The sequence below is a fragment of the Lichenostomus cassidix genome, chromosome W (genome assembly GCF_008360975.1).
Source record: "Lichenostomus cassidix isolate B80296 chromosome W, HeHo_3.0, whole genome shotgun sequence".
NCBI lineage: Eukaryota > Metazoa > Chordata > Aves > Passeriformes > Meliphagidae > Lichenostomus > Lichenostomus cassidix.
This window is the reverse complement of record NC_139510.1, coordinates 11,428,093-11,572,271: the sequence shown is the minus strand read 5'-3', so window position 1 is coordinate 11,572,271 and position 144,179 is coordinate 11,428,093. Positions and strand designations below refer to the sequence as shown.

At 44.1% G+C, this 144,179-nt stretch overlaps 1 long non-coding RNA gene and 1 pseudogene across 1 annotated transcript; one reads left to right on the top strand and one right to left on the bottom strand.

The window, feature by feature from the left end:
* Nucleotides 1–30,037: 30,037 nt before the first annotated feature.
* On the bottom strand, nt 30,038–32,115 carry LOC146425499 (endogenous retroviral envelope protein HEMO-like; annotated as a pseudogene).
* Nucleotides 32,116–48,939: 16,824 nt separating this feature from the next.
* On the top strand, nt 48,940–132,616 carry LOC146425498 (uncharacterized). Its single transcript, XR_014846595.1, has 3 exons — nt 48,940–49,020; nt 113,439–113,541; nt 132,562–132,616. It is a non-coding gene; the product is annotated as an uncharacterized LOC146425498 (long non-coding RNA).
* Nucleotides 132,617–144,179: the final 11,563 nt, after the last annotated feature.

Genomic DNA, 144,179 nt, shown 5'->3' with positions numbered 1-144,179 from the left:
ATCGGGATCGATTATTATACAAACACAACTAACAATTGGTAATTACTACTGTCGTGGTTTGACTATGGCTAAATTCCAGGCACCTATGACATTTGCTCTCTGCTCTCCCCTGCTGCAGCCATGCAGGACAAGAGAAAATAAAACTGTTAAACACACACCGGACTCATGAGCTGAGATAAGGCAGTGGTGGAAGAGACGCACCAAAGGCAGAACAGGCTGAAAACTTAAAGTTGCAAAGTGATTTATTAACCTAATTGAGTCAGAGGATAAATGAGAAGTAAAAATAAGCTCTTAAGACACTGTTCCTTCACTCACCCCTCTCCCTCTTAAGATGCCATTTCTCTGCTCACCCCCTCCCTCCTTCTAACCAACAGCTCGGGTAGGGGGCAGGGTATGGGGTATTTTCTTAGTCCATTCATCACCACAATTCTGCTACAAACACTGTTTCTCTGCTCATCCCCCCTCCCTCCTTCCAACCAACAGCACAAGCAGGGGGCAGGGTATGGGGTGGTTTTTTTTGGTCAGTTCATCAGGGAGAGGAGTCCTCTACTTAGCCATGGGGTCCCTCCCACAGGAGACAGTGTTCTGTGAACTTCTTTGGCGTGGGTCCAATCTCACAAGCAGCACCCACCCGAATTTCTGCTGCAGCGCAAGTCCTTCGTCCATAAGGTGCAGAATCCCGAGCTGAGGCCAGGCTGCTTCCATCCCAGGAGCAAGGCCTTTCTGTCTCTTGCAAGGCCTTTGCAGCTTTAACTCTCTATATGGGACTCCCACTGGATCACAGCCTCCTCCAGGCATCCACCTGCTCCTCTGGCATGGGCACCTCCTCACGGGCTATGGGTGGATTTCTGCACCTCCCATGGACTCCATGGGCTGCAGGGAGACCACCTGCTCCTCCCATGGTCTTCACCACAGCTAGCAGAGGGTTTTCAGCTCCAGTGCCCAGAGCACCTCCTGGATTAATGAAAAAATTCTCTAGGTGGGGAGCGCTCTGAACAAACACCTTCTCTGAGAGCCAAGGGCTCTGACACCCCTTCCCCCACCCACAACAGAATTTCTTAGATGGAAGTGAAGAAAAAACTATTTATTTATAACAAAACCACACAGAGTGCCCTGCAAGGCGCAGGGGAAGGGAAATAAACAGGGGAAAAGGAGTTATTAAACCTGATTAAACAGCTGGTGAACTTAAGTGTCCTTTTCCTCAGACCTATTTTCTCTTCTCCAGGGCCCCCCCCCCCGGGGCTGGGCAGAGTTGCTCCAGTAGCTCCCTGGAGCTCTGCCGTCCTCCGGGGCTCCTTGGGTTTTCCGGGCAACAAAGCAAATCGGAAAAAAAGGGTCCAAACGAAAAAAATGGTGGAAAAAACCCCACAGGAACAGAGCTAGCAACTTCGACAGCCATTGCAGCCGCAGTCTCCGGAGAAAGTCCTCCTTCTCCTCCTCCTCCTCCTCACTCCCCCGCAGCGAGGCTTGGGGAAAAAGTTTTCAAAACAACCCGCGCTTCTCTCCGCTGCTGAGTGCAGTTAAAGCCACAGGACCACATTTCTGAGCATACAAGCTAACGATGGGGAATATAGGATTACCATAACATCACTCCAAGACATCCCCCACCTTCTCCACTGACCTTGGTGTCTCCATGTTGTTCTCCCTTCACATATTTTCACCTCCTCCTCTAGCTAAAAAGAAGTGCGTGACTACTTTGTTTTGATTTCTTCTTAAATATGTATTCACAGAGGCGTAACTAACATCTCTAACTGGCCCAGTAGCATGTCCATCATCTTCAGAGCCATCAGAGATTGGCTCTGCTGGACAAGGTTAAAAACTTCCAGAACCTTCATACAGGACACACAGGAGCCATCTTTGTGCCCCTCCCCACCCTTCAGACACTTCTTCAGGCCTACCACAACAGCTTTTGAAGGGTTTTTAAATTTCTTTTAGATGCTAAAGATACCTTGCTGATGTTCTGGGCTAAGCAAAACCATCACACTACAACAATTACTACAATTACAATTACTTTTTTCCTTTCCAAAAATAATTCTGATATCTCCTGGCCTCCAAGCTATTGGATCCTCAAGAAGGCCATCTCCCCATCAGATGCATCTCTCTTTCTCATCCAAATAGTAGGTGATGTTTGCTTTTGCTATTGCCTTGGTCAGATTATCATATTGAATTACCATTGACAGATCTATAAGGATAATTCCCCAAGGAATAGATTCCCCTGCTGAACCAGGGATAGAGAGGCAGGCTGTAATGCTGGACAGATTGTGCATCTTACCAAACCCTTAGAGTAAAGTCAATATTAAATTTTCTTCCACACCCCCACCTAAAGATGAAAGATTCCCATAAACATTAACCTATACATTTCACTAGTCATCTACAGATTTCTTTGACATTTTCAGCCACAGAGGTCCGGTATTTTCCACTGTCCACTCTGAGTAAAGAGCCTTCTTAATTCAGGTGCAATGAATCCAGGAGTTAAGTCCCTTTACTTTCACTGATGTTCTTGTAGTTAACAGAACTAGATAAAGTCCTTTCCATTGCTCCTGAAGTGGTTCCAAGTTCCAGGTCTTGATGTATACTTCATCCTTGGGCTGAAATTAATGAACTAGGGTATCTGGGGTAAAAGGTTCTGAGAGAATGATAAACCTTTTAATTCATTATAGGATTTCCCTAACAATCCAGGGTCGGATCCAGGGAAAGTTGTAACAGAATATGGTCTCCTAAACATCAACTCATGCAGGCTCACCTTCAGGTTGGTTAGAGGTTACATTCTAATTCATAACAAAGCTAGTGGTAACACCTGTGGCCATTTCAAAGAAGTTTCCTGACACATTTTATTAATTTCTTTCTTTAAAGTTTGATTCATTCACTCAACCCTTCTGCTAGATTGCAGTCTCCATGGAGTATGCAAATCCCAACTAATACCTAACTACTCACTAAGCTGCTGTAACACTTCAGATATAAAATGAGATCCTCTGTCAGATGACATCCCTATAGGCACTCCAAACCTGGGTATGATCTCTTTGAAGAGTACCTTGGTGACTTCTCTAGACTTGTTGGTGCAGCAGGGGAAACTTCTGGCCACCCAGAAAAGCTGTCTACTAACACTAGGAGATACCTCTATCCTTGTTGGCATGGTAGCTCAGAAAAATCAATTTACCAGTAATGTCCGGGAGTGTTTCCTCTTTTAAGACATATTGGACATTTTTCTGTAACAGACTTGACAATTTTTGTCATATGGACACTGAGTACCTGAGTCTGTAGACCAGTCACCATAGCATTGATTCCCCAGTGAGTTTGTTGGTGTTTCTCCTTTACAATTTATAATATCAGTTGTGGTGGGACTATGACCTGATTGTTGGGAGTCACTAGCCATCCACCCTCTCTATTCTGGGCTTTTAGATAAGTAGCTAATTTTAAATCTGCTTGACTATATCCCAGGCTAACTTCTGGCAGTGAAATAGCTTTCTCAGGTCTTAATGCCAGGATGCCTTGTTGCACAATCTCTCATGCAGCTTTATCTGCAAGTCTATTTCCTACACGAATTTGGGAATATCCATGTTGGTGTGCTTTGCAGTGTAGTACAGCCACTTCTTTGGGCTGTTGGATAGCATCAAGAAGGGACAATATTTCTTGTTTATATTTAACCAGAGATCCCTGTGCTGCAAATAGATCTCTTTCTTTCCATATAGCTCCATGGGCATGAACAATGCTAAAAACATATTTTGAGTCAATCCATATGTTTACTCTTTTTCCTGCTGCCAATTCCAGGGCTCTTTGTAGTGCTATGAGCTCTGCCCTTTGTGCTGAGGTGTCTGCGGGCAGGGGTGCAGCTTCTATTATCTTGGTTGCCATGACAACTGCACAGCCAGCTCTTCATTTTCCATCTTGCACCAAGCTACTTCTGTCTGTCTATCTCTGGATCTTCAATGATTGCATCTTGTGGGTCTGGTCAACTTACATCTGTAAGCAATCATAGGTCAGCTGCTTTTCTCTTTGCATCGGGGTGTTTAGGAATTGGGTTAAATTTACAACTGGGGTTACTTTCAACTCAGCATCTTCTTGCTCCATTAAAACAGTCAGGTATTTCAACATACAGCTCAGAGAAAACCAGTGCCTCCTGGTTTTGGCCTAATACAGTGGTTACTGCCTGTGAAGTGTAAACTATCATCTTTTGTCCCAAAGTCAATTTCATGGCCTCTTAGATGAGGAGAACAGTTGCTGCTACAGCTCGCATGCATCCAGGCCATCTCTGGCTAATGCTGTCAAATAGTTTTGAAAAGTACCCCACAGGCCTCTTGAAGTCTCCTGCCTTCTGAGACAGAACTCCAAGGGCTAGGTGCTGTCATTTGTGTACAAAAGGCTCAAAAGGCTTTGTTGGACATCAGGGCCATCTTTAAGCTACGGATCACATGTTCACTCTCAGGCTTTCCAGGGCCTCCTTAATTCGAGACCCACAATCTACACCATCCCGCCCAAGAATGCTCTTAAATCTCAGGCAGTTGCAGCTTTGGGGTACCTGGCAGGTGGCTTCTTTTCTGTCAGTTCCTAATTTCTGTTGTCCTGGAATTATTTCAAACCTCAAGTAGGTAACTTGCTGTTTCATGATTTGAGCTTTTTCCCTGAGATATTTTGTAGCCTCCTTGGCCTAGGAAATTTAGAAGACTGATAGTCAATTCCATACAGTTTTCATTAGTTTCAGTTGCTAGTAATATGTCATCAACAAACTGCAGGACCAACCCTTCAGGGTTCTCCTTCTCCAGGTCTCTAATTATTTTACCAATTGATTCCTAAAAATCGTTGGTCTATTTTTAAATCCCTGTGGTAATACAGTCCAGGTAAGCTGAGTCTTCTGACTGGTTTGGGGATTTGCCCATTCAAAGGCAAAATAACTTTGCTTATCGAGAGGTATGCAAAAGAAGGCATCCTTCAAATCTGTTACTTTAAACCACTGATGATATTCCATAAGGGCTGTTAACAAGTGTGTTGAGCACAGACCTTTCCCGTGAGAAAATTTTCTCTCTTCTTCCTGTGTTTTATAAACAAAGATAAAGTTTGGATGTTGTTAAAACGGTCTCTCGAGATATGGAAGGTTCAAGCCTGGCCAATCGGCCTGGGGGGGAGGTTTTGAGCTGGCCCAATCCGAGTGATCTTTGAAAGTCTATATAAGTTGGAATTAATTAATAAAAGAAGACATTTTGCCACACTGAAGACTGGACTTCTCTCTGCTAGCGGTTCAACAGCAACAAACAAGGTATAAGGACTGGCTACAACAGGGTGGATATCCTGAAGTATTTGATTGCTTGCTCATAGGTCTTGTACTAATCTATATTTGTCTGTTCCAGGCTTTCTAACTGGGAAAATGGGAGTGTTATATTCTGATTCACATTCTATAAATAATCCAAATTCCCTGAAATTCTCTGTTAAACTTTTGATTCCCCTTCTAGCTTCTAATTTTAAAGGATATTTTTTTCTGCTTTACTGGTTTTGATCCAGGTTTTAGGGTAATGCTTACAGGCTGAGCTCATTGGGAACATCCTGGAGTTTCGCTGGCCCAAACCAAGGGTGTTACTGCACTTTCTATGGCTTCTGGTGTTCCTCCAGAATGGTCTAGTTCTGGTATTTCCTGCAACATAAAAATTCTTGCCTCTATAGCTTTTTAGTCTCATATACCAATAATTGTACTTTTCCATCTTTAAATATAATCTGAGATCAGGTCTCTTCCCAAAAGAGGAATCAAACACTCCAGCATATATAAAAATTGATGTGCCATTTATCTTTTGCCATATTTAAAATTAATAGGGTTCATTTTTCTGCTTTCCCTGTTGCACCAACATTTACAGTTTCTTAGCTTAATTTTCCTTGGTTTGTATTTAATACTATGTAGCTCCAGTGTCTATTAAAAGTCAGTTTTCTCTTTCCCCAGCTCTATGGTAACCAGGGGTGGCTCCCTTCAACTTCCATGGATATTGGTGTTTTCAGTGACCAAAACTGTTACAATATGCACACTGATTTGGTTTCAATCCCTCCAGGGCAGGGCCTCTCCCTTTTCCGCGATTAGATGGCGCCCTCTGCAGGGCTACTATTAGCATTGCATAACTTCATTCCCTTTCCAGCTACCCTTTTCTTTCTCTCTCCTCCCTTTCCTTTTCCATCTCCTTCATAGCTATTACCTCTTTTACCCCTCTCCTGCTCATTCTCTTCCTGCTTACCCTCTCTTCTATGAAAAAGTATCAATTTTAAAATGGTGTTGTAATTTAGGGTACCATTTTCCAGTCATTTAGCTTGGTCGTCTAGTTTATATACCTGCCACCACTGATTACAATATTGGATTAGTCTAGGTTTACTTAGTGGGTCTCCTTCTATCAATGGAGAATTTAGAATATCATCCCCCACCTTAGTTTTAGAAGAAACCACCCCTATATTCAATAATTACAAGTACACAAGCTATTACCTCAAAATGGTGTTCCTGTATTTGTAATGGGGTGCCTGGGGGGGATGGAGAGAAGGGGGACTGCGAAACCTGCAATCACTAAAACCAATACAAGAGGATGCTCCAAGTCCACAAACACGACTTCACCTACAAATGTGATTTTGACCTCGCACACAAAAATACAGCAACATCCAATAATACTCCAAAACCCCATAAAACATTCAATCAACACTCTCTCTCAGTAAACAAATATTTATAACATAGGTCATTTATATCATGGTCATATGCAGGCAGACTCAAATTAACATACCACTCTCACACAAACACACTCTCAGAGTTCAAGAAGAATGCAAAGGAATAGAACACATTTCACCATAAAAGAGACTCCCACCAAGGCTGGGGCTGGGCTCCAGTTGTATACTGAGACTGCTTTTTTTTCTCTCTGCCCAAGTCAAGATGGCAGCAGTGCACTGAAGGATGGCAAAACTACAAGCACAGTTTGATGTTACCTCCCGGGGACAACTTCTAATATTACCAAGGGACTTGAACCTCTATTCCTTTTTTTTTCTTCTCCAGGGGACTTGAACCCCTAATACTTTTTAAGTACCCCCCACGGGGAGGGAACTCCCCCCCCCCCGATAAGATTACCCAGGGTCTCGAACCCTGTTCTGGGGTTCTCAAACCCCCTTACCAGTGACTCTATGCAGGGATTCGTACCCCTTGTTAATAACCCCAAGATAAATAATTTTAAAAATGCCTTTACTTACCCAGGAATCTTGCCCTGAGCCCCAGATGGTCAGAAGTCAAGGTCTCCCCAAGAACCCCTTGGAGCCGGCTGGACTGTCAACCACAGATCTGCCTGAGGTCCCATCTGGGGTGCCAATTACTGTTACCAAATCTCTGAAATATTGGAATAAGACTCCTTAACATCAATGTTATGTTAAAGAAGGCATCATTTATTCAGGCCTGAGGTCCAACAGGATACTCCTAACCTTACATGGACCCATGATTTTACAAGAGTGCTGCATATATAGTTGCTACATGCATATTACAATTTAGGCATTACCATAAAACCCACCCTGATTTCCCAGATTCAGTCCTTGTTTTGTCTATCACTACATTCTTGAGCCAGATGCCTTCTTCTTATCTTCCAACTGTCCTTTCTAGGAAAGCAGTTTTTGCATGCCTTGTTTCTCTGCTAAAAGTTCACAGGCACAGTAAAAATTGAATTAACCCTTTTGGTATCAGCATGGCTTAGAGTTCTCCTTGCCTCCCCATTGTCAGGAGTCTGCTACCACAACCATGCTATCTGCAACCATTTTACTCTGACTTTTAAAAAGTCTTCTCTTTTATCCCTTGGACTCAGAGATAAGCTCAGGGAGAACCTGAATATTGGCCTCATAAAACTCTCAATTTCTTTTTGCTGATGAGCTGAAAGCCTCTGCCATGATGATGCAGCACCATGGCCAGTCTGGAGGTGGGAAAATTGTCAGAGCCTTGGACAGAAAGGAGGACAAGAGCACCTCAGGCATAAAACTGCCCCAATGTTAGCTGACATGCAGGGCAATGCTAACTCCTGAAGAACATAACTCCAGAGAGAATCTGCTCCTGCTTCAGGGGACCTTGCAGAAAGTTTTTAACTTGATCGCTGTATAAAATAAACTACTTCAGAGCAGAGACATCTATCTTGGGACATGTGGCTGATCCTGCAGAGGTGATTTGTATGGCAGAGAGGTGGTGAACCTCAAAAAGACCATAGCCAGCTGATAGTGCAGGAGGAACTTGTCATGACTGAGTGAGTTTGAACACTGAGACCAAATTGTGCTGTATAGATATAATAAACCAAATCTTCCTCTCTGCAGAATATTACTGGGAAGATGCTAGTTGGTCTGATGCACATCGCAGGTAATGGATGGTTAGTCAGTTGCTGTTCTAAATGTATGAGTATTGTGTATCTAAGCCTAAGGTGAGATCTAGGCACCTCCATTCTGTAGGTGGATCTTACTGTACATGCTACCAGTACCTGCTGTGGGTAGAGCTGTGTTAAAGCAGATATGAATACAGCAAGTCATATGGGATATAGTTTTCATCACATGGCTATGGCATATCATAACAAGAGAGTATTTTATAATAGATAAAATCTCATTTTTGAAAGCCTTTGCTGTTAGGAGAATGTGATCTGAAATGCCTGGAATCTAGGGAGCATTGAGCATGGACACTGCAGGAGGGAGACCTGACAACACCATTCTATGGAAAAGCCCCAGATATCTTCCTTTTTTCACCAGCATGTACATCTGCTGTGACTCATTTAGTGGGACAGGCAGTAATATGTTTAGCTTCTTGGATCCTGTTGTTTATTTTAAAATTTGTGAAATTGTAAAATTTGTGTGTTTCTGGCAAATCACATGCATGCATCAAAAATGGAAATCTGCTGTATGGAGTCCTACGCATTGAGTTGCAGAAGCTATTGAGGGACAAGCTGGATAGAGTCAAGTTGCAGAGCTGAAAGCTTTCCATCTGGCTTTAGATATGGCTGAATGAGAGAAATGGCCAGCTCTTTCCCTCTACACTGACTCATGGATGGTAGCAAATGCTCTGTGGGGGTGGCTAGACCGATAGAAAAAGACCAATTGGCAGTGCAGAAAGAAACCCATCTGGGCTGCTGAAGTGGGGCAAGACCACTGCCTGGGTAAAGAAGTTGGCTATAAAAGTCTGTCACATGGATGTGCATGTGTTGGGCTACTGAAGAATATCACAACAGACAGGTGGATCGAGCTGCCAAGTTTAAAGTGTCTCAGGTGGATCTGGACTGGCAACACAAGGGTGAGCTATTACTGTCTCAGTGGGCACATGATGCCTCAGGTCATCAGGGAAGAGATGCAACATACTAATGGGCTCATGATCTAGGGGCGAACTTAACCACGGACATATGTCCAGGTTATCCATAACTGAAACATGCTGCAATCAAGTAGGACAAGCAGATAATGCCCCTGGGGTATGGGGGATGATGGTCAAAATATAAATAAGGGGAGGCCTGGCTGATGGATTACATCACACTGCTGGAAACCTGCCAAGGCAAGTGCTATGTGCTTACAGTGGTGGAAACTGGATGGCTGGAGTCGTACCCTGTGCCTCACGCCACTGCCTGGAATGCCATCTTGGACCTTGAAAAGCAAGTCCTCTGGTGACATGGCACCCCAGAAAGAACTGAGTTGGACAACAGGACTCATTTCCATAATAGCCTGTTATGGACCGAGTGAGAGCTTTAGACCAGCCCCGTCTTAAATTCAGATTTTTGGCAGCAGCTTTATTCAGGTGACCTGCACCTAAATCGCTCTGGCTCGCAAGTTCTCAAGAATGGCAGATCAAGTCTATTATAAAATGAGTTATTTATTGAATAGACAGATTAATAGACAAAAGGCCTTAAACAGAGTTACTTACTATACAGGATAAAACAAATAACTTCTAGTAGATTACATAAAACAGTGCATGACATAAAGGTACCTATATTATAGCTAGCAAAGAAATAGTATAGATTAGGAGTCAATGTAACTTACCACCAATTGATGATAGGGTACATATAGAGTCCTGTCACTCAACCCCCAGGAGAGTAACCACTAAGCAGGCATCCTGACTTCAGGGAGAAGACTCTACACATTCCAGGGAATGTGCAGAAAATTTCTGCTTTGTGAAAGTATAGTGTAGCTTTTATAGTTTGTAAAGTGAAGTGTCTGTCAGTCAGAAATTCCAGCTTATCTTCCCATATCTGCTTCCACAGCAAGATGTTTAATGTCAGCTGAAAGCATCAATCCCATGGCACCAAGATGACTCACTACAAAGCAAATTGTCCTTTACCAAGGCTTATGTGGGGCTTATGTGAGAGAAAGATGCCTGAGTTATTGCACCAGCTGACAGGCAGAACAGATAAGCCCTCCTGTGGCAGGGGGAAACGTCCTGCCACATAGCCTCATAGACACCTGGACCAGAAAGCATGGGATTGAGTGGGTGTATTATATTCCCTATCATGCATCAGCCTCTGGGAATATTGAATGATGCAATGGACTGTTGAAAACCACATTGAAAGCAATGGGTGGTGGAACCTTCAAACATTGGGATCTACATTTAGCAAAGGGCACCTGTTTAGTTAATACTAGAAGCTCTACCAATCAAGCTGGCCCTGCCCAATCAAAACCTCCATGTATCTTGGAAGGGGATAAAGTCCCCATGGTGCATATGAGGAATGTGTTAAGGAAGACAGTTTGGATTAGTTGTGCCTCAAGCAAAGGAAACCCATCCATGGCATTGCTTTTGCTCAAGAACCTGGGTGCACTTGGTGGGTAATGCAGACAGAGAGGGAAACATGACGTGCACCTCAAAGGGATTTGATTTTTGGGTGACAACAGTCTGTAATGTTGAATTGTATAATATTGGTTGCTGAATGACACTGCCAGTGAATGCCATAATTACCATGGGCAATGAGTATGGACTGCTCCAGATCCACCAGTCATGAGCTCCTGATGCAGCTTGCAACCAGCCAACAGCACACCAGCCCTTCTGCCCTGGAAGACATCTAGGACAGAGAAAACCCACAGTTATGGACTAAATTAACTCAGTAGACATCTTGGAAGGACAAGTACTGACTATGGATACCTGTGCTAATATATATATGTATGTATATATATATATATATATATATATATATAAAAATGCAGTGGGCGGTGGAGGGCGGAACAGGCCTCTGCGTTTACTGAAAGCATCTCTGAGGCTTTAGTGAGATCACTTTGGCCAGCACTGCTCTGGTGCTGTGCAGGAATGCCCTTCTCATACCCAAGCTGGTGTAAGGCACAGATTCTCACTCACCCAGGGAGCTTTGGATAGCTCATGCGTTACCAGGGACAAAGAACCCAGAGCACTCAGTCATGTGGATATTCCAGACAAACTCTGCTGGTGTTTATTCTGAAGAGATCCAAGGTGAAAGAGGAAGGGAGACCCTAGGGTCTCCCTAGATATATGGATACAGACCAATCATCTGAGGGCCAGGGAAGAGAAGGCGGAGGGAACACCACAACCAATGGGGAGAAGGGAGGGGTGGAGTCAGGGGTTAGGTTACAGCCAATCAACATAGGAGGATTTACATAGTCTAGGGAGGGACCATCTTATTCCCAAAGGGGTGTATTTCAAACCTCAGGATTTTCCCACCAGCGAATTCCTGCTGTTCTGGGACAGCTTGACTCCCCAGCAGTTCCCGAGGTGGTCCCATCCACCACCACATATATATATATATATATATATATATATACACACACATGTAGTTGGAACGTGCAGGATCTGAGCACAATATAGATGATATAGAATATGGGGCGGATAATGTCCCAGTTCGAGTCAGGACAGGGTTATTTTTTTCAGTAGCCAGGAGGGGATGTGGCTAGGACATCTAGGTTATTCTATAACACCTCACTTCATTGCCGGGGCAGGGAGAAAAAGGACTCTCACTTCCAGGGAAAAGGGGTTCCTTCTGGTCAAGAAAACATAGCAGGGGAGCCATCTGGTTTTGTTTATTGTCAGGGGCTCTGCAGTAAGCAATTTTTGATATGAATCACTCTTTTATACACTTTTGTTATTAATATTGTTTTTACTGTTAAATTTTTTATCTCATTTTTTAATCTCATTACTGTTTCCAGTGAAGTGTTCTTATCTCAACCTGTGATCTATGTCTTTTGTTCCTCCAATGGGAGGAGTGGCACAAGGTTTTTTGGTTTTTTTAGTGGGAGTACTAAATTGGAGTATACCATTTCTAAATCACAACAGCATCCTAATGGGAATTTAATACAAAATATATTAAATGCAAACATGCCTTATAAATGTTGACTGTATTGAGATGTTCATGTTCTGTACTGAAAGAAGAGAAAAACATCTTAGATGTTACATTCTGTTCTATTGTAATTTTGTTTTGACAAAGATGGGAGTCCTTAACAAGGTAGTGGGGGCTGCAGAAGTATTGTTATACAAATGTAAAACTCAAACAATGCCATTAAATAAAAGTTTTTTCTTCAGGTTTCCTTGGACTGTGAGTAGTGTGTGTGTGGCGCATGGAATGAGAACCCCTTGCTGTATGCGATGTGAATTGTGCCTTTATTACAAAGCCAAATAATATATATACTTTTCAGCATGAGAAGTTGTCTCTTAGTTGTTTTCTCAGCCTTTCACTATCCCTCAATACATCTTGTCAAGTTTGACAGCCTGCTTATTCTTCCCAGGGGAGAGAAGGAAGCCTGCTTATCTGTTTCAAATCCTGTGTTGATCAATACTTTTCGGCATCCGGCTTTTCGGTTTCTCGTGGGATCTCAGGGGCCTCTTCCTCTGCAACTCCACGTGTGGTCTGCAATCTTGTGATCTTGTGTTGTGAATTTGTCTTGGTTTAAGACAATTTAAGGGGCGAACACACCAAAATGAGTTGCACCCCCTTTTAGTTTTAACCACTTCCTGTCACCAATAAGGAGAGATGAATGCAACAAGATATAAGTGAAAATATAACAGTTTACTAAAAAATGAAACAGCAACAACCAAAATAACAGTAATAATCACTAGATACAAAGGTTCTGAATTCCATGGACTGGCTGACAACAAAGAAAACAAGATGGCAGAGAAGCCCCTGCCCCAAAATGGCAGCCTCCATAGAAGACCTCCTATTCCAGGGGACAAAGACAATAAGGTGGGGAAGCCCCTTCTCCCAACCATGTGGTGGAAAGAGAAAATAAAGGAAAAAAACCACAACAACTGAACCCCTGTGATTACAAAACTCCCTCTTCTCCCAAACAACAACCAACAGGGAACATGGAAAACACAAAAGAAACCTGGAATCCAAAAGTAGTCAAATGCTGCCAAACCATTTGCTCCATGCCACCCGACAGGGTCTCTCCCAGCTGTGGCAGCTCTGTCAACAATGGCAGCTGGAACTGGGTCAGTGCCTGGAACTCGTGGAGGGACTTCATCTCCTCCTTTGCAAAAGCAGCAGGCAGCCAGCTGGGGTGAGCCAGACTCCATGCCCTCCCACTTCTGCCAGGCACTGCTGGTGAGGTGGAGGGACCATATGGAGCAGGGGTTGTTTTGTTTTTCCTGGCATGGCACCATGGCTGGCCATCCCCAGGTGGCAGTGGCATAAAAAAAAAAAAGGAAAAAAAATATGTCTGAAGAAAATGGGGGTTGGCCCTGGCAACCATGACCAAAAAGGTGTTGCCAACTACTCCAAAGCCCAAGGGAAAAAACCAATGGAGAGCTTCTGCCTTGCACTGTCTCAGCTTTCCAGAGAGAATGAAAGAGAGGGCTCTGTCTGAGCATCCCCTGTCTCTTACAGGGACCCTGGGACAACTGCCTCCGTGACCCCAGGGTAAAACACCCCAATTCCGTTTCCAGGCCCCAGGTTTTAAAGGGACAGTAACAATCTTGGGCAGATTGGCATATGAAAGATATGAAATACAATATACATTTTTTTTGTTTACCCAGGACAGTCTTCAGCATGGAAATCTCTGTACTAATACTGATGCCTTAAAAGTTGGTAAAAATAAGAGGCAGACATGGCAGTATAGGGAAAAAAGGGTATTACCTTGGTTTTAATAGGATCCCAGGTGCACACTCATCAAGGGTAGAAACACGCCGAGGAGCACACACTGTGTAGAACGCTTATACAATTTTATGGACCTCACAAACTAGCATATCTACCTAAAATCCCCTAATAAGAAACTTAACAAATGAAGTAATTGTCCCCCTATTCTAATTACCCCTCCCAAGTGAGGCTACAGTCTAGTTTACAAAAACATGTTCCAGAGAGGAGGCTCCATCCAAGGTTGGAGACTCTGGTTCTGAGATAGTTATGAATGTTTCGTCTTCCCCCTGGAGAACCCCCAAACTAAGCTACATATCAGACTACAAGAGTTACAAACATGTAGGGCTAAGGTATAAGGAGTGTTTGTGAAGGGTACAAGGAAGGGGAAAGGGTATAAAAATGTATTTAAAGGGTATAAAAAGAAAGGCCAAAAAAACATCAGGCATCAATACAAGCTACAAAAACTGAAAACCAGCCATCAGCAATGTATACACTTATACAGAACACCTGAAAAATATCAGCAAAAGGGAAGGAGAATCCCCTCAAGCCACATTGTTATGCTTACTGAACTGCTGTTCAGCCTCACCAACATTACCCACATACTGCTGACATCCAATGATGTGCTCTCAGCACTATCTGCATGTGTCTGGCTGGCAACAGTCTGTGTTCAGGGTGGACAGGACATTAGTTGTTAGTACAGCTTGCAGCAATGCAGCCAGAGGATTCTGCAGCCAGGCAGAACTTCTCAGAAGAGGTGGTGTCTGATAGTGTATTGTGTCCATCTCTGCTTTCTTTTTTTAGTAGATTACTGACCTCTTTTTCTGTGACTGTTCGCAGGAATATTTCTGAATATTTCTGAAACGTATCCTTAAGGAGGGTTTCTCTGTATCACTCATGACACTCAGGATACTTATTACAACATCCAAACCATGCTAGCAGGGGAGGAAGGAGAGAGTCATTAGAAAAGTTGATGTGTGGTGGTTTCTTGAATATTATGGAATGGCAATTGCAGCCTCATAAATTTTAAAGACAAAATAACTTTCATTGATAGAGGACAGAAAATACAGCAATCTTTTGAACATTACTTTAGGGGCAACAGTAGAAAAGAGTTAAGTTTTAAAATTTCTGTACGAGGAATAATAGTAATTGTAATATAAAGTCTGTGTGGTCCACAATTGTGCATTTAATAATTTCCTTATGCAGACTCGCATGCTGATGGCCCAGGTTTGCTGCTTAATCAAAATGCAAAATGCTTTACTGACTGTACTAGTTAAAAGCTGTGGTGCACACCTCCAGCTACCACCAATTCATGACTGTGTTCGCAGAGAAACGAGAGCAGCAATGTCACAGCTGGCACAGAAAGAAATGAGCTAAAACTACACAGGAACAAGTAGAGATTTGGACCATGTGCATCTAGGTTCAAGAGAGCAGTGAACAATTCAGAGCACTCACTGTCTAAAGTTGTCATGTCCTGATTCCTGAAAAGAAGTCATCATACTGTATGAGATTGACATCTGGACCAAGCAGTCTGAATACAGCCCCTTCTTCATCTGCCCGCTAATGGGCCATCAAAGTCTGCTGGAATGGCTCATAGAATTACATCATCCCATTGTGAGATGTCCTGCCCTGAGGGGAGGAACCGACTATTCCTACCTGTATATAATCTGAGCCTTGGAACACCACAGGGACACTACCACTGGATTCCTAGAGGATAAGAGCTCGAGAAGCACCACTGGACCTCCAGAGACAGACCAGGCCTTTCTACAGGATCACTACTTTAACAAGACCACATCCATCATTCCAACAGGACTGCAGCCACCATTTAACTGGACTGCTACCACCACCCTGATGGACAGGGTGTCAGGTCATAGTCTGACTTTCTCAGTTTAAGCCAATGTTTCTCCACTATTGTCTTTATTGTAATTTTCCTATTAAATTGTAGTTCTGACTTGGAATCTCTTGCAACATATTTGCATGGGGTTAATTCCTCTTCTGGCTTGCTTTCAAACTAGCAGAATGAGGCTTGCCATAGTCACTAAGAAAAAGAGAAACAGAATATGAGCTTTCACTTGACTTAAAAAAAGAGCTCTAGATAAGCAGTCCTTTTGCTGGAGAAGAGATTGGAGATCTGCTTTGTTTCTCTTACTCCCATCTGTTTGCAGGTAACACATAATATTCAGGGTCTTCAGTTTTTAATGCATCTGTAGTTTGTTTGGGAGGTATACTTAGACAGGGATCAATGCCTTAACACAGTCCTTAAATGATATATTACAGGATATAATATGTGCTAAATGGGTTCTAGGAAGCAGAAGATCAGTTTAGTGTTTTTAATTAAACTGATATGCTTTCCTGTTCTCTCCTGAGAAAGGAGTTTGCCAGTGGCATCTCCCTTCTTGTATTTTTTTGAAATGCAGCAGTGTAGTGGTTTGACCTTGACTGTGTGCCAGGTGCCCACCAAGCTGCTCTATCATTCCCCTTCCCAGTGGGACAGGGGAGAGACAATACGATGGAAAACAACTAGTAGGTTGAAATAAGGCAGTTTACTAAAGAAAAACAAAGACAAGCAAAAGTTTGTGCATGCATAAGCAAAGGGAAAAGTTAATCTCTACTTCCCATCAGTGAGTAATGTTCAGACACTTCCCAGTGTCCTAGGTTGCAATATAGATGTAGTTTTCTATTACCACCAGCTGTGGGCCGTTAGCTGCTATCACCTGCTAATGACCCACCCCGGATGACAGGCAATGGGCCATCCGTTAGCTGTTACCAGCTGCTAATGACCCAGCCCCGGATGACAGGCAATGGGCCATCAGGGACCCACCGTGTGACTCATGGACTTATCTCATCCCATTGTGGGATGCTCTGCCCAGGAGGGAGGAGCCAGGTGTTCCCACGTGGATATAACCTGGCCTTGGAACTGCCTGAGTGAGCCCTGTCTACTGGGTTCCCAGAGGACAAGAGCTACCACTGGACCTTCAGCTGGAGACCAGACCTTCACAGGATCACTGCTTCAACTGGACTTCTTCAGTTGGACTGCTACCACCACCCTAACTGGGTGTCAGTTTGTATCTGACTTTGTCGGTGCTTTTCCTTGTATTATTTCACTTATTTTTAATTTCAATCTTGACTTGTGATCTCCCACTGGTTTGTTTTCAAACCAACACACCCGGGAAGCAGGGCTTCAGCATGTGCAGTGGTTGCTCCAGAAGGCAAACATTGTAGAATAACAAATGCCCCACCCACTACCAAAACCAGGCCATGCAAACCCAATATATTCCACCCCTCCCCTCTGTGAATCACATATTTAAGAATTATCATTAAAATCCACATTCAACACACAACCTTCACTTAGAACAACAAAACCAACCAAACTAAATAAAAGAAAAAAATCCCCACACCAGAACTAAAATAACATCATCACAAATGTCTTGGTTTAAAAGACAAATGCCTACCATGGAAGGTGGGAACTTTCTTGGAATGGGAAGAAAACCGCTCCCTCCAAATTATTGTAACTTTGAAATTACGGAGCTTCCAGGCAAAAATATAGGAAAAGAAATAACAGTTCTTTACTAGGAAAAAAATATATGTAACAGGGCAGAACAAATAACAAAACAATAACAGAAGGTTTCCACCCACTATGCACTGTTCTCTACTTGGTGTAGTTATGACCACAACCAGCAGGCAGTGCTGGTGTGAGTGTTACTCTGTGTGAATGTTCCCTGTCTCTTAAAGGGACCTCCCAAAACCACGCCTCTGTGAAGCCAGGGTTAAGGCACGGATAGACTCCACAACTCAGAAACTTATGAAGTAGGCATGTGTTTATTCCAGCTGGGGTGCATGGGGGGTAGCCCCTCCAAAGACATGCACACCGTCAGCAGCACTTCACTAGGTTTATATTAGGTTACAGGTTACATATGCATGAAGTTACACAATGCCCCTATACATATTCATTACCTATCCCCGCTTTGTATTATAATGAGTTCAAAGTTCATTTAAATATGCTCATGCAAGGGCAGTGTCAGGGATTAATTGTGGGCCAGGGTCCCGAAGATAAATGAGGGACAAAGTTAGAAGTCTTCCTCAGGATGAACTCTTCAACTTGTTTCCCTGTGATTTGAGCTAGGTCTAGAGTCCAAGAGCAGGATGTTCAGTCACAATGGGTGATTTTTGTCAATTATTTGGCCTTCTTTTCTGTATCCTCCCTTCTGCTAGGCAGGCACAAAATCATTAAGCAAATAATATATTATTTTTAACAAGCAGCTTCTAGTAAATCATTATCCAACCTCTGGCCTCCTAAATCAGTTCCAAAAGATTATTATTTAGCTTCTAGCTCTCTTAAATTAGTAACTTCTAGCCACCCTAAATCAGGGTAAAGCACTCTGGTTCTGCTTCTGGCCCCCGGGTCTTAAAGGGACAGTAACAATCTTGGGCAGATTGGTGTAAAGATGCTATGGAATACAATATACATTTTTTGGATTAGCCAGGACAGTAAGCCAAGTGTTTGAGTTAAGCTTCAAGCTATCATTGCTCATAAGATCTAAGTGGAGTGGAATCCAGTTGGAGGCCTGTAGTCAGTGGCTGTGAAAAACGAAGTTTCACTCTCCTGTTAAGATTTAAAAGGTTTAATAAAGGACAATAGGGGACAAAGACAATAAAGCAAAAAGTAACAGTGCTGGGTGCTTGGTCCTCAGCCAAGAGCACACTGTGATTATAGGATTTGGTCTTTTCATAGTTAACTAGTGCATCATCCAAATGCATATTCATAGACAATTATGCATATTCAAACATTTCTTCAAACTAGTTTACATGTTACAGGAATCTTTTTGCATGGTCCCTCCTCTGGCCTGCCTCTTTGGAGCATGCATGGTCCTTTTGGAGAATCATCTATCTCCCCTCCATTCCATGGTTTCAGCAGGTGACAGTCGCTGATAGAAATGTCAGAGGCAGGGATCCTTGTCACGGCCACTTTTTTGATGTTCTCTAACTAAACAGGTGGTTTAATTATTGTAGGTTAACTATAAGTATTCTAAAACAACTATATTAGCTATTTCAACGCTATACCTAAGTTAGTTGCAAAGAAAAATAAAGGTATTTAGTTATTATTATATAACAAAACTACTTCTATAAGAATCAACACCATACACATAGCATCCATCTCGACATTTGCGAAAAGCCAACACTATAATATGTATTTATCACAATGGCATTCTCCAGGGATCAATACTGGGCCCAGTCTTATTCAACTTGTTTATCAATGACCTGGATGAAGAGATAGAATGTACCCTCAGCAAGTTTGTTGATGATACAAAACTGTGGTGAGTGGCTGATGTGCCTGAAGGATGTGCTGCCATTCAGCGGGACCTTGATAGGCTGGAGAGTTGGGCAGAGAGAAACCTAATGAGGTTCAACAAGAGCAAGTGTAGGGTCCTGCACCTAGGGAGGAATAACCCCGAGTACCAGTACAGGTTGGAGGCTGACCTATTAGAGAACAACTCTATGAAGAAGGACCTGGGAGTTTTGGTAGATGACAAGTTTACCATGAGCTGGCAGTGTGCCCTTGTGGCCAGGAGGGCCAATGGTGTCCTGGGGTGAATTGAGAAGAGTGTGACCAACAGGTTGAGAGAGGTGATCGTTCCCCTCTACTTGGCCCTAGTGAGGCCACATCTGGAGTATTGTGTTCAGTTCTGGGCTCCTCAGTACAAGAAAGAAAAGGAGCTACTGGAGAGGGTCCAGTGGAGTGTGACAAAGATGATTAGGGGTCTGGAGCAGCTCTTATGAGGAGAGACTGTGAGAACATGAGGAAGAACTTTTTTACATTGAGGATGGCAGAACACTGGAACAGGCTGCCCAGGGGAGTCATTGAGTCTCCCACTCTGAAGACATTCAAAACCCATCTGGACGTGTTCTGTGTAACCTATTCTAGGTGACCCTGCCTTGGCAGGGGAGTTGGACTACATGATCTCCAGAGGTCCCTTTCAACCTTACCCATTCTGTGATTCTGTGATTGTAGTGGTTTGATCTTGGTTGGGTGCCAGGTGCCCATTAAGCCACTTTATCACTCCCCTTCCCAGTGGAACAGGGGAGAGAGAATAAGATGGAAAACAACTCATAGGTTGAAATAAGGCAGTTTACTAAAGCAAAGAAGAAAACCAAGCAAATGCTTGTGCACCCATAAGCAAAGAGAAAAGTTAATCTCTACTTCCCATTAGCGAGCAATGTTCAGATACTTCCTGGGAAGCAGGGCTTCAGCACACGTAGTGGTTTCTTTGGAAGGCAAACATTGTAAAATAACAAATGCTCTCCCCTTCTTCCTCTCTCCCTTAGCTTTTATATCTGAGCTGACATCATATGGCATGGAATATCCCTTTGGTTAATTTTGGTCAGCTGGCCTGGTTGTGTCCTCTCCCAGGATCTTGCCTACTCCCAGCCCCATGATGGGGGGAAGGAATGTCAGAGGGACAGCGCTGATGCTGCTCAACAGTAGCCAAAACACTGGTGTGTTATCAACATCCTTCCAGCTACCAATGCAAAGCACAACACTGTGAGGGCTGCTAAGGAAAAATGAACTCTATCTCAGTCAGACCCAATAGAGTGATCTACATTTTAGATAGCTTTTCCCTGCAGCACAGGTGTTGCAAATCTTAAATTAATGCACAAAGCTGCTTCTACCCTGCAAAAAAATGTAACTAATACGTAAGAAAAATAGTATTTTTTTCCATTCTTGCTTTCTTAATGATAATGGAATTTAAAAGGACTGTTTCAGCTAAAAATCTCATGTTCACTAGTATTTGAAAAGAGAATAATGACTGAAAGTTTTTCTGGGCACCTGCAGTGTTAATTGAAAGCTGTGAAGACAAAGAGGTAGAACCAGGCTCAAGGGATCTTTCTTAGAGACACTGTATGTGAACCATTGTTGCAGTTTTGGAGGATGTTACAGCACACTTTACCCTAGAGCTTCTCTACCCAGCCCGGTTCAGCGCCTCAGTGCTCCAAACCCTCTGTCCCAGGGCCGGACACTGTGCTCTCACCGGCCGGGGAGCCATAAGGCTAGCTTTGGTTCGTCTGCTTCCACAACCGGCGGTGATAAAGGAGGCGAGGAGGGTCTATGCGTTGTGTCCATGGAAGATGTTTATTCGCATGGTGTAGCAGAGGCCAACAACCTCCCCGAGGCAGAGATGCCTCGAGGGCGAAGGCCTCACATGCACAGCCACATGTGGTGCATAGACACACGTGGAGCATAGACAGCAAGATGGCGGAGGGTAAGGGGTTTTATAGGGAAACAGAGAGGGGCAGGGACAGCACACAGGCCCAGTGACCTCTGGGTACAGGGGAGGTACAGGGGCGGAGTTAGGAGTACAGGAACCAATAGGGGAAACCCGAGGGAGTGGCCAGGGCCACGTGGGGTTAGGGTACAGGAACCAATAGGGAAACCCGAGGGAGTGGCCAGGGCCACGTGGGGTTAGGGTACAGGAACCAATAGGGAAAACTGGGGGCGTGGCTAGGACTATGTGGAGTAGGGAAGGCAGGACAATAGGTGACAAGTACAGTCGTTAAGAAAGGGGTGTGGGGAACTTGTAGCTATTATCACAATAAACCATCTCTCCTGTATCTGAATGTATTGTCTAAGCCATCATTAAGCTAAAAGACTTCAGCAGTAATGAGAGGTCTTAATGCTTCCTCTTGTATTAATTCTTCTTACAAACCAAATTGAAACCCTCGCAGACGACCCATCTTAAATTTTGTTGACTCTTTTCTAGTCTCCACTTTTCCATATAGAGTGCACACAGCAGAAGAAACAGGCACAAACATGGACCTAGCCTCCAAATTTACAACTGAGAAGATGCCTTAGGAGGAAAGTTGTGCATTTTTTATTTGCTTTTTAAGATCACGTGTTTTTCTTTCCCTTTTAATTGTAAGATCCTTATATAAATGAGACGCATAGGGAGAAGAAATTGTAAGATGTGACAGACTGGTGTATCCTGAGTCCAAACTTTAATATGTCTGGGCTGTGAGACTTGTGATTTGTTTATGTAATTTTCTGCTTAATATCAAATTCTTGCAGGTAGGGAACACTTTTCAGGACTATAATATAGTACTGAAGTGTAATATTGGTACTTATTGCTTTCTGGTGCATGCTATCAAATGTATTAAGTAGAAATGCATTTATGAAGATGCTTTTGTCGTAGGGGACAGAACCCTGGAGGAGGACTCAGCTCTCCTGCTCTTGTGTTGAGCAGCTTCACCTCTCTGGATTTCAATTTTCCCACATATAAAACATCTGTGCAAAAACTCTTTGAAAGATGAAAAGGAGAACGGAGAAGCTGAGACATAGGGAAAAGAACTTAGCATCACTGCAGGGAACACAAAGTCATCTGTGCAGTGGAATGACAGAGACAATAAGGCAAGCAAAAGTTCTGAGAGATTAAAATGCAGACAAAAAGATGTGAAGCCATTCTAGATCATTAGTACATTGCCTTGGACATAGCATGTGTTTCTGATCACTCATCCTAAGAAGGATGTTATGGAATCAGGAAGAGTTTGGGTGTCTGTAACACCAAAGGAAGACAGTGAAAATACCGAGAATGTTTCTTCTTGAAAAAGTGTCACAGGCAGAGTGGGAACTTCAAAGTTCATTAGAGAAGCCCTCCCATTGAGTCACAAGGTGCAGAAAGGACCCCCTTGCCTTCTTATCTTCATCTCAGAGAGGAATCTGGGTGTGGCTGGACCCAATCTTAGTCCCAGACTTTGTCAATGGTTTTTGTATATAAGGATTGCAAACCAAATATATTTATATAAATAAAGTGAATAATTTATTTAAATTGATTGCAATAATGATAATGATTAGACAAAAATACCCATATCAGAATTATTTGCTACACAGTATTGATAGCTATAATACTGGTATAGTACGCTATTTTGGAAGCAATATTGAAGCTATTAGATTAAAACTAGAAAAATAATTATTAAGTAGAGATTGATGTTACTCACCCATACCAATGACCATGGGCAAATCTCTTGCTTAGCCTATAGAAGTAACCTTGAGGGGCATCTCCACTCAAAGGAAGGATCTTCACACTCCTTAGGGAGGTATGCTATAAGTCCTCGCTATGTAAAAGTGGAATGGACCTTTTATAGTAGAAAGTGACTGACTGTCAGTCATATGCATTCTTTAGATTATGTGTTGTCAGGCTTACTCAGAAAAATATGCTTTGTGCTGAAAAAGGTGTTAGCAGCTCTTTGGTTTGTTCTGCTTAACACTTCTGACTCTCACTTCCGACTCTCATTTCCGTATCAGGGCTTGCACAACCTTGCTGCTCCCAGCCTCAGTTAGTGACCATCTGTCTTGCATGTCCTCATAGTGGGTCTGATAGCTTGGTCAAGCTGGTCTCAGCATTCTTCAACACTAAAAGCAGCAGATCCTTTTTGCTCCACCAAAGAACACACCCTCCTTGCTCAAGCCATCACTGATAACTTGTTTACAAGACAAATTTCTAGCTGCTGTATCACTGCTTAGGCAGAGTGCCCTGTTACAAGAAGCAAATAGTAGGAGGCATGCTATGAGGAGGAAAATAAACAGGGAGCTAGAAAAAGAAGAGAAGGGGTTAGTAATACCCAAACTCTTAGTTCAAAACACAAGATTTTAAGAACTTAGTGACACTGAAAGATACCAATCCCAAACTTGAGTCAGTGGGGTGAGGGGGAGAAGCTAGGATATGAATCCATTCTTACATCTTATGGACCCACTGACACAAGACACCAGTTAATGGATAAGGAGGATGACCAGATCTACACCAGAGTAAAAATAAGCAGTCTGAAAAGGAAAAGACGTTCATGTTTCAGCATCTCTGGTAAGCCTCTAGTGACTGGACTCTAAAAGGGAACTTTCTTGAGTGCCGGGTCATCCAAAAAGAGATTTCTTATATTGTTTGGGGTGAATGAGTGCAGGGCTTTAGTGTGATCAAGATAAAGATTAGGTTTTCTACTCTGTTTTTTTATAATAGTTCCTTTGCTCTTACTTCACCGTGTGCTCCTGCTTTCCCAACTCTTGGTGGAGAACAGCTGTACAGGCAGTGGGGTGGCACTGGCAAGGAACCTGGCAAGGTTTCAAGACATACCAGTGCACCAGTAAACAGCAGTGCAATGCAAGGGAAGGATAGGGCTACTGATACAGAAAGGTATGGCAAAGCCACACACACAAGATAAAAAAGGGCATGAACCTAAAATTCCCTCTGATGACTAACTCAGTCATCTTGTGGGCTGCTCTGTGGCACTTGGCCCAACATATAGTGTCTGAGCACTTCATGAAGTCCTTGTTCATCTCTGCATCAATCCTGCTAGGTGAGGGGATGGATTAAACAGCCTCAACAGATTCCCCCAGCCCTTTCAAAATCCCTTCCCTCTCTGTCATGATCTTGTGTCTAGATAGATGAGGGCTTGATAGAGAGGCTGATTAAAGCCAGAATGTTATTTGGGGTTTTCAACACAACATACCTATAGCCTTATGTTTTTTCCCCTCCTGATTCATCGCTTTTCATCTATTCAAAGTACAGCTTCCATTTACTTTGGTAACATTTGTAAGCACTCAGCATATCACACTCCAGGGCTGTGATCCAGGAACCCAGCAAAGGAGGAAGACCTTATTAGTGACCCTTTGTGGGAAATCTGTTTTTAGGCACATTTCACAAAAGAGTGTAAGCATCTCAGTTTTCTAGGACAGCCCCACATTGTATAAACACAAGATCATCTTTCCGTCTGTGTGCTATGCTCCTGTTCCCTACATGGCTTGCAACTTCTGCAAGAAATCATATACTTTGGCATCTGTTCTTTCTTTGCATAACCCTGATTCATTTCCAGTCCATACTGACCCCTGAATTACCAAGCAAAAGGGTTTACATGAATATGTCAATAAAGATTGTTTTGTTGCACATAGGTTTTAGGGGCTTAAATTAGGCTACAGTAGCTATATTTGAGACCTTGGCACACCAGCCCTACTGTTTTTTTCTAATGTCAGTTCCCTGCAGTTTTAACAGAAAAAAATGGGCTATAGAGAAACCTCAGCATGGCCTGACACAGCAGCACCAGCATGGTTCAAGACCCTCTGAGCACACAGCTCCATGCCACCAACCTTAGCTACATTCAGGCCACAAAGACAGTTAGGTTCCTAAATCCCACTGATTTTTCTTCATCGCAAGAAGGCATCTGGAGCTTCACTCAAAGGTAGTCTGGAACCAGAAGGGGGAGTAATAGCAATGGTCAGTTGTCTTTTTTGTGTGCAAACCCTGGAAAAACACAGAGGTGCATCCTATGGCAGATGTCTGACAGCTGTATCCCAATATAGTTCTTTTAACCCTGACTACCTTTCACTGTCCCTGTCCTGTTTCTTCCTTGTCTTCTTGAATCTGTTCTTCTAGGAATATCCTTCAGCTATTCCTATTTCCCCACCTGGCTACCCATCCAGTCTCTTTCTCCCATTCCCTTCTCCAGCCAGCTCTAATCCTCCTGGAAGACTCTGCCTTCCTTCCTTGTTTGTCCCCTGACAGTGTCCTGCCCTCATCAGCCTCAGACTGCAGTTACTGAGAGGGATAACACTTAGAGGGAAGGGCTCAGGGTGACAAAATATGTTCCCAGCACCCCACCCCAACAAAAAAAAAGTATTTTTAATATTTATATAATTATATACATATATTAAATCAGGCTGAGAGAAATGTCCAGAGTGCGAAATTTCATCCCCAAGACTAGATATTTGGTAATTTTAAAAAAGCCTGTCAAAATACAAAGATTTGGGCAGTCATGCTCAGCAAGTAAAGTAGGCAAAACCCTCTGTGGCTCACAGCAGTCTGCCTTCCAGCAAGGCCTTTGAGAGCCCTAGCACAGGGCTTTAGGGCTGGTCCATGTCTCCACAGCAGAAGTAGCAGCAGCCCGGAGGGATCTGAATAAAGAGCAAGAGCTATTGAGCATGTGCCTAAGCCTGTCCCAGGGAGCACTGATGTGGTCACTCTTTCATCTCCCTTCCCAGCTCAACCAGGGATCTGGTTTGGCTTTTTGTGCATGCAATGACCTCCCTCAACCTGTTCCTACTTTGTGCAGTGCTTCTGTCTCATCCCACTTGGCAGGTTTAGGGGAAGGTAGCTGGATATACTCTGGGTGGTGCATGGGAGAAGTAACGAAGTTCTCAAGAGGTTCAATAACAAACAACTTTTACTTGCAAACTTTAAAACATTTAGATAGAATAAGGGACTTGGCAAGGCTTGAACTGGATTTTTTAGTCAGGCTTACAATATATTTCGAGAAAAAGGTAGGAGAAGGAGAAAGAGAGAAAGAGATAAAGAAAGAAGAAGAAGAAGAAGAAGAAGAGAGAGGTAGATAGTCACCACTCTAGGATTCAGTATGGTCTCAGCAGCTTTTAAATCCAGAGTAGCAGAGCATGCTACATGGTACACACCTGGCTGTCTTTTATCCGTTCCTTGGGGCCCTTCCCCAGGTGGGCCTTTGCTAATTGCTGTGCCAAAGTCTCACACCTGTGCTTCACACAGTGCCAGAATGTTCTTGGCTTCATTTTGGGCCTTATGGTGGTCCCATGCAGTCAACATTATAGTAGCAGCTGATTTTTCAAATGAGTATGCGCTATGCAGCGGAGCGCAAGAAGGCTCAAGGAGGCGGCTGGGGTGGGGAGCAGTGCCCCCATCGCTTTCCCACTGGATTGCTTTGAGCCGGTCAACCATTCTTCCAGTCTCCTACAGCTTCTTCCCATGCTTTGCAAGATGCTGTGGCTCCTTGAAGGAGATCAGGGACGGTTGATTTGATTTCAGCTATAAAGGGGCTGCCTTCAAAGGAGAAGCTGGGATGAAGCCATCTGGTCTGGTCTGGCCTGATATCTCTTTTTTGTGCTGTCAATGGGAGGCTGAGGAGACAAGCTGGAGCCAGATGGAGACCAGCTCCATTGCAAGGAACACAGAGGGGAAACAAACTCTCCTTTATAAACATTCTCATGCCATTAAATGGTGTCTGTTTGTCTTCATTTCAAACAGCTTCTGCCAAGCCCAGTTTACCTCAATATGTAAGGTATGCTCTGGTCTTTGCTCAATCTGCTGTGCTATGTGGAAGATAGCAACATTAAATATCTTCAGATGCTCTTGAGGGACAGCCAGGAATATGGCTGGCATTTTGTGTGCTGCCAACTTTAAGCTCATGGTGAAACACTAACCATGCTTATCACTTCCCATCTGCAGCATCCAGCAGTGCTGCAGCTGTTGGACACCATGCTGACTCGTGCTTTGGTAGGCGGTGTAGGGCTGGCAGGATCTCCAGGCCCCTTGCAGTGCATAAACCACAATGCTACAATAACTGAGGCAATTGGTAATGAGCTTTGCGAATAGGGGAGAAGATGACAGCTCCTTCTTCTGGGAATAAAAGTAGGTTTTTCTTTAGGGACCTCAATTTTGCAATTTTATTTTAGAATTGGGAGGGGAAGAAGGGTACCTGTGTTACCAAAAATTGGTAAAAATATAAACTTCTTACAGCTAATGTAGCATTAAGAAGCAGGCATATCTTATTCAGTCAAATGCACAAGGGCATATGTCTTCCAAAATATTGTGCGTGCTGAGTACAGAAAAAGCTCTTGTTTATATACTATATTTTACATAGTGTAGTTGGTTGATGCTGGCTAGATGCCAGGCACCCAAAAAAGCCTCTCTCCCACTCCCCTCCACAGCTGGACAGGGGAGAGAAAATATAACAAAGGGTTCATGAGTTAAGGACCAGGAGAGATCACTCACCAAAAACAAAACAGGGTCTAATTAGAGATAGCAATTAAATTTATTGCTAACAAAATCAGAGCAGGATAATGAGAAGTAAAAAAATATCTTTAAAAAAACCACCTTCCACCCATCCCTCCCTCCTTACCAGCTCTACCTTCTTCCCCAGCAGTGCAGGGAGACAGGAAATGGGGGTTATGGTCAGTCAATCACACTTTGTTTCTCCCACTGCTCAGAGGGAGGAGTCCTTCCCCTGCTCCAGTGTGGGGTCCCTCCTGTAGCAAACGAAGATAGGACATTCTTGCTGCTTCAAAGAGAATAATTTAATGCAGCTACAGACATTCTTTTATACTATACAGCTAGGTAAAACTTTTATACTGTGCTAAAAATATTCCAGCTAAAATTATACTTCTTAGCATTCTTGTTAACTAAGCAAACACACATTGGCTGCCTGCCACTTCCTCTATCACCTCTCATGCGGCTGTTCATGCACTTTTCTGACCAATGAGGATTCCAGACAGGTGCTTATATAACTTGTTTTTTGCCTGCATGTCAGCTATACTTTTCCCAAAGTGCTTTTTCAGTGAGCAAAAGCTCCTCTCTGCCCATGCGTTCTTCTGTCCTGGGGGGCCTCTTTGGTGGTTCCTAGTGATTAGCAATCCCAAAGTCATACTTGACCACCTGGTGAACTGGGAAAAGTTGGCATAACTGGTCTGGTTGCTTGTATCTATAGTAAGGTTATCTACAAATACAAGATCACAAGGGGTTCTCATACAAGCACATCCATTTCCAATATATACAAGTATTGTTTCAGGGCTTTTAGAATGTATTTCAAAATTATAAACATGATGTTCGGTAACAAAACAAATGTCTCGGGCTTTGATGGTGTTACTTTGCCAAATAAATCTTTGTTATTCCCTCACAACACATGGATTAAGGTCAAAGAAGGGGTAGCCCCTATGAAAAAAAATGCTGGAAAACTGGTAACAATGGATGAGGAGAAGGCTGAGGTATTCAACAACTTTTTTGCCCCAGTCTTCAGTGACAACCTCTTTTCCCACACCTCTCAAGTGGATGGACTGCAAGATGGGCACTGGGAAGAGGTAAATCCTTCCCACTGTAAGAGAAGATCAGGTTCATGACCACCTGAGGAACCTGAATGTACGTAAGTCTATGGGACCTGACAAGATGCATCCCCAAGTCCTGAGGGAATTGGCTGATGTAGTTGCCAGGCCACTCTCCATATTTGAAAAGTCATGGCAGTCAGATGAAGACCCAGGTAGCTGGAAAAGGGGAAATATTGTACCCATCTTAAAAAAGGGTAGAAAGGAGGACCCTGGAAACTATTGCTCTGTCAGCATCATCTCTGTGCCTGGAAAGATCATGGAACAGATCCTCCTAGAAACTGTGCAAAAGCACATGGAGGACAAGGAGGTGATTCAAAACATCCTGCATGGCTTCACCAAGGACAAGTCCTGCCTGACCAATGCAGTGGCCTTCTATGATGGAGTGACTCCATCAGTGGACAAGGGAAGGGCTACAGATGTCATTTATCTGGACTTTTGTAAAGCCTTTGACATGATCCCCAACAACATCCTTCTCTCTAAATTGGAGAGAAATGGATTTGATGAGTGGACTCTTAGGTGGATAAGAAAGTGGTTGGATGGTTGCATTCATAGGGTGGTGGCCAACAGCTCAGTGTCCTGATGGACATCAGTGCCAAGTGGTGTTCCTCAGGGATTCATATTGGAACCAGTGCTATTTAATATCTTCATCAATGACATAGACAAAGGGATCAAGTGCACTCTTAGCAAGTTTGCAGATGACATCAAGCTGAGTGGTGCAGTTGACACACCTGAAGGATGGGATGCCATCCAGAAGACCTGGACAAGCTTGAGAAGTGGGCACGTGGGAATCTCATGAGTTTTAATAAGACCAAGTGCATGGTGCTGCACCTGGGCCAGGATGATCCCTGCAATCAACACAGGCTGGGGGATGAACAGATTGAGAGCAGCCCTGCTCAGAAGGACTTGGGGGTGCTGGTGGATGAAAGGCTGGGCATAGGCCAGCAATGTGCACTTGCAACCCAGTAAGCCAATGGTCTCCTGGGCTGCATGGTTGCCTAGACTTGAAAGAAAGACTTTCCAATCTACAAAGCTACAAATGTATTTTAAAAATACATAAAAAGCTAAAACTCTTTAGGTATTATTTCCCCCCTTTAGAGACTTGACAAAATTTCATCATATCTAGTCTCTACCCCTTATATTTAATATTAGACCATAAAGATGACCAGAAACTACAGCATCGGATCATATAGCAAGCTATTATGTAGCCACTACCAATAAAACTAGTATGAACAGTTGTTTTAACCAAGTCCAGTTTGGTAACCATTAAGTAAGTGCATGGAAAATATTTTCAAAGTCCAATGAGTCATCTTTGAGAGTTACCTGATGTAAAATTTGAGTTTGCTTCCAAATTTCAGCAAAATCTTTATTAATTCTTCCACTCTCATCTACATAAGAAGAACTAGTGTTAATGATTGTGCACATGCCCCCTTGTGAGGCTAGTTGAAAATTGAGAGCCATTCTTCTTCTTGTAAGGCCATGATTGCATCTGAAGTTTGATTCTCAATATGTTCAATAATGGCCAAAATGTTAACAATTGCTTTCTACAATTCAATTACTCCTAGAGAAGGAATAAGAGCTCTAATTACACTATGGAAAGTGGTGGGATGCTCAACAAGGGGATTATTTGATCTTTTTATCCTCCTTACATAAGTTTTTATCCACCCACTTTGTTCTTCAATGTGATCAAATATTGTTATGTTTGGGATTATAGCCCCAAGGGCACAGGCCTGGTCTTTATCGAGGGGCAAAATTTTCCATGCTTCATTTTTACATATCCAATACTGTCCTGAACCCTGTGAGGGAATAATTCTCCAGAGTGTCTGTGCCAATCCTACTACAGCTTTTGGGTTTAGCTTTACTTTAGATTTAGTTTTATGACAATACGGAGGGAGAATGACCTTTCCTGTGACATTAATGACCACGCAGGGAACCTTATAATTTTCTTGACTGGGAATTAATCTTTTTAGGATTATAGGCAGGAAGGCCTTAGTGACCTGTTCCCACCTGTCATTAAGGTTTGTCTCATTCATTAAAACACCAATTAACATCCAGTTGTTATTCTCATAAATTGTTGGCATTTGAGTACAAATCCAACAATTGTATGAAGAGCTTTGGATATATTTTGGACTAGAGCCACATGCAGGTTTTGGTTCCAAACTTGAATCATGGTTACTGACTGTGCAGATAGTAAACACAGAAAAAACAATTTAAACCATATCATCTGTATCAGTCTCTGTTTTTCCAGTTGTTTCAAGAGCAGAGGGCTCCTTAACTCTGAAGTAGTGAATCCAGGGTCCTTTGCCAGCGACTTTGACTGCAGTGGGGGTATTCAGCGGGACTTGGAATAGTCCTCTCCATTTAGCTTGCAGGGGATCACCGTCCCACTATTTAACATAGACCCAGTCTCCAGGTTGGAACAGATGAGCAGGTGTGTCCAATCCTATGTGTCTGGATAACATGATGAATCTCTGGAGCTTCTGCAAAGTGGAGCTTAAAGCCATTAAATACTTTTGTAAGACAATTTTCCTCCTCATGTGAATTTCTCCCAGGATGTGTGGAATTTGCTATGGCCTGACATACAGCATTTCATAGGGACTTATGTTGTCCCTCTGCCTTGGTTTTATGCGGATTCTCAGTAAAGCCATAGGCAAGGCCTGAACCCATGTCATAGGTGTCTTTTGACAAATTTTACTAACTTGTGTTTTGAGGGTTCCATTCATATGTTCAACTTTGCCACTCGTCTGGGGTCTGTAGGGAGTATGCAGATCCCAAACAACTCCCAGAATTTGACTAACCTCCCCCACTATGTTGCAACAAAGTGTGGCCCTCTATCTGATGACAACCCCAAAGGAACTCCAAACCTTGGAATTATATGATTGAGCAAAACTTTCACCACCTCCCTTGCTGTATTGGAATGACAGGGGTAAGCTTCAGGCCATCCACTGAAGGTGTCAACCAACACCAGTACATACCTGTATCCTTCTTTGTGTGGTAACTCAGCAAAATCTATTTACCAATGATCTCTGGGAAGGTCTCTGGCCTTTGTTACCCCTAGCACTACTCTTTTGCTAGTATCTGGGTTGTTTCTACAGCAGATTTCACATTTGCTTACTATAGACTGCACAATTTTGGTCATTCCCCTTCCTATTACTACCTTCTTCAGATGTTTCAAAAGATTTTCTGTTCCCCAGTGGGTACCTTCATGTTCCTGCAGAGCTATCTCTCGAAGGAGCAGAAGTCATACTACAGCCTGTCCTTTTGGTGTAACAGCCCATCCACTTGCTTTGATTTCAGACTTAAGTGACTCAATTAACTGGTGGTCTTTCTGATCATATTTTGGGGTAAACCCTGACAGATCAATTTCTTTGTGTAGTATTGCTGCTAGGATATCTTTTCCTGCAGACCCTTTTGCTGTTTCATTGGCAAAACAATTCCCCAGTTCAGGAGTTGTTTTCACCTTTTGATGAGCTTTGCAATTCATAATAGTCACCTCTGTAGGCTTCCAAATACCCTGCAGGAGTGCATGGATCTGTTCTGTATACTTGATTCCACTACCTTGAGCAGTTAGCAGCCCTCTTTCCTTCTGGATGGCTCCATGGGCATGCACAACACCAAATGCATATTTGGAATCAGTCCATATATTTACCTTCTTTCCTTTGCTCAGTTCTAGAGCTCTTGTCAGTGTAATCAGTTCAGCTTTCTGTGATAATGCATCTGGTGGCAAGGCCTTTGTCTGTGGTTGTCACTTCATATCCTGTCATTCATTTACCATCCCGTATGAAGCTGCTTCCATCCATATACAATTCACAATCTGGATCTTCTAGAGGCACTGTCTTGCATGGGAGACAGGAGCCTTATGAGTTTTTGCAGTTTGCCAGGCTTCTAGCAACAGAGTAGGGTAGCTAGCTCCCCAAGACTCGGTCCCGTTCGCAAGGATCTTTGATATTTGGCCGATTAGTCTAAAAATACCATTTATTAGACACAGAAAATAACAAACATACAAACATAGAACAGATTGACATACATACACACACAATGAATGCATAATTGCAAAACTATAATAGCTAAAATGCAATTATGGGGTAAATGCTTGCTTGAGCTATAAAAATAGTTTAAAATGCAAGTTAAGAAATGCTTGCTTGAACTATAATGCAAGTTAAGAAAGGTACCTATAAGTTAGCCGGAATAATACAATATCGGAAACCAATGATCTTACCAAATCCAATTTTGGAGCTGAGATGCATTAGAATCCTCCCTCAGTCTTGCAAGAAGTTACCACAGAGTTTGTGTCCAAGCTCAGGGGAGAAGTTTCTCTCATGCTTCAGTATCCATGTAGAAAAGCTTTTACCTTTGCTGAGATTTCGTGGTGTTTTTATAGGAAAAAAGTGTGGATTTGTGGTCACTAAAAATTTTTCACATTCTCTCAGTATCTCACCTTAGACTTTCAGTTGCCAACACCAGATAGCCCAGATTAAGATATCAACCTAATCTGACCTATCCATCTCCGGCGACCGATCAGGGAGAGAGAGAAGGGGGGGGGGCGTCCTGCCACAGGCACATTCTTCAGGTCTGGTCTGCTGGAATAGGCCTCCTATGGTCTGCAAACAGTCATGTTCTGGCATGCTGCCAATCAATGTCAAAGACAGAAACATAGCAGGATTGACAACAGAAGTTGTTTTTAGGATAGCATCATCATGTTCCAACAACACAGCTTGATACTTTAGCATTCTACTAGGGGACAACCAGTGACTCCCCTTCTGTTTTAGTGCAGTTAGTACTGCATAGGGTACAAACATGAAAATGTGCTGTCCAAGGGTGAACTTCAGGGCTTCCTGGATAAATATAACAGTAGCTTCCACAGCTTTCAAACACCCAGATGACCTTTGGCTGACATTGTCTAGCTGTTTTGAAAAGTAGGCCACAGCCCTCCGCTGGTTTCCAAGATGTTGCACCAGTACCCCAGAGCAAAATTCAGTTGCTCATATGTGAATAATTCAAAAGGCTTAGTTAAGTCTGACAGTCTTAATGCTGGGGCTGACATCAAAGAATGTTTCAGCTGTTTGAATACAGCCCTGGTATTATCTGTCCATACCACAATTCCCTTATCATCTGCTTTTAGTGCTCTATACAAAGGCTTTACTAATAACCCATAGTTTGGTATCCATAAGCAACACCAACCTACCATTCCAAGGAAAGCCTGCATTTGTTTCACAGTGTGGGGCCCTGGAAGATGACAGATGGCTTCTTTCTGATCTCTGCTGAGTCATCAATGTCCACAGAAGATCTCAAGCCCCAAATAAACCAATGCTTCCTTGGCAATTTTTGCTTTTTCTTTCCAGTCTCTATATCCACTTAATTCCAGAAAGTTTAACAAACTTACAGTGAGTTGGATGCAGTTATCTTGATCTTTGGCAGCAATTAGTATATCGTCCACATATTGTAAAACAACTCCTTCTGGCTGCTGTCTTCTCCAGTCCTCCAATTATTTTGCCAGCTTGTTTCCAAGTATAGTTGGGCTATTCTTCGAACCCTGGAGTAGGACCATCCAGGTGTGTTGGCTTCTTCTCCCTGTTTCAGGATTTTCCCATTCAAAAGCAAAAAGTTCATGGCTCTTTTTATTTACAGAAATGCAGAAGACATCTTTAAGATCCAGCGCAGTAAACCACCCTAAATCAGCTGTCAATGAGGTCAAAAGGACATAGGGATTGGCTGCTACTGGGTATATATCCTCTGTTATTTTAAATCCTATACCAATTGATAAGCTCTAACCATCAGCCTTTTTTACTGGCAGGATGGGTGTGTTGTATTTGGATTCACATTCTACCAATAGTCCAAATTTAAGGAACTTCTCAATTATGGGTGCTAATCCTCTACGACTTTAACTTCAAAGGGCATTGTTTTTTCCTTACTGCTGTGGCTCTTGGTTTGACTGCAATGTTTATAGGTCCTGCCCATTTGGACCTCCCAGGAAAATGGTTTGCCTACACTATTAGGATTGTCACTGAAAATTGGGAAGAAAATTTAAAAACCCCTCTAACACTATATTTGAAGTGATAGAGAATCAGGCATGTTGGAAAACGCAGTTTTCCAGCAAAACTTATGCTAACTGAATATACCTGAGCAGGGCCTCAGCATACTCAGGCCTCAGTAAAATCCTAACAAGCTACAGTGGCTTGCTTACCTGAGAATGTTCTGTGAGAAGAATGTCATGGGAAAGAATAGGGAGTCAGAAGTGTTATGAGAAAGAAAAAGGGAGTCACCGGGAAGATCCCTGAATGTGTGAGAACAGACTGCAGATGTGTGTGTAGCTATAATTAGTAGCATCTGTAACAGTATATAACTCTCTCGTTTGGTGAAATAAAATGGAGCTTACTCTATATCTCATATTGAGACTGCCGTGAGTTCCCTCTCGTCACTATGTCACAGGCATTATTTTATTTTGTGGCCAGGATGTGCCAAGGAAAATATTCCAAACACACATAGTTTTTACAAGCTTTTTCTTTAAACTTTATACACTTAAAATCCATAGAGATGTATTGGTTCAATGTTCATTGGTCTAAAGTTGAGTAGCCCTTAGTATTTGGTTTCCGATTGGATCCGAATTTCTTTACCTCTGATGTTAATTAGATCTTTATTTTTTAATTTTCTTATCAGTCCTTTCAGGACTAGATGTCTCCAACTCTGCCAGAGGCAGAGTATGGGGTAGATGCTCATGAATGGCTGTTGATGTTCTGTTGATGTTCTGTTGATGGTATCTTTTGGGCTACTCCCATTCTGTTGATATGTTAAGCTCATTTCTATAGAGTGGTGCTACATCCCTTAAAAAAAACTAACAAATTCTTTCCCCCAAGGCCAAGGCAAACCAAGCCTGACTAGAGAAATAAAATAAAATTTTAAAAGTTATATTGTTTCCAACAGGATGACTGCATTCTCAACTTCTGTGGGGATTTCACCACAGTCATCCTGTAAGAAAAGGGCAGCTGCCTCGACAAATTTAGTTTCAGAAATTATAACTTGTATTCCTCTCCCCTTTGCTAAATTTAATTTTTGCTTCTAATTTCTCCAATAGATCCATACCCAGCAAAGGCTTAAGAGAGTTTGGCAAATAGAGGAATTGGTGACTCACCCAGTGTTTTCCCAATTTAAATTTCAAAGGTTGGAAGAAGGACTTGTTTCACTTAACCCTGTGGCACCAATCACTTTTACAGTGTCCTGACTCAGTTTCCCTTCCAAAGTGTTCAACACGGAGTATGTTGCCACTGTATCCACCAAGAACTCAATTTTGTCTTTTCCCAGCTTAGCTATAACCAAAAAGGCTCTGCTGGGGAAGAAACCTCCGGTCCCCCTCATTCTCCATTCACAGCGAGTTCAGGAGCTGAGTCTGGAAGTTTCTTTTCCCCCAAGATTGGACACTCCTTTTTCCAGTGTCTGATTCGCCCCAATCAAGCCTGGAGACACTTCAGAGACCAAGTCAGAGAAATGGGTATTTGCTTTATTCGGTGCACCGGATGTGTGGGGAATTCTCTCCGCCAAACACACACACACACCAGTACCTCCAAAGGCACAGTGTTATAGGTAAAATTCATGAATATTCATTACATTCTCCAGGATAGGAGTGGTTATACAAATTACTTCTCATAAGTCATTAATATTACTAGTGATTTCTTGTGCTCAATGGCAAAAGGATTCCTTTTGCCCCCTTTTATCTTGATAAGATTAAGGCCAGAACTGTTATCAGCCTTCAGCCCCGGACAGACGCTGTGCTGGTGGAAGGGGCAAAAGCTCAAAGAAACAAGGATGGTTGAAGTGCAAATAGATTTGGGTTTTCTATTTGACCACTCCTTTCTCAATCCCCCCTTTTCTTTTTGTAATTTTGTAATTCTTTACAAATCTTGTATGTCATGAAAGTAAGTACTTTTCTCTATCTCATATCTAAATTTGTACTTTTGCCATTGAACATAAGCATCGCTATTCCAAGTACATACTATCATACAACTATAACTACTATTGCAAACAGTAAATAACAATGCAATAACACAAAGAACTATTACATACATGTGCTTAAGTTAGGATTAACATAATTGCAACAGCTTGTATTTATAACTGTTCATACTCTTTCTCCTCTGGCATACAGCAAATCTATAGTTAATTGTGAGATGCTCTTAATCTTGATTTGCTGTGCTCTTATGGCATCTGCAGTGGCATTCATTATGGTCTCTACAGTGGCAGAAAGATTCTTCTCTAGTTCACTTACTTCGGGCCAGGGCATAAACCACCTGGCAAAGCTGTGAAATCTGGTGGGTCTATTAGTATAAAAGTTCGGAGTAAGCCCTGTTAGTGACTCTCTTAGGCTTTGGTCTTACCTTAGTTTGATTTTTATTTTACATATTTGCCTCCCTATAGGTCTAGAATTTTGAGCAGTTATTTTGAAGAAAAAGAAGAAAGACAAAATCTATAGAAATTCTAAGACAAATGTTAATTCTTTTGGCTTTCTTGGGCTTTCCATCCCCCAGCGGGTTTTTCTGGAGTCAGGGATAGGGAGAATGGAGCACTGCCTCTGCTGTGTGCATGGCTGGCTCCACTATAGGGCTGGGCTTGGAGCTCTGTGCAGCACTGCTTCTGCTGTGTCCATGACTGGACCTCACTGCAGGGCTGGGATGCTCTGGGGCTGAGGTAAGGAGCAATTCACTGTCTCACCAGGGCAAGGCCTGACCTGCCTCCTCCCCACACACCACACACACAGGCATCTTGAAGTGTCTCAGAGACATTAATCTTTTCCGTTTTTGGCAGCTCACATCATGGCTCCAGACAGTGATCAGGACCACTGATAGCTTTTCTCGCTTGTAAAATGGGGTACTTTTCTTCCCCACCTTGGTGGAATTTCTAGCAAACAGAGCAGAAAGGAAAGAGGAAAGCGTAAAGGATAACTAAGACTCTTATACTGTCAGTTTTCTTTGCTTGTGATCTAATTAGGCTATCTTTTCCCCTTTTTTCTATTCCTTTATTTTACTCTCTGTAAATCTTGATTATCTTTCAATTTACAGAAAAAATATGCTCACAAATATTAGCTACACACAAAAATTAACTGACATTCAGGATCTTTTCTATATGATTTTGTGAGCTCTTTCTAGGACCTCAAATCTGCTACTGAAAAATGGCACTTTTAACAACCTGCCTCAGCAGCTTGCCGAAGTGGGGTTTGAATTACCCATCCCCCCTTCCCTTTCTGGTGGGAATTCTAGCAGACAGAGGAGAAAGGAAAGAGGAAAGCATCATATGAACAGTAACTGCTCCTTTAAATTTAAAATCATCTTTTAAATTGCAGAGCCCAAAGCCTGGCAGATTGGTCCATGATCTTTAGTGATTTTTCAAAGGCAGTATCTTCCTTTTGTGGGGCTTAGCATTCTCAAACACTGGACAAACAAATATGCATGTAACAGCAACAGTTAGAAATGTGACAATTACTAATACTTAGTAGAATAGCCAGCCATCCTTCTTAAATCTATTTATTTTAAAATAAAATTATTTTGTTATTGTTATACTTCAATTTTGCCACTTTAGATTTAAGTCCATAAGCTAATGTGGCCGTTGTTTCATGTGCATGCATTAAAAGGGTATAGCTTTCTCTTTTTTTTTTTTTGCTTACTTACCCTTTTGCATCTTAAGCCATCCTTGCCATTACAATTATTACAAGGTTTTCCTAGGATAGCTGACTGTGGATAACACTGTTCCGGAAATACAAAACGTAAAACCATTTAATGTGTTTCATTTTGGCGTTGCAGCTTTTAACTGATTTACTGTATATTATATTGTCCAATATTGTTCTTTTGTGTCTTCTTTGTTTGGAGTTTCACATTAGAGAGGAGTCTCTAGCCGTAGATCTCACGGTCATGAAGGAAGTCAACAGTTCTTTTTGCTTCTGTGGCTTGACTGGCTCCTTGTCTCATGTCTGGACACACTTAGAAAACAAACTTGCACAGTGATGACACATGTTAGAGTGGGGAGAAGGACAAATTCTTGCCTCTTTCAACTCCCCATTGGAAATTCTTATACAAATCAAGTTTCTAATAAGTGAGGAATTAAGATCTAATGAACTAATGCTTTACTCCTGCAAGTTAATAAACCCCTTTCTTCTTATAATTACTTAAATGCATGTATTACTCTATATGCATATGTAGAATTAGTAATCACTATCCTGCCCTGATATAGTTCGCAGGATCTCACAAGCACCTACAGCTCTGCTGTTCAAGCTGACTATGTGAGAGGCAATGTCTTACTTATTTTAACTCTCTTTCATAAACGATAGTGTATCTTTTAAATTGTTACTCTTCTATTACTTTTGAAGACTCACTATTAAACACATTCCCTCCCCAAGGCTAGGGAGTGCTCGCGAATCTTCCCTACCTTGGGTCTGGAGATTAATCACCTGAACACTGTGCAGTCATGGGTTCTCCTCAACCCCTTCAAGGAGGCTGAGTCAAACCTCCTCGTTTTTCAATTCTAAATACTCTTGTTTTACTAAACAAGATTCGCAGTACAATAACCGCTCTGGTCATCTACCCAGATGCTCTTTGAGTCAATAAATCTTCAACTTGGTGTGAAACTTATGAGGTCTATTCCTATTGTCAGCCCTCGGGCCTCATTTACTATCAGAGCCCTGGCTGCACAACTTTGCAGATAATGTGGCCAGCCTCTGGCTACATTCTGAGACCAGGAATAGCCTCCAGCCACTGGATCTGGCAACTTACAAAAATTAGCATCAGGCCGCCGTGTTCTCCAAAAGTGGCTGCCAAATTCCCAAAGCATGGGAGAACAACACTTTCTGCAAAAGTTACTTGCAAACTAAGAGTCATGACAACAAACTATGCAGAGAGGACTGAACCCCCTTGGGGACTTAAATTAAGCACACATTTTCACGCTCTTGGCTGCCTGAACAGCCAGCACAGTTGCTGAGAGACACACTTTGTCCACTCCTTCCCCTCAGCAGTTCTAAATTTCTTCTCCGCAGCAGTTAATTTGCATTTTTTCTAAGGCAAGTTGTCTGGCTGCTTGAAGGTTAAAGAACTTAAAAGCACTTGAGCAAAACTTTGTTCATAAAAAACCCAACCACTCAGAGTAACCCAGGCAGGAGACTTTAACTCTGAAATAGTTAATTACAAAATTTGGTATATCCTTTACACAAATTAAGTTTCTGAGGGTTCTTACACATGGAACTTTAGGGGTTTTTGTTTTGGTTTTTTTTTTTTTAACTAAACTCCAAATCTTCGTGTACACCAAAAGAATTTTGAATTCACCATGTACTTGTATTTTAAGCACAATAACATTTTAGTAGTTACTTTAAATAGAGAATAGCTAATTATACTATTACTATTGGTTTATTTTCATTATCTATTATACCATTTTCCTTGAGGCTGCCCACACTTTTGGGTTTATCTCAGCACAACCTCTCAGGCAAAGCTACTACGGTGTTAGCTTTTGTAGTTCTTCACAATATTAATGAGCATTCTCACTTTAGCCATCAAATTTCTTACTAGTAAATTACAATTACAATTAAGAACAAACAGAAATTCATGCATTTCAAACTTATTCTTCACATCTACCAATAGTGGTTGAATAAGGAGCACACTTCATTTTTTTCACTCGCCCCTTGAATATTTGAAGATTTTGTTGACGATTCTCTCTCTTGGGGATAAAATTCAAAGTGAATCAAGAGCTTTCACATCTCTTCTCGATCTAGGCTCACTTTAAAAGTTATTAAGGGCGTCTGTGTGGGGCACCCCTGGTATAATGGGAGCTCTTGACATTCTTAACAATTAATTTCTATTAATTGCTGGACTTCTTCCCCCTGAGGATTTAGTTGTTTCTACAGACATTCTTGCTTTCAGTGACTCTCTGCCTTGCAGATCTCTTATCAGCCGCTGCTCTGATCGGCTTTCTCCTGCTGAGGAGGGAATGCCTTTGCCACGTCCTGGTGGCTGGCCCTGTCTCCTCTGCCCCAGGGGCCCCACAGTTTATTCTTTTGGGGCTGTAATACTTTTGGCATCACCTTTGCCTTTGCATTTTCTTTATCTTTTCTTACATACATTTGCAGTATCTTTCTAACCAGTTCGTTCAGGGGCTTACTCTGCCCTTCCTCCAGCCCCCACCTGCACTACTGCCTGGGGGTGCTCATTGTCCCACAAAGTCATTCTGGTGAGCCAGACAAAACTCTTAACAGACAATCCACATTTTCTAGACATTCCTTCCGCAGTATCCAAACGCAGCCCTTCCCCCTTCTACGCTCTCAGCAGGCACGGCCAGCAGCACTACAAGTGACCAGGGTGTCCCGCAGCCTCATGGAGGCCGGGAGGCCACAGCCGCCCTGCCCCGGGGGGCAGCAGGGTCAGGTACTGCCCGGTGCTGAGCCCGCAGCTGTCCCACAGCTCCAACTCAGCTCCGCACCTCCCCACAGGCCCCCAGCCTGTGCTTCTAGTCCCGCACCTCTGCGCTTGCTCCTGCCGCTCCAAAAGTGGAGGATACAGGGGACTGCAGCTGGCCCTGGGTCAGCTGCCAAAATTTTTAGGCAAGATGGGGGAGGGTGCTGAAAAACTTCTCTGTTGCTGTTGAACTGCTAGCAGAGAGAAGAAGTCCAAGTTCTCAGTGTGGCATCCAGAAGAAAATTTTATTATTTAATTCCAACTTATATAGACTTTTCAAAGGTCACCCAGATTGGTCAGTTCGAAACCTCCCCCTAGGCCTGATTGGCCAGGCCTGAACTGTCCATATCTTGAGAAACTGTTTTAATAACATCCAAACTTTATCTTTGTTTATAAAAACACAGGAAGAAGAGAGAAAGAATTCTCACAGGAAAGGTCTGTGCTAGCCACACTTCTCCTCTCTTCCTTCTTTTTCCTTCTTTGTTTTACTCTATTTACTTGCATGCTCTTTCTACTACAACATTCTATACAACCATATTTCAGCAGCTACACACAGGAGTTCCAAAGAGGTACTTATTAAATTCAACTAGTTATTTTTATCTTGCGGGGGTCCCTGCATAAATTAATATGCCGGCAAAAATACAAATTAACACAGGTAAAATTTTGCACACACAGTAAACGCACACACATTCAAAAAAATTTCAAAAGCACTTGAGCAAATAGACAATATCACTTCCTCTCACAATTAATACAAGTGCACTAAGTTTAAGTTTCACAACTGTTTCCACACACAAAACACAGGATTTCAAAAGCAAAATCAAATGGAGCAATATTAGAAAGGTGTTGGGGTCTGGGTGTTCTCAGTTCAGTAGCTAAAATTTTTCCCTTCAATAATACAATCTGTTCCCCCTCCAGATACTCCAAATCAATGGTTTATAATGACAGACAGAACAAAAATAGCAGTACAATGGTGCAGTACAGCGGGGTCCAACCCCGGGGGTCCAACTCCTTAAAGGTACCTTTTCTTGACAGCGGGGTCCAACCCTGGGGGTCCAACCCCTTGCCCGGGACTAATTTTGGGAGACCCAGTCTCAACCCACCCTCAGGGACTAGCACCCCGGACCTGCAGGCATTTCTGTTCTTGTAAAAGTAGCAAATACCTTAATTTGGTGCAGATGGTCCTTGGTCTACTCCCGCCGTGAGCCAAAGGGCAGCTGAGCTCCCCCTGAAAATTCAGGGTCGTGACTGGGAGGTCTGCTTACCCCTGGATCCGGCAGCCAAGCAGAGTTAGGGTCCAATCTGGGGTGCTAATTTGATTCTCCCCAATAGAGCCCGGAGACACTTCAGAGACCAAGTCAGAGAAGTGGGTATTTGCTTTATTCGGTGCACCAGATGTGTGGGGAATTCTCTCTGCCAAACACACACACACACCAGTACTTCCAAAGGCACAGTGTTATAGGTAAAATTCATGAATATTCATTACATTCCCCAGGATAGGAGTGGTTATACAAATTACTTCCCATAAGTCATTAATATTATTAGTGATTTCTTGTGCTCAATGGCAAAAGGATTCCTTTTGCCCCCTTTTATCTTGATAAGATTAAGGGAATCCACAAGGCCAGAACTGTTATCAGCCTTCAGCCCCGGACAGATGCTGTGCTGGTGGAAGGGGCAAAAGCTCAAAGAAACAAGGATGGTTGAAGTGCAAATAGATTTGGGTTTTCTATTTGACCACTCCTTTCTCAGTAATTGCAGCAATGAGTCCCGAGCCAAGTGCCACACATTAATTTGGCTATATCGTTAATAATTTCGCGGCTATGTTGTTTTTTTTGTGGCTGCCTCCCATGATTTAACAAAAGCAGCATAGAGCGTCCAGCACCACTCTCCAAACAGTTCTCAAGATTTAGCACTTTCATCACCCCGGGAAGCAGATAAGTGGTCCCGCTTGCTCCCAGTTTATCATTCTAAAGGTATTCTTATAAAGGCATTCTTAGCATAACTGTTCATATATTTACCACATAATTGCCTTTTCTTCTTGGGAAACCTAGTTTCCCATTTTTTCCCAGTGGCTCAGCCGAATATCAGGTTGATTTAGGTCCGGACCATGGCGCAGTGCTGCTCACTGCTTTTCTCCGCTGGGGTCTATCTTGCTTTGCTCTCGTGGACTTGGCAGCTCTCCGGCCGCCTCCTGAAGTTCGTTGTAATCACGTCGGGGTCACCAGGTGTTGCTGTTTTGAGACAGGAATGACACACAAAGACACAACTCCAGGACAAGTAGAAAGGAAGGCAGAAGCCCTGTTTATTGCTACAAAGTCTCTTTTATACTATTTTCTAACATTCATGCCATATAGCTAATTGGTTCTAACCTGTTATTGTACAGCACCATTGGCCAGCTATTCACAGCACAAATATTCTGTGAATAAAAGATGCCTTCTTACAGGTGTTGCATACTAAGTTGTTTTTATGATCATTGTTTTTCTGTTCTTGCTTCTGTTTCTCACGGATATGAAGCTGCTTGCAAGACGGTCGATGTCTGTGAGCAAAGGCAGGCTAGTTGCCAGTTCCCATAATTTTTATACTATTTCTTTGTGTTTAGGGGGAGCTTGAGTGACTCTAGTCATGCATACCTTTGTTACTGATTGGTGTAAAATCCTCTAGCTTTGCTTTTAAAGATACAGTAAAAAAGAATGTAGAGTGCATGCCCAGTGAGGGGTGGTCGTACCTTGGAGGCAAGTAACTTTGGGATGAAGATGTGTATTATTATTAGGCTTTAATGAAGCAAGTTCATCTAAGGAGAGGGATTTCCCCACAGTTGCTGGCTCAGCAGTAGGACATCTTCCCCTATTTCCCCTGGTTGACAGGTGTTATGAGCTTTATCAGCTGCAAAGTACCATCGAGTTCCCTTCCCTGCAGGGATTTCCAATATCTGGCCAAGGTGTCTCCACTCTGCTCTACCCTCTATTCCATTCCCCTTAGCAGGTGTGTGTGTGTATGGGGAATCATCATGGAATAGGTTTCAAGTCATGCCAACCACATTCCATCCAGGGAGCAGTAACTGTGATTTACTGTATAATTTCTGTACTGCTATAACTCTTGTTAAGATGCCAATACAACTCTTTAGTTTATTCTAATTTTATCCCCAGTTACCTGTCTACAGGCTCTCCAGTCATTTTCCAAGGACTTAGTTGTGTTCAGTACTACTAGGAAGCATCCAGCTCTTGGAGTCATGCTTTTGAGAAGCAGCTGTATCCTCTGTATCCTTCCTTTTCCCAGACTCTTAGAAAAAAGGTTCTTATCTGGGAAGCCTGGACACAGGTGGTGGCCTGCCACTTACACATCCTGTATATATATATATATATATATATATATCTATCTATCTATATATATATTCATATATTCATGTTTAATTTAGTTTCTAGCTTCTAGTGGGAAGAAATGAATGTGTTTGAAAACCAATTTTAATTTTTCATTATGGTGCTAAATAGAGACAGTTCCAACAGGTTTGAAGTCTGTCGTGAAAGATATTTAAATATCATAGAATATGCTGAGATGGAAGGGACCCACAAGGATCATTGAGTCCAACTGCTGGCCCTGCACAGAGCACCCCAAGAATAACACTATGTGCCTCAGAGCGTTGTGCAAATGCTTCTTGAACTCTGTCAGGCTTGATGCTTTGACCACTTCCCTGGGGAGTCTGTTCCAGTGCTCAACCACCCTCTGGGTGAAAACTTTTTCCTGATATCTAACATAAACCTCCCCTGACACAATTTCAGGCCATTCTCTCAAGTCCTGTCACTAGTCACCAGAGAAGAGATCAGTGCCTGCCCCTCTGCTTTCCCTCATGAGGATGTTGAAGACCACACGAGGTCTCCCCTCAGTCTCCTCTTCTCTAGGTTGAACAAACCATATCAGCCACTCCTCATAAGGCTTCCCCTCCACACCCTTTACCATCCTTGTGGCCCTGCTTTGGATGCTCTTTAATAGCTTAATGTCTTTTTTATATTGTCATGCTGTTGGAGGTTAGGATTTTACCTTTTGTTTTCTTTCTCTTAGGGAATTTTTTCCTATCTGTTGCTAAGATACCCTAACTATCGGTACTTAAGAGAGACAAAAGATGTAGCCAGGGTGGGGTGGGGGGAGGAGAGCAGCTGGCCACTCCTAGCTCTCTTGCTCTCTGGGCAATGTAGGGGACCGTGGAGCTGCTGTTTTCCTTTCGCTGTGACTGCGGGAGCCCAGCTCTGCACTGCCTCTTTCCTTGCTGGGTGAGCCTTTGGGAAAGCCCGGGATCCCAACCCTCTTCCCCCTCCCGGAGCGCACGTGTCCCAGCTGCAACCAGCAGCTGCTACAGAGCAGCCTGGCTGTTGCTGCCCTGGGCCCCCCCTGCCTGCTGGGACGCACTGCAGCTTCTGCCACAGCTGGGGAGTTTCTGCCAGCTTTTGCTTGCAACCCCTTGTGAGCCAGTCCTGCCGTTCCAGCTTGCTGCTGTGAGCTCCTTGCGCACCATCCTGCCATCCAGCCCGCCTGCCATTATCCACGTGAGAGAGGGAGCTGACTTCGCGCCACAGCGCCACCTGCAGCCGCCTGGGAGTCATCGCACCTGTCCTGCCCTGCTGGGAGCCCAACAGCGCCTCTGCTGGCTGTGACCATAACTGCACCAAACAGGAGGGCATGTGACAGCCCAGAGAAGGCTGCCACCGAGTTTTCTGGGTTTTGTTTGTTGCTACTGTTCTTCTTGCTTGTTTGCCTCATTATAAATACTAGTAAAGAACTGTTATTCTTTTTCCCATATCTTTGCCTGAAAACCCTTGATTTCAAAGCTATAATAATTCAGAGTGAAGGGGGGGTCATATTCTTTATTCTAAGGGAGGTTCCCACCTTCCTTAACAAACACCTGTCTTTTAAACCAAGACACATGCCCATAACTGCACACAGTACTCAAGGTGAGGCCTCACCAGTGCAGAGCAGAGCAGGACAATCCCCTCCCTTGCCTGGCTGGCAATTCTGTGCTTAATACACCCCAGGACACACTTGGCCCTCCTGGCTGCCAGGGCACTGCTGGCTCATATTCAACTTGCCATCAATCAGGACACCTAGGTCCCTTTCCACAGCACAGCTCTCCAGCCTCTTGTTCCCCAGTCTATACACACAACCAGGGTTGTCCCATCCCAGGTGCAGAATCTGACATTTGCTATTGGTAAACTTCATATGGTTGGTGATTTGTTGAGGTCTCTCTGCAGGGCCTCTCTGCCCTCGAGGGAGTCGACAGCAAACTTAGTATTCTTTTGAGTCCTGCGTCCAAGTCATTAATGAAGATGTCCTTCCCCTGCTCCAGCATGGGTTCCCACCCACTAGAGACAGTTCTCCACAAATTTCTTCATCATGAGTCCTGTGTCCAAGTCATTAGCAAAGATATTAAAGACAACTGGGCCTAGGATGGAGCCCTGCGGAAGCCTACTAGTGACCAGACTCTAGTCTGATGTAACCCCATTGACTAGAACTCTTTGTGCCCAACCCCTGAGCCAGTTGTTCAACCATCACATCCAGCTGTGTGCTGGACATTTTGTCCAGAAAGATACTATGAGACACAATATCAAAAGCTTTACTGAAATTAAAAAAAAATTGCACCTACTGGCTTCCCTTGATCAACTAGGTGGGTTACCCTGTTGTAGAAGGAAATCAGGTTCAACAAGCAAGACTTTCTCCTTATGAAGCCATGTTGGCTGTGACCAATGAGTGTGTTGTCCTCCATGTGTCAATACCTCCCAGAATAATCTTTTCCATTATTTTACTCGTCACTGAACTGAGACTGACTGACCTGTGGTTTCCAGGGTCCTCCTTCTTGCCCTTCTTGAAAATCTGGACAATGTTAGCCAGCTTCCAGTCAGCTGGCACCTCTCTGGATTCCCAAGACTACTCAAAAATCATCTTTTCATCAGTGCTGGAGCCGCCTGAATTGTCACTTTGTATATCTGAATCCTCTGCTATGCTGTACCATAGAGTACAAAAGTACCTGAATTAGCTTGTCTGCAAGTAGGCATAATGGGGTGGACTCCATGTTTGAGGAACTTTGGTTTTCAGGGGGATTTCATGACAGTGAAAAGTGCTGTGCTGACAGATACTGAAATTAAATCTTTCCAGGTAGCCAAAACCAAATAGATCCAGGTTGGGAAGTATGGACTTCTTTGCTCCTCTCCAAAAGGGACTGGAGATTGAATTCTCTTACTCATTCAGTCCTCATTTCTTCTGAGCTGGACTTTAATACAGCTGGTCATGAGCTTTTGAGTTTTAATCATGAGGTTGATTGGTCCACTTGAACTCAACTGAAACTGTAAATGCGTTTCATACAACACCCCAAAGAGTCATCACATGAAAATTGTTTTGAACTACTGCCAGAGCAGGCTGAATTTGAACTGGTGACCCACTCTCTATATTATATTCCAAGTATCATCTATCATGTAAGTCAGTGTCTTGGTTTGAAAGACAAGTGTCTGCTAAGAGAGGTGGAAACCTCCTTTAGAATAGCGAATGTGACCCCCCCTTCCCTCCGAATTATTTTAACTTTGGAATCAAGGGCTTTCAGGCAAAGATATGGAGAAAGGAATAACAGTTCTTTACTAGTATCTATAACAGAGTAAACAAGCAACAACAAGAATAGCAACAACAAACAAAACCCAGAAACCCAGTGACAGATGTCCCTGGGCTACACCATTTGGTGTAGTCACGGTCACAACCAGCAGGGGCGCTGTTGAGCTCCCGGCCGGGCAGGGCAGGTGCTATGACTCCTGCGCAGCTGCAGGTGGCGCTGTGGCATGAGGTCAGGTCGGTCTCATGTGGTTGGTAATGGCGGGCGGGCCGGACAGCAGGATGATGTGCAGCAGAGAACTCGGAGTGGCAAGCTGGAGCAGCAGGAATGGCTCACCCAGGCTAGCCAGCAAAGGGGGCGGGGACTCCGCAGTTACAGCAGACGCGGTGCATTCCAGCAAGCGGGGCGCGGGCAGCGACAGCTGGACTCCCGCAGTTGTTGCAAAAAACGCAGCCGGGCAGACGCACGCTCCCGGCGGGGAAAATAGATTGGGATCCGTTTCCTAAGCACGAGCTCACCCAGCCAGGAACAGAAGGCAGTGCACAGCCAGACGTCCCACGGTCACAGACAGAAGCAAAGCAGCAGCTTCCCTCTGTTGCCTCCGGTGTCCAGCCAGCAAGTGAAGCTCCCCCCCCCACGGCCAGAGTGCCTTCTCCCCTCACCACACCCAAGCCACAGCCTTTGTCTCTTACAAAAGAGTTAATGGCCCTGAGCACCTGGTCGTTGGTTCCCTAGTAACAGGGATGGAGAAAATTCCACCCCCTCCCCCAACCTTCAACAGTCAGATGTTGAAATCTGGTGTTTTCAGGGGTACTGTAAGCATACTAAACATGCTTCCAAAGTTTTGTCTAGGTTTTCCTAGGTTTCATCCACTCAAAACACTGGCATGTTCTCTGTTCCCTCTGAATAGGGGTGGGAATGGACTCACCTAATAGACAGTTAGAGAACAGACTGCAGAACTTTTAGCTAACTTATTCTGTTTTGTTTTATTTAATTTTCTTTCTCGACAGGATCCATCAGCTGCATCTATTTTGGACAGAGATTGTGGTACGAGAGAAGGAGAGACTGTAGCCATGAACTATAAGCCATCCCCACTTCAAGTGAAATTAGGTGAGTCTTTGCTGATGGAGAGTGAAAAGGCTGACTCCAAGGTCTGAAATATGGTGAGGTGCTTGTGAGACCATATGCCCTCTCAGCTCACAGAACTCCAGAGCACTTTATCAGTGTTATTCTTCTGGTCAGGTGTTATAAATTGAGCCTCATTATCCAATCAGAGATGTAGATCCAATTAAAAAAATTTATTAATTAAAAGGAAGCGGATATCAGTCAAGTCAGCGCTGGACGGGCAGAGGTTCAAGCATACCTCTATGCACCGCGCCGCGGTTTGCAGAGAGCGAACTTTTATAATCCTTTGTAACTCACTCCCTCTGTATGCCTTGATTGGCGTCCCTTCATGAATCCTTGATTGGCTGCTGAGTCGTCTAGGCTGTCGTGCTCTGCGTTGAGTGGTTGTTACTGGGCCTCCTGGGATGGTCTCACCGTGGGGGTTGCACAGGACTCTTGGTAGGGGGGAGGTTTTATGGCTCTTGAGTCAAATTCCTTTCGTATCTGTCTTGTGGGGGTTGGGTGATGCCGCTTGCCCGCATCCTGTGGGGGGGTTGTGAGGGAAGGCTACGTGGAGCCACCAGCTTGTTTAAAAATAAATGGAAAGGCAATTTAAAAACCATCACCCTTTTCAAATAGTTCGTGAACTAAACTGATTGTAATTTATTACAATCCCCCCTCTCTCATGTTCATTTAGTTCACGAATTCATCTGGATGATAATCTAGGCTCTGACAGTGGTGACTAACTTGTCTATAAGTCATCCTCATTTTCGAGAGCCAAATCTTCATTAACTGAAATGCCCTCATACTGTATTGTAATAGGCAATAGATGTGCTGCTTCTAAACGGTTTTTAACAAGTGTAATTAGACGATTAAAAATGCAAGGTCCAAACGTTAGGGCTAGGATTAACATAATTAGGGGTCCAGCAATGGTGGATAGTAAGGTTGTTAACCAGGGAAAAGATTGAAACCAATTTTCATACCATGCTTGTGTGGCCTCTCTTTCTTATTTACGCTTTTCTAGTCCTTTTCGTAGTTCTGCCATTGCATCTCGGGCTACTCCAGTATGGTCAGCATACACACAGCATTCTTCATTTAGAGCCACACACAATCCACCCTCATGTGCGAACAAAATCTCTAAACTCCTTCCGTGTTGTAATACAACTTCAGACAGAGATCTTAGAGAACTTTCTAACGCAGTAATAGAACTTTCAATTTTTACAAGGTCTTCATCAACTGCTGTTCTTAGTGCGGAAAACTCTTTTCCTTGTTGTACGAGAGAAGCTATACCCGTGCTGGCTCCAGTAGCCCCTAATGTTAATAAAGTGGCAATGGTTATAGCTGTGATTGGCTCTCTTTTTATTAAAGGGTGTTCTGGTATCATGTGATGATCCAGCACATATTCATTAGAGTGGTAAGTAAGTCGGGGAATAATCATGACTTGAATGCAATGATCTGTGGTTTTAAAAGCATTCGAGGGTATGCATGGGGTGACTCCAACACTAGCACAAACCCAATGTGCATTTTTTGCGGGTAACAACCATCTAGCTGGTTGTTGATTGTTAGGATTTTCCACAATTTTACTGCACAGGCTTTGTTTTTCTTGTGGCACTTGACCGATGCAGGTGCCAGTTCCAGTTACTTGTGCTAAGGTGATTCCAGCTCTTATATTTAAGTCACTTCTCCATTTACACTGGGTTGGATTGCTGTCATTGGTTTTAGTCTCTCTTCCATCAATAGCAATAGCTTCATAAAAGGGTGGTTTAGAGCTATAACAAAGCCAGCAATGTTCTGTTAAGTTAGGATTAGTAGCATTTAAAGCATAGTAGCTATTTTTTACTAATTTCCACAGATTATCTGAATCTGTGATGTTAGTTTCTGGTAGCATATTCCGTGGATTGATTGCTGTGTTTGGACTTATAGGTTGTGGGTCTGGAAGGACTATTTCCTTTTTTATGTAAAAAAGGCCTTTCGGATCTTGACTGAGGCCATTTCCCGGTTCGTTATTGGGACTATTGCTTGGAATCCAAAGTCTAAATTCCCATTTTTTTCCCATTATCCACCCTGGATCATCGGGTTGTTCCACATGTATGTCTGCAAATTGACAAGGAACTCCATTCTTCTCTTCTACTAAACCTCTCTTGGCATATGGATTATAGGCAGAAGGTCCCCGGTTATATTTAGGTGGTTTGCACCCGTATGGTCCCCACCAGACTGTGATAAATTGATCTTTTCCGGCTCTTGGAGGATAAACCGAGTTTATAGTTTCACAACTGTGCCATGCACAGTACGAATTTTGTTTGACGCACCAAATCTGGCCCCTCTTAGTGTCTGCTGGATTTGGATTAGGGCACATGTAAAAGGCTCTTGGTCCCACCCATCCTTTTGCTCGTGTTTCTGGGTTTTCACAGGATGAGTAATCGACCATGTCACACGAGGTGACGGTGAAAACTGGGGCTCCTACCATAATGTGGGTTTGTATTACAGTAGATTTGTCTAACCTGCCTAGTGTCCACTTAAATGGTTGGTGTGGGTGGTGTGAGAGTGTCAAGGTTGCATTGCTACATGGCATGGAACAGGCTATTATCAGTAACACATAATATATTTGCAAGGCTTGAGTGGAGGATCTCACCGCCTTTGATATTTTAAACAATGTCAGATTGTTCTCCAATTTGATTGGCAAATACCCCGGTTCACTCCATTTCGTGAAAAGGAAGTTCAGAGTCTTATTCCCAGGTTGCATTCTCACATTTGGTTTCTCACTTCTGCTTCGCCTGTCGACTGGGTTGCTTCCAGCCACAGGGGTGCCCATCTTCTCAGCAGCAAGGATAGACCTCTGTGAAGCACCTGTGCCGCTGCTTCCAGCGGTTCTGGTAACTAATCCAGTTTGTGTGTTTGACTGCTCCTTTCGAGCAGGGTAAGTGCGCAAGTTTGACTCTGAATTCGCTCTTAACGAGCTCGGCCACCATGGGTCTGGGTTCATTGGAGTGATAACAGTACAAGTCGGGGTGAATGCCATGGGCGAAGGTCTCCCACCATTCTTTAGACCCCTTTTCCAATCTGCCCATGTTAAGTGCCAATTGTAACATTTGCATTGTCTCAGCTCTTTCTGCTTTATAGCAAGGGAGGCAAACCCCTGATGGGGGTCTCTCCTTTCTGCAATGGATCCACCACTTTTCATTGCATACCTTACAAACAAAGCACACAAAAGGATAACAATCACAATTAGTATCATAACATTTAACCACATAATCTTGTGCATATAGGCTAAGAGCATATCCAGATCTATAACTGTAAGCAGGCTTCTTTAAATGAATGTTAACAGGATTTATGTGAGTTATAGGAAGCTTATTGTTTCTTAAGCCTTAGCTTTAAGTCTTCAGGCCGTTGCGATGGGATGACCTGCCACGTCGAGTTTCAGGTGAACTTCTTCACACGGCTGGCGTGAGTCCACCCTTTTTCAGCAGTTCGTATGGCAGACTCTGTGGTGAGTAAGACAACATAAGGTCCCTCCCATTGAGGGGTTAGTGTGGATTCTTTCCATGATTTTATTAGTACCTCGTCTCCCACTTGAAGTTTGTGTATTGGTATCCAGAGGGGAGGTCTTTGAACTATCAAGCCCTTTTGTCGTAGTTTTTCTCTCCGTTTAAACAACTGATTAATATAAGCTTGTAAATGAGCATCAGAGATTTTAGGATGATCTGCAGGGATTTCTGCATCAAAGGGCATTCCATACAACATTTCAAATGGAGACGCTCCTACATCTGAGCGAGGCTGTGTCCTGATGTTTAATAAAGCTAGCGGTAAGCACTTTACCCAGCTCATTTTTGTTTCAAGCATTAATTTAGTTAATTGTTTTTTTATTTTTCCATTCATACGCTCCACCCTCCCCGAACTTTGTGGGTGCCAAGGTGTGTGATGCTCCCAACGGATTCCCAATGCATCTGCAACTAATTTAGATACTTTAGAGACAAAATGTGGTCCTCTATCTGAGTCTATGACTTCAATTAACCCATACCTGGGAATTATGTGTTCCAATAAAGTTTTAGTAACAGTTTGTGCTGTGGCTCTAGTTGTAGGAATGGCCTCCACAAAGTGGGTTAGGTGGTCTACGATAACAAGCAAGTGCTTATATCGTCCCACTTGGGGTAAATCAGTAAAATCTACTTGCACATGTGAAAATGGGCAATGAGCCAACTCCCTTCCCCCTGGGACTGCTTTCCTCAAATGCTGTTTGTTTACTCTTTGACAGGTTATACACCCCATAGTTATCTGTTTAGCTAGGTTGTACACCCCTAGACACATATATTTATTGGCAAAGTGGTCCACCAAGGCTTGTGTTCCCCAATGTGTTTTCTCATGTAATTTCTTTAATACCCGAAGTGCCATGCTCTTGGGTAAGATCTCCCTCCCATCAGCCAGCATCCATTTCCCTTCTGGATTTTCAATTGCTCCCGTTTGTGTTAGTTTCTCTTTTTCTTTTGTAGTAAATGTTAGTAACTTTGGCACGACATATTCTATGTCTCTACAGTAAGGGTTGTAGGCAAGTTTCTTATGATCTTCGGTATCTGTATTACAAGCATAGCAGTAGTTTCCGTAAGGATTGTAGCAGCTACACACAAATGCATCCATTGGGTCTAATTCCTTTAGACAGGAATAACAGGGTTCACTTTCGGGATCTTGTCTGCAGCTCTCACAACTTAACCGGGGATGTCTCCAGGGGTCACCAGGCTTACTCACAATTCTTATATTTAGTAAAGCTGCACGTTTGGCTTCCTGGTCTGCTATGTTATTACCCCGGATAGTTTTACTAATCCCCTTTTGGTGTCCTTTTATATGTACCACAGCCAATCGCTCTGGTTTCCTGGCTGTTTTTAGGATTTCTTTAATTAGCTGTTCATGGATTAGTTCTTTTCCCCGAGATGTAATCAGGCCTCTTTCTTCCCATATTTTTCCAAAGGTGTGTATTACCCCAAAAGCATATTTGGAATCCGTATAAATTGTCCCCTTACTGGAGCCCAGGATTTTTAATGCCTGCAGCAAGGCATATAACTCACAAGCCTGCGCTGACCAAGCAGGACTTAAGGGTCCTGACTGAAGTACTTCAAAGCTTTCACCAATCACTGCATAGCCTGATTTTCTCTTTCCTTCTACCACCCTGGCAGACCCATCTATATAGAGTTCTCTGCCCTCCCCAAGTGCTTCCTCTTCGAGGTCAGGCCTAATTTTTGCTTGTTCTTCTATAGTTCGAAGGCAATTATGTGTCAGTGGTTCTGTGGAGGGGGTTCCATATAGAAATTGTGCCGGATTTTGGAGGGATGTGGTTTCTAAAGTCAGTTTAGGTGATGCCACTAACATTCCTTCATACTTTAGTAACCTGGCATCAGTAATCCATTTGTCCGCTTTTTGGGCTAGAATCCCCCTTATGTCATGTGGTGAAAATACCCGGATCTCACTTCCAGAGGTGATTTTTATTGTCTCCCCCACCATCAGAGCGGCTGCAGCTACTGTCTGTAAGCAAGTGGGCCACCCTTTACTCACTGGGTCCAATAGTTTAGACAGATAAGCCACAGGCTTTTTGCTCCCAGCCCAATCCTGACTTAGCACCCCATACGCCGTGCCCTCATCTACATTCACAGACAGAAAGGCCTTGTTAAATCTGGGAGGTTTAGCACAGGAGCATTAATTAATTCTTGTTTTAAAACTTGAAAAGCTTCATCATCTTGCTCTGTCCATTTTAGCAAGCCCTCCTGAGTTAGCTTTTCGTATAGAAATTTTACTCTTTGGCTGTAGCTCAAAATCCACTGCCTGCAATATCCAAACAGTCCTAGTAGTTGCCTGACTTCCTTTTTGGTTCTCGGAGGGGGCATATCTAATATGCCCTGGACTCGACTAGGATCTAATTTCTTGGTCCCATTTACTAACCGGTGTCCCAGGTACTTTACTTCTTGTTCTGTGAATTGTAATTTGGATTTGGACACTTTCAGTCCTTGAGAACCTAGAAAGTTTAATAGTTTAATACTTTCTCGTCGAACATCTTCTTCAAGCTGTCCGGCTATGAGGAGGTCATCTACATATTGAATTAATTTTATAGCAGGTCCTGGTTGGTAATTTTGTAAAATTTGATTTAGTGCTTGGCCAAATAAATTAGGGGACTCTGTGAATCCTTGAGGCAGTACAGTCCATCGGAGTTGCTGTTTAATATGTGTTTCTGGATCGTCCCATTCAAATGCAAAGTAATCCCTGCAGTTTACATCGAGTGGACAAGTCCAAAAGGCATCCTTTAAATCTATGACGCTGTACCATATATCATGTGGTCCCAGCTGGCTTAAGATAGTGTACGGATTGGCTACTACTGGGAATCGCTCAATGGTCTTTTTATTTATTTCCCTTAGATCATGGACTAATCGGTAGCTGCCGTCTGGTTTCTTAACTGGCAGAATTGGAGTATTATAGGGAGACATGCATGGTTCAAGGATACCTTGTTCTAATAATCGTTTTATTTCTGATTGCAGACCCTTCTTGCCTTCGTTAGATATTGGATATTGCTGTATTTTAATCGGTATCTCTGGGTTTTTGAGAGTAACTGTGATTGGTTCAATATTAGGTTTACCCACGGTATCTGGTGTATACCATACTTGTGGGTCAATTTGTTGTTCGTCTCGAGTAGACAAGGTATATAATTTAACTTGCAATTCACTCTCTTTTATTTGTAACCCAATGCCTAATTCAACCATTAAATCTCGTCCCAACAAGTTAAATTCTGCTTCTGGTAATAGTAGTAGTGACCCCACCCCTAATTTAGATGGTGTTTCAAATAGTACATCCTTAATCACAGATGCTCCAAAAGGTTCTCCTTTGGCCCCAATCACTTGTACTGTATCTCTGGAAATTTTACACCCTAATGGCAAGGATTGAATTGTTGATCTTTCAGCTCCTGAGTCTACAAGGAACTCAAATTCTTGTCGCTGGGGTCCTATTCGAATTTTTATCAAGGGCTCGGCGGTCTTATGTGACCCCAGCAAATACAGCCCCTGACAGCCCTATTCCTCGGCAAACATTTTCTCATCGGCGATCCTCTGCCTGCAATTTCTTTTCACATGCCCCGGTTTCTGACAGTAAAAACACACAACTTTACTCATATCTCTTCCTTCCCTTCTCTGGGGGGGGTGGAACTCTCTCTCAGCCCGTAAGCTCTCAGACCGAAGAAGCTGACTTTCCTTTTCTTGCCTTCTTGCATTTCCTTGTTCACTCCTCACCACCGCGGCCATCACTCTGGCTTGGCTTTTATAACTTTCCTCTTCCCTTCTCACATACACTTTCTGTGCCTCCCTTAACAATTCATTTAACCCTCTCTCTTGCCAATTTTCTAACTTCTCCAATTTTCTCCGAATGTCAGGCCATCCCTTTGACACAAACTGCACTTTTAACAGGGTTTGGCCTGCCGGATTATCAGGATCTATTCCAGAGTATAATTGCAAGTTTTTCCTTAGCCTTTCCAACCAGGTGGTTGGATCCTCATCCTTCTTTTGATTCTCATTAAAGGCTTTGTGCATATTTTGCCCTCTAGGCACAGCCTCCTTTATTCCTTGAATTATAATAGCTCTCAAGTCGTGCATGTTAACCCGATCTTGTGGGTTTTGATTGTCCCAATTGGGCCTTTGCAAAGGCCACTTTATATCAGCCATGGGACCTTGTGGGTGCTGGTTTTCCCAAATACGCATGCCTGCGGTTCGGATCATGCGTCTCTCTTCTATGGTGAAAAGTATCCCCAAAATTGATTGTAACTCATCCCATGTATAGAGACTATGACCTAGGAATTGATCCACTCGCTCTGCTACCCCAAGTGGATCTTCTAAAAGATGTCCCATTTCCTTTTTAAATTCCCGGACATCCATGGAATTCAGGGGAACTTCCACATACCCTATGCCAGGTACTTGGCCACCCCCCTCTTGGTTTACCATCCCCATAGCCACTTCCCTCAGGGGATATAAATTACGAGCTCTGCTCCGGGTAATCGGACCCTGTGGAATGTTAATCTCAGATAAGGGACTTTCCCGTTTCCCAGGAGACGATGGCTCAGCACCTCCCCCCAGAGTCACGGTACCTCCCCCTCCTTGGGCTAACAGAGCTACACCCCCCTCTTCCTGGTGTAACAAAGCCGCACCTCCCCCCTCCCGCTGTGGTGGGGGCGTTCCTCCCGCCTCCCGCTGTGGTGGAGCTGCAGGAGATGGTAGTGCGTATGGTGGGGGTGTGTCAACAGACTTTTTTCGTCTGTCTTTTCCTTGGAGCACAAACACTCCCGCCCCCCTCCCGTAAGGGAGCCAAAGAGCTGCATATTCGCTCTCTCCTTGGTTAAATGGTCTTTTGCTGTTAACCCAGAGATTTAGAGCTTGACATAGGGATTCCTCGTCGGATCCAAAGGCCGGCCAATATAGAGAGTCTGCCCTAATCTGTTTTCCTCCCCAAATTGCCACACAATAGTTAATAATTTTATTTTTACTCTTCCCCTGGGTCCGGGGGTCATCAGCCCAGTATTTCAGCTGTATGCCCAATGGACTGCCAGGGGGAATCCCTGGGAGTCTCCCATTCCTTTTCATGGAGACAGGAGGCCTGCTCTTCCCCTGTCCCATCTTCCGGAGTGCCCACACTCACCCACAACACAACACTCGCTTTCTCCTGGTCGCGACCTGACCCCTCGTGGGGAACAGGAACTGCGCTACTGGGGAGTCCCAATCACTTTGTCCGTAGATGGACGTCTCACACGCTGCACTCCGGGAAAACCACCCCGACCACCCACGCCGTGTGTGTCTCTGTATCTCAACCGATACTCACACTCCGCTGTCCGGCGTCTTGTGGCTTCTGTGCACTGAATTTCAGGGGCCTTGAACCCTTGGCTGATATCCGAAATTTAGGTTCGTCGGGTAGGGGTGCGCCAGTGGAGTGTCCCCTCCAGGCCGTCAAATCACGACGGGGCGCCTCCCTTTGGGGAACTCCAGGGGAATTTCCCTATCCGAGGTCATGGCACCAAATTGTTATAAATTGAGCCTCATTATCCAATCAGAGACGTAGATCCAATTAAAAAAATTTATTATTTAAAAGCAAGCGGATATCAGTCAAGTCAGCGCTGGACGGGCAGAGGTTCAAGCATACCTCTATGCACCGCGCCGCGGTTTGCAGAGAGCGAACTTTTATAATCCTTTGTAACTCACTCCCTCTGTATGCCTTGATTGGCGTCCCTTCATGAATCCTTGATTGGCTGCTGAGTCGTCTAGGCTGTCGTGCTCTGCGTTGAGTGGTTGTTACTGGGCCTCCTGGGATGGTCTCACCGTGGGGGTCGCACAGGACTCTTGGTAGGGGGGAGGTTTTATGGCCCTTGAGTCAAATTCCTTTCGTATCTGTCTTGTGGGGGTTGGGTGATGCCGCTTGCCCACATCCTGTGGGGGGGTTGTGAGGGAAGGCTACGTGGAGCCACCAGCTTGTTTAAAAATAAATGGAAAGGCAATTTAAAAACCATCACCCTTTTCAAATAGTTTGTGAACTAAACTGATTGTAATTTATTACATCAGGGAACTGACCTACAAACATGCAAGGACACTTTATCCTGGGCTGCGGTAGAGGAAGAAAACTATGCCTTGAAAGGAAGACATAGCTCTTTAAACCTACAGATTTTTATCAAGCTAAGATCAAGGCTTTGGACAGGAAAAGGATGAAGATAATATAGAGGGACTGTATAGAAGAGATGACAGGCTAACTGCAAACAAAAGGGAAAGGATCAGAGACTTGGACTACCAGGAAAAGCAGTGTTACTGTAAACTGGAGGTTTTGTGGGTTTGTAAAGGTTCACATAGAAATTCTAGTGCTGTTTCTGAGTAATATTTTTGAAGTTCTGAAAGCAGAATTATATTAACACAATACTCTGCTTCCTCACAAGGCTAATGCTTACCAGAGGACAGCAATCCACACATGACTGTCCTGTCTCCAAAATCTGAGCCACTATTGTGCCACACAGACTCAAAGACCTGACAAGGGACAGATCAAAGGAATAGTGTATGTTTTGCTCAGAGCATGGATAAAAAAATGGGAATCTAAGTCTTGAAAATTTCACATAGGAGCAGGAAGCAGTCCCCTGGTTGTCCACATCAGAACAAATGACATTGACAGGATGCTGCTGGAGCTGGTTGAGGTTGACCTGTTGGAGTGGGTCCAGAGGAGAGCCACAAAAATGGTTACAGGAATGGAACACCTCTCCCATGAGGAAAGGTTGAGAGAGTTGGGGTTGTTTAGCCTAGAGAACAAAAGACTCTGGGGAGACCTTATTGCAGTCTTTCAATACTAAAAGGGCGCTTATAAGAAAGATGGGGACATACTTTTTAATAGGGCCTTTAGCAACAGAACATGGGATAATGGTTTTAAAGAGAGTAGATTCAGACTAGATATAAGGATGCTTTTTTTGGTTTTTTTTATGATGAGGCTGGTGCACCACTAGAACAGGTTGCCAAGAGAGGTTGTAGATGCCCCATCCCGGGAAACATTCAAGGTCAGATTGGATGGGGCTCTGAGCAACCTGGTCTAGTTGAAGATGCTCCTGCTCATTGCAGGAGGGTTGGACTAGATGACCTTTAAAGGTCCCTTCCAACCCAAACCATTCTATGATTGTATGCTTTGCTGGGTAAGGCTCTGAAAGAAGTGGGTGCCCAGATACACAGTGGAATAGCTCTGGCCCCTACCAAATGAGTGACAGGGAAGGTCAGCAAACAGCTAAGGTTTGAAGATATGGGGAAGTTTGGGCATTGGTGTATAATTATGACGACGTTCTCTGAAAGACAGGTTTTACCCAAGAACCTGGAGTACTACTGCAAACACTGGTGTTGGCCTCATTTCTAAGAGAAACATTAAAGAAACGCCAGGAAAAAGATGGGAAGTTCTTGTGAAGTCTCAAGGCTCTGCCTGAGTATTTGGTAAATTGAATAATCAGACAAATCTGGTTAAGGCAGTGCAGAAAGGAACGTCACAGAGTAGACCCATGGACAGCAAAGGAAAAGAAAGTGGTTGAATAAGCAAGATCTTGCTGGAAAAGTGACTAGGGAGAAGTCAGAAAGTTGAATATGTAAATGTAGCAAGATTATGCAGCAAAGAGGAGGACCTTGAGCTACCGATACAGGATATGAGTGAGTGCATTGGAACAGTAGATCTTTCCTGCAATCTCAGTGATAAGCACTCTGAAACCAATGGCTGCTTTTCAGGAAAAGGCAGTGTTGGGGTTTGACCCTGACTAAACGCCAGGCACCTCGACACTCTCTTGCTGCAAAAAAAAAACCTGTAAAAACACACACCAATTGCATGAGTTAAGTGAGATAGGACATTGGTAGGAGGATGCACGGAAGGGCAGACAGGCTCTAAACTTAAAGTTGCAAAAAGTGATTTAATTACCTAACAGAGTTGGAGGATAAATGCAAGGCAAAAATAAACTTTTCATACACTATTTTGTTCACTCACCCCCTCCCTCTTACGAACCCATTTTTATTCACCCCCTTTCCTCTTTTGAACAAACAAGCTCGGGTAGGGGGGCAGGGTGTGGAGTATTTTCTCAGTCCACAGAGCAGGTCCATAAATCTGTTAATCACCACAATTCTTCTACTACAAATACTCTTTATCTCTACTTATCTCTCTCTCTAGGCAGATTCTCTGCTCTCACCCCCTCCCTCTTAAGAAGCAGTCTCTGCGCTCACCCCCCTTCCCTCTTTCCAAACCAACGGCACTGGCAGGGGGCAGGGTAAGGGGTGTTCTCTGGTCAGTCCATCAGGGAGAGGGGGTCCTCTACTTAGCCATGGGGTCCCTCCCACGAGAGACAGTCCTCTGGGAACTTCTTTGGCATGGGTCCGATCTCACGAGCAACATCCTGCCCAAATTCTGCTGCAACATGAGTTCTTTTGTCCATACGGTGCAGACTCTCCTGAGCCGAGGCCAGGCTGCTTCCATCCCAGGAGCAAGGCCTTTCTCTCCCTTGCAAGGCCTCTGTAGGTTTAACTCTTTAGATGAGACTCTAAACTGGATCACAGCTTTCTCCAAGCATCCACCTGCTCCTCTGGCATGGGCTGTGGGTAGAATTTCTGCATTCTTGTGGACTCCATGGGCTGCAGGGGGACCTCCTGCTCCTCCCATGGTCTTCACCACAGCTAGCAGAGGGTTTTCAGCTCTGGTGCCTGGAGCACCTCCTCCCCCACCTTCTTCACTGACCTTGGTGTCTCCACGTTGTTTTCCCTTCACATATTTTTACCTCCACCTACAAAGAATTGCGTGCCTACCTTGTTTTGATTTCTTCTTAAATATGTTTTCACAGAGGCGCAACCAGCACCTCTAATTGGCCCAAACTTGGCCGGCAGCATGTCCATCACTTTCAGAGCCATCAGAGATTGGCTCTGCTGGACTTGATGTAAAAACTTCCAGAACTTTCACTCAGGACACACAGGAGCCATCTTTGTGCCACTCCCCACCCCTCAGACACTTCCCCAGGCCTACCACAACAGCTTCTGAGGGGTCCAAATTTCTCCTAGATGTTAAAAAATACTTGACTGATGTTTTGGGCCAATCAAAACCACCGCAGGCAGGGAGCAGCAGTGTGTGTTAATGACAACACAACTCACAGTTTAGCAAAAGATTATCACTTCCAGCATGCCATATGCCACCATGATCCTTTTTCACTGACAAAAGTCTTCTGTAACATTATTAGACAGATAATTGCTACTGCAGCAGTTTTTTTGTATAATTTAACATCAGGAATCAGGTTGGAGAGCAATTAATGTCATGATTAGTAAGTCTGAGATGTTCTTGTATTTCTAGGCAATAAAAATAAATATATTCTCCAGAAATTCACTTACATGTCAGGAAATGGTGCTATTTTAGACTTGGCTTTGGTAAGTCATGAAGAGGCTATAGAAGACCTGATAATAGGAAATAGTTTTGGATTCAAGGACAACAAGTTCAATCCACGCAAAATAAATGAAAAGGTAATTTGAGGTAGATCTATAACAAAAAAAATTTATAAACAAAGAGTTTAAGCAGAGTCAGGAGATTAAAAAGCCAAGTAACTCAAACATATCAGGTAGTTGTCTTGGTTTGAAAGACAGGTGCCTGCCAAGGAAGGCAGGAACCTTCCTGGAATGGAAAATATGACCTCCTTCCCTCCAAATTATTATAACTTTGAAATTACGGGCCTTTCAGGCAAAGATATGGGGAAAGGAATAACAGGTCTTTACTAGAATATATATATATATATATATATATACATATATATATAAAACAAGGCAAACAAACAAAAACAGCATCAACAACAAACGAAAACAGAAACCCAACAACAGCCTTCTTTTAGCTGTTGAGCACTTTCCCCTTTGGTGTAGTTATGGACACAGCCGGCAGGGGCGCCGTTTGCCCCCGGCCAGGCAGGGCAGTGTTACGGTTCTTGGGTAGCTTTCATGCGGTATTATTGCAAGCTGCAGGCCTTACCGGAGAGCGTCTCTACCCAGCTCGGGTCAGCGCCTCAGTACCCCAAACCCTCCCTCTGAAGGCTGGTCACTGCGCTTATATCGGCCGGAGAGCCAAAGGCTAACTCTGGTTTCATCTGCTCTTCGCAATATGGCGGTGGTAAAGGAGGTGAGAAGAATCTATGCATGGCGACCATAAAATCTGTTTATTCACATGATCACCAGAGGCCAAAGACCTCCCAGAGGGAAACGCACCCCAGATGCAAAGACACATTATGGCGAAGTATCTGGGGTTTTCTATAGAGACAAGGGGGGCAGGGTGAGCACATGGTCCAGTGACCTCAGGGCACAGGGCCAGTACATGCATGGAGTTGGGGTACAGGAACCAATAGGGAAAACCCGAGGGAGTGGCCAGGGCCAGAGGCAGGGAAAACAGGACAATGTGAGAAGGGTAGACATATAAGGAAGAAAAGGGGTGGGGAAATACTGCTTGTATCACAACAGGGCAGGTGTGATGATCCCCCAGCGGCTGCAGGGGGGTGCTGTGGCGTGAGCCCAGCTGCCTCTCCACGTGGGTAATGGCAGCTTAGCTGGCAGAAGAGATAGAAAATGAGCTTTCCTTTACAAACTCATGGAGGGAAGCCGGTCTCAGTGCCCCTCTGAGTCGTGAAATGGACTGTAGCAGGAACCTCGGAGCAGCAGGCTGGAACAGCAGAAGCGAGCACACCCGGGGTGGCAAACAAAGTGTAGCAAAAACTCCGAAGCCGTAGCAGGAGCCATGGGGAGGTCCAGGCAGAGATGGGGTGTCAGGTTAAAGTGTAGCAAAGAAGCCCGAAGCAGCAGCAGAAAACAGCAGGGCTGGGCAGAGGCAGATGGGCTGCTGCAAACAGCTGCCAGAAGCAGCCAGGAGACACTCCCTCCGGGAAGGGGGATGGGTTTGGGGTCCCCTTCCCAGTGAGATCAGGTGTTGGAAATGCCCCAGTTCAACAGCTGCTCTTGTGAGCAGAAGCTCACCCACAGTAAGGAGAAAGCAGTGCAGGACTGAACTCCGTGGTGGCAGTGAATTCACCCCACAGCAGCAGCAAACCCGACCGTTCCCCTCTGGCCCCAAGAGAAAGAGAGAGCGAGGACCTGAGCCCAGCCTCTCACCCCCCAGCCAAAATCTCGCAGTAACTCTGCACTTCCCAAGAGAAAACCCCCCAGATAAGAAACAGTAGCAAACTGGACCCTTCCCCCTCCTCCTCCTCCCAGCCACATCCTTAGTCTTGTAAGTACAGTCATTATCATCTCTTAGGCAACAAATGGAAGAAAAGTTCCCTAAGAAAAAGAAAAATAAAGCAAAAATCCTAACCTCCAACAGTAGTGTTGAAGGAGAAAGTATCAGAAAAAAGGACATTGCTAATGGAGTTCTCCATCAGCCATTTCATTTATATGTTCAGTAATGACTTTGACACAAAAAACAAGAGTTGGCAAAGAAAATTTAATCATAATGCAATGATGATTCACCAATGATGAAGTTGCAATAAGAAGTCCAAGGGCTATCAAAAGAGAGTTCAGGGCCTTCGGACAACTGGTTAAGAAATCAGGAACACAAGTATTTTTTTCCTCTATCCTTCCAGTTGCAGGGAATGATGTTGGAAGAAACAGAAAGACCCAGCTGAGCAATACCTGGCTATGTGACTGCTGTCACCAGCAGAACTTGGGTTTTTTTGGTCACGGGTTGATCTACATAATACCAGGCCTACTGAAGACAGAAATGTTCTATAAGCAGCTCTGAGGAGTCACAATCAGTAGCTCTTATTCTCAGTGGGGACTTCAACCTACCAGCTGTCTGATGGAAATAAAATACAGCAGAGAGGAAACAGTCTCTTAGAATGTGTGGAAGATAACTTTGTGACAGCTGGTAACTAGGGAAGGTGCCCCTCTAGGCCTGCTGTTTGTGAACAGAGAAGGACGTGGGTAATGTGATGGCTGGAGGTCATCTTGGGCACAGTGATCATGAAATGATCGAGTTTTCAATTCTCAGAGAAGTAAGAAGGGGAGGTCAGCAAAACTGCTGCCTTGGACTTTTGGAGGGCAGACTTTGTCCTGTTTAGGGGCCTGGTTGACAGAATCGTTTGTGAGGCAGTCTTGAAGGGCAAAGGAGTCCAGAAAGGCTGGACATTCTTCAAGCAGGAAATCTTAAAAGGCACAGAAGCAGCCTGTCCTCATGTGCCAAAAGATGAGCCTACGGGGAAGATCAGCCTGGCTGAACATAGAGTTTTGGCTGGAACACAGGAGGGATGGAAGAGCGTTTATGACCTCTGGAAGAAGGGACAGGCAACTCAGGAGGACAACAAAGATTTCATTAGGTTATGCAGGGAGAAAGCCCAACGATAACTTAATTGCACTACTACAATAAAAGACAATTAAAAATTGTCTTAGAAATACATTCATAAGAAAAGGAGAATTAAGGAGGATCCTTTATTTGATGCAGGGGGAATCATAGTGACAAAGGATTAGGAGAAGGCTGAGATATTTAATGCCTTCTTTACCTTAATCTTTAATAGTAAGACCAGTTGTGAGTACCCAGCCTACTGAACTGGAAGAGAGAGACAGGGAGCAGAATGAAGCCTCTATAATTTAAGGGAAAATAATGGTCAGTGACCTGCTACACCACTTAGACACACACAAGTTTATGGGGCCAGATGGGATCCACCCAAGAGTACTGATGAAGCTGGCAGAAGTGCTCACCAAGCCCCTTTCAATCATTTCCCAGCAGTCCTGACTAAACAGGAAGGCCCCAGTTGACTGAAGGTTAGCCAATGTGATGCCTATCTAAAAAAAGGGCCGGAAGAAGGATCCAGGAACTATAGGCCTATCGGCCTGACCTCGATATCAGGGAAGGTCATGGAGCAGATCATCCTGAGTGCCATCATGCAGCACATACAAGACAACCAGGTGATCAGGCCCAGTCAGCATGGGTTTAGGAAAGGCAAGTCCTGCTTGACCAACTTGATCTCCTTCTATGACAGGGTGACCCACATAGTGGATGCGGGAAAGCCTGTGGATTTTGCTTGCCTAGACTTCAGTAAAACCTCTGTCACTGTCTCATGAAGCATTGTCCTGGAGAAACTGTCTACTCGTGGCTTGGATGGGCATACTCTTTGCTGGGTAAAAAACTGGCTGGATGGCCAGACCCAAAGTGTTGTGGTGAATGGAGTCATATCCAGCTAGGGGATGGTCACAAGTGGTGTTCCCCAAGGCTCCGTATTTGGGCCAATTCTGTTTAATATCTATCAATGATCTGGATGAGAGGATTGAGTGCACCTTTAGTAAGTTTGCAGATGACACCAAGTTGGGTGGGAGTACTGATCTGACTGAGGGTAGGAAGGCTCTACAGAGGGATCTGGACAGGCTGGATTGATGGGCCAAGGCCAATTGTATGAGATTCAACAAGGCAAAGTGTTGGATCCTGCACTTGGATTACAACAACCCTATGCAGCACTACAGGCTTGGGGAAGAGTGGCTCGAAAGCTGCTCATTTGAAAAAGACCTGGGACTGTTGGATGGCAGCTGAATATGAGCCAGCAGTGTGCCCATGTGATCAGGAAGGCCAAGAAAGCAAATGGCATCCTGGATTGTATTGTAAATAGTGTGGCCAGCAGGACTAGGCAAGTGATTGTCTCCCTGTACTCAGCACTGGTGAGGCCACATCTCAAATACTATATTCTGTTTTTGACCATCACTACAAGAAGTAGTGACATTGAGGTGCTGGAGAGTGTCAAAAGAAGGGCAATGAAACTGGTGAAGGGTCTGGAGAGCAAAGACTTATGAGGAGCAGCTGAAAAAGCTTGAGTTGTTTAGCCTGGAGAAAAGGAGGCTCTGGGGAGACCTTATCGCTCTCTATCTAAAGGAGGTTGTAGCAAGGTGGGGATCCATCTCTTCTCCCAAGTAATGAGTGAAAAAGAGTTATATCTCATTTATCCAAGAATCTTGTGGTCCCTGGAACTTTGTAAAGAGCTGTGCCCTAGTTAGCTAAGGAATTTATGGGTTTTTTGACTTTGTAATTTTAGCCATTTTTGCTTAAATGTGTGTTTAACTTAGTGTCAGTAGAACAAGATAAAGAACCCAAGAAAATTAAGGAACAGCTGAGCTTGTGCCTTCAGGAAATAACTTCAGAGACCTATACACCTCAGAAAACTTAGTCAATATGTTAGCATGGAAAACACATAATCACTGAATGATTATATGCAGGTGCCTTTATTCTCGAGCTCAGGAAGCCGGGGTGTAACATCTACCCAAATCTGACTTCAACATGGATTTGAAGCAAATACATTTTGATACCTTCCCTTACAGAACAGTGGTGTGATCATATGTTAATCATCAACTTAACATTGTTCCATTGTTTCCCCCCAAGCATGACTTTAAGCCCCCCTTCTCCCACAGTATTTCTGATTTATTTCGCAGGTGTGAATCCGCATCAGTTAACTGAAACAATCCTGATGTTTTCTAAGCAATCTTCATATTCATGTCAACCTGACCCTGTACAAGCAGTTCTTACCTACTCCCGTTCCCAAAGCCTATTCTTAACTATCCCGATTTTAGAAACATTTTAACCCTATGTTAACAAATAGAGGGTTGTTTAGCTAGGGAAGCAAATTCAATAAAGAATTGTTTAGGTAAGAGGAGTTTTGGGTTAACTAAAGATAAATGTAGTGTCTTAGTAGTGACTTAGAAAAATAAGAAACTAGAGGTCAGCAGAAGTGAATTTCGCATGCACTGGGAGCTGCCAACATGGAAGAGTCATCCAGAGGGCAAGCGATAAAGACCATAATGAAGACCCTCTCATGAAGTAACAAAGCCCCCTGCTCAAAATAATACCGGGAAAAAGGACACTAGATGGTAGCCTTGCTCCACAAAAGAACAGCAAGACACCATTGGAGATAGCACCTCTGATGTAATAGACTGGGTTGACTCTGGGGGGAGGGACTGTGAGGAAATCCTAAGTGTTACAATATATTTAAACCCCAGGAAACTGTGTCACATTGGACAGGCTCATGGCAAAAAATTCCCAGCATGTCTCCAGTGCTGTAATAAAGGAATGTTTGATCTAACAGAATTTTGTTGTTGGATTTGAGTTCTTTAATTCATAAGGGATAGGACAAGAGGAAATGGCCTTGAGTGGTGCCAGGGGAGGTTTAGACTGTATATTAGGAAAAATTTCCTCACTGAAAGGGTTATCAAGCATTGGAAGAGGCTGCTCAGGGAAATGGTTGAGTCACCATCCCTGGAGGTATTTAAAAGACGTGTAGATATGGCACTTAGGGGAAGGAAAAACAGATGTGATATTATTGCAGATTAATTAGAGGAGAAATAGAGGGGCAAGAAAGGAAGAGGTAAATGAAACACTGTAGCTGACACAGGCTCAGATAAACAGTAAAGCCATTAAAAGAAACTAGAACAGAGCAATTCACTGGAGTTCAGCAGCCTTTTAATTAAATTTATTACTATTACTAAATTTATTATAATTAGTGTTATATTTTACTTTATTTCAATTATTAAATTGTACTTATCTCAACCCAGGAGTTTTACTTTTTTTTTCTGATTCTCCTCCACATCCCACTGGGGAGGCAGGGGAGGGGGGAGTGAGTGAGTGGCTGTGTGGTACTTAGTTGCTGTCTGGAGTTAAACCATGACACAGTGTTACACCCAGCTACGCACAGCAGAGCTCCAGTGTGCCAGGTACAGTAAGTGATGCAGCTAGTTCTTAATGTGTCAGTTAGGGAGATGTACAGCATTAAACAGTGAGAAAGTTGGATAGAAGCAGTAGCAGCAACAAACTAAGCATGTTGTTTTTCCCAGTTAGCACAGACTTCGTCATGTCCATTGGTTTCATCTTACCTCACAAAGGATATAACGATGATTCATAACTACCAAGGCAGAATTAGGGTTTTAAGGCAATTCTACCATAAATCCAAACCCATCATGTTATGTTTGCTGTAACTTCAAATTTTTCCACCTTCTGCTCTGAATGCAAGATAATCCCTGCTTTTTCCAAACAACAAAATACCCTCTTCTTTGCTCTCTGCTATGAAACTGGTACAATCATGACAGCAGGTGTTGATGTCTCTTGAAGGAATTATGCAGTTCTCCCATGTAGCTCAATAGCCTGAAATTCAAGAGCTTAAAAGTGCTTTCTGCCATGAGTAAATGGCAAGCTGGCTATAAGCAGAGAATTTAATCACACCATGTGTTTCAGAGCTGCAGGCTGCTGGCAGCCTCTTCACTGCTATGGAGCTCCCAAGTAACACCAGCCACACCATGCCAGAATACAGCCTCTCTCATCTCCCCCATCACTACCCAGCCTGAAAGTAAGAGCAGATTTTCAAAAAAGAAAGATTTTATATGGTTTATTTTAAATACTGGTTGTAGGACTAGAAATGTGGGAGAAAAAATAAATAGTAAAAGTGAGATGATTGTATAAGTTGATCTGAAAAGCAGTGTTTGACATATTAAATGACACTGTGCTAAAAATATCTTGAACAAGGCTAGCATATTTAATTTTTAAAGTGATGCTTTTGGGCATGGGTAGTTTAAGTCTAGAATGGAGGCCACTATTTAAAATCAAGATTTTCAGGTTTTACTTACAATTAAAAAATCCCCAAACAATCAACAGGTATCTTGGGCTTAAAGTCTCTAGTAAACCCCAGAACTATTGGTTTTTTTTAACTTCACTAAAAGAATATATAATTGGTAATTTCAAAACTATTTACAAAATTCACGTCTAATTTTCAAGGTGATTTTGGTTTTAAAAAGTTTGGGAGGCTCAAGTCACAAAACAGCTGTGCCTTTTCTAGCCGTAGACTTTCAGACAGAACATGGAAGACTCAAGTTCGATTCCTTTTTCTACCTAAATTCTTTAACTACTAGGCTGAAATATGGCTTTATGTAGCCTCTGATCTGTGGAGCAGGGCATGAAGAAATTGCAAAATATGAAAACAAAACTTTGACATTGATATTTCTGTGCAGACAAATGTTATGTTTTTAGTGCTTCCCAGATCACATAGCTGACTCACTTCTGCCTATGTGCAGAAGAGCAATGATACGCTTGAAGTCCTTGGATTTGGCTTGAGTCCTTTGAGTTTTACTATACTTCATTGGAAGGGGATGATCAGTAACACAAGGAGGTGATTGTGGCTCCTTTATTGCCAATGTTCCTCTTTCTAACTGCAATTCATAGGTACCTGGGAGTTTCCACCTCCCTAGAAAGTTGTGTCATGGCCACATTAGAAAAGGCTATGGCTGCTTTGGTTCTCATTGACTAGATGAATTGAAGTATCTCCAAGGGGTCTCCAGGACATTAATCTGAACTAGAACCAGGATATAATCTCCTCTGCTTCAGGGCAAGGCAAGAGGGAGAAAGGGAAAAGGGCAGGAATAAAGAGGAAAAAGTGCTAGCTGTCTGCATTTACCTGGTTAATGACCATCAGATGGGAGATGACCAGGATAATCTGGAGAGCTGTAAGATGAGTGGAAAAGCTTCATATAAAACTTCCTCTGTGCTAGTGAGGAATGGTATGAATATGGCTGAATTGGCAGTAAATTGTCTGTAGCATTTAGTGAGTGCTTCATTTCCAACCTGTTTGTTTTCTCACCTTAATTATGTTAAGAAAAACCTTTTTCACCATGAGGATAATCAAACACTGGAAAACTTTTCCCAGGGAGGTTGTGTCATATCTCCATTCTTGGAGATTTTCAAAATATGACTGAATAAAGCTCTAAGCAGTCCAGTCAGATCCCATAACTGATCCTGTTGTCCCGAACATGGGTTCATTACCTGGTGTGCAATGCCAATTCACACACTGAGGAAAAGTATTTCCATTTTTATTCTAGTTTGTGCAAAGTAGGCAGCTGGGTGGTAACCCACAAAAGGCTGACTCCCAGATCATCAAAACTTACACTATTTATACATTTTAACAAACAAAGGCAGCAGCATTCATTAGTTACAAATTACATAGCTTTTCCATTAATTAGTACTCAAACCCTAACTTGCCAGTTATAGCTCACTTCTCATGGTAATTAGTCTGCATGTGCAGTTCTTCCCTCCATTTGAGTCGGAGGTCCATTTTGAGTAGGTGGTCAATTGGTCAGTGGTCATGATCTCCCCTGACAGAATTGCCTTTCCCACAGTTTCTGCTCAGTCCACCTGACTTCACTGTTAGTGGCTCTCCTCCAGACAAGCTATTCATCTTGGGATTGTCTTCACTTTTCCTTAAAACAAAAGATTAGCCAAGCCTATAAGTTTCACAATGCAATTGCTTAATCATAACTGTCTACTGATTAACAACAACAAAAAATTGCGAGGTTTGATACATATCCTGAGGGGCTGGATATCAATCCTGCTTTGAGCAGGATGTTAGGCTACAAAATTTCTTAGGTCCCTTCCAACTTGTAGCATTCTACGATACTATTCCCAGTTAAGACTTGAGTTATTTTTTTATATGTCATATACTTGAGCTATTTTTTTATATGTCATATACTTTCTACTCACTACTGAAAAATCCTAAGTCCTATCTAGTTATTTTCTTGGGATCCCAATACAAACACAGTAGGATTTGCAGAGGTAGAATTAGGTAACTTGAGTGCACTGGCACAGAATAGTCCTCTTCCATAAGCACTGGTATATCTATTGTTAAACAAGAGCAACTCAACTGCTATTTGATTTTCACCCCGCTCCAAATGTTTTTATGTTTAAAATTTAATTATTGCACTCTGTTCTTTCTCTTTAATTCAACAAACCTCCTTGACTGTACAGTGATTGAAATTATGAATGTAGTAAAATTAATTTTCTCCTTTGCTTGTACCTTTTATTGCCTGCAGTGCACAGACAGGGAATTTTTTTCCTTTACAGATGTGTTTTCTAACTTGCATTTTTATACATGGTTCTCAGTGATGAGTGATCTTTTAATAGCAGAAAGCAGCTGATTTCTTGTACCCATAATGTCTTATCTAAACAAGGGCATTCACAGAGTGTAGCAATGGAATCTTACAAAGCAGGACCAAATTTGAGGTGATTGTGCAAGTGTTCATATGAGGTGCAGCACAGGTGACAAACAAGCAACTTCTAAGGCAGCTGTATAAGAGCTCCATTTTGTAGATCAATTTGAGCTCTCCTTGGCATTGGTGATTTCTCAGACAGCCATTGGAAAAGGCAGTTAAGTCTCAGATTGACAGAGGGATTTCTTTTCTGCTGTAATTTGGATTTTTAAGGGGATTTTCAGGGAAAGATCATGACCCAGAGGCTGGCTGTTGCACACGGATACCTATTTGCTGCATGCCATTAAATAATTAAAAAAAGCACATAAGAAAATAAAAAAGTGGGTGAAACCTATTGTGATAATAGCTGCAAGTTCCCCACACCCCTTTCTTAACGACTGTACTTGTCACCTATTGTCCTGCCTTCCCTACTCCACATGTCCTAGCCACGCCCCCAGTTTTCCCTATTAGTTCCTGTACCCTAACCCCACGTGGCCCTGGCCACTCCCTCGGGTTTCCCCTATTGGTTCCTGTACTCCTAACTCCGCCCCTGTACCTCCCCTGTACCCAGAGGTCACTGGGCCTGTGTGCTGTCCCCGCCCCTCTGTTTCCCTATAAAAGCCCTCACCCTCTGCCACCTTGCTGTCTATGCTCCATGTGTGTTTATGCTCCACATGTGGCTGTGCATGTGAGGCCTTCGCCCTCGAGGCATCTCTGCCTCAGGGAGGTTGTTGGCCTCTGCTGCACCATGCGAATAAACATCTTCCATGAACACACTGCGTAGACCCTCCTCGCCTCCTTTATCACCGCCGGTTGTGGAAGCAGACGAACCAGAGCTAGCCTTATGGCTCCCCGGCTGGTGAGAGCGCAGTGTCCAGCCCTGGGACAGAGGGTTTGGAGCACTGAGGTGCTGAACTGGGCTGGGTAGAGAAGCTCTAGGGTAAAGTCTGCTTTAACAGCCTCTAAACCACAACAAAACCTTCCACCCATTTTTTTCCACATTTGCATCCCATGCATTTTTAATGTAAGGTGGGAATGGTTTTTAAGCAGAAAAAGTTAAAATCCATCCTGAAGAATCATAGAACCATAGAATGGTTTGGGTTGGAAAGAACCTTAAAGATCATCTAGTTCCAACCCCCCTGCCATGAGGAAGGACACCTTTCACTAGACCAGGTTGTTTAGAGCTGCATCCAAGCTGGCCTTGTACACTTCCAGGGATTGGGCATCCACAACCTCTCTGGACAGCCTATTCCAGTGCTTCGCCACCCTCTGAGTAAAGAATTTCTTCCTAACATCTAATCTAACCCTGCTCTCTTTCAATTTGAAGCCATTCCCCCTTGTCCTTTCACTACATGCCCTAGTAAAAAGTCCCTCTCCAGCTTTCCTGCAAGCCCCCTTTGAGTACTGAAAGGCTGCAATAAGGTGTCCCCGGAGCCTTCTCCAGGCTGAACAAACTCAACTATCTCAGCCTTTCCTCATAGGAAAGGTGCTTCATGCCTCTGATCATCTTTGTGGCTCTCCTCTGGACTCGGTCCAAACGGTCCATGTCCTTCCTGTGCTGAGGACTGCAGAGCTGAATGCAGTACTCCAGGTGGGGTCTGTTACGAATGGAGTGAGAGCTTAGACAAGTCCTGCCTCTGACTCAGATTTCTGGCAGTAGCTCTGTTTGAGGCAGTCTGCACCCCAAATTGCTCTCGTTTGCAAGTTCTTAAGAATGGCCAATTAGGTCTATTATAAAATGAATTATTTATTGAATATACACAAGATAAACAGATAGAAGACTTTAAACAGACTTACTACACAGGATAACACAAAAAGAGTAGATATAAATACAGTGCACGATAAAAGGTACCTATATTGAAGCTAGCGAAGAAATAGTATAAGCTAGGAGTCAATGTGGTTTACCACCAAATTGATGATGGAGTACACATAAAATCCTTTCACTCAATTCCCAGGAAAGTAACCATGAGTTTGCGTCCAAACTTCAGGGAGAAGTCCTACACATTTCTAGAATGTGTGCAGGAGACCTCTGATTTTGTGAAAGTTTGTGTAGCTTTTATAGTTTGTAAAGTGAAGTGTCTGTCAGTCAGAAATTCCAGCAGCTTTTCTCCCTACATCTTGCTCTCAAGGCCAGATGTTTATTGTCAGCTGGGAATTCCACCTCTGATGCCAGAGAGAGATAACTCCCTAGCCAGAGATAACTCCATATCCGACATCTGTCCAGCCTGGGTTATCTCACCAATTCATGTGAAGGGGAAGATACCTGGAGCTATCACACTGGCTGATGGACAGAACAGATAAGCTCTTCTGTGGCAGAGGGGAACGTCCTGCTACAGGGTTTCACCAGAGCAGAGGGGCAGAACGACTTCCCTTGCCCTGCTGGCCACACTGCTTTTGATGCAGCCCAGGACATGGTTGGCTTACTGGGTTGCAAGTGCACATTGCTGGCTCATGTCCAGCCTTTCATTCACCAGCACCCCCAAGCCCTTCTAAGTAGGCTTGCTCTTAATCCATTCATTCCCCAGCCTGTGTTGATTGCAGGGGTTACGCTGGCCCAGGTGCAGCACCTTGCACTTGGCCTTGTTGAACCTCATGTGGTTCCCACAGGCCCACTTCTCAAGCTTGTCCAAGTCCCTCTGGATGGCATCCCATCCTTCAGGTGTGTCAACTGCACCACTCAGCTTGATGTCATCTGCAAACTTGCTAAGAATGCACTCGATCCCTTTGTCTATGTCATTGATGAAGATATTAAATAGCACTGGTTCCAATATGAATCCCTGAGGAACACCACTTGGCACTGATGTCCATCAGGACACTGAGCTGTTGGCCACCACCCTATGAATGCAACCATCCAACCACTTTCTTATCCATCTAACAGTCCACTCATCAAATCCATTTCTCTCCAATTTAGAGAGAAGGATGTTGTTGGGGATCATGTCAAAGGCTTTACAAAAGTCCAGATAAATGACATCTGTAGCCCTTCCCTTGTCCACTGATGGAGTCACTCCATCATAGAAGGCCACTGCATTGGTCAGGCAGGACTTGTCCTTGGTGAAGCCATGCAGGATGTTTTGAATCACCTCCTTGTCCTCCATGTGCTTTTGCACAGTTTCTAGGAGGATCTGTTCCATGATCTTGTTATGGTCCAGTTTTTAAAGTGATTAGAAATGCCTCTGCCCAAATTAAGGTGCAAATGAGACCATATGCCAAAGTCAATAGTATGGATTTTATTTGATAGTAAATATGAGAGAGAGAGAGAGAAAGGAAGGAAGAGAAAGAAATAGAAAAGAGGTGGGGGAACAGAAAGATAGTGACAGAGACAGATTAAAGAAAATATCACCACTCCATGGATCCCACCAGCATCCCGATGATCCTCTCCAGCTGGTCTTCTTGGTGGTGAGGGTCCCGCCAAAAAGCATAGAATCCAATGGTTTCATATACGCTCAGGTCAGGTGGGAATGCCCTGGTACCTCCCCTGGGGGGGAGGGAGGCAGTTTGTCACAGTCTCTTGCAGCAGACTCTGGATTCGTTGAATCACTTTGCTGTGGTGCAAGGTCTCAGGAATGAGTCTGGGGAGCACTTCAGAGAGTCTTTGATGGATTATGACACTGCCTCAGCTGCGTCCCATGTGTATGTCCCATGGATGTGGCTTTCCAGGGTTGGGGGTTTCACAGCTGGGCCGGTTTGTGTAAGGGAGGATGGGTGTTCAGTGCCTCTGACCAGAGGTTACACCACACACCCAAAACCTCTTTGCCCCCCTTGGTTTGCGGGAGTCTGTGTAAACCTGGCTTCTGTGGGCTGTGGTCTCCGCTACCCAACCCAGCCAGGGATGATTTTCTGCTGCATTTGGCTTTCTTGTGGATGCATTTCTTTCCCTAAGAGTTGTTTGCTTCTCCCTAGACCTGAGATGATTGAACAATAGTGTCCCCTTTATCTTATCTAGGTGTCTTAACTCACAGTCCAAAGTTCCAGTCAGGCATCTTCGAGGAGGGGTGGACTTCTGTGGTTGTAGCTTCTTTGTACAGTTTTTGCTATAATGGGCAAAACTTCAAAATAATGTTTAAGGCATGAACCATGCTCTGTGTAGAGCACATTTTTTACATCTTGCCCTGTACAAACTGACCCAAGAGCTACTGCATGAACTATCTCCCGGTGAGTTTGTTCAAAGGCTTATAGTTGCTCAGGGCCCCCTTTGGAATAATTCTTCTTCAGAGTCAGTTGATAGAGAGGGTTGACAATCAGACTGTATTTTGGAATGCGATTTCTCAAAAATTCCACAACACCTAAAAAATCTTGTATTTCTTTCTTGTTAGTTGGTGGAGACATTGCTTGCCATTTTATTCCTGTCTTGCATGGGACACAGGAGCCTTATGAGTTTCTGCAGTTTGCCAGGCTTCTGGCGACAGGCAGTAATTTTTATCAGGGTAGCTAGCACCCCAAGACTTGGTCTTGTTCGCAAGGTTCTTTGATATTTGGCCGATTAGTCTAATATGATGTAAAATACCATTTATTAGACACAGAAAATAACAAACATACAAACATAGAACAGATTGACATACATACACACACACACAATAAAAAGCATAATTGCATAACTATAATAGCTAAAACGCAATTTTGGGGTAAATGCTTGCTTGAACTATAAAAATAGTTAAAATGTAAGTTAAGAAAGGTACCTATAAGCTAGCTAGAGTAATACAATTTAGGAAACTAATGATCTTACCAGAATCCAATTTTGGTGCTGGGATACATCAGAATCCGCCCTCAGTCTTGCAAGAAGTTACCACAGAGCTGCGTCCAGACTCTGGGGAGTTTTTCCTCACGTTCCAGTATCCATGTAGAAAAGCTTCTACCTTTTCTGAAAATTCGTGAGTGTTTTATAGGATAAGAGTGTGCCGTGTGTGGTCACCAAAAATTATTGTTGTTTATTTTCTCATATTGTCTCTTCATTCCACAATATGAGTTAGGGGTAGTGGTTTTAGACTTTTGGGTGCCAACAGATAACCCTGGCTAGGCTGTTAACCTAACTGAGCCATCCATCTTCTGTGACCCAGCAGAGAGAGAGAGAGGAGGGAGGGGAACGTCCTGCCACAATTCCTAGAAACTAAATCTCCTCTCTAGGTCTCTTGACCTGACTTTGTTTTATGGCAAAACCATCTTTTAGAAGGATTTGGATTATTTTCTTCCCTTTCTCAAAAAAGTCTTCTTCTGTATTACCCCACACAATGATGTCATCAATGTATTTCAGGGGTTCTGGACCTTCACCCTGTTCCAGTGCAGTCTGGATCAGTCCATGGCAAATGTTAGGGTTGTGTTTCCACCCCTGGGGCAGTCAGTTCCAGGTGTACTGCATGCCCCTCCAAGTGAAAGCAAACTGTGGCCTGCACTCTGTTGCCAAAGAGATTGAGAAAAGCACATTAGCTATATCCATTGTGGCACCACTTGGCTGTCTTTGACTCCAGTTCATATTGAAGCTCTAGTATGTCCAGTACAGCAGCACTCAGCAGTGGCATGACTTCATTCAGGACACAATAATCTATTCTTAGTCTCCATTCTCCATTAGAGTTTTACACTGCCCATATAAGACTATTAAAGGGTGAGCAGGTCCTGCTGAATACTCTTGGTTCTACAGTTGACAAATCAGCATATGGATGGGAAACAAGGAGTCGTTTGGTGCAGTATTGCCACTGGTGCACCACTGTGGTAGCAATTGTCACCCATTATTCTTTGACCTTCAGCAACCCCACAACAGAGGGGTCCATTGAGAGACCAGGCAAGGTAGACAGCTGCTTAATCGCCTCCATTTCCAGGGCAGCTATATCAAAAGCCTACCAGTACCCTTTTGGGTCTTTGAAATACCCTCTCCTGAGATTTCTTTTCATAGGACGAAGAGTAAAATTAGCCTTTCTACTTTGCCTGGGGGACTGGCCACTGGAGATTGGAGCAGCAAGTTTCCTGGAAGAACCCCCAGTTGTGATTGTTTTTCCCTTCAATTGACATACCCGTGCCTCTAGGGTCGAAGTAGGTTTTCCATCCCACTTCCTCATGTCCTCTTATCTCCATGCAAATTTCTGTCACATGGGTCATGGTCATTGGACTACATCTTGATGTGTGGGTAACTGCACTTTGTTTGAGTCAAATAATCTCTTGCATAGCTAATTCTGTCAGGTACTGGCTACCTTTCCCTGCTGCAATCCACTTGTCTGGGTGACATATAACATCTCCCTTGGAAGGATACATTTCTTTCACATTTGACAGATGTCACTTCCAGAGGCTAAGGACTTGTGTCCCTCTTAATCATCTTGTCAATGCCTGTTTCCTTAGAAATTGATCCCAGCTGCTTGGCTTCCCTACCCTCTAATTCCAAACTGTTAGCCCCATTATCCCAGCATCAAAGCTGCCAGTTCATAATGTGTTCACCTGCATAATGGCTCAAATATTTTTGTATATCCTGCAGCTCACTCAAGGATAAGGATTGAGTGGTTACCTCTTGGTCTTGTTCTGCCTCTTCCTCCTGTTCCTGTGATGGCACTGCTTCATCCTCCTTTACTAAACAAGCTGTCTTTTGTGTCCATTTCTTCTTGCGTATAGGGGCATCTGGTATCACCACAAGTTGGTTCTCTGGTTCAGCTGCAGTAACTGTCGTGAGGGTTAGAGTAACCACAGTGCCCATCACCGGTATTGGAGTAGCCACAGTGCTTGTCATTTTGTCATCAGATCCAGACACCTCTTCTTCTTGCAGATACTGAGCAGTGTTGAACAGGGTTCGATAGGCCTGGGCCAGACCCCAGCATATTGCAGTGATTTGTGTCTCTCTGGATTTGCCAGGGTGACAGCATACTTTTTCCAAATATTTTACTAGTTTTTCTGGCTTTTGCACTTGTTTGGGGATGAAATTACAAAATGTTGGAGATGCCTGCTGTCCTAGGCCCATACTATTCCTCACACCCTGCCACTCCTAACTATTCAACCTCAAGACAGATCTCTGGGTGATGTTCCTAAACAACTGTTTAACCTCAAATAAGACCTGAACCATATTTAGCAACAGGCTGAGTCCTAGCAAAAGGAGCAGGTTGGTTTCAAGGGTGTTCAAAGGATATTAAAAAATCTTTAAAATTCTCAAATGGTCCTGTAATCAGCCTGGAGGATAGGAAGGAAGGAAGGAAGGAAGGAAGGAAGGAAGGAAGGAAGGAAGGAAGGAAGGAAGGAAGGAAGGAAGGAAGGAAGGAAGGAAGGAAGGAAGTGTTCCCCATAGGTAGGCTCTCCCAGAAGAAAAAGCAAAAGATTTATTTATTAATAATTCCCAATAGATGGCTTCCAAAATACAGATATTATGACAATGCACAGTACACAAACCAGATTGGTTTCATGACCAGCAATTCTATAGTATCCTAATCCAGTACTACAAAATACACCACAAGGATAATCAGCCCAGGCCCCATGGAGGATCAACGTCACCATGGGAAACACATTTGCAAGTATGGTATTACATAACACAATCCTGAGAACAAATGCAAGAGCTCTGAGAGCAAACATCATCGTGACCAGCTACTATTAAACCAATATGATGAATGTTTATTAAAAATTTGTTTTACAACTCTCTGGTCAGATCTGTCATTATCTCAACCCTCTGTGCCCCATATTGGGTACCAAAAAGGACTGTCGTGGTTTAACCCCAGCTAGCAAGTAAGTACCATGCAGCCACTCACTTTCTTCCACTCCCCAGTGGGATGGGGAGGAGAATCAGAAAAAAGTAAAGCTTATGGGTTAAGAAAAGAACAGTTCTAAAATTCAAACAAAGTAAAATATTATAATAATACTAATTATACTTATAACAATAATAATTATTGTAATGTAAAGGAGAGGGAGTGTCCTAGGTTGCAATATTGATGTAGTTAAGTATTCTATTACCACCAGCTGTGGGCCATTAGCTGCTATCACCCACTCCGGATGACAGGCAATGGGCCATCCGTTAGCTATTATCACTTGCTAACGACCCACCCCGCATGACAGGCAATGGGCCATCAGGAACCCACCGTGTGACTCATGGACTTATCTCCTCCCATTGTGAGATGCTCTGCCCAGGAGGGAGGAGCCAGGTGTTCCCACGTGGATATAACCTGGCCTTGGAACTGCCTGAGCTAGCCCTGTCTACTGGGTTCCCAGAGGACGAGAGCTACCACTGGATCTTCAGCTGGAGACCAGACCTTCACAGGATCACCACTTCAACTGGACTACTTCAGTTGGACTGCTACTACCACCCTAACAGGGTGTTAGGTTGTATCTGACTTTGTCAGTGCTTTTCCTTGTATTATTTCACTTATTTTTAATTTCAATCTTGACTTGTGATCTCCTACTGGTTTGTTTTCAAACCAAGACATATTTTGGCGCCCAACGTGGGGCTCGACCTGGGGAAACTCAGAAAATCATATCACCATGATGCTCGGCCTGTCTATGTGGGTAATGTATCTTACCCTTTATATTTTCCCTCAAATGGGAAACTATCTACCCGTTGCATTGCTCCTGTTGCGACCAGGGAATGGCATGAGAATTGCTGTATTGGTTTATTATGCCTATTGCATGGTAACCTGTGAGGCGATGAATACCATTCGGAATATATACTCGACTTTGTCTGCCTGGCCTAACCTGAGCTGCTTCGTCTGGGACCTCCTCAGCAATCTCACCCACCCTCTGGGGCTAGGAGGAGAGAGTGGTTTCTTCCAGCATTTCAGGCCAGGCACAGCCATCTTTGACAACATTGAGTTCTCTCTGGATGCTAAGGATGGCATAATCTTCCTGTTAGTTCTGTTTTCTTTCTTCTCTGCGACCAGCACAGTGTACCTCATGCTGAGAAACAGAGGTGTTGTACAGCGTCTTCTCGAAGAGGAGGAGAAAAGAAACAAGTCAGCAGGCACCACATCCACGCAAACTGCCACCAAGAGGAAAGGAACCAAACGAGCAGTCAATGTGTCAACACAGACCATTGCCGAATCAGAACAGCCAAAGCCAGTAGCGGTTGCCCCTGTCCAGAAAAAGAAATCCAAGAGCAAGTCAGTCCGCACAGCGACTGATGAGGATGCGGCAGGACCATCTCACCAAGCAGAAGAGACAGAGCCAGAGATCATCACTCGCTCTCTATCCCTGGGGGAGCTGCGTGACCTACGGAGGGAATTCACCCGGCAGGCGAATGAGTCCATCTTGACCTGGCTGCTCCGTATCTGGGACGCCGCAGCTAATGACACCATTCTGGATGGAAGTGAGGCCAGACAACTGGGATCCCTGTCTCAGGATGTGGTCATTGACCAGGGGATTGGGAAAACCCAGGAAACTCTCAGCCTCTGGCGGCGATTGCTGCTGAGTGTACGGGACAGATACCTCTGCAAAGAAGACCTCCAGATGCACCAAAGGAAATGGAACACAATAGAACAAGGTATCCGATGCCTGAGGGAATTGGCCGTGCTAGAGATCATTTTCTCGGACAACGAGAGATTCCCCAAGAGCCCAGATAATGTCCGGTGCACTTCACAAATGTGGCTAAGATTCGCGCGGCTCGGACCAGAGATATACTCTCGCTACCTGGCAACATTGCAGTGGAGGGAAGGCGAAGACCAGGTGGGCATGTTAACAAACAAACTGAGAATTTACGAGGACACTGTCACCGCTCCACTACGGACCCAGGTCTCATCGGTAGAAACAAACCTGGCCGCGCAAGTCCGGAGCTTAATTGAAGAGAGCCATCAGAAACTAAGGAAAGAGCTCACAGAAAGATTTTTCCATGCCACACCAAAACCAACCCGAGTCTCTGCCATCAGGAGCAGACGTACTCCAGTCAGGGAAAGAAAACAAACTCCACGACGTGACCTCTGGTTTTTCCTTCAAGAGCATGGGGAAGACATGAGGAAGTGGGATAGGAAACCCACCTCCACCTTAGCAGCCCGGGTACGTGAATTGAAAAAGGAAACATCCACTTCAGGAGGCTCATCTAGGTACAACACTGCCCCAGTCTCTTGTGGACAGAACTCCAGACAGAATGGAAGCGATAATATGACTGATCCTCTTGAAGGGACCTCAGGAACACATTTACAGGAGAAGAACATCGTGCACCAAAAACAGGATTAGAGGAGCCCTGCCTCTAGCCAGGTAGAGGAAAGGGATAATCGGATCTATTTGACTGTGTGGATCCGATGGCCTGGCACGTCTGACCCACAAAGATACACGGCTTTGGTTGACACCGGCGCTCAGTGCACCCTGATGCCATCCAGGTATGTGGGGACCGAATCCATTTTCATTTCTGGGGTGACAGGAGGATCCCAGCAGCTGACTGTACTGGAAGCTGAAGTGAGTTTAACTGGGAATGAGTGGCAGAAACACCCCATTGTGACTGGTCCAGACGCCCCATGCATCCTCGGCATAGATTATCTCAGGAGTGGATATTTCAAAGACCCAAAGGGACATCGCTGGGCTTTTGGGATAGCAGCTGTAGAGACGGAAGACATAAGACAACTGAATACCCTGCCCGGTCTCTCAGATAACCCGTCTGCTGTAGGACTACTGAGAATTGAAGAACAGCAGGTACCAATCGCTACAGCAACAGTGCACCGCCGGCAATACCGCACTGACAGAGACTCTGTGGCCCCCATCCATAAGATGATTCGGGATCTGGAGAGCCAAGGGGTGGTCAGCAAGGCTCACTCACCCTTTAACAGCCCTATATGGCCGGTGCGTAAGTCCAGTGAAGAATGGAGACTGACGGTGGATTACTGTGGCCTGAATGAAGTCACACCACCACTGAGTGCTGCTGTACCGGACATGCTGGAACTTCAGTACGAGCTGGAATCCAAGGCAGCAAAGTGGTATGCGACCATTGATATTGCCAATGCCTTTTTCTCCATTCCTCTGGCAGCAGAGTGCAGGCCTCAGTTTGCTTTCACCTGGAGAGGTGTGCAGTACACGTGAAACCGACTGCCCCAGGGGTGGAAGCACAGTCCCACCATCTGCCATGGACTGATCCAGGCTGCACTGGAAAAGGGTGAGGCTCCAGAACATCTGCAGTATATTGATGACATCATTGTGTGGGGGGACACAGCAACGGAAGTATTTGGGAAAGGAGAAAAAATCATCAGAATTCTCCTGGAAGCCGGTTTTGCCATCAAGAAGAGTAAAGTCAAGGGACCTGCCCGAGAGATCCAGTTCCTGGGAGTAAAGTGGCAAGACGGACGGCGTCAGATTCCTTCTGAGGTCATCAATAAGATCATCGCGATGTCTCCACCAACCAACAAGAAGGAGACGCAAGCTTTCCTAGGCGCCATAGGCTTTTAGAGAATGCACATCCCTGAGTACAGCCAGATCGTGAGTCCTCTCTACCTCATAACCCGCAAGAAGAACGATTTCCACTGGGGCCCTGAACAGCAGCAAGCTTTCACCCAGATCAAACAGGAGATCGCTCATGCGGTAGCCCTGGGACCAGTCAGGACAGGACCAGAGGTAAAGAATGTGCTTTACTCTGCAGCCGGGAGCCATGGTCTGTCCTGGAGCCTTTGGCAGAAGGTGCCCGGTGAGACCCGAGGTCGACCACTGGGATTCTGGAGTCGAAGTTACAGAGGGTCTGAAGTCAACTACACTCCCACCGAGAAAGAAATCTTGGCAGCTTACGAAGGAGTCCAAGCCGCCTCAGAGGTTATCGGCACAGAAACACAACTTCTCCTTGCACCCCGACTGCCAGTGCTGGGGTGGATGTTCAAGGGAAGGGTTCCCTCTACCCACCATGCCACTGATGCCACATGGAGCAAATGGATTGCCCTCATCACACAGCGCGCCCGTATTGGAAACCCAAATCGCCCTGGGATTCTGGAAATTATAACAAACTGGCCTGAAGGTGAGACTTTTAAATTATCTTCAGAAGAAGCAGAGGAGCAAGTAGCACGTGCCGAGGAAGCACCCCCATATAACGAGCTGCCGGAGAGTGAAAGACGCTATGCCCTCTTCACCGATGGTTCCTGCCGAATTGTAGGCACAGATCGGAAATGGAAAGCTGCAGTATGGAGCCCCACACGACAAGCTGTACAGGCTACCGAGGGACAAGGTGGATCGAGTCAGGTCGCAGAGCTTAAAGCCATCCAACTGGCTTTGGATATTGCTGAACGAGAGAAATGGCCAAGGCTTTATCTCTACACCGACTCCTGGATGGTAGCCAATGCACTGTGGGGATGGTTAGATCGCTGGAGAAAGGCTAACTGGCAGCGCAGAGGAAAACCCATCTGGGCCGCTGAGATTTGGCAGGACATCGCCGCCCGGGCAGAAAAGCTGACCGTGAAAGTTCGACATGTGGATGCACATGTACCCAAGAGTCGGGCTAATGAAGAGCATCGTAACAATGAGCAGGTGGACCGAGCTGCCAAGGTGGAAGTGTCACAGGTGGATCTGGACTGGCAGCACAAAGGAGAATTATTTCTAGCTCGTTGGGCCCATGATGCCTCTGGTCAACAAGGGAGAGATGCGACATACAGGTGGGCTCGTGACCGAGGGGTGGACTTGACCATGGACAACATCTCACAGGTCATCCACAGCTGTGAGACTTGCGCTGCAATCAAACAGGCCAAGCGGGTGAAGCCTCTGTGGTATGGTGGACGATGGTCAAAGTACAGGTATGGGGAAGTATGGCAAGTTGACTACATCACACTTCCCCAAACCCGCCAAGGAAAGCGCTACGTGCTGACCATGGTGGAAGCAACCACGGGATGGTTAGAGACCTATCCTGTGCCTCATGCTACTGCCCGGAACACCATCTTGGGTCTGGAAAAGCAAGTCCTGTGGAGACATGGTACCCCAGAGAGAATCGAGTCTGACAATGGAACCCATTTCAAGAATGGCCTCATAAGCACCTGGGCTAGAGAACAAGGAATTGAATGGATATACCACATCCCCTATCATGCACCAGCTGCCGGGAAAGTTGAACGGTGCAACGGACTACTTAAGACAACTTTGAAGGCACTTGGCGGGGGAACCTTCAAAAATTGGGAACTGAACTTAGCAAAGGCCACCTGGATGGTTAACACAAGGGGTTCTATCAATCGAGCCGGTCCTGCCGAGTCCGAACCTTTGCACACAGTGGATGGAGATAAAGTCCCTGTGGTACACGTAAGAGGTTTCTTAGGAAAGACTGTTTGGATTAGTCCCACCTCAGGGAAAGGCAAACCCATCCATGGAGTGGTTTTTGCCCAAGGACCTGGTTATACTTGGTGGGTGATGCAGGCAGATGGGGAAACCCATTGTGTCCCACAAGGAGACCTTATCTTAAGTGAGAACTGTGTAGATGGTAATAGAATAAGGGGTGGATAATGTCCTAGGTTGCAAGATTGATGTAGTTAAGTATTCTATTACCACCAGCTGTGGGCCATTAGCTGCTATCACCCACTCCGGATGACAGGCAATGGGCCATCCGTTAGCTATTATCACTTGCTAACGACCCACCCCGCATGACAGGCAATGGGCCATCAGGAACCCACCGTGTGACTCATGGACTTATCTCATCCCATTGTGAGATGCTCTGCCGAAGAGGGAGGAGCCAGGTGTTCCCACGTGGATATAACCTGGCCTTGGAACTGCCTGAGCTAGCCCTGTCTACTGGGTTCCCAGAGGACGAGAGCTACACTGGATCTTCAGCTGGAGACTAGACCTTCACAGGATCACCACTTCAACTGGACTACTTCAGTTGGACTGCTACTACCACCCTAACAGGGTGTTAGGTTGTATCTGACTTTGTCAGTGCTTTTCCTTGTATTATTTCACTTATTTTTAATTTCAATCTTGACTTGTGATCTCCTACTGGTTTGTTTTCAAACCAAGACAGGGAGAGAGAGAGAAAATCCAAGAAAAACAAATGTTGCACAATATGTCTCACCACCCCTTAACTGATGCCCAGCATGTCCCCCCCACAGCGATTGATTCCTCCCAGCCACCTCCCCCGTTTATATACTGGGCATGATATTCTATGGCATGGAATATCCCTTTGGTCACTTCAGGTCACCTGTCCTGGCTATGCTCCCTCCCAGCTTTTTGTGTACCTCCTCCCTAGCAGAACATGAGACACTGAAAAGCCCTTGACCCAGGGTAAGCAATGCTCAGCAACAACCAAAACATCAGTGTGTTATCAGCATTATTCTAATACTGAATCCAAAATGCTACACTGTACCAGCTACTAAGAAGAAAGTTAACTCTATCCCAGATGAAAGTAGGACACATGGTTACAGAACAATACTAAAACATTTCAAATGCAGCATACAACAAAAAAAGCAACTTGTCAGACTTCACTGACCAGCTCTAAAATACAGACACAGAATCACAGAATTGTGAAGAATTAAGCAGAGAATATTTGGGGATCTAAAAGTGAAGATTTAAGAGTACATTTTTTGTTACTTCACCACACCAAATTATTTACTCTTATCAATGTATATAAATATCTGAATGAAGGGTGTCAAGAGGATGGACCCAGGCTCTTCTCAGTGGTGCCAAGCAATAAGACAAGAGGCAAGGGGCAGAAATTGATGCCCAGGAAGTTCCAGGAAGAATTTCTTTTTTGTGGGGGTGACTGACTGTTGCGGTTTAGAGGATGTTAAAGCAGACCTTACCCTAGAGTGTCTCTACCCAGCCCGGTTCAGTGCCTCAGAGCTCCAAACCCTATGTCCCAGGGTTGGAGACTGCGCTCTCACCAGCCAGGGAGCCATAAGGCTAGCTCTGGTTCGTCTGCTTCCACAACCAGCAGTGATAAAGGAAGCGAGGAGGGTCTATGTGTCGTGTCTATGTTTATTTGCATGGTGCAGCAGAGGCCAAAGACCTCCCAGAGGCAGAGATGCCTCGTGGGTGAAGGCCTCACATGCACAGACACACGTGGTGCATAGACATGTGCTGTATAGACACACGTGGAGCATAGACAGCAAGATGGCAGAGGGTGAGGGGTTTTATAGGGAAACAGAGGGGCGGGGACAGCACACTGGGCAAGTGACCTCTGGGTACAGGGGCGGTACATGGGTGGAGTTAGGGTACAGGAACCAATAGGGAAAACTGGAAGGAGTGGCCAGGGCCACGTGGGGTGGGGAAGGCAGGACAATAGGTGAGAAGTACAGTCATTAAGAAAGGGGTATGGGGAACTTGCAGCTATTATCACAATAACCGACCACTGGAACAGATTGTCCAGAGAGGTTGTGGAGTTTCCCTCACTGGAAATATTCAAGAACCATCTGGATGCAATCCCGTGCAAACGTGGTCTAGGATGATCCTGCTTGAGCATGGCTGTTGGACCAGATGACCCACTGTGGTCCCTTCCAACCTTGCCCATTCTGTGATTCTGTGATTCTTTCTTCCTGAATACTCAATCATGTAGTTAGCCCTCAAGAAGGTCTTTAGTAGTGGTTAACAAACAAGGTTGTTAAAAGAATGAGTCCTCTGAGCTGTGCCCTGTGGAGGAAATGTGGTATTTTAGGTGGAAGAAAAGGGTAAGTAGTGATATGTCATTATTTGTAAATGGCCACTACTGTTAAACCTGTTCTTTGGGGCAGTCCTTTAAAGCCTCTGGTGGTTGCTACATACAAACCTTCTGCCTGTCCAGCAGTGTTGAAGTCACCCAAGTCTGATTTCCAGAGAGTGCCCCATAGGCATCATCTGCTGAAGCAGTGACTTTTGCTTTGTTCATTTGGCCCAACAATGTTTTGAGATATTTTTAGGTACTAAAACCCTCTCTGAGACAGCAAGATAAGGAGATCATTTTAGCTGGATGATCATAGTTGCAAATGGCAGCTTAACTTGGAGAATTTCAGATATACCTGGTAAACACAAACTCTCAAGGTGATGCCTTGCACTGTCATTGGCAGATGTTTGTTGACCTTCCTGAGGTTTGTGCAGATAGCCAGATTATGGAGCTAGCAGTGAATCCTAAGTATGGTTTTTCTCAAGGTAAACCAAAGTAAGCAGAGTGCATTTAACACTATGAGTAAAGTAAGAAAACCATACAGTCACTGTCCCAAGCACCAAGGACTTTCCAGTGAGCAAAGTGTAGTAGGTTTAACCTCCAAATAAACCTCTCTGTGTTAATGGAATTTGCTTTTTCAAAGCACCCTCACCAGCACAGGAAGAGCAGATGCACTTTGTTGGTGTTCCAGTTTATTCTAGTTTCCTGCCTTCAATCATCAAATTGATGCAATTTACAGAATAAAAGACTTTCTGTCCCCAGTTTCTCATACCATCTTCTCCAGAGAGATATGGAAGAGCAATGACTCTACCTGCCTTTCCCACCAGATATTGCTGCAGAGGTGACACTCTAAATTTTGCTCTTAATTGCAGTCTGTAGGGGTTTGTTCCCTGCACATCCTGCTGCCCACTCCAGCAGCAAATGTGAGGTACCCAGTCAGCATCTTCTTGCTGCTGGCTTCTCTTTCCTCCCCTGCCTGTCCAGCCAGAAGCACCACCTGGCTGAAGGGCAGGCAGGTCATTTCTCATAAAGTCCTTTAAAAGAGATTGGAATTAGCACAGACTTCAGCAAAGTTTTTATCAGGGAAAAAAACTGACCCTCCTCACTCCATTTTTTCATCATTAAATACAACACACTTTCACTGTTCTTAAATATCTCTGTGTACAAGTTAAAGCCTGTAGTAAATCTTAATTATTGATAGATAATTCAAACTGAAATTGAAACCATAAGGAACCGTACATTGCTACAACATCTGCCATTTTAGCTGTCTGTACTCCTTATACACTGTCTGGTTTCTGTCTTTATTTCTTCGGACAAGTCTTCTATACACACTAGTCCCTTAGTGCTACTGCAATAAAGCTTTGTTTTCTGAGACCCTCAGGCTTTTTTTCTCTGCTTTTCTTCTACTCTTACAACTCTTCTGTTCCTTTCATCTTACCTTCAGCACCAGTCAGGCATCCAAACAGGTAACTACCAGAATAAACCTTATATTTGTATGTAGTTGGTGATTTTAGCTCACAAAAATGTATGTGCCAAGTGAAACTGAATACGTGTGCACTGTGCCCCAACAAAAATTTGACCCAGGCATTCATGGGGCACTGAATTTACAATAATTCTTGTATTTCTTTTGCTTGTCTCCTCCCTTTTGTCCTAAAAGGTCTGTAAAAAATCCTTAGCTTATGGTCTTTTGATAAGCAAATTTAAGCTAGGATTTTTCCTCCCTTTGATGCATACAGCTGGCTATAGGGGAGGGAGGTAAAAATGTTGCTCTGACAGAATTTCTGCCTCACTGGGTCATTTAGGAGAGTGTATCAGATAGCTGGGACTCTGCAGTTGCAGTGTTGCAATCAACCTCATTTAATGCCACAGTGGTGAGAGCAGGCAGCTGGGAGGCTGAGTCAGAAATATCCCTTGCCTGCTGTTTGGGGGAGGTGGGCTCAATTGCCAATCGATGGGATCTCATGAGGCCTTGAGCTGTGGCAAGACAGAAAAGCAGGAGTCTTTGCAAAAATATTAGTAATGTATGGAGTGAGACACGGAGGTCTGATATTCAGAGTCTAGGTTGAACTTGCCTCCCCTTCACTCAGGCTTCCTTTTACAGTCCTCCCAAAAGGCAATGTTAAACCTTGCTCAGGCCAGCAGTATTTTAGCACCCATCCTCTCTCCACCGAGACTGACTGTGGTGCAGCAGTGAGAGACGTTGGGATGACAGTGTTACAACCACAGTACTGAATGGGCACACGAGCACGACACCTTGTGTTAGCAAACTGCTTCTGAGTATCGCTGCCCCATGCACTGTCCTGAAAAAGGGGAAGAAAGATGTAAAATACATATCACCATTAAAATACTGAATCCCATTTCATTGACATCAGAGTTGCATATTAAGAACTGTCATCATCTTTATCAGTACATTACTGTTACCGTCTGTTGTAATGTGTGTCCTTCCTGTCCCTGACCCCGCCCCCCTGACCCCTTCTGCCTGGATGTTAGTCAGGACCGCCTCCCATCCCTAGAGATAAAAACCCCAGCCAGATCTGGAACGGGCCTCTTTGGTTCTGGGCTCGTATGGAACCTGTACCCTCCCTTGTTTTCCCTTCCCCCTCCCCAATCTCCCCACTCCTCCCCTGTTTTCCACAATAAAAACACCATGGAGACCAGGAACCAAACAGCTGCCTTTCTAAACCTGCGACGCTTCTACAAGGACCGCGTCTGACCAGCCCCACAGCTCGTGGCCATGGAATGACCATCCTGCGTGTTCCAGTTCTGGGGCAGCCCTCCCCCCGCAGCAGGGGAGAGCTGCCTTCAGGTTTTGCACTGCTGCAACCTTCAGCATGTCAAGCTCTTCCATGAGTCTCTTTGAACTCTCCCTGCAACTGGAACTGCCACTCCTTTGACAGACGCTTTAGCTCAGCAATGCACACATCTGATTTCCAGTGCAGTGATCTGTGGTTTGGGATGACATCTCTCATACCCCAGACCTGCTTTCCCTCCTTCAGCACTTAAATCAGATGCATTCAGAAACCTGAGACTCAAAAAGCCCCTTTCATCTTGTTTTTTAAGCCCCTCTCTCAGGGGTTTCATCAAGGATATAAGCTTTCTCTGTCCAGTCCTGTTTCCCTGTGCCATTCAAGACATGGCTGTGTTTTGCCACCAGATGCCTTGAGAGTGGAAGGAAAAGGCAGCTGCCAAACTCTTAGTCCTGTATCTCATCCCTGGAAGGAAGAAGACACTAAGGAACATGAAATAGCTGGCAACAGCAGCCTACCATCCCCTCTGCCATTCCTCTACTGCCCAACACTGCTAGATAGCAGCCCTACCTGAGAAAGGAGGCAGGGGATCCCTTGAGGATGTGTATTGGGTTTGTGTGGCCAGGTTTTGGTAGTGGGGAGGTCTACAGGGGTGGCTTCTGTGAGAAGCTTCCTCCATGTCCAACAAAGCTGATGCCAGCCAGCTTCAAGACAGATCTGGTGCTGACCAAAGCTGAGCCATACAGAGATGGTGATGGTACCTCTCTGATAACATATTTAAGAAGGAATAAAAGTTATTGCGCAGATGTAATTGTGCTCAGAGGAGTGAAAATACATGAGAGGAGCAGCTATGTAGACACCAAGGAGAAGGAAGGAGAGGAGTTGCTCCAGGTGCCAGAGCTGAGATTCCCCTGCAGCCCATGGTGAAGACCATGGTGAAGCAGCTGTGCCAATGCAGCCCATGGAGGTCCACGGGGATGCAGAGATCCCCCTGCAGCCCATGTTGAAGACCATGGTGAAGCAGCTGTGCCAGTGCAGCCCATGGAGGTCCATGGGGATGCAGAGATCCACCTGCAGCTCATGGAGGAGCCCCAAGCCAGAGCAGGTGGATGCTCAAAAGAAGGTTGTGACCCCATGGGAAGCCTGCGCTGGAACAGGTTCCTGGAAGGGACCTGTGGACCCGTAGAGAGAGATGCTCATGCTAGAGCAGGTTTCCTGGTAGGACTTTTGACACTGTGGGGGACCTGTGCTGGAGCAGCCTGTTCCTGAAGACTGCAGCCTGTGGAAAGAGTGACCTGCATTGGAGAAGCTCATGGAGAACTGTCTCCTGTGGGAGGGACCCAAAGTTGGAGCAGGGGAAGGACTCCTGACTGAGCAGGGGTGGAAACAACCTGTTATGAACTGACCGTAAACCCTTTTCTCTGTCTCCCTGCACTGCTGGGGGGGAAGGAGGTAGAGCATGGGAAGAAGGGAGAGGTGGGGCAAAGGTGTTTTTAAGAATTGTTTTACTTCTCATTATCCTGCTCTGATTTTGATTGGTAATAAATTCAATTAATATCCCCAAATAGAGTCTGTTTTGTACATGACAGTAATCAGTGAGTGATCTCTCCCTGTCTTTAACTCATGAGCCTTTTGTTATATTTTCTCTCTCTCTCCTGTCCAGCTGAGAAGGGGAGCAGCTTTGGTGGGTACCTGGCATCCAGCCTGGGGTGACCCACCACAGGATGGGAAAAGATTTAATTATTTATGATAGTTTGGGACTAACCCCTGAGCCCAGTTCTTATTTCTCTGCCAAAGCAGGGTACAAGCTGGAGGAGGAAGATGGCAGCATCCTGTCCTCTGTATGGGGGTACCTTATGAGGAACAGATCACAGCACCCAGTAGACCCTGTCGTTCAGAGCTCATGGCAAAGGACATAAAGCCAGAGATGAAGCCATGAGCTTTCTCTGAGCCCTCTTCAAAAAAGAAAAAGGAAAGGAGTTCTTGCTCCTCCCCTAGGGTGAGCCAGCCACCTGAATCCATGTGAGAGAAGCGTGGATATCAAAATGACAGGCTAGGCTTTTTGAAATTGTACTTGTGAGGTCTCCAGCTGCACTGGATAAACCCTGCCTCCCTCCCTCCGCACCATCTGGAGAGATTTCAGAAGAGAGGAGTCTGTGAGCTGCACCAGGTATAACAACTGGGCTGTAATGCTGAGCTGTCCCCAGGGGCCACCATGCCCTGGTGATCTGGCAGCAGCCTGATACCAAAATTGGCCAGATAGAAACTTTCTAACACAGTTTTAAGGATTAGAAAGCAGGCATTTTTTATTACAGCATTCTGGTCACTTGGAGGACCCTTCCTCTAATCGAGTGCCACGAGCTTCAGGTAAACAGAGTTTTTATCATACACACTGATTATATATTCATTAGCTATCCCCGCTTACTTGATGTATATGTATTACTTTATTTTACATAGTCGCACATGTTATCGGAAGTCCTTATATGGTTCTTTGGGGTCTGTCTTCAATGTCTGGTGTCCTTTATAGGTAGCTGTTCTTCAACACCCACTTTTGAGTAAGCACAATATTGTTGTTTTGCATAACTTCTACACTGTCAGCCTTGTAGAGCTGAGCTGGCATCCTGTTTGCATTTTGCATGACTTCTGTTTGCCTAATGTAGTGTATGGAACGAGAACCACTCACTGTATGCAAAATGAATTCTGCCTTTATTACAAAGCTAAATAGTATATGTACTTTTCATTGTGAGAAGTTGTCTCCTTGTTATTTTCTCAGTATTTTTACAATTCCTCAATACATCTTGCCAGGTTTGGCAGCTTGTTTATTCTTCTCAAGGGAGAAAAGGAAGTCTGCTTATCTGCTTCAAATCCTGTGCTGATCAATACTTTTCAGCATCCGGTCCTTCCAATTCTTGTGAGATTTGGGGGCCTTTTCCTCTGCAACTCCACAGCCTGAGTTACATCCTTTATCGATTTCTACAAGGCTGTGCTGTTCTGTTCTACTGTCATTATCAGCCCCACACACCATCCAAACAGCTTTTACAGGTACTTCTGCAGCAGGAGAGAAAAGTGTTGGGGCATGCCACATACAAGGGCTCACACGGAGATCCCCAAACCTGCTCCAAGAGATGTACTAAATTAAAGGCCAATATCCCTCTAAAAAAGAATTCCTGCCAACCTAATTAATGAAAGTTTAATCAGCAGATTGGCTAATAATAAACTTATTAAATAGCTAACGGAATTCTAAGACTATTGGTCAAATTTCCAGTCAATGACAATCTCCCTAAGGGAGAGATCAAGCCAGTAATCCTGTTAAGGGAGCAGGTTTGCTGTGTAAGATGACTGTCTGGCTGAGCTGTTCCTGATTCATGTACCCAGGACTGGGGCTGATGAACTGAATAGCAGGAAGAAGCACCTCAGACTGTACATATTCTGTTCTCCCATAGAGGTTTGCAGTAAACAGGAAATTCATCTAGTGAAACAATGCCTGAAAGTCCTCTTCTAGTGAGCAGATTATTTGGAGGACGGCATGTTATGTTAGTAACACTTTCTTTCCCTTTTCTGGGAAAGAAAAAAATAGCTATCATACTGCGGAGCAGTGATTTCTCAAAGCATGATGGACTGAGGAGTATCCATCCATTCAGCATGTTAACCAGCCTGGTTGCCTTTTTTCATCTGCTTTCATTTTGTTAGATGGAAAATACAGAATTTTGTTTGAAACACATAGGGTTTTAGACAGCTATGCAGAAGATAATAAAACAAAATGTATCAAATAGATGACATTTTCACAGAATCACAGAATGCATAAGGTTGGGAAGGACCACAGTGGGTTGTTGTCCCAGTTTCAACTAGGGTAGAGTTAATTTATTTTCAGTAGCTGTTACAGTGCTATGTTTTGAATTTGGAATGAGAATGGTGTTGATAGCACACTGATGTTTTGGTTTTTTTGCTAAGTTGTGCTTACCCTAAGTCAAAGACTGTTGTTTTGTTTTTTTTTTTACCTTGTCCCATGCTCTGTCAGTGAGAAGGTACACAAAACAACCCCCAAAAAACTGGGAGGGGGCATAGCCAGGACAGGTGACCCAGACTGACCAAAGGAATATGCCACACCATAGAACATCATGCCCAGTATATAAACTGAGGGGAGTTACCCAGAAAAGGGGGTTGAGCTGGATTTAGGAAAGGAGGTCTGGCATCAGTCAGCAGGTGGTGAGCAATTGTACTGTGCATCACTTGGGTTTTTTTCATTTTTATTATCATCATTATTACTATTTACCATTATTATTGTATTTTACTTTATTTTAAATTATTAAACTATTCTTATTTCAACATGCAAGTTTTACTTCAATTGTCCTCCCCATTCCACCAGGGTGGGGGGGAAGAGGGGGGGGTTGAGCAAGTGGCTATGTGGTGTTTCATCTCCAGCTGGACTTAAAACCATGACAGACATATAGTCCAACCTGCCTGCTCAAGCAGGGTCATCCTAGAGCACATGGCACAGTATTGCATCCAGATGGTCCTTGAATATCTCCAGTGAGGGAGATTCCACAATCTCTCTGGGCAATCTGTTCCTGTACTTGGTCACCCATGCAGTAAAGAAGTTCTTCCTCATGTTCTGGTGGAACTTCCGTTGCATCAAGTTCTACCCATTGCCTCTTGTTCTATTCCTTGGCACCACCGAGCAAAGCCTGGCTCCATTCTCTGACACCTCCCTGCAGATAGTGACAGAAATTGATGAGGTCTATGAGGTCCCCTCTCAGTCATCTCTTCTCGAGGCTGAACAGGCTCCACTACCCCAGCTTTTCCTCTTAAGAGAGATGCTCCAGTCCCTTAATCATCTTTGTCACCCTCTGTTGGACCTGCTCCAGGAGCTCCATGTTTCTCTCGTACTGAGGAGCCCAGATCTGGACACAGTGCTCCAGATGTGCCTCACCAGGGCTGAGTAGAGGGGTAGGATTACCCCCCTTGAACTGCTGGCAATGCTCTTTCTAAAGCACCCCAGGATTCCATTGGCCTTCTTGGTTACAATGGCACTGCTGGCTCATGGACAGCTTGTTGTTCACCAAGACCCCCAGGTCCTTCTTCACAGAGCTGTTTTCCAGCAGGTCACCCCCAGCCTGTAGTGGTGCCCGGGGCTATTCTTCCCCAGGTGCAGGACCCTGCACTTGCCTTTGTTGAATTTCAGAAGATTCTTCTCTGCCCATCTCTCCAACCTGTTGAAGTCCCTCTGAATAGCAGCGCAGCACTCTAGGGTGTTGGCCACTCCTCCCAGCTTTGTGTTGTCAGCAAATTTACCGAGGAGGCTGTTACAATCCACTTAATTATGGAGGAGCAAAGAAAGCTCTCTGTGAATTGTGGAAAAAACTTCAGGTTGGAACATTCCCTGAAATGAGATTAAAACTCCAAGGAGGTTATATGTTGGTGCCAAAAAATCAAAATTTTTTGCTTTATTAATGGTAAAAGAGGCAAAGCAAAATAAAGGGGAAAAGTAGAGAAAAGTGGAAAAGAGCTAAGATTATTTCATTTAACGGTAAATAAGAAAGAAAGAGAAAGAAAGAAATAGAAAAAGGTGGGGGGAGGGGGACAGAAAGAGTGACAGAGACAGATTAAGTGGAAAATATCACCACTTCATGGATCCCAACTGTGTCCTGTTGATAGTCTCCATCTGGTCTTCTTAGTGGTGAGGGTCCCCCCAAAAAACATAGCGTTCAATGGATTAATATACATTTGAGCCAGGTGGGAATGCCCAGGCACCTCCCATGGGGGGGGGGCAAGTTTGACACTCTCTTGCCACAGACTCTGGATCAGTTGCATCACTTTGTATCACATGCAGTCATCTGGTGCAAAGCCTCAGGATTGAGTCTGGGGGACACTTTGGGGGGCCTTTGATGGATTATGGCACCCCCTCATCTGCCTCTCACGTAAATGTCCCATGGATGTGGCTTTCCCAGGGTGGGGGGGGGTTTACAGATGAACTAGTTTGTGTAATGGAGGATGAGTGTTCACTACCACTGACCAGAAGTTATGCCACACATCCAAAACTCTCATCGTCCCCCTTTTGTTGGGGGGGGGGAATCTGTGCAAACCTGGCCTCAACAGATAAGCTTGTGGGCTATGGCCTCCCCATGGATGCATTCTTCTCCCCCAGCCTTATCTGCTTCTTCCCAGACCTGAGATGATTGAACAATAGTGTCATCTTTATCTTATCTCAAGTTCCCTTAAGCAGCTTAATTCACAGTCCAAGGTTCCAGTCAGGAGGCATATTCAGGGTGGGGTGGGCTTCGGTGGTGCAGCTTCAGTGGTGCTGCTTCATTATACAGTTTTGCTATAATGGGCAAAAGTCCTTCATAACAGTGTTTGAGCCTTTTCCTGGTCCTAAAATCATGAGTCAGACACAGGTGATAAAATGCGGTTACCTTTATAAGGATCCTTTCTGGGGCACAATGTGCCAAAATACACACTGAAAATGTGCCAAAGATGCACACTGTAACAGAAAGCTGACACAAATTTATAAGTTTAGCGAATTAGCATAACTGACCAGAATCCCCAATTAGAGACACAAGTGATGAGGTAATTCCCCCCCTTGTTTGACCCTTTTGTGAAACCCCTCCTTTAGATACTAATAAACTTTGTTTATGAGAAAGTGTCTCAAGAAGCTGGTTTTAACCTTGGTTCCCTGAGGAGGCAAGATTAGGATTGGTGCCTTTAGGAATGTGTTTTGTCTTTCTGTCTAATAGAGTAGGTGAAATGCTAGCTATGAATCGATGTAGTTATACAATAATAGGCTACGGAGCTACAAATGTATATAAAGAATATAAAAATATATAAAAGCAAAAAGCCAAAAAACAGTTTGGCATTAAAGCCATGAACCATAACATTTCAGTTTTTGACAGAGGCATCTACCCCTTCATTCAAGTCATTGATGAATAAGATAAACAATACTGGGCCCAGTATTTAACCTTGTGAGCAGCACTAATGACAGGTCTTCATCTAGATTCATTGCCGCTGATCACAACCCTCTGTGATCTGTCATTCAGCCAGTTCTCAATCCACCTCACTGTCCATTCATCCAGTCCGCACTTCCTGAGTTTGCCTATGAGGATGTTGTGAGAAACAGTGTTGAAAGCCTTGCTGAAGTCAAGGTAGACAATATCCACTGCTCTCTCCTCATCTATCCAGGTAGTTGCTTCATTGTAGAAAGCAATCAGGTTGGTCAAGCATGATTTCCCTTTGGTGAATCCATGCTGAATACTCTTAATCATCTTCTTGTCATCCATAGAGATAGAGATGGCCTCCAGAATGAGGCGTTCCATCACCTTTCCAGGGACTGCGGTGAGGCTGACTGGCTGGTAGTTCCCTGGGTCCTCCTTCTTGCCCTTTTTGAACACTGGGGTGACATTTGCTTTCTTCCAGTCCTCAGGCATCTCTCCTGACTTCCACGATCTTTCAAAGATGATTGTGAGCGGCCTTGCTATGATGTCCACCAGTTCTCTCAGCATTCGTGGATGCATCCCATCAGGGCCCATGGACTTGCGGATGTCAAATTTGCCAAGGTGTTCTCTAACCCAGTCCTCCTTGACTGAGGGGAAGTCTTCCATACCCTGTTCTTTTTCACTGGTCTTCTGGGCCAGAGATCCCTGAGGGTTGGTCTTGTTCTTGAAGACTGATGCAAATAAGGCATTCAGTAGCAAGAAGCCCTTCTTGTCCTTGACATCCTTGGCTCTATTTAATTCCAGATGGGCCTTGGCCTTCCTTGTCTCATTTCTACTTACTCTGACAACCTCTCCAAGTGGCCTGACCCTGCTTCCATCTCCTGTGTATTTCCTGCTTGTGCTTGAGCAATGACAGGTGTTCCTTGTTCATCCATGAAGGTCTCTTGCTCATGTCCATGGTTACAATCTTGCTGTCCTGCTTCCTCCTTGCCTGATACTGAACTATACAATCTCACAGTCACTGCAGCCAAGGCTGCCCCCAACCCTCACATCTCCAAAAAAGCCTTCCTTGTTTGTTAGTTTAAGGTCAAGTACCACACCATTCCTTGTGGGATACTCCACTACCTGTGACAGGAAGTTGTCGTCAATGCTTTCCAGGAACCTCCTGGACTGTTTGTGCTTCGTGGTGTTGCTTCTCCAGCAGATGTCAGGGTAGTTCAAGTCCCCCACAAGAACCAGCACCTGTGACTTTGAGGCTGCTTTTAGCTGCCTGTAGAAGGCCTCATCCACTTCTTCCTCCTGATCAGGTGGCCTGTAGCAAACATCCACAACCGTGTCACCCTTACTAGTCAGCCCTTTTATTCTAACCCATAAGGACAGAAACATGTCTGGGAGTGTCATCTGCAGTCCAGTCTTGGGAATAGGAAAAGTCCAAGGGTACTTTCCCAGCAGGATGCTGGAGTCAGCAAGCTGTGGAGTCTCTTCCCAGCTTGTGTATTGCCTGTGACATTAGTGCTTCTGTCTTTATTTATTTTGGCTACTAGATGGAAACTCAACAAGTCATTCTAAGCAGTGGTATCTGCCAGCCAGTGAAAGCTTTTCCAATTACAACATTTTAAAAATAAATTAAATCTGTAGTTTATATAGACAGTAAAACATATGTTCTCTGACATAGAACAATTATTTAGTGTGTATTTTAGACTCATGCAAGCATGAACATTTGATTGTGTGTATGCAGTTCAAGCTTACTTATGTCAGGCTCTATTCAAGTGGGTTTTTATACAAATATTCACTATATGATGATTTCCTGTGTAACTGAAGGCTGTGAATATTCAGATAAGCAAATTTGAACTGTCTCCTAAATACATGCCACACTTACTGCATGCCTCAGTGGCCTTAATGCTTCTTCACAGAACATCAGGACCTATAACAAATCTGATGTGAGTACTAATATTAACTGTTTAACTGGTAGATTATGCCTTTAGCATAAGTGATGCTTTAAATGAAGAGAGCTATTTAAATTAAGTTCATTTTATAGACTTTTTTTTTTGTCTGATACACCATACAGCACGGTCAAGCAAATGACTTTGTCTTAAACCTTTGTTCATTTGAATAGAAATGATGAGGGGGCATTTGCAGAAGTTCTTTCCAGGTGAAATAATTTTCTCTGTCCCTTTAAAATATGTTAAGGGGGAGAGTAGCTCAATTTTATGGATTATATTTTGTAAAGTTCCATTTATAAATTGAAACTTTTTAGCTGGGCTGGTTAGGTTGCAAACATGTCCCCAGAGATCTAACTTTGTTCTTCTGACTGGCAGGAAAACTATTCTTTGAAAAGTACATGAAAAAACGAAATTCCTTTCTGAAGGTAAATGTGAAAGATTAAAAATACCCCACATTTAAATAAAATTGATATTGTTCATATATTCCAGTTTGACAAAAAATGAATGAAATCTTCATATTTGGTATTATGCAGCCATTAGGAATAAAAGTCTCAGTTGTTAAAAATTAAGTGATAAAGCACTGAATCAGAATCATAATGATGCCTAAGAACATGATGCCCTTGTGAGATGGGAGCTGCAACAATAGATGCCTTCAAAATCAGTACAGAAAGGTGTTTGAAGATGAAGAGAGATAAATTGCATCCTGCTGCTACATAGTCACAACCTGTCTAAATGAAATGGCTGCAGAAACAGCTCAGACAGAGGACTGGAAGCTGGGAATCCCAGTTCTCCCCTGCTGCCAGAGGTGCTTTACATGGCTTTAAGGCAAATCAGTTAAATAGTTTCTCCCATCAGTAAGATATAGCTTACTGTTTCACAAAGATGATTCATGATTATGCAATGCCATGAAGAGGCAATGTGGTCTATGTTCAAAGTAGTAGATTTTTACCTGAAGTTACAGCCATAAGGTTTTCTTTGCTAGCTGGCTAACTACACTGAATGTCCTGCTCTCCTATGCATCAAAGCCCAAAAGCCGATATAAACAGAGAAGTCTTTCCTTCCTATAATCACATGAAGGTCAGATAAAAGAGTTTTAGGGCTGAGACAGGGACATACTGCTGGAACATAAAGCCACTTTTGGAGACACTCATGGTGTAAGTTTTGTTCAGGCCCAGAGCAGTCATTTACCTATCCTCCTCTGTGCTAAGGAATAGCATGGCACTTCTGTTTGGTGTGTGCTTTCTGAAGAGAAACACAAAAATTGACATCAGCCTGACCATCAGAAACCTCCCTGTAACCTGTGCAGTCAACACTGTTGGAGAATGTTATTCCGGAATGAGCCCTTCATTGCTCTGCATGCAATGCACTGATTTCTTGTTGCAGTAGCTCCAAGAAGTTAAGAGCTGTATCCTCAGAAAAGAGATGCAAACATTGTCTTTATACTCCCTAGGTAATTTATCATTTCTGTGTCTGATCAGGCCTTCAGGGAAGCTTAAAACCACTCAAAGCCTGCTGGTCTTTGTGCCAACTCTCAGCTAAGCCAAAGGGACAGAGCAGCAGCCAGATCAGCAAAACATAAGAAAATGCAGCTATTTAGATTCTTAAAACTTGGTCAAAGAAGGACCTTGGAAGAAAGAATTATACAGCTGTTTTTGCTAACCAGTTCTCACAATTAGATATAGTTCATAATTTCCCCAAGTTTGGCTCTGTCAGCAAAAAAACATACTTCAGCTAAAAATTATGTCTTGCACAACTTGCTCAAGTTGGTAGTTGGATGGCCTAGCTGTCTCACCCTTGCTTATCTGAAGAGTCTTTTATGAAGCTGGGTGAAACAATCCTGATTCAGATGACCCGTCCTGAATAATCAATGCTGGCACCCAGCACATATCAGCTTTAAACCAAATTCCCTATATTCAGAGGAGGGGTCTGGCCGCATACAGATCCTTTTCATTTCTGCTACCCCTGTTTGGTAAAAATCACTTTTCTTTTGCATTTCTTTACAATGCAGGGAGGTATGGCTGTCAACTGCACTAATCCCACCTGCGTGGTCGCGCTTACGCTCTCCAAATCTCCCTGGGTAGCACAGCCCTCCTCGTGATCAGCGTGGCCACAGCACACAGCACTCTGATACCTCCCTTTGTATATAGCCTGCAGGCAAAGCCCCTATTGATGTACATACCATGAAATCTCTCCAAGAAGTTACAGTCCTTGCTGACAAATACTCTCTGTCAGAGGTGAAAAGTAGTGATGATTTCAGTGTTGACTGGAAGCAGTCTAATGTCCCTGAGGTAAATTATGCAAGTGAACTGAAATTGGGATTTGGTCTCAAACTGGAAATTGTAGTCAGCATTTCATTCTTTCTCCCTCTGTTTTCTCAAGACTCTGTTGATCACTTATGAGGATGTGGACAGATTAATTTTATTTATTGTATGATTTAAATTCTCTGCTGTGCTGGTTTGAAAAGTAAACTGGCGGGAGAAATGAACCCCACAAAATTACCTTGAGAGACATTTCAGGTTGGAGTTACAATTTAATAGAAAGATTACAATAGATGCAATGATACACAGAAAACTGGCTTAAACCCACAAAGTACAACCTGGCACCCTGTTGGTCAGGGTGGTGGTTGCAGTCCTATCAAGTGGTGGTTGCAGTCCTGTTGAAGTGATGGTTGCAGTCAAAAGCGGTGGTCCTGTGGAAGTTCTGCTCCTCCTCTGGATCCGTCCAGTGGTGGTGATGTCCCCAGTCCCCAAACCTCGAGATTATATATGCTCAGTACCAGGTAGGAATGCTCAGTACCTCCCCCAGGGCGGGGAGTTTCACTATGGATGATGTAATACTGTGAGTCATAGGATATTTTTTGAAGTCTGTGATGGTCATTACAGCTGCCTATTCTGCTGGTGCCATTCAATTCATTAAGGCCCATTAGCAGAGATGACCCCCTCAGGATGGGTGGGACTGTGCTGGTGCTTCCCCAGAGGGAGTTATCACAGCTGAGTCATTGGTATGAAGAAAAAGAAACACTACCCTGCATCACAGGGTTTGCCTCTTTTTCCTTATCTCATTTAATACCCAGTTTGTAGCCTGAGGTGTTGGGTGTGCACTGGGCAGCTACTGCAAATGACCCATCATTAACAGTTTATCAGAAATTACATAGAGGGGAGTAGAATACACAGTTTGGGTTACACCCACATGTCTTGGTTTGAAAGACAGGTGTCTGCCAAGAGAGGTTGAACCCTCCCTTAGGACAGAGAATGTGATTTTTTTCCCTCCCTCCGAATTATTTAATTTTGTAAATCAAGGGCTTTCAGGCAAAGGTATGGGAAAAAAGAATATCAGTTCTTTACTAGTATCTATAAACAAGCAATAACAATAATAGCAACCACAACTAGAACCAGAAAACCAAGAGCAGATGACTTGTGAGCTGCCGAGCCTTTTCCCGTGTGGTGTAATCACAGTTGCAAGCAGCAGGGGCGCTGTTGAGCACCCGGCCGGGCAGGGCAGGTGCGATGACTCCCGAGCGGCTGCAGGTGGCGCTGTGGCGCAGGGTCAGGTCAGCCTCAGGCAGCTGGTAATGGCGGACAGGCTGAGAAGCGTGCAGGGTAGCAAAGCAGCTTGGAGCAGCAAGAAAGCAGGGCAGCAGGGGTAGGAGCTGGCTCTCTCTCCCCAGCTAGCTAGCGAGGTAGCAAGGATTTCTGCAGTCACAGCAGACGCCGCGGTCTTGTGCGGCAGAGGGTGGGGGGGGCAGGCGGCAGAGGCAGCCGGACTCTCCCGGCAGCAGCTGTGGGAAAAACGCAGCCCGGGGAAACGTGCCCTTCCCAGTGGGAAAAAAGGTTGAATCAAAGCTCACCCAGCCAGGAGAAGAGAAAAACAGGGCACAGTTGGATTTCCTCTGGTCATAGCCGAAAAGCAAAGAGCAGCCTCTCCCCTCAGCGTCCGAACCACGAGAGACTCCATTCCAAGGGCCGGCTCTTCCCTTACCCTGCCCTGCCCAAGCACACCTTTTGTCTTTTACAAAAGACTTGATCGCTCTAAACATCCAACTATTTGTTGCTTAGTAACAGGAATGAGAAGAAATTCTAAATGTACTCAACCCCTGACACCACATAATGTTAAACTGGCACTCTTCTGTAACCACAACATCTGCTTGCTTGAGAAGGTAGAATTCATCAGGGAATTGCTGCAGTCCTTGGCCTCTGAAGCAATCTTGGCTGGCAGTGAGGAACAAAGAGTCAAATACATCCCAAAATCTCATCTCATCTCATCTCATCTCATCTCATCTCATATCTCATCTCATTATCTCATCTCATCGACCTTGAAGATGGAAAAATACAATTTTGTTACACTGGATTAATTTGTCTTCTAACTGCAGCAAATCCCATGGACTAACACTGCAATGTTCCCATAGCAGAAAATTCTGTCACCTCCTAGTCAGGCAGGTTCAAAAGCAATTGAGTTAGCTAGGTTTAGCCAGTGGCTGTTAGCAGTGGCTCTCAGCAGAGACAGGAGCAATCAGTGTCTGCATGATTCCAACTCACAGTGCAAAGGAAGCAAATCAGCCTAGTCTACAACCAAATGGCATTTATGCCAATCAAACTGCCTCAAATGAGGAGGATGCATATGGTCAAGCATGGTAGCAGTAAGATGTGATGGCATCCTAAACCACTCTCCACCTATTACTGTCCAACCATAGCCAGTCACTCAGTATCTTGGGACAAATGGAAACTGTGGATTTGAGGACTGGTCTGACCCTCCAAGTAGATCTTCAGCATATCACAGAATGATGTTCACCAAATTCCCGGCTTATCTGCTTTGCCTGAAATCACTACAGGAGCAGTTCTGCAGGAGACCAAAGCATATAACTACTTTTGACATTTCTGGTTTTGGGCAGTGTGTAGGCAAAATAAATGCCACACATAGCAACATGTAATAAAGAAGCTGTTCAGCATTTCATTTTTAAAATCAGGAAAACATTATTAAAACTGGCTATGATTTCATTTAAAGACTGAAACCCAAGGAATAATTTTAGGATATATTCAAATCTGATTTTTAACATAAACACATTCACATTAAATCCATTCTGCTTCCCATGCTCATTTAATGTCTTGCCTCATTATAAAGCAGCTAGACACATCCAGCCAGCTAAACAGGTTGCCATTTTAAATTGCAGAGTAGTACAGTATTTCTTGAAATAATTCATTAGGTTTGTAGCTATTTCCAGTAGTAAGGGGGGAATCCAGCCCCTCTTGACTTACATGCAATTTTCTCTAACTGAGGTTCCCTATGGGAGCATGTTCTCCATTATTTGCCCATCCTCTGACATCCCAAATCAGGCAGGTGAAAGCACACCAGGGCAGGAATGGTTTGCTGAGTGCTTAGCATGCTGGGGCACCTTCTTATTGAGGACCTTTGTATGTAGCTATATCATGATACCATTACCAGACATGATCCAATTATGGTCCTGATCATGCCTGCAACATGTATTTTATTGGCTCCTATATACTTCAGTGTTATTCCTGTCTTAATGGAAGCTCTGTGGGCTTCCTTGGCTGTTGTCTTGTCACCAGTAGAGCTTACCTTGAAGCAGCACTTGGAGCAGATGCTAAATGGCCCAGATGGGGTCAGCAGGAAGAACAGGCTAGTGTGAGGCTAGCAGCTTGCTTGTTGAGTGGATTTATCATCTTTCTTTAAATAATTTTAATGTCATAAGGGGACAAAGTACCTTAAAGATCAAGTGTCAAGGTAGACAAGAAAGGAGGGGCAAGATGTGATGTGTTGGTTTGCAGGTCCAGACAAAGAGAAGTCCCTCATGCTGTACAGAGTAGTATAGTGGTATCGAAAGGATCCTGGACCCCTTCCCCACATACACACACACACACACACACACACACACACACACACAAACACACACGTGCCACTCCACATGTTTCTCTTCTGACACAATGTCCAGGATTTTCTAAAATGAAACTGGTCAGCCAAATTCCCCATTGCATCAGGCTGACAGCACAGCTGTCTCTGTTCTCTGAGCTCTCCACTGAAACCAAAGCTAATCCTGCTTGGCTCCACTCAAGCATGGAGAGCCAGGTAGATTACCCAACACAGCAACCCTGCTAATGATCAGACAGGTGTCGCTGTTGAACCGGTAATGGAGCGAAGCGGCACACATGAGAGTGGTAAGAGAATGCCTTTTATTTAATTAATAAATATATATATATATATATACACACACGCGAGAAGGCTGTTCGGATTGGCTAACAATCATCCACCCCGGGAATGATTGGCCGAGGCGTCTCAGCACCTGTTCCAAAAAACCACTTTCGGTAACATGGAATTTTATCTTATGCTTTTCTAACAACAAGTAAAAGAAGGGATTTTTTCCCATGGGAGAGAATTATACAACCACAGACAGGATCTTCAGAATCTAAATTAGGCATACTTCCTAATGTCAAAGGCACATGCAGGCTACTTCATGCTCTTTCAGCCTCCTCTGTTCTATCTTGTTTCTTCAAGGAAATGTCTGTCTGGAAAATTCATGAAAAGCCAGCAGGAAGCTGTCTCTCCCCAAACTGTACCAGCCCTGCTGCCATTGCTAATGATTGCCTGTTGGCTCTGCAAGCCATCACACCAGTATTCAGTGTGCTCAGTTACCCATAGCCACTTCATGGGAAGGAGGACAACAAACCACATGGGTATGAGTATTTTGCTAGGTACAATGATAAAAAGTAGAACAGCCAAGTTGTTTTGCCAATCAAAGGGGGCAATAAAATGGACACAGACACCAATAGGAAGAATGGTCTTATTTTACTATTAATATTGAGGCAAAACAGAGTTAAAAGGATACATTTGGTAAAACAATAAGCTCATTACTTGCTTGGCTTTAGCAACAAGCAAAAATAAGCAAGGTAATGCATCTAATCATTACTATATGAGAGAATGGTGATTGAGAGATACATCACCAATTGCCTCAATAGTTTACCATCATTCAGAGTCTGCAGTCACTGGGGAGCCCCGTTTTACAGCAAGGACCTGGAGAACCCTTCCCGGCAATTGGGAAAATCCTATATGGTGTGTCCACCCATAGGTGAGGTCTCTAGTTTGCCCAGAAAGGGGCTCCAGCTTTATAGGCCCAAATTGGCAAGTCCAAATGACTACTTTACATTTTGTGCAGAAAACATCTGGTTCTGATGGCCCACTTCCCAACCAGCTGGGGCCAGTGTCGCTGTTGAGCAGCTAGCAGAGTAATGAAAGCACCAGTTCTCAGTGGCAAGAAGGAATGGCCTTTATTGTTTTGATTTCATCACATATATAGAGTTCTCAAAAGTCACCCAGATTGGTCGGTCAGAAGCCTTCCCCCAGGCCTGATTGGCCAGGCCTGCACCGTCCAAGTTCTGGGACACTGTTCCAATAACATCCAAACTTTATTTATAAAACACAAGAAGAATTCTCGTGGGAAAAACCTGTGCTAGCCACAGGCCAGGGCTTGGCCAGAGCCCAGGCCATGGCTGGGACAGTTTTGCCTAAAATATTCTGCTAATAAGTCTCTAGGGATATCTGTAGGAAGGATTTCTTGATATATCCTGTACAAGGTTATACAAAAATCTCTACAACAGCCAATTTGGCATTAAGAACAACTAATATAAATGTTTTAATAATCTATTTTTAACTAAAGAACCTTGATGGTATTAATAGCATAATGCTCAAGATTCATCTTGTAAGTCAACTCTGGCTTAGGCCTGCTGCTCAGGCCTTCGCATATCACAAGTGAAATCAAAACTAAACAACTTATTTCAAATACTTGCAAATACCATGTAAATAGCATCATTTGAACACTGCTATTTCTTATTTCTTCCTTTGTTCTTGTATGTTCCTTTTCCCCTATATTTGGTGGGAGTGACTGTTAACAACCCTTCCTCATTTTTCTGGTGCCCAAGAGTTGCCCTGAGTTAGCTAGTTTCATAGAGTCAACGTTGATTTTTACATCAAGCTGTGTAGCCTTCCTGGAAGTTCATTGCCCATACTGGAATGCTGCAGGCAGCACAGGCAGTTCTGGACCTGGAGAGTCTTTTCATAGCCAGAGGCAGAAACTGACAAGTGCTGGGAACAAACTGCCTATCCTCTCAGATGGGGCCATGCCCCCAATAAGCAGTGGCCTCGAGGCTGGGAAAGACACGTGGGAACGCAGTCCAGTGAGGAATACTTGATTACCATACTGGAGTGTCTGGAATGACTGAGAAGGAAAGAGCATCTTAGCTTTTCATGCACTGAGAATTCCCCGAGTGCATAGTTCCCTGGTTTCACACAAAGGTTAGCACAGTTGGGTCAGTGGAGGGTTGTGATCTTAGGATTCATGCTCATTTGGGTGTATCATCAGCCAATATGGGGCAAACTTCAAAGAAAAATGCCATTTACTTATTGAGGCTAGGTTGTAGTTCCTTCTCTCACCTTATTTTTACTGTGCTGGTTTATGTGTTTGATTGCAACTTCTATGAGAACTATTTTAATTTGTGAAATCACAGATTTTTGTTAAAATCTCAGACCCCAAAAGTAACATCTTCAGAAGTGCCTAAATCAGTCACATTTCTAGAAGGAACTTAGGTACTTTAAGTTTGGGGCCTTGGCCTTCAAAGAAACATCTGGGGGCCAAAACCAAAAGAGATGAAAGCCTGGGAAAGACCTCACTACCTAGATATGGAGTTCACAAACTCCACCTGTTATGCCAGGAGGAAGCACTGAGCATAAAATGAGCACTAAAAATTTCATTCCCCCATTCTGATGGACCTGATGGTTGGTGTGAAAGATTTTATAGCCCAGAATTAGTTCAAGACATTGTCATCCAAACAGCTTCTTTGGGTGATGGTGGAAGTAGCAGGGGTTCATATTTCTTGTAAGGCTCAGAAACAGGGTTTCCTTGCCTCAAAGCCTGAAATGACTTGTGTGCATCTCCACCACCTTCTAGGAGCTTTTCCCAACACCCCAGGGCTGTGGTGGGTTGACCCTGGCTGGATGCCAGATACCCACAAAGGTTGTTTTATCACTCCCCTCCTCAAGTGGACAGGGGAAAGAAAATATAGCAAATGACTCACGAGTCAAGGACAGGAAGGGGTTGGACATGGGGGAAGCTTCTAGCAGCTTCTCAGAGAAGCCATCCTTCTAGCCCTCCTGTTACCAAAACCTGGCCACCCAAATTCAAGACAGATAGACTTTCATTCCTCCTGCTAGCCCTCACTTTTTGGCTATCAGGGACTCAGGATTCATAGCATCCAAGAGGAAGCTGAACTATTGATTCATGCTTAAGATATTTGGCTGGGGACACTGGCATGGATGCTCCTTCTGCACATACATTGCTTTAGGAATGTTCACTCCAAGCCACTAAATAAGTGAAAGGTGTTTAATAAGAAATCTTCTTATATCGTTCAGATCCACACATTGCAATAGCCCTCAGTAAGAGCATAGAAATAGTCATGAGGAGATCTATTGGAGGAAAAAGACAATTAACAAAAGTCCAGATTCATTGACCGAATGAGTAATCTGAGTTAGAGAAGAGTATTGGTGCTTGTACTGAGCATTCAATAGAAAGCTGTTGAAGGTTGGGGGGGGTGGGGGTGGGGGTGGAATTTTCTCCATCCCTGTTACTGGGAGGCCATAACGACCAGGTACTCAAGGCCATTAACTCTTTTGTAAGAGACAAAGGCTGTGGCTGGGTGTGGTAAGGGGAGGAGGGGTCTGACTGTTGGGGACTTCACTTGCTTGCTGGGCACCAGAGGGAGGGGACAGAGGTAAGCTGCTGCCTTCCTTTGGCTGGGACCGAGGAAAAGTCCAGCTCTGCACTGCCTTCTCCTCCTGGCTGGGTGAGCTCTTGTTTGGGGAAGGGTTCAGGATTCCAACCCTTTTCCCTGCCCAGAGCATGCCTCCCCAGCTGTTGCTGCCCTCGCCCCCACCTGTCGGAACGCACCACGGCATCTGCCACAACTGCGGAGTTTCTGCCCCTTTTGCTAGCTAGCCCAGGTGAGCGAGCCTTGCCGCTCCAGCTCGCTGCTCTGAGCTCTCTGCTGTGTGCTGTCCTGCTGTCTTGTTGTCCTGCCATCCTGTCGTCCAGCCTGCCCACCATCACCCATGTGACACAGACCCGACCTCGCTCCACAGTGCTACCTGCAGCTGCTCAGGAGTCATTGCACCTGCCCTGCATGTCTGGGAGCTCAACAGCGCCCCTGCTGGTTGTGACTGCGACTGCACCAAACGGGAAAGTGCTTGGCAGCCCAGGGACATCTGCCACCGGGTTTCTGGGTTTTTTTTGTTTGTTGTTGCTACTGTTGTTTTTGCTTCTTTACTTCATTATAGATACTAGTAAAGAACTGTTATTCCTTTTCCCACATCTTTGCCTGAAAGCTCTTGATTCCAAAGTTATAATAATTCTGAGGGAAGGGGGGTCACATTCTCTATTCTAAGGGAGGATTCCACCTTTCTTAGCAGACACCTGTCTTTCAAACCAGGACAAAAGCAAAGTGTGATGGTCCATTTAAAAGCCTCCATCAGGCCTTAACTGTCTTGGCAGAAAATGAAACCTGTAACTTTTTTTCTGAATCAAGTGGCTTTTGTGAATTATACAGCCTCCTGAAGCATTGGCAGCTTGTCTCAGTGCTGTATATTTGTGGTCAGTGATGGTGTAGATGAGCAGAAGTCAGTTTGTATTTAGAGTTGTAAGCATTTGCCTCCATTAAAGCCTACTTTATTCCTCTGTGTCTGAACAGCAAAATTCATGTGGCCTGCAAAACACCAGCCTTTTATTCTGGAGACAAAGATAACCAATGCATTTGCAAGTTCCAGTCCTGAGAAATTACTCTGATTTTGTATCTCATGCCAGAGAGTTATTAGTCCGATCATTTTCCTGCCAAGTTCAATGAGCATTTATTCAACTCAGCCATTGGTAGGAGCAGAGCTGGGCAGGGTTTGTAGGAGTATGTACTCTTCTTTCCAGGTTCCTCAGTCATGCTCATCACCACAATCTCTAGGCATCTCTGATGTTTATTTGATCCTCAAAAAGGTGGCCTTGGACATGTGTCCCTCTGCTTTTACCTGCGTGGAAAGGACAGAGTTGGCACATCTTGCACTTACACATCCTGGTAGGCATGTCACTTTCCCAAGACAAGTGAGAAAAGGTGCTTTTCTCTTCAAAGGAAATAAAATCCACAAGAGGAAAAAAAACCAACCTATATCAACACATTTTACACACCACAAGGAAGCAGAATCAAAGCAAATTCATTATTCAGGTTTCCCAGCCAGCAGTCTGGTAAACCCCTTGTGTTGGTTTTGCTGTATTGGCTTTGCTTGGCCTAGTTTTTGCTAGGGGGGGCCACAAATGTGGCTCCTCTGTGAAGCTTCTGGAAGCTTTCACCATGCCCAGCAGAGCCAATCCCCGAGGGCCCTGAAGATGATGGACATGCTGCTGGACAAGCCTTGGCCAATTAGAGATGTCAGTTACGCCTCTGTGATAATATATTTAAGAAGAAATCAAAACAAGAAGGGGGCACTTCCTTTTAGACAGAGAAAGAGGAGGAAGTGAGAATATGTGAGAGAAAACAACAGGGAGTCACCAAGGTCAGTGGAGAAGGTGGGGGAGGAGGTGCTCCTGGCACCAGAGCTGAGGGTCCTCTGCAGGCAGTGATGAGGACCATAGTGGAGTAGGTTGCCGCCCTGCAGTCCATGGGGTCCATGGGGGATGCAGAGATCTACTTGCAGCCTGTGGGGAGGTGCCCACGCCAGAGCAGGTGGATGCCTGGAGGAGGCTGTGATCCAGTGGGAGTCCCAGTGGAGAGAGAGGCCTTGCTCTCAAGATGGAACAGCCTGGCCTCGTAGGTCTGCACCCTGTGGACGAGGGACCCCACGAAGCAGCAGTTTTGGGAGGACTGTCTGCCCATGGGGGTAGCTCATGTTGCGGCAGGTTGGGGTGGACTGCTGCTCATGAGAGTGGACCCACACTGGAGGAGTTCACAGAGAGCTGCCTCCTATGGGAGGGACCCCATGGTTACGCAGAGGAAAAGCCTTCTCTCTCAGAGCAGCAGAAGGAGATCCTGATGATGAACTGACCAAACCCCCATGTCCTCCCTGCTGAGCTGCTGGTGGGAAGGAGGGAGGGGAGTGAGCGGAGAAAACGGTGTCTTTGACGGCTTTGTTTTTACTTCTCATTATCCTTCTCTTTTTCTGTAGTAATAAAATTTCACTTTGTAACTTTAGGAGGTGCCTATTTTGTCCTTGGAGCATCTCCCAGTCCTTATCTCAACTCATGAGCCCTAAGTGTATTAACTTTTTTTCCTTCCCTCTCCTCTGCCCAGTTGTGGGGGGGAGAAAGTGCGCGAGTAGATGCTGTGGGTACCTTGGTGTTTGGCCAGGGTCTAACCCACGTCATTTGCTTAGCCCAGAACATCAGCAAGGTGTCTTTAGCATCTAAGAGAAATTTAAACTCTTCAAAAGCTGTTGTGGTAGGCCTGAAGAAGTGTCTGAAGGGTTGGGAGAAAACGCACCCCTGTGTTCATGTGTTGGTTTTGTTTAGCCCAGTTTTTGCTAGTGGGTGGGGAGTGGTACAAAGATGGCTCCTGTGTGTCCTATGTGAAGGTTCTGAAACTTTTCACCATGTCCAGCAGAGTCAATCTCTGATAGCTCTGAAGATGATGGACATGCTGCTGGCCAAGCCTGGGCCAATTAGAGATGTTAGTTACGCCTCTGTGAAAGCATATTTAAGAAGAAATCAAAACAATGTGAGCACACACTTCCTTTTAGCCAGAGGAGGAGCAGGAGGTGAGAATATGTGAGAGAAAACAACAGGGAGTCACCAAGGTCAGTGGAGAAGGTGGGGGAGGAGGTGCTCCAGGTGCCAGAGCAAACAACCCTCTGCAGGCCGTGGTGAAGACTACGGGGGAGCAGGTGGTCTCCCTGCAGCCCATGGGGTCCACCGGGGTGCAGAAATCCACCCACAGCCCATGGGGAGGTGCTCACACCAGAGTGGGTGGATGCCTGGAGGAAGCTGTGATCCAGTGGGAGTCCCAGTACAGAGAAAGGCCTTGCTCCCAAGATGGAAACAGCCTTGCCTCAGTTTGGAAGTTTGCACTCTATGAACAATAACTCGTGTGCAGCAGATTCGGGCGGCTGCTGCTCGTGAGAGTGGACCCACACCAAAGAAGTTTGTAGAGGACTGTCTCCTGTGGGAAGGACCCATGGCTATGTAGAGGATTCCTCTCCCTGTGCAGTGGAAGAAATTTTGGTGATGGACTGACAAAAAAAAAAACCCATACCCTGTCCCCTGGTTCCTCTGGAAGGATGGAGGGGGGTGAGTAGAGATATGGTATCTTAAGAGCTTATTTTTACTTCTCATTTGCCTCCTCTGACTCTGTTCAGGGTTAGGTTAGCAATAAATCACTTTGCAGCTTTAGGTTTTCAGGCTCTTTTGCTCTTCGATGCATCCTCCCCAGTTCCTTATCTCACTCAACTCATGAGGTCTGTGTGTGTGTGTGAGTTTTGTTTGGTTTTTTTTTTCCCCTCCCCTCTGCACAGCTGTGGCAGGGGAGAACAGAGAGTAGATGTCATAGGTGCCTGGCATTTGGCCTGGGTCAAACCACAACACCCCTATTATTAAGGCATGGCACAAAAATAGTTCCCAATATTTTCTCACACTCTGGAGAATGTTTTTAACTAGGCCTTTTCCTGCCTTACTGGCCCCATGCTTGGCTTTCCCCTACAAGCCTTGTCCAGCATTGCAGAATGAGATTGGGGCAGTTAGCTCAACTTTTGTGGCTAATTGCTAGCTCAACCCAACTGATTTCCCACAAGAAACAAGGAGAGACTTTCAACCAGAAAACTGAATATCAGTTTATATGATAACCCATTATACATGGGCTCCTATCCCTACTGGAGGCAAGAACATATTAATACAGTGCAAACACTGCATACCTGCAGAAGGCTTAACTTTTGGACCTGAATTCTAGTTGTGAATCTGTGGTGAGAAGTTATTAAGAAAAATAGTCTCTCATAAATGAGAAGTTAATTTAAATCCCTCTTGCACTGCATACACAAAGAAAGCTTGATGTACTGCCCAAGTTTTAAGGTACATTTCAGCAGCAAGTAGAACAAGCTCTGAAAATTTGAGGAAACAATATACTATTTAAAAATACAGCTGCAAAATGTTTCTCTTTTTTTTTTTTTTTTTTTTAATAAAGAAAGCAAGCTCCCAAGAATCAATGTGAGATAAAAGAGAAAGACACACAGGAGACATCACAGGTTTCCAGGAATAGAAACAGGGTCAACATTTTCTGTTGTGGGGTGTGTTAGTCTGTTGAGTTGCCATAAAGGGAAACTAATAACTCAGGCCTGCTGTCAAGCTAGGCTGGGCTAACACTAAATGGTGGTGATGCTTTGATGGACACACTTTTCTATCCCCACTGGGCCCCTCAGTGGCAGCCTCAGTAGGCGGAGAAAAAGTAAAAGGATAAATCCCCTTGCTCAGCACAAAGCACAGTTTTGGAATCCATACAGCAACCAGGTGCAGATAGAGGCAAGGTCTCTACCCCAGCTGGTTCTTATCCAGAAGTTTTATGACCATCTTATTGTGTGTTGTCAACAAGCTGATGTGAGTCAGGGTATGTTAGCTTTAGCCTTTGGTGATCTTGGAGACAATGGGACACAGCTCATCCAGCCTTTACAGTGTCCTTTCCTGAGAGATGGAGAGGTCATGTCCTTTGCTATTAATTCTGTTATACCTTTTGCTGCGATAAAATCTGGGTTTCTGCAGCTGTATGGTGGCCAACCAAGCTGTTGCCTTAATTTTGCTTTCCCCCTTTGTATCCCAAATGCAGAGAAGCAGAGGGAGCTGGCTCGGAAGGGTTCCCTGAAGAATGGCAACGTGGGAAGCCCAGTTAATCAGCAGCCCAAGAAGAACAACGTGATGGCAAGAACAAGGTAAAGAACTAGAAAAGCGCTCATCTGTGCTCTAAGCTGCAATCCCTAATGACCTTAGGATGGGCAAGGATGATATTCATTGCTGTTTGCCTACTGCCAAACACACAGGGAGAGCAGTGATGACCCTTCCCAGAGATGACAGGCCAAATGCTGTGTTGCATCCTATCCCCTGGGGAAATGCAGGGACAGTGGGGCTCAGGACTGGTGACAATGCAGCCTGAAGGAGGCAAAAGCAGCCCAGCCTGGTTGAAATTAGGGGTTGGATATGACTGTCTTACATGTTCTGGGTAGTCTCACATAACACCTAATCCTGACAGCAGAAGAGTGCATGATGCCGCTTCACGTAACACAAACTGGTTTAGAGCTTAGTTCTGCTTTGGCTGCTTTTATCACAGTAGTTCCCCTGTTCCTTTTTAATGATGACCCCTTCGCCATACTTATTGACTTAAGAAAGGCTTGTGAACAATCCATCTCTGTGTGCTTTGCTATATACATCCTCCTCACTTGAAACAGCATGGTCATACTTTGCTGGAACTGCTTTGGCACATCTCTGTATGACAGTATCAGACAGTGCCACAAACTGCTGTAAAGAAGAATGTTATTGGATGAATACTTTCATTTAGAGTGTTTCTATTGTTTCCATGCAAGCTTCAGTACACTAGTGTATCATTTACCTGCATTCAGGAGGAAGGAACCCCCCCTGAGTTCACAGTGTCACCAAAACTGCAGGAAAAACAAAACCTCTCCAACAACATTATAGTATTGTCACCTAATCTGCGGGAAAAAGAAAAAACCCTCCAACAACATTTTAATGTTAGAGAGTTAAGGCATTACTTTATTATCTGGCCAGGATGTTGTTCTGGCCAGGATGTACCACAGAAATCATCTCCTCCACACATAGCCCGGGTGTGCAGAGAGAATCATTCCAGGATACATGGCTTTTACCTGATTTTTCAGATATTTTATACAGTAAAAATACATAGAAAAGTATTGGGCCAGTGTTCATTGGTTCAAAGTTGAGCAAACCCCCGATATTCAGTCTCTCATTGGATCCGAATCTCTTCGCCTCTGATACTAATTAGATTTTTTGTTCTTCAATTTTTCTTATCATTCTTTTTGGGATCAGATGCCTTCACTCCTGCTGGAGGTGGCGTCTGGGGTAGATTTTTGTGATAGCCACTAACGCAGTGGGGGGAGGAGGGGTAGAAACAGGCCTCTGCGTTTACCGAAAGTGTCTCTAAGGCTATCGAGAGATCACTCCAGCCAGCACTGCTCTGGTGCTGTACAGAAAGACCCTTCTCACACCCGAGCCGGTGTAAGGCACAGATTCTCACTCACCCAGAGAGCCGGATAGCTCACGCGTTACCAGAGACAAAGAATCCAGAGGCTCAATCAGCTGGATGTTCCAGAAGTTTATTCCAAAGGTGTCCAGCGTGAAAGAGGAGGAAGAACCCCACGTGTCCCTAGATATAGGGATCACCTGGGGTCAGGGGAGAGGAGGCGGGGGGAACACCACAACCAATGGGAGAAGGGAGGGATGGAGTCAGGGGTTAGGTTACAGCCAGGGGGATTTACATAATTTGGGGAGGGACTTATCATGTTACTCAGACTAGGATGTTTCCCACCAGTGAAGCCCTGCTGTACTGGAACCACTTGGCTCCCCAGCAGTTCCTGAGGTGGTATCGCACCACCACATCTCCCCCTTCCTTATTTAAAGGAAAGGCCTCCCCTACTTGCTTAGTTAAACACTTATTGAGGCAACCGAACAAGCTTAGAACAAGAAAAATTATTAGGATCACCCACAGTCCAGTTTTAACTAAGGAAAATTTCTTTTTCCGGGGCAAAGATGAGCAGAACGCTTTGACTCAAGTCATACAAAATTTTAATGCTTTGACTAAAGTTATACAAAATTTTTACACTGGTATATTTTCCAACAGTATTAGAGAGTCAAGGCATTGCTTTATTTTCTGGCCAGGATGTTGTTCTGGCCAGGATGTGCCACAGAAATCATTTCATCCACACATAGCCTGGGTGTGCAGAGAGAATCATTCCATGACACATGATCTTTACAAGATTTTCTTCCAAACTTTATACAGTCAAAACTCATAGAGATGTATTGGTTCAATATTCATTGGTCTAAAGTTGTGTAGCCCTTAGTATTTGGTTTCCTATTGGATCTGAATTTCTTTGCCTCTGATGTTAATTAGATCTTCACTCCTTGATTTTCTTATCAGTCCTCTCCGGACTAGATGTCTTCAACTCTGCCAGAGGCAGCGTATGGGGTAGATGTTCATGGATGGCTGTTGATGTTCTGTTGATGTTCTGTTGATGTTCCGTTGATGGACTTGATCTTTTTTGGTATGTTTTGGGCTACTCCAAGTCTGTTGATATGTTAAGCTCATCTCCATAGAGTGGTGCTACATCCCTTAAAAAAAACTTTAAAAATTCCTTTCCCCAAGGAAAAGGCAAACCAAGCCTGACTAGAGAAATAAAATAAAAAAAAAATTAAAAGTTATATTGTTTTCAACAACAGGGTTATACTCTTTGCAGTTTTTAGTGGAGGACCTCACTTAGAATGACAGCAAAATATGATAGTTGCTTGAATTACCATATATTAAGTAGAACAGGAACTGCAGATCAGAGCTTCTCTGTTAATTAATTAATTCCCACACCCCCCAATAGTAGTCATAAATCATGGCAAGACGCTGTCAAGTTTTATTTGTAAGCCCCTGTGATGTTGTTGGAACACACTGCATTGCTCACTGCTTTATTTGGTTGTTGAGATCATACAAAGGAGCCAGACCCTTAGTGGCAGCAAGAAATTGGGCAGATGCTCTCAGCTGGCCTTTCCATGCTTCTACTTGTCTTCCAAATACAAGCTGGAAAAAATTTGATTTCTTTTGGCAATAGGCTGAATGCTAGTTTCCCAAGAGGAATGGTAGAAGATTTGCTGCTTGAGAATTTTAGAAACACTGAAATTAGGGAAGGAAGATGGTAAGGGAGAGAAGATGGGATAAGTACAGGTGCCTACTCGTAAAATTAGTGACTTCTGCTTGGAGGGGCTGCTTTTTCTGAGCTGCCAATGAAGAGTGATTTGGGTGGGGAAGGACTGAGCAATGACACCCATCAACAAAAGCTTTTGAACAGCCAGTTCAGTCCATTTGTGTACACCTGAGCACAGTTAAGAAGACATGGATGCTTCCACTGCCAAGCAGAGCCTGCTGGCAGTAGACTTGCTTTTCTTAGTTACTTTTCACACAGCTTTTAGAAGCATCCCTTGGTATCTGCAAAACAGAGGTTTGCAGCCATTGCTTTAGTAGCAGATGTAGCCAAGCTCCATTGCTCCCACATGGCTGGGAGGTGTCTGGCACAGGCAACCCCAGGAAGACAGAAACACCACAAGCTTGTTCAAGCAACTCTTCACAAGATAATGGCTGCAGTACACTGGGAGATATTCCAGTGGGATACTCTGCACAATGTTCAGGTTATGGTAGTTCTTAAAAGTCTAAACTGTTGGCTTTCTCTGGTCTCTGCAGGAGGAGAATAAGCTCAAGCCATTTCCACTTTTTTAATAGTTCTGCTCTTGTCCTCATCAAATATGTTTTCCTTCATTCTGAGGCGCAAAATTGACTCCACAACTCAGATAGTTATGAAGTAGGTATGCATTTATTCCAGCTGGGGTGCATGGGGGGTAGCCCCTCCAAAAGCATGCACACCGTCAGCAGCACTTCACTTGGTTTATATTAGGTTACAGGTTACATATGCATAAAGTTAGACAAAGCCCCTATACATATTCATTACCTATCCCCGCTTCATATTATAATGAGTTCAAAGTTCATTTAAATATGCTCGCGCAAGCGCAGGGTCTCAAATCAATTGTGGGTAAGGGTTCCAAATGATTAATGAGGGCGAAGTCAGTAGTCTTCCTCACGATGAACTCTTCACCCTGTTCACTTGCACATGCCCCCTTGGTTCTTGGTCCAAGTCCAAGCCTGAGAACCAACTTGTACCAGTTCTGGGGTCCGAGGGCAGGATGTGCGGTCACACTCAGTAGTTTTTCTCAATTATTTAGCTCTCTTCTCTCTATCCTCCCCGATACGAGGTAGGCACAAAATCATTAAGCGAATAATAAATTGTCTTCAGCAGGCAACTCTTAGTAAATCATTATCCAATCTCTGGCCTTCTAAATCAGTTCAAAAATTATTATTATTATTATTATTATTATTATTATTATTATCCAGCTTCTAGTTCTCTTAAATTAATAATTTATAGCTTACCCTTAATCAGTCCCCCCTTTTCTATAAAATTAGTAAATTCTTTTATGTCGCTGTTGAGCAGCTAGCAGAGTAAAGAACTCAGTTCTCAGTGGCAAGAAGGAAAGACCTTTATTGTTTTGATTTCATCATATATATAGAGTTTTCAAAAGTCACCCAGATTGGTCAGCCAGAAACCTCCCCCTAGGCCTGATTGGCCAGGCCTGCACCGTCCAGATCTTGGGACACTGTTTTTAATAACATCCAAACTTTATTTATAAAACACAAAAAGAATTCTCATGGGAAAGACCTGCGCTAGCCACACTTTTACTAGTAAATAGATTCTTCTTCTAGCAAGCTTCTGCGATAAGTATCTCTCAATGCCTTACCATATACATTCGATAAAGTAGTTAAAATGGATAGCCTCTTTAACATCCTACAATTCCAAACAAATAGCAGAACAGATAACACAAGACTAATACCTACCAAAATTAGTAAAACAATTATGGGGTGACATAATGTATTAAGGATACCAGTTGCAATAGGTGACCATCCAAAAAGCATATCCCACCAGTGGTGATCCGCATCCTGTCTTGCTCTTTCTAAGACTCTGCTCATTTCCTCTGCATCATGGTGAATGGCTATTAAAGTTTTCTTTTTACTTTTTTGAATTCCTTTTAGGATGTTAATTAAGTCTTTATGCTCTACTAATTGTCTTACCAGCATAAGGTTCATCCCAATAGGTGTTGATGATAATTCATGATACATTGTGTAATTGGACTTTATCAATTGATGAGATACAACTGGTGCCAAATACAAAAAGTCACTGTCGGGGGTTGAGTACATTTAGAATTTCTTCCCATTCCTGTTACTAAGCAACAAATAGTTGGATGTTTAGAGCCAGCAAGTCTTTTGTAAAAGACAAAAGGTGTGCTTGGGCAGGGCAGGGTAAGGGAAGAGGCAGCCCTTGGAAAGCTCTCTCATGGTTTGGACGCTGAGAGGAGAGATGGCTCTTTGCTTTTTGGCTGCAACCAGAGGAAATCCAACGGTGCCCTGTTCTTTTTCTTCTCCTGGCTGGGTGAGCTTTGATTCAACCTTTTTCCCACTGGGAAGTGCACGTTTCCCCAGGCTGCGTTTTCCCTCAGCTGCTGCCGGGAGAGTCCGGCTGCCTCTGCTGCCTGCCCCCGCCCTCTGCCACACACAAGACCGCGGTGTCTGCTGTGACTGCAGAAATCCTTGCTACCTCGCTAGCTAGCCGGGGAGAGAGCCAGCTCCTACCCCTGCCGCCCTGCTTTCTCGCTGCTCTGAGCTGCTTTGCCGCCCTGCCTGCTTTTTCAGCCTGCCCGCCATTACCAGCCGCCTGAGGCTGACCTGACCCTGCGCCACAGCGCCACCTGCAGCCGCTCGGGAGTCATCGCACCTGCCCTGACCTGCTCAACAGCGCCCCTGCTGCTTGCAACCGTTATTACACCACACGGGAAAAGGCTCGGCAGCTCACAAGTCATCTGCTCTTGGTTTTCTGGTTCTAGTTGTGGTTGCTATTATTGTTATTGCTTGTTTATAGATACTAGTAAAGAACTGATACTCCTTTTTTCCCATACCTTTGCCTGAAAGCCCTTGATTTACAAAATTAAATAATTCGGAGGGAGGGGAAAAATCACATTCTCTGTCCTAAGGGAGGGTTCAACCTCTCTTGGCAGACACCTGTCTTTCAAACCAAGACAGTCACACCCAATGATCTTCACAAAATTACAAATACAAAAATTAGAATGATTCCTAACATCCAAAGTAACATTGTCATTATCTGTTTCTATGAAAACACGCATTGTTCTTAAGCTAACACAGCCCTGACCAATATATACAAGTACTGTTTTCTGACTAGTATCCGGGTGAACTTCAAAGTGGCACATGCTTTGCTCAACATCTAAGCATATATCTTTGGCATTAATTGTGTTACTCTCACACATAAACCCTTGTTGTTCTCATGTAATGCATGATTCTAAAGTTACAGTTTGCCAATTTTTAATAAAACATATTTCTTTTGAAATATTAGAGTGGATTTTAAATGCTAAATTAAAATTCAAAAAATGGCCAAGAACTGTAACAGAAGAGGCTTTTTCATATTGAAAACCCAGGTTCTATTTTCCTGCATCCCACCTGGATTTTTTCATTAACGATACCGGGTAGGGTCATGATCCACTCATCTCGATTCCAAACCTATTCAGGTGGGTGGTAAATTTCATCATCATGCATTAAAATTATAGCCAAATCCAGACGGCTGTCTGTAGGGTAGTTTCCTTGAAAGCTGGTACGCCCTATGAGGGCTTGTGACCAAGGCCATTCAGTATCGCCCTGGCTAAAAGTACCTCTTTTTCCTTGAAGTATGGTTATAATTGTGAGAACACCAATGAGAGTAACTTTTCTAATTGCATTCATTTTATCCGGGTAAATTTCAATTTCAGTTCATTATCGTTAGAAGCCACTTTCCAAGGGGTCTCTGGAGCCTTCTTCACTCGAGTGTGATGAATCCAGGCGCTCTTTTCTTTGATTTTGATCACAGTGAAAGTGGTAAGGAGTACTTGAAATGGTCCTTCCCACTGTGGCTCCAAAGTTTTCTCTGTAAGAGACTTAACACAGACATAATCTCCAGGTTGAATGTTGTGTACTGGGCTGTCTAGGCCCCGACTCTGAGTTCCAGCCACATGCTTTTCAATTTTCCTGAGTTGCTTACTCAAGGGCACCATATAGGCGGTCAGTGTTTCCCCCCCAGCTTGGGTGGATAGTCCTTTCTGTACTCCATATGGTCTCCCATAGACCATTTCAAAAGGACTTAATTTTTCTTTCGTTCTGGGTTTAGTTCGGATTCGAAACAATGCAAGTGGAAGAGATTGGGACCAGGGTAAACTGGCTTCTTGCCCCAATCTTACAATTTGCTGTTTGATTAGGTGGTTCATTTTCTCCACCTGACCACTTGACTGTGGGTGGCATGGGGTGTGAAGCTCCCAATCTATGCCTAAATGATGGCTAACTTTCTGTACCACTTTTGAAATGAAATGTGGTCCTCTATCTGAGGACATTGTGGCTGGAACTCCGAAGCATGGTATTATTTCTTGTAGCAATACCTTGGTTACTTCTCGGGCTTTGACAGTTCTAGTGGGAAAGGCTTCTGGCCATCCTGAAAAGGTATCTGTTAATACCAACAAGTACCGATACCCCCCTTTTCTTGGGAGTTCTGAAAAATCAATTTGCCACTGCTGTGCAGGCCCATTCCCTTTCCCAATTTGGCCCAATTTTGGTTTGGGGATCTTTTTAGGGCTAGTCTGGAGGCAAAGGTCACACTGTCGGGTTACCTGTGTGATGGTAGCATATAAATTTCTGGCAATAATTCTTTCAATTAAATATTTGTGTAGGGCATCTATTCCCCAATGTGTCTTTTGGTATTCTTCTCTTACTAGTGCCCACACTAAATGAGAGGGAATGACCAACTTCCCCTGTGCAGTAATAGCCCAACCCTCTTCATTATATGACCCATTCTGATCTTCAATTAGTTTTCTGTCCTCTTTGTTATAGGTTGGCTTACCTTCTAGGGAGATTTGGCTGTCTGGAATTAAAGCCCCTTCAGTTGTCACTTCACCTTTCACTGCTTCTTTTGCCTCTCTGTCTGCCAGATCATTTCCTTCTTCCAATTCTGAGCTCACTTTCTGGTGTGCCTTAATGTGCATGATTGCTACCTTCTCAGGTAGCTGGACTGCTTCCAACAGCCAGGTTATCTCTTGTGCATGTTTAATGTTTTTCCTTGTGAGTTCAACAGTCCCCTTTCATTCCAAATGGCTCCGTGTGCATGTACAACTCCACATGCATACTTTGAGTCTGTATAAATGTTTATCTTTTTTCCTTTTGCTATTTCCAAAGCATGGGTTAAAGCAATTATTTCAGCTTTCTGGGCAGAAGTGTTTATTGGTAAGGGTCCAGATTCTATTACCTTTTTGCTGGTGGTGACTGCATACCCTGCATGTCGCTTTCCACTGATGAAAGAAGCTGGGTTGACAATGTTAGTGACCACTATTTCCACATTGTCCTGCTCCACCATGATGGCTTGGTATTTCAGGAACCTCTGTGGGGAAAGCCAGTGTCCGTCTTTCATTTCCAGCACTGCGGACACTGTATGGGGCGCTAGCACAGTCATTTTCTGGCCCAAGGTGAACTTGCGTGCCTCTTGGATGTTTAGCACGACTGCTGCGACAGCCCTGAGGCACCCCGGCCATCCTTTGGCTGCTGCATCTAGCTGCTTAGACAGATAAGCAACTGCCCGTCGATATGGGCCCAGGTCTTGTGCTAGTATTCCCAGGGCAATCCCCTGCTTCTCATGAGAAAACAGAAAAAATGGTTTACTCACATCTGGAAGTCCCAAAGCTGGAGCTGACATCAGGGCATTCTTCAGTTGTTTGAAGGCCCTCGTGGCCTCCTTCATCCACTGAAGATTTCTGCTTTCCTTTTTGATGAGCTCATACAAAGGTTTTACAAGGACCCCATAACTAAGGATCCAAAGCCTTCACCATCCTGTCATCCCCAGGAAAGTCCGTAGCTCCTTTACAGTTTGGGTTTCGGGGTTTGGTAAATGGCCTCTTTCCGGTCTTGTCCCAAAGTTCGCTGCCCAGCACTGATTTCATAACCCAAATAAATTACTTTTGGTTTTACTACTTGAGCCTTTTTTTTGGACACCCTGTACCCTTGGAGCCCCAGGAAATTTAGTAAACTTACTGTCCAGAGTACACAGGCTTCTTCTGTCCGGGTAGCTATTAAGATGTCATCAACATATTGCAATAGCTTGCCTTCTTCAGAGGGGGCTTCCCAGGATTCCAGGTCTTTTGATAGTTGATCCCCGAATAGGGTGGGACTGTTCTTGGATCCTTGAGGCAACACCGTCCAAGTGAGCTGAGTTTTGCATCCGCTTTTGGGATTTTCCCATTCGAATGCAAATATTTTCTGGCTGGCTTCATGGAGAGGGAGGCAAAAGAAGGCATCTTTCAAATCTAAAACAGTAAACCAGGTTAGTTCAGGTGTTAGCTCAGTTAGTAGCATGTAGGGATTTGACACCACAGGATAGAGGTCCTCAGTTATTTTGTTTACTGCCCTTAAATCTTGTACCACCTGATACAACCCATCAGGTTTGAGAACTGGTAAAATGGGGGTGTTAAAATCAGATTTGCACTCTCTCAACAGCCCTAGCTGTAAAAAGTTTTCAATCACTGGGCTAATTCCTTCCTTGTCTTCTTTCTTAAGGGGGCATTGTTTAACTCTGACTGGTTGTTTCCCTTCTTTCAACTTAATTTGTATCGGAGGTGCATTTTTAGCTCTTCCAGGTACGTTTGTTGCCCATACCCCAGGGAATACTTGATTCATAATTTCTTCCCTAATTTCTCCCTCAGCCTCTGTGGTTGTTAGAATTAAACTTAATATTTCAACATATTGTTGATCATTTACCTTCAGAGTAATTTCCCCATCTTTGAATGAAATGGTTGCTTGTAACTGTTCCAACAGATCTCTGCCCAAAAGGGCTTTTGGAGATCTGGGCATGTACAAAAACTTGTGAATACCCCATTGCTTTCCCAGTTTATACTTTAAAGGTTTGCAAAAATATGCTTTTTTCAGATTGGCCAGTTGCCCCTTGAACCATGATATAATCATCCTCCACCGGCATTAAAGCTTTATTTAAAACTGAATATGTTGCCCCCGTGTCCACCAAAAATTCTATTTCTTTTTCTTTTTCCCCTAGCTTCATTATAACCAGTGGATCTGCTAGGGTGGACTCCTCTGATCTTCTTCAGTCTTCTTTCATGTGTGCGATGACTCCTTCTCAACCCCGTCTTCTTTGCTGATTGTTCTGTTTTCTTTTTGGACATTGGCTCTTCCAATGACCAAATTCCTTACAGTTAGCACACTGGTCTTTACCTAACTTAGATGGGCCTTGTCTGGGTGGTCCCTGCCTGGGTGGTCCTTGCTCATATTTTTCCTTTCTTTCTTCTCCTATTGTTGCTACTTACTTTCTCATTCCTTGTTTGTACCCTTCTTCTCGATAGCTAAATGCTCTCCATGCTTCATTTAATAAGGTCTCTAAGTTTCTCACATCCGCCCCCTGGAGCTTCTGAAGTTTGTGTCTAATGTCCCCTGTTGACTGCCCCAAAAACAGATTTACTAGTTGCTGTATTCCTACATCAGATTCAGGATCTAATGTAGTGTGGTGGTGCATGGCATCTCTCAGGTGATCTAGGAAGTCAGATGGTGGCTTGGAAGGACCCTGTTTAATTGCATATAAGGCTGACCAATTAATGATTTTAGGAATGGCCCTTTCCATCCCCTTTGCTACCCATTCCTGGTAATCTTTTAATTTTTGCCTTTCTGCTGACCTGTTTGGATCCCAGTGTAGGTCTTGAAGTGGGAAATAATCTTTTACATCTTGGTGTTGTGTTTTATTAAAGTCCTCTGCCAAATCCCCTGATGTTTTTAAAATTAATTATTTTTCAGTTTCAGTTAATGCATCCAATAGCAAATGCATATTTCAGGGTTTGACCCTGACTAAATGCCAGGCACCTCGACTCTCTCTTGCTACAGAAAAAAACTGTAAAAATACACACCAATCTCGTGAGTCAAATGAGATAGGACACTGCCAGGAGGATGCACAGAAGAAAAAAGAGGGCAAACAGGCTCCAACTTGAAGTTGCAAAAAGTGATTTAATTGCCTAACAGAGTTGGAGGATAAATGCAAGGCAAAAATAAACTTTTCATACACTATTTTTTGTTCACTTCCCCCCCTCCCTCTTACGAACCCATAGTATTCACCCCCTTTCCTCTTTTATAACCAACAAGCCCGGGTAGGGAGGCAAGGTGTGAGGTATTTTCTCAGTCCACAGAGCAGATCCATAAATCTATTCATCACCACAATTCTTCTACTACAAATACTCTTTATCTCTACTTATTTCTCTCTCTCTCTCTCTCTCTCTCCAGACAGTTTTTTTCTGCTCTCACCCCCTCCCTCTTAAGAAGCAGTCTCTCCGCTCACCCCCCTTCCCTCTTTCCAAACCAGCAACACAGACAGGGGGCAGGGTAGGGGTTTTCTGGTCAGTCCAATCAGGGAGAGAGGTTCTCTACTTAGCCATGGGGTCCCTCCCACGAGAGACAGTCCTCTGGGAACTTCTTTGGCGTGGGTCCAATCTCACAAGCAACATCCCGCCCGAATTCTGCTGCAACATGAGTCCTCTTGTCCATAAGGTGCAGACTCTCCCGAGCCAAGGCCACGCTGCTTCCATCCCAGGAGCAAGGCCTTTCTCTCCCTTGCAAGGCCTCTATAGGTTTAACTCTTTCGATGAGACTCTAAACTGGATCACAGCTTCCTCTAGGCATCCACCTGCTCCTCTGGCGTGGGCTGTGGGTAGATTTCTGCATCCTTGTGGACTCCATGGGCTGCAGGGGGAACCTCCTGCTCCTCCCATGGTCTTCACCATGGCTAGCAGAGGGTTTTCAGCTCCAGCGCCTGGAGCACTGGAGCACCTCCTCCCCCACCTTCTTCACTGATCTTGGCATCTCCATGCTGTTCTCCATCCACATATTTTTACCTCCACCTCTTCCTCCTCCAACTACAAAGAAGTGCGTGCTTGCTTTGTTTTGATTTCTTCTTAAATATGTTTTCGCAGAGGCGTAACTAGCACTTCTAATTGGCCCAAACTTGGCCAGCAGCATGTCTATCACCTTCAGAGCCATCAGAGATTATGTCTGCTGGACTTGATGTAAAAACTTCCAGAACTTTCACTCAGGACACACAGGAGCTATCTTTGTGCCACTCCCCACCCCTCAGACACTTCCTCAGGCCTACCACCACAGCTTCTGAGTGGTCCAAATTTCTCCTAGATTTTAAAAAATACTTTACTGATGTTTTGGGCTAATTAAAACCAGCACAGCATATCACTCCAATCTGGATTGTGTTGTTTAATTATAAATCGCAAGCTGTCCTGGATTAATGATAAAATTCTCCTCCGAGAGCCAAGGGCTCTGACACCCCCTCCCCCACCCACAACAAAATTTCTTAGATGGAAGTGAAGAAAAAACTATTTATTTAACGAAACCACGCAGAGTGCCCTGCAAGGCACAGGGAAAGGGGAGGACAGGGGAAAAGGAGTTATTAAACCTGATTAAGCAGCTGGTAAATTTTAGTGTCCTTTTTCCTCAGACGTAGTTTCTCCTCTCCGGGCCCCCTCGAGGTGGGTGGCTGGGTGGAGTTGCCCCAGTAGCTCCCTGGAAGCTCTGCTGTCCTCCAAGCCCCCTTGGGTTTTTTGGGCGACAAAGCAGATCGAAGAAAAGGGTCCAAACAAAGAAAAATGATGAAAAAAAACAGGAACAGAGCTGGTCACTTCGACAGCGCGCAGTCTCCGGAGAGAGAGAGAGTCCTCCTTCTCCCCCTCCTTGCTCTCCCACAGCGAGGCTTGGCCACAGCGAGGCTTGGGGAAAAAGTTTTCAAAACAACCCGCACTTCTCTCTGCTGCTGAGTGTAGTTAAAGTCACAGGACCACATTTTCTGAGCATATAAGCCAACGATGGAATACAGGGTTATCATAACATCAGTCCAAGACACAAGTGTTTAGCGGTACCTACCGGATCAGTTTGATCATTTTTGGCCACCTTTTCCCATGCGTCTAGGTCGATTGTAGAAAAAGGTACCTTAATCAGCACTGCTTCTCCCTCTGGTCCCACTGCTTCCCTTAGGGGGGCTTGTAGCGCCTGTTTCCTGGTCCGAGATGCTGTCTGGGCAAGAGGGAGTTGGAGTCAATGTTCCTTCCGAGTCCACATCATCTTGTCTCCTAGGGGGAGGCTTAAGCGGATCAGTTAAATCCTGTTCTTGCATTTTTTGATAAACCTTATCTGATTTTATACATTGCTCTCCAATGCTGCAAGAGGAGCAGCACCTCTTAATTTTTCCCCTTTTATTTTTGTCTTCCTTTTCGAGGGCTAATACCATAGGGAGGTCTAATCCCACAATCTCTTTGCCATTCGGGGTGATTTTGAAGAGAGAAAAACATATCAGCATAAGAGACCTCACCCCATTTTCCTTCCCATCTTAAAAACAACATTAACTGTAACAGAGTGTTATATTCTAGAGACCCATATGGAGGCCATCTAATTCCATCATCTAGCTTGTACAAAGGCCACTACTGAGTTGAAAATTTGATAAGAGTTCTTTTATCTTCTGTACCTCCACTCCCTGCAATTTCCTTCCAATGTGCTAAAACACAGCCAAGTGGAGTTGTTTTAGGAACTTCTTTACTTTGCCCAGTTCCCATCTTATCTATTTCCTTCTCTCGGTTTTATCTCTCTTCCAGGCAAACCTCTTTTCACACTGCCTTACTGTTTTTTCCCAGTTTTCCTCCCGCACTGACCAGGTTTCAGGAACTAAATGACTCTTTCCACACACTAAGGCAATAACAGCTGCTTCTGACCACTTTGTCACAATAGTAAGCGCGTCCCTTTTGTTAAGATCTCCGCTTTTTACTTCAGCTATCCTATACTGAGCTTGAATTTCAGAATCCTCACACGCTGGACACCACTTTGATCTCAAACGAAAAACGCAATACCACTTTTTGTGACATGCAGCACACTCACACAATGCCCAAACCTTACAGTAATTATTTTTACATTCAAAACAAAAAGGTATTTTTGGCATCAGACAAGCATCACATTTATTTCACTCAAAGTCAAGCTGCTATGAGAGAGAAAAAAATAAAAATCAAGATTAATTACTGAGAGGGAGGAAGAAGAAAGAGAAAAAAAATAAAAACAACCACTCTTTATATACTCCTATTTTCACTAAGTAAATTAACTCAATATTCCCATTATTTTTCTAAAATTAAACTGCTAAGAAGGAACTTGGTGTTTTTGTCCACACAAAACTTTTATAATGCTCCAACTTAATTCTCTTTACAACCTGCCCAGTCGTTCTCTGACAGGCCGATAAAAAATAATATCTCCTAACTTCACAAGCCTGCAAACCTGACACCGTGTTAAAACCTACTAATCATACTGTGGCACAGCTGCTGTACTACATCCACATAAAGCCAAAGGTCTGGGGCTATGCTCTTTTGATGTAGCCACCGAAAAAGCAGTGTCTTTAACTGGCCGCGGTATAAAGTTTTCCTCTATTCACTTACCACTACAATTTCAAACAACTGCATACACTCACCCTAACACAACAATAAACACTTAATACAACACAACAAACACTTTTTGCGACCACAACAACAAATTACAACAAAAATTCCAAAAACCCACACTCGTATACCAAAGCTAATAATTCACAACCATACCCAAATATTCATTCCTATTAAACCATTTGCCTCACACTTCATCAACCAATCCCTCACTTGCTTATGCAGACTAATCTGCACCCCATACACACATACACAACACCGGTGTTAACAACACTTCAAACTAGTTTCCTTTCAAATTAGTTTCCTTAGGGATCCACTCGATCCACCACCAGGATCGCTTGCGGCCGCTCTATCGGTCAGCGAATCCCTCCTGCCAGCTAAAGACGACGAATTACCTTGCTGATTCCCGGTTCCCCTAGCCGATCGCTTGCAAGCTCACCACTCAGGGACGACGCTGCACACAGAGACGTCTCTCTGTGTCTTACCAGCAGCCCTAGTCATGCGTATATGACTTACAGGCTTCCCTATACCCAAAACACGTACTGTTTCTCCGCTGTATCAGATGGTCGTTGTTTGCCCCTGCAGTGAGTGGCCGAGGAGCAGAGGTCCTCCAGGAAAATCCCAGGGCACACCTAGGATGTCAGCCCCTCAGTCGATGCTGCAGCCAGGCAAACCTTGTCCACCTGGGGTGCCAAAATGAGGCACGGAATTGACTCCACAACTCAGATAGTTATGAAGTAGGTATGTGTTTATTCCAGCTGGGGTGCATGGGGGGTAGCCCAGCTTCTATTTCTCTTAAATTAATAATTTCTAGCTTACCCTAAATCAATTCAAGCAAACCACATTGCCTCTCCTAGTCTCTACTTCACCCTCTCCTTCTTTCCCAAGGTTTCTGTTCTGTATTTTCTGTATGGATTTCTTACATCCAGCTTCTAGTACCAGGTAGCCTTCACTATTCAGTCTTCTGGGTCAGGGGCACAGCCAGCCTTAGAGATGTCACTGTAATACCTGGAGAGAACGCAGCAGGCATACACCAATCCAGCGAGAAGCAGAGAGAGAGTTTATTGTTACAACTCCTGCTTATATGTGCTAAAATTCCATAGGTGATTGGTCAGTGGTCACCCACCTCCCGGGGTGATTGGCTGAAGACCTACAACGCCCAATTCCAAACATTCTCTGCCTTAAACCCAAAACAGATCAGGAAAACAGCAGGTGTTCAATTATTATTTACAAAATTCATCTCATTGTTTTTCATAGCTTGCATGGGAAAGGAGAGGTTCTCAGGGAAAAGCTTCTGCTTGCAGCTTTTCAATATCCACATTAGAGGTAAAAGGTTCTGAATCCATAACACACTCAGTCTCCCTAAGAGCAAATAATATGGGAACAAGCTTGGGGTGTTGCTGGCATACTCACTATGAGCACAGGCTGAGTCCACAACACCATCTGCACCACTTCTGCACAGACAGATATTGTAGCCTGCTCTGAGGATGACCTAAACGCATTTTGTCATAAAGTATTTCATGTTAAGTGATCAAAACCACCAAGACAAGAATCTCATACTAGGACACATGCAGATGAAAGCAGCTCTGGCTGCAATCTGGCTTTGTTCCAAGGACAGCGGGAAGCAAGGATAAGGACAATCAGGATGCAAGGGAAATATTTAGATTGAGGGCATAGGCATTGCCACAGTTTTTGTCTGTTGCAGAAAACTTGAAAATCTGTGTTATTATGAAAAAAGACATTTCTCAAGAAAAAGATGTAGTGATTTTTTAAAATTAGTTAAATAGCACCAAAAAAGGCTCTTCTCCTAGATCCCCAATAATGTTTTGTTTGCTCATGTTCAGTTTTGTGGATGAAAGAACTGTTGTGAAGTGGATACCATTGAATGAATGTGCTTTCCTTATTGTAAAAGCTCTGAAGCGTGTATTTCAACACACAAACTCAATCAAGTAATTAAAGGTGCAAAGTCATCATCAGCCTTTGTAATACTTCTGGTGAAGTGAAAGTCTAAGAAATAATAGAATTTTAAAAGAGCTAGTCTGACTGGACTCTTGCACTGCACCCACCAGCTCATATTCCTCATATTACTAAATTTAGGAGTGAGACCTCAAAAGTGCTGTGTTGTGGGGGGTCTGTAGGAGCTCATGCAGAAAGACCAAATCTCTGATTTTCAATAGAAAATTAGTAGGAGCACCAAGCCTCTGCCTTCCCCTAGCTTCCTTCTCCCATTTATTTATTGCTAGTGTCATGTACTCGTTGCTAGAGGAAAAAAATTTGCCAGAGGAAAAAATGAGCAATCTGATACAACAAGCAGTGCTAGTGATCAGGTTCACCAGAATGAAGTGTGGAGTGTCCCAACTGTTTTTTCTTCCAGGGAGGAGTGTGTTCTCAATGCATGTCCAGTGTTCATCCCTGTGAAACTGCTCTGAACTACCCAGAGACACAGCCTGCTTCCTCTGAATTGCACCCATTTAAATGCCTTCATCAATAAGGGAGGACTTGCAAGGAAGTTGTCTTGGTTTAAAAAAAACAGATGTCTGCCAAGGAAGGTGGGAACCTTCCTAGAATGGAAACATGACCCCCTGCCTCCAAATTATTATAATTTCTAAATGACGGGGCATCCAGGAAAAAATATGGGGAAAGGAATAACAGTTCTTTACTAGTATATATATATATATATATATATGTAAAACAGAACAGAACAAACAACAAAAAAAAACCCCAATAACAGAAGTTTTCCCACCCATTAAGCACCACTTTCTCCTTTGGTGTAGTTATGACCGCAACTGGCAGGGGGCACAGGTGGCTCTGGTGAGGCGACAGCAGCTCTTGCAGCCGGCAGAGGACACTAGCAGGCTCCCGTGAGGCAAGGAAAGTGCAATGATTCCCCTGCGGCTTCAGGGGGCACTCCGATGCAAGCTCAGTGTCTCGGTTTGAGACAAATTGGGGGGTGTGAACGCTCCCAAATTCCAGCAAGCCCCTACTCCACCCAGGCCTGGAAGTAATTTCCTTAGAGGAAAGTGAAAAGAACAAAACTGTTTATTTAACAAAACAAAAAAAAAATGCCCACAAGTCATGGAAAAAGGGAAAAGGACTTATTAAACCTGAGTAAACAGCTGATGGATTCAGTGTCCTTTTTTCCTTGGGCATAGCTTCCCCATCCGGGGGGTCCCAGTGGGCCAGGCGGAGTCGCTCTGGCGGCTCCTTGGAGGATTCTCGCCTACCGCCCTTCCAGGGGATCTTCTGATTCTCGGATAAGAAAGCAAGTTGAAAAAGAAAGTCCAAAAAGGAGACAAAGAAGAAGCAGTCCCAGGGAAAAAGCTTCTTGTTAGCTAACAAACCAAGCAGCAAGCCAAAGCAAGCAACCTAGCCAGCAGCAGATGGAAGCAGGACCCAGGAATGCCGCTCCCCCCCACGCGCCCAAGGCTGAGAAACCTGGGGGAGAGTTTCAAAACAACCTGCACCAGCAGAGCTTCTCCCGACTGCTAAACCTAGCTTAAAGTTACAGGAATCCATTTCTGGGCATAAAGCAGATGATAGGGAATACACCATTAAAGGGGATACACCATTATTTACAGTCAACCCAGAACACTTGGCAAACTTCTCAGGTGTTGGTGGAGGTTTGGGTGAAGGGGAAGAGAGGAAATTGCTCCTTTTGTAAACTCATAGGCAGCAATTGGTCTCGATACCACCCCTGGCAGCGGGCAAGAGTGGTGAAGGCAGGCAGGTCCGATCTTAGTGCCAAGTTACAACATAGCAATACCCCTGGCCAGATACACACACTGCATCACCCACGTGACTGCTCTCCTTGATCCCTGAACTGGAAGGGAAGAGACAACCCAGTCCTTCCCCCATCCCCTCGCAGGGTCCCGGCTAGGCTTACATCTCTAGTGATATCCCCCAAACCGCAAAGGTGGGGGGGGGTGAAGGAGGTGGGACAGTGACAATTCCCTGTACAAATGATTATGGGATACACCTTATGAGCCCTCCCCAAGACATAAGTGAAACAGAAAAAGCCAACTATCATATGGCTTTGCTCTAAACTATGTGTGGTACTGAGCTTTACTGTGTGGTTAACGGACAACATTTAATTTTTTCAGGCTTGTCATTCCCAATAAAGGATATTCATCATTAGATCAGAGTCCAGATGAAAAGCCACTGGTAGCCCTGGATACAGACAGGTATGCAAAGGGTTAATAAGATTATGTATGTCTGTGTATATATATATATTACAGTGCAAGCAAGCAAGCTTCCATGCCATAGTGCAACACTGAAGCTAATTCCTACTGAAACTGCTCATGGGCCACTTGCACTCTTCCTTGCTGTGCCCTTCGGCTTATGCTGCAAGAAGTCTTTGTGTGTAAACAAGTAGGAAGAGATGTGAGTAAAGAACACTTTTTGATGGAAAGGTCTCAGGGTTACAGATGAAAGTTTCTCTCCAGACTCCCTTGATGTAATTTCTCTGTGGGTGAAGTACAGCTTCATGACACAAGAAAGATAGGGCTAACCAGGGAATACAGGTCTCTCTAATTGATGTTTCCTTCTTTGCTGCATCTTGTCATTCCCTGCAGTGATGATGACTTCGACATGTCCAGATATTCCTCCTCAGGATACTCATCGGCTGAGGTGAGTTATACTGTTTCCTGCCAGCCTTGCCATGAATGCTAAAAGTTGAACAGCCAGAAACAACTTAGAATGGCCTTGTGCTGCCAGAAACAGCTCCACAAGGAATTTACCAGTGATGTAGACTCTATGAGCCTGGAAGGGGCCATGTCAGAAACTGTGTCATATTTCTGTCTTTCTTGTTGATCCAGTTGGCTCCATCCCCACACTTCCATGGCACAGACACAGATCTGCCCGTTGGCTGTTTTCACAGATACCTTTGGCTTCACTCAAGCTTTTCCCAGTTCTGCTCAGTTGTACAGTGGTGGCCCACATGGTGCAAATGCATCAACTTGTCTGTCACAGCAGCTCAGAAACTATATGCATACCAAGGACAAAAATTAAGGATCTGAGGGTGTGCTGTGATTTCCAGTTCTTGTGGGAGTCAGGGTCACCCAGTGTATGTTTGCTTGGAGCACCAGAAATTCTAAGGAGGACTTGCAAATATGAACTTTTGCCCTTTCAAAGAGAAAACGCAGGGAAGCTCTGGCTTGTTACTCCCTTTGTATTGTTTCTGAATATATTCCCAAGGTATCCTGTGAATTAGTTTTTCAGACTCCAGGTACTGCTTCTGCAGGATCTGATTTTACATTCAAGGTACTGAACAGCCATTATGCACACAAGCCACTGGGAACTCTTCCCCTTTGTATGCCTTCCTTGGCAAAATACCTCTGAAATGCAGAGAAATGTCCAAGAGCAGGGATCAGATCAGATGATCTGGGCCATCTCTGGGTCCTGATGAAATGTTGTCCACCCAGATCTGGCTAGACACCACTTGAATTTGAGATTACAAAAAGCCAAGAAGCTTTACCACCTTTAAACTGCTACAGTGCCCTAGACTAAAAGGAGGGACTGCCCAGCTGCCAGACAGTTTATTATCATTACATTACATTTAATGAGGACTTTATGGAAAGATTATTCCAGAGTAAAATATTGTATTGATTTGCTACTCTGGATTATCTCACTCTAGATATTCCTATTCTGAAAGAAGTTTAAAAAACAGAAGGCAGCCCTCACCTGTGGTCAAAAACTGAGACTCTTCCATTGATGGGACAGCTGCTAATATAGGGAAATATATTCCAGAATAAGGGACTTCTTTCCTCTTCTAGCCATCAGAAGGAAAAAGTCTCAAGTGTTTGACTGTTTGTCTCTTTGTCTGTAGCAGATCAACCAAGACTTGAACATCCAGCTGCTAAAGGATGGGTACCGGTTAGATGAGATCCCAGATGATGAGGACCTCGACCTAATTCCCCCTAAATCCGTCAACCCTACCTGCATGTGTTGCCAAGCCACCTCCTCCACTGCCTGTCACATCCAGTAGTGAGGCCAGCGGGCTGTGATCAGTGCTTTCCACTATAACTGTAAAACTTAACAGCCATCGCTTCCTCCTATGGTAGGATGTGCACCTCTTTGTGTTCATGGAGCCAGAAGAAACCAAAAAATTAATTTTATGATTGGTTAATAAGTTATTTTAAACTATAGTAAAAAAAAGACAAGTTGCTTCAAGTGCCAGGCACTGCCTGACAGAACTGACTGGTCTGGAGAGCAAATGCAGAGGGGTTCAGAGATATCTCCTTGGTTTGTTTAGGCACTGGAGATGCTTTGTAAGGTGTCTGTTCCAAAACGGGAAGGGTCAGATGGAGCTGCAGTTACTACTGCCCACTGAAACCAATCCATCTACAAGATCAGGGGTGAGTCTGAGGTGTCAGAGGGTTTTACCTGTGGGAGAAGGTCAGTTCTTAATTGATTCACTAAACCTGATACATTTGCATAACTATAATTATACCATATCTGGGACACAGAAATAGGATCAGAGCAGGGTATCCTTTCTTATGGCAAGGTTAGTCAGGACTAGCATGACATGATTCATTCACTTGCAAAAGGGGCAAATAGATGACATTTCACTGTGAGTCAGTACTAGTTAGAGCTGCTGTGTCACATATCCAATGCACTCTGTACTTAGCTCCATATTAAATTATCACCAAACACATTGGATTCGATCTGCAGTCTATCCATGCTCTTCAGGGATTCAGTCTTTGCCTGAGAATACCATACTCCTGAGTTCAGTCCAGCCATGTATACTGACTTCAGCCAATACTTCATTCCTGTGAGACCTATGTGCTTTCAGAAATCTTAATGTGTTCAGCTAAGAAAAAATGAGTCCTGCACAAGACAGAACTAGAACTGTTCAGTCTGAAGGTCAGTGCCAGAAAAACTAGTTGAAGAAAGCACATTTTCACAGAGCTTGGCTGTTGATATTGTCTTGACACTGTGTCTCATGGTGCCCATGGGAGAGATTTATTAAATGCTGAAGGTGTCTGTGGTGGTGTCAGACTGCTGTTGGCACATACTACATGTTTGCTCTAACCTCAGGCAAGTCACATCCCCTCTTGATATCCATTCCCTTCTGTTGGAAAACGCAGTTTTCCAGCAAAACTTATGCTAACTAAAACAGGCCTGAACGGAGCCTCAGCATAGCCAGGCCTCAGTGAAAGTTGTTTTGAAGAGCTGACGCCTGAGAACCACAGCTGTGTTTTTGAGCTGTGGGAAGAATGTCAGGAGAAAGATTAGGGAGTCAGAAGTGTTATGAGAAAAGAATAAGGGAGTTAACAGGAAGATCCCTGAATGTGTGAGAACAGACTGCAGGTGTATGTGTAACTATGAATAGTAACTTCTGTAACAGTATATAAGTCTCTCGTTTGGTGAAATAAAATGGAGCTTACTTTATATCTCATATTGAGACTGCCGTGAGTTCCCTCTCGTCGCTATGTCACCCTTCTGCAGCACAGGGAAGAAAGCTGCCTTCCCAAGATGCTACCACCACCCTGCATGGATGTTTCCAAGTGTGTGGTGGACACCATTGCAGGATAGTTCTGCAAGCAAGATGAAAAAGCATTCTATAGAAGTTTTGAATGTATTTTCAAAGTACTACGAAGAAAAGCAGCACAACTCTGCTTTCCCTCTCTTCACTGTTTTCTGATGTTGCTTACATGTGTCAGAAGGCTGCAGAGTGGAGGTCAGTAGAGAGATTAAACAACTTTGGGAGCAGATGTTTGGCAAGGATGCGTTTCCCACACATTTGGCAGCTGACTCTTGCACAACTGACTTCTCAGTCTGAATGATGCCAGAAAGAATGTGTGAAAAGATTTGGTGGCACAACAGCACTATCCCCTGCTAATGAAGTTAAGGAACTTAAGAGTGCAACAAGGACTTAAAATACAGATGCCAGCCCCTGTGAGAAACCTGCACCAGGTTAGTTTGGCATTAATGTTGTGTAGGTAATCCCAAATCACAACCTATTCCTCTATGCTGAGTTGCTGACCCTTTTGCTACAGGGCTTGTGCAGCTCTGTAATAGATGTGGGTTTGTCTGATGAGATGTGGTTCAAGGTTTGGAACAATCCCTTACACAGGAAAGCCCTGAAAGGAAGCGACAAGGATGCCATGTTCTAGAGGTGAAAAGCACCTTAAAATGAGCACTTTTCCATGCCTTCCCCTTAGGCTCAACCTAGCAAAGTTTGCCCCGTGGCACTGCCCATTTATGCAGATGGTTCTTTTGAGATGTGAGAAGTAGAAATAGGATGGTCATGTGAAGAGTCAGCTCTGAAGGGTGGTAGAGGTCAAAGCCAGGGTATATTTACATTGGCACATGCAGCCTGTGCTTGCTGAGCCAAGCAGCAGCCAGGTGACAAAGCCTGCTTCATTCTAGGTAATAGTGGCCATACCCTGTGTGAGCTTTAAGGGAGAATGGTAAAGGAAGAGCCCAGGCAAAAGTGCTAGTTTATACCCTCAGATCATTACATGGATGCTAAAAGTAAAAGCATGAAACTGCCATGGGAATATCCCAAATGAGCCATTTAATGCTCTCTTCCCTCCCATCAGCATTCACTATCCCAGATGCACTCTGTCTGAGTGTTGTAGAGCAACATGAGCACCAGCAGGACAAGTTGCATCTTTCCCTGGTGCCTCTGGAGAGCAGCTTTTCCCATTGCTTCCCAGACCCAGTTGCCAGCAGAAACTGGTGGTGACTGAGCCTTTCTCTTTCTGTAAAAAGCTGCTCCAGTAAAAGATGGATTTGCTCCTGGAACGCATCTCACCACTTGTGCCTGGATTGTAGAGTCATTCCAAGTAACAAATGGTGATACAGGCAGTAGAATTGCATCAGGGAGTGGAAGGTGCAAAAGAAGTCTCATTAAAATGTGACTGTCTCAAATGTGTCACTGGAAACCAGCACAGTAGGCACCAGGAAAAGAAAAGGCCATGCTGAGATAAGTGCTGTTATCTGCCAAGATGTTTGTCCTCCCAGAGCAGCATTTCTTCCATAGTTGCCCATCCAGCTGCCCTGGATGAGCTCACTAAGAACTGCTCTTCTACCTGGGCTGTGTTCTCCCTTCTGCACTGGTCCCAAAAGAGCTGCAACTCCACCTCCATCTGTTACCCACCTTCCTCAAGCCCACATGATCTAGGAGATGTGAAGCTTTTTGGGAGATGTAATATAGACCTACTGAGAGAGCTGGAAAACTTGGACAAGCTCTCTTCACAACAGCCCTTCTGGTTTTTCTCACCTTCCCCAGCTCACTGATTTCTGTGCTCAGTTTTTTGCACAGAAAAGCTGGGATAGCAGCTGTGTTTGGCTTGTAGCTGTCTCTGTCCTGAGACAAATACAAGGCAACCATCAAACCAGCAGGACATCCAATATCTGTGATGGTGGTTGAGACAGAGAGCAGACTGGGGTTTTCTCTTCATCCACCTGAAGGCAGTGGGGCTGAGGGTTAGCTAGGCTAAAGTAAAACCTTGGTGTGATTCAGCAAGCTGAGCCAGCTGCCTTCATCCTCCCAGGCTCAGCACTGTGGAAGATCTGGGACCCAAGTACCAGGTCCTAGGCCTACAAGCCCATGTGCAAATAGACTGGAAACCCCCAGCAGAGTCACAGTTGGAAAGCCAGTCAGTTGTGTCCTCACCATGCTGGGGCAGAGTGCTGTGAGATGTACTGGTAGGGCTTTGTTGTGTAGAGAGAAAGATGAAGGATGAAGTCTTTGCAGGGAAGAAAATCCAGAAAAATTTTAGTCTCCCCCTTTTTACACATTTTTAACCATTTTTACTCCTTCCACAAGGGTTATTGAGCCTTCAATCTAATAAAGAAGGAAATGACCCAACATTGAATAGCTTTCTGAAGGGTTCTGAAAACAGACACCACTTGCATGCAGTTGGTCTGTGCCTGAGATGTGACTTCCAGACCTCATTGTACATCCTGTAGTTGAGTCACCATGTGTGTTGTGGGAACTGGGATGGGAGAATTAGCGCTGACCATCATATCAAACAGCCCCAGCTTTCCAAATTGAAGAAGAATCAGACCAGGAAGGGGGGAAAAGCAGCAGTGACAATAGAAGGATAGCTAGTTGTCACAGGTAAACTTTGGTATCCATGTCCAGCGGCTAGTTCTGGAGCCACAAGCTTTGTTATATTGTACACATCCTCCTTCCATTCTTCTTTTCTCAAAGCAGTTATCATCTTCCCCCTCCCTCATGCACTAATGATGAGCGTGAGAGGCAGTTGCACCAAAAGTGACTTTCAGCCCAGTTCTGCACTCCCCTCTTCCACCCAATCCCAAGGCAGCCCGGACAGTTGTTGGCCATCACAAGTCTAAATTTTTAGTAACTCCGCTTGGGTTTCTTTCCTCATGTACCATAGCTTCCTCCTCACGTACTCTAGCAGGGCAGTACATGAGGCTACAATCATGTCCCAAGTAGCTTCTTTGCCCCCTGGCAGCACCTTACAGACATGAACCTTACTGGGAATGTACTGTGTCAATGCTAGTGAGATCTGGTGCTGCCAATCTTGCATAGGTGGCAGCTGATTGGGATCCATTGTGAGAAGCTGGAAGAAAGTAGCTACTGTCCCTTTTCCTTTTTGAGAGAGAGTGGGATTTTTTGGTATTATGACTATTGTTCACCTTCCAGTGGCCAAGTTCTGGGCTGCATTAATAACAGGTTAATTTGCTATCTGAACAGGTAGAGAGCCTCACACCAACCTTAATGGCAAACACCATGCCTGTATCCAGAGCCTGGATACAGGCTGGGTTTCTCCCATACTGGCAAAGTGCTTTCAGCAGGCTGCAGATAGCCATTTCTGGCAGACAGGGAAGTAGCACTCCTCAGAATTCGGATCAAATCTGCATTTGCATTTCATGCCCTTAGCTTGGATAAAAATCAATCCAAATACTTCTCAGGTCTCCTTTCCTCATGTGGTGTCCTGTGCCTCAGGGTAGGGGATGGTGGAAGGCATTTGGGGGTCACCAAAAGCAAGATCGTTTTTGGATGTATTTAATGGAAATATCTTTCAGGAGGAGAGGAGACCTCACAACCTTTGTGTTAATCTCAGAGCAGGAGACTAATTTTCCAGCTGTGAAACATAGTTGAAACAGCCAAATGCAAAGTAAAGTTAAATATAGGGTTAAACCTGGATAACCTTTTAATAGGAAGATAAATTTGTTGTAGCTTGACCTTAGTTAATGTAAGGAACTTGTTAATCATTTGACATGCAGAGTGTATTAATGCTGCACTTAACTTGGCCATGGGTTTTATTATCTAGGTTTGGAAGATTTTTCACTCTTGAAACATCAATCTGCATCTTGTATGGGGCGGGGGGGGATGTTTCTTTCTTTTTTCCTGTTCAGAACATGTAGCACACTGTTGTACTTCTGTTCCCATCCATGTAGAGTATTGCCTTAAACAGATCACTTGTGTTGTGGTTTGTTTTGGGTTTTCTTTTTTCTATCATCTGTTTTATGCATTAATTTATTTTAAACAGTGGGGGGTTTAAAAAATATGAAATATGTATAATTTCTTTTACATTTTCATTGCAGTATTTATCATTGTTACTGGTTGTGTATAGTGTAACAGAATTAATATTAAAAAGCATACATATGAAAATCAGCCTGCCAGACTGTCATTGGAGCAAACTGTGGTGAGAGGGTATGAACCACACCATCCTCCTCTGAGCCCCCTGCAATCACAGATACTGAAATCAGGGGGTACTGAGAAAGGAGTGGTCAATAGGTAACGCAACTATTAAGAGACAGAATATATGAATTCTGAAACCTAGAAAAGCAGGATTACCTTAATCTTATCAAGATAAGAGGGACAAGAATCTGTTTGAAGCCAGCACAGAAACTGCTGAATCATCCCATGAAGGACTGCGCATGCTCCAGAGAGAAAAATGAAAAGTGCATTGTGATGAAGACTACTGGGACCTTCATCCTGGAGGTGATCTTTGGGGGTCTCCAAAGACCACCGGGACATACAAAGCATGCGTGATACACATGATAATGATATTAATGACTTCCAAGAAATTATTTGTATAACCACTCCTATTCTGGGGAATGTGATGAATATTCATGAATTTTACCCATAATATCATGTTGTTGGAAGTGCCAGTGTGTGTGTTTGGAGGAGTGAATCCCCCACACCCGGAACATTGAATAAAGCAAATACCCACTTCTCTGACTTGGTCTCTGAAGTGTCTCTGGGCCCTCTTGGGGTGAATCAAATTGGCATCTCCAGATGGGACCCTAACTCTGCTCGGCTGCCGGATCCAGGGATAAGCAGACCTCCCAGTCGTGACCCTGAGTTTTCAGGGGGAGCTCGGCTATCCTTTGGCTCGCGGCGGGGGTAGACCAAGGACCATCTGCACCAAATTAAGGTATTTGCTATTTTTTTTATTGGAGGGGAAAGATTTTAGCTATTGGATTGAGAATACCCAGACCCCCAACACCTTTCTAATATAGCTCCATTTGATTTTCCTTTTGAAATCCTGTGTTTAGTGTATGGAAAAAAATTGTGAGGCTTGGACTAGGTGCACTTGTATTAATTGTGAGAGGAAGTGATATTGTCTATTTGCTCAAGTGCTTTTGAATTTTTTTGAATGTGTGTGCATGTACTCTGTGTGCAAATTACCTGTGTTAATTTGTATTTTGCCGGCATATAAATCCATGTGGGTATGCCCTTGAGATAAAAGTAACTTGTTAAGTGTTGAAACATGTTGTGAATGCCTGTTGAATTTTTCATGTGTATGCTGTTTCTCTGTGTGTTCTAATAGGTATCCCTTTGGGACTCCTGTGTGTGTGTAGCTGATATTTGTGAGCATATTTATTCTGTGAATTGAAAAATAATCTAGATTTACAGAAGAAATGTGGTTTGTGGAAGAAGGGAAAGGGGGGCAGCTGCTGGAAGCCTCCCGCAGCACGGGATGAAGAGGGAATGAGTAAGCATGTTGAAAGTGAAGGGATGTTGAGTCCAGTAGCAAGTAGAACCCGAAATAGAATAAAAAAAAAGGAATGAAAAAAAAAATAAAAGTAAAAAAAAAGGGGTAGGGGGAGTAATTCAAGGATCACTTGGGGAAGCCGCTGGGATGAAAGAGCCGGTTACTGTTAAAGTGCCGTTTTTCAGTAGCAGATTTTAAGTCCTAGGAAGAGCTTGCAAAATCATATAGAAAAGATCCTGAAAGAGTAGCTAAAAATTTTGAAACATGACTTTAGACTGTGTGTTTGATTTTACAGTATGCCAATTGAGTATTGTTTTGGATACTTTTTCTGTGTGCTTGCTTAGCCAAGCCTTCAAGCAGCTAGAGGGGTTGCCTTAGAGGAGATGCAAATTGACACTGCTGAGGGGAAAGTGTGAACAATGTCTTCCCCTCAAAACCAAGCTCTGCCTGCTTGCAGAGAAAGGCAACAGAACTGGTTGTGTTGCAAAATAAAACTATCTAGCAGAAAATATAACAATTTCTAATGAGGGGTAAAGGAGGCAGGAATTCATCCTTCTCCCCACTCTAACATGTGTTATCACTGTGCAAGTTTGTTTTAATATCATTAACAACTTTGAATGTTCAAGTATGTCCTCATCAAATAGAAAGCTAAGTGTATCCAGACCTGAGACAAGGAGCCATTCAAGCCACAGAAGCAAAAAGAACTGCTGACTACCCTCACAACTGTGAAATCTACGGCCAGAGACTCCTCCCTAATGTGAATATAATTAACTCCAGACAAAGAGGAACAAAAAAGAACCATAGTGGACAATATAATATACAGTAAATCCGTTAAAAGCTGCAATGCCAAAATGAAACGCATTAAATGGTTTTGCTTTTTTTGTATTTCCAGAACAGTGTCACCCCCAGTGTTGTTCCTGGATCAGTCAGCTATCCTAGCAGAACCTTGTAATAATTGTAACAGCAGGTATGGCTTCAGATACAAAAGGGTAAGTAAACCAGAAAGAATAGAGAGTGGTACCCTTTTAACACACACACATAAAACAATGGCCACGTTAGCTTATAGGCTTAAATCTAAATTTGCAAAATTGAGATATAACCATATGTAAATCAAACAAAAATAATTTTAAATGAAAAAGTTTTCAAAAGGATGGCTGGCTATTATAACAAAGTGCTAAAACCAAGTAAGTTCTATTAGTGATTGTCACATTTCTAACTGTGGCTGTTACATATATATTTGTCTGTCTAGCATTTGGGAATGCTAGGCCCCACAGAAGGAAGATACTGCCTTGGAGAAATCGCTAGAGATCATGGACCAATCTGCCGGGCTTTGGGCTCTGCAAATTAAAGATGCTTTTAGCAGTTACCATTCATATGAATTCCAGTATGCTTTCCTCTTTCCTTTCTGCTCTGTCTGCTAGAATTCCCACCAAAAGAGGGGGGAGGGAGAAGATAGCCTAATTAGATCACAAGCAGGGAAAACTAACAATACAAGAGTCCTAGTCAGTTATTAAATTACAAATGAGAAAAGCTATCAGTGGTTCTGATCACTGTCTTGAGCCATAAAGTGGGCTGCCAAGAACTGAAAAGATTAATGTCTCTGAGACACTTCAGGATGCCTGTGTGTGTGGTGTGTGTGTGGGGAGGGGGCAGGTCAGGCCTTGCCCTGGTGAGACAGTAAATTGCTCCTCATCCCACCCCAGAGCATCTCAGCCCAGCAGTGGGGCCAGTCTGAACTTTTATACTAATAGATAGGCCCAACAGATTTCACAGCTTTGCCAGGTGGTTTATACCCTGGCTCGGACTAAGTGAACTGGAGAAATCAATAGTGAATCTTTTTGCCACTATCAAGACCATAATGAATGCCACTGCAGATGCCATAAGAGCACAGTATATATATATATATATATAAAGTATAAATTCTACTTCATATAGAATTTTAATCTCCTTCCAAATTTCTTCTAAACCTTACTTAATTTTTCAATGGCTTGTTACCTCATCCATTTAGAGGTGGTGATTTGGTATAGATCTAGCAATTGCTTATATTAAGAGCTCTGGGTACATTTTGGATTACAGTGTTGTGCAACTTTTGGCTGAGCTTTGAGTCGTGGTTACCAGTTGGGCAAGCAACAGACATGTAAAGAACAATTTAAACCACATCATCTTGATTTGCACCAGTCTCTATTTTTTCGATGGTCTCAGGGGCAGAAGCTTTCTTCATTCTGGAGTAGTGGATCTAGGGTCTTTTTCCAGCAACTTTTTTTGGCAGTGAGAGTGGTCAGTAAAACTTGGAATGGCCCCTTCTACTTAGCTTGCAAGGGGTCACTGTTTTACTATTTGATGTTGACCCAGTTTCCATGCTGAAAGGGGTGAGCAGGGGTGTTCAACCCTATAGGTTTGGATAGCACGACAAATCTCTGGAGCTTCTGCAAAGTGGAGCTTACAGCTGTTAAGTATTTCTGTAAATTAATTTTACCTTTTATGTGAATTTTTCCTGGGGTATGTAGAACTTGATATGGTCTGCCATATAGGATTTCATAGGGACGTATATTGTCCCTCTGCCTTGGTTGAATGTGGACCCTCAGTAAGGCTATAGGCAAAGCCTGAACCCATGTCATAGATGTTTCTTGGCAGATTTTACCAATCAGGGCCTTGAGGATTCCATTCATACGTTCAACTTTGCTACTTGCTTGGGGCCTGTATGGTGTGTGCAAGTCCCAAGTAAGTCTCAGAATCCTGCTAACTTCCTCGATCACCGTTGCAACAAAATGTAGTCCCCTATCTGATGACATTCCCAAAGGAACCCCAAACTTTGGAATTATGTGGTTGAGCAAGGCTTTCACTACTTCCTTTGCTACATTGGTGTGACAGAGATAAGCTTCAGGCCACCCACTAAAGGTATCAACTAATACCAATACATATTTGTATCCTTCCTTACATGGCATTTCAGCAAAATTTATTTGCCAGTAATCTCCCAGGAGATGCCTTTCCTTGGTCACTCCTAACACCACTCTCTTGCTTGTGTCAGGGTTGTTTTTGCAACAGGTTTTACACTTGCTTGTATTAGACTGTACAATATCAGTCATCTCACTACTTTCCTCAGATGTTTTAAAAGGTTTTCTGTTTCCTGGCTGGTACTCTCATGTTCCCTCTGTGCTATTTCTCGAAGGATCGGGGGTGGGACCACAACCTGGCCTATCAGGGTAACAGCCCACTCACTCTCTTTAATTTCAGCCTTAAGAAATTTAATTAATTTGTGGTCACTC